The sequence below is a fragment of the Salvia splendens genome, chromosome 18 (assembly GCF_004379255.2).
Source record: "Salvia splendens isolate huo1 chromosome 18, SspV2, whole genome shotgun sequence".
Classification (NCBI taxonomy): Eukaryota; Viridiplantae; Streptophyta; class Magnoliopsida; order Lamiales; family Lamiaceae; genus Salvia; species Salvia splendens.
This window is the reverse complement of record NC_056049.1, coordinates 24,280,153-24,413,116: the sequence shown is the minus strand read 5'-3', so window position 1 is coordinate 24,413,116 and position 132,964 is coordinate 24,280,153. Positions and strand designations below refer to the sequence as shown.

The window sequence follows — 132,964 nt, the reverse complement described above, 5'->3', positions numbered from 1 at the left end:
TAGCAAAGTTAACGTTGACTGCCGCCAAAATCTCTGATTGGTTGACAATTTGAGTAAACAACTTTTTGTCTCATATCCTCTTTAAACGTGTAATAGTTTTAAAATATACAAATATGTAATTAAACTTCATAGTATTAAATACTCCCTCCGTCCCCTAATAGGAGTCGTTGTTTGACCGGGCACGAGTTTTAAGAAATGTAGAGAAAAGTTGGTTGAAAAAGTTAGTGGAATGTGGGACCCACTTTTTTATATTGGTTTTATAATAAAATGTGAGTGGAGTGAGTTAGTGGAATGTGGGGCCTACTACCATTTATGGTAAAAATGAAGAGTGACTCTTAATGGGGGACGGCCCAAAATGGAAATTAGCGACTCTTATTCGGGGACGGAGGGAGTATTAATTAAAACACTTTTGTAATTAGAAAACCCTAGTCCAAAAGTGAAGATTAACTCGATGTGAATGTTTGTTTTAGGCAAAACATTCATGTGAATACACACATTCATTTTAATGGTTTCTGGGCCCCGGGATTTATGCAGACAATGGTCACAAATTTATTTAGACCTTTTTATTTATTTATTATAATACTATTTATTATTGGTGATTTTATATTTTCACATGCAATCAAAGAGAGCCAGCCGACCTAATTATACATTAATTACATATTAATTTTATTGTATTCTACTGCTTAGCATTTTCATCGGTATATAAGCTGCTACATTTTTTGTTTAAAAATTAAAATTGTTAACTGGGAATTAGTAGTAAGTTAGCCACTTAATTCTCGGATCAGATTTTTGTTGTTGTCCCTTTTCTTTTGTATGTTACAATTTAGAATTTCATTAACAACTATCTAATGTAATATCACATTGTTTATAAGATAAGAATAATACATCAATCTTTGGATTTTAAATAACAAGGTAGTTTTTGAGATAAAATAAAATAATATTAACATCGACTAAGTAAGAGTGATGCTTACATAATAGATATGTGTGGCGTAACATTTCCTTTAGATGTGCAGATAAAGACAGAAGGTATTAAATCGGAGTAAATTTTAAATCAAAATATGTTCTTTTACTTGGGTTGGTTAAATACATAAAATTATTATATTGAATAGGTGTAGAGTAATTGTATTCGTAGTTAACTGCATCAAGCAATTGAGATCCATTCATATTAAATTTTGTGATAAAAAAATGTCTTATTGTGTAATAAACTTATAACAATTTTTACAAGTGATTTAGTATTCTTTCATATAAGAAAAAGTTACTACAACACTCTCATCTTCATAAGCATACAGTACTATGAAAGATCTTGGACATTGCTTGTTCTTAATTTATTTGATTACAATCAAACCAATTCCAACGACTCACGATGAAGTGACAGTGGTTTATTTATTGATGTGACAAACAACTTAAATAATTCCTAGAAAATTCCATGGATTCTTCTATTTTCAGAACTAGATCGAATCTTAGTCAAACCTGGATTTTTGCACTTAATTTATTGTTTTTATTTTTTATTTATTGTATTTATCGAGATTTTATTTTATCTTCCATTTTAATTTAGACCCACGTATGGATTGATTAAAATTTTCCATATAGGAGCATTTTTCTCGTTACTGCATCATTTAATAAAAAATTATTTTTCTATGTTATATTCTATTTATAAATAATCGTAGAAATTTTTATCTAGGCCAGATAATACTATTTGACTTTATATATGGAGATTTTATTGTATTCAATTCTTACAATTTCCAAATTGTAAGATTTGTCAGTGCTAGTAAGAAACTAAGAATGGTGTACTGTATATTCACATTGTTCCCCCAATTTATATTTTTATTTTTTGAGAGATTTTTATTGTATTTATATTTTTATTGCCAAAATTATTTGCACATGAAAAGGTTTTAATTGTGAACCGATAACTAGACGTGAACATAACAAAGTGCCAGTTTTCTCTGATAACAATAATTAATGTGTTCATCCACACTTCCACTATGTGTCACACGAAATTAATTATAAAATATTTACACTTAGTATTCTTTACTAATATCTCAATCATGTACTAATCATTCTTTTATGTGCGAAATGTTCTCTCCTTTTTGTCTTCGGCTGTTAATTACACGTATCAAAAGAATAGAAAAAAATTAATACATACATAAAATGATAAAACAAATCAAATTAATTCCAAAATAAATAAATAAAAGTTAAATAGGAAGGATATATGCTATACTTTTATCCTTCATAATCTAAAATTGGACACTTATTAAAGCAATCAAAATAGGAAACTTAGGAAAAAAAATAAAGGGAGTAATATTTATTGCACATGAGTAATTAAAAAGTTGGAGGACTCAATTATACGTGTTGGATGTGGCTCTCTTGCATATATAATATATTAATAATATTATTAATTAATTATTTTATTGGTGGGTAGATAATCAAACTGTTTTTAGTCTCACTTTGCCTTGATAATTAAAATGAACAGCTTTGTAGTGAAAGTGTCGTGAGCTGAAATGAAGATAACATTTTTAATTATGTGGGTTGATTTTCTAAGATATACAAATAATACAGATATGAAAACTCTTTCGTAAATATTACTCATGTCGTTCAACTTCTCGAAATGAGCACAAATAATAAATTAAAATTTACTTTGAAACACAAAGTGGTACAAAGTCAATTTTATTTTACCACTTAATTAATTATACTTTCTTATTTGAGGAAATCGGTTTAATATACATTTTCAATGCGACAGTGACATATTGTTATCTAGGAATTTGACCTAATAGCTAGTGTTTAGTCCATAGAGTAAAGACTATGAAATAATTCAAAGTTAACATAAACCATTAGAACATTTTTTTGAACTATTCTAAATTCACTCTAATCATTAAAAATAATTATAAGTATATATGCAAATAGTTCATGAAGCATGTTCTTCTCATCTAAGATGGGGAAATATTAGTTTACTATTTAATATGGACGAGATTTATCTTATGAGTACCTGATACAACGGTTACGATTATTTCCTATGAAAAAATTTAAAAAAATTGCTCAGAAAATGTATAAACATGATAAAATTGTTTATTCTACGTACAATTTCATCCTATGATGTCATTTTTTTGTCATATTATATATCTATACTATAATATAGTTGAATTTTAATATCGACCAAACTAACATCAAATTTTAGGCGTGTATATATGGTGGTTGAGTAAATATGAAGAAATTTTTGGAATTTTGATAGCTCCCAAACAAGACACATTAAATGCTGGTCCACTACATAGAACTAAAAAATTAGCTAGATTCCAAAAATTGAAGCTTATTACATGGACCAAAACTTTATTGTACAATTAGCATACCAAAGCAATTAATGAGAGCCTGACATCAAATTAAGAGGTAAGAAAATGAAGCCCAATTCCCAGAGAGATTAATATAGAAATTGATGGTTTTTACAAACCCTAAGCTCATTGCATTAATTGTTCTTCACACGATTCCAAGTTTCTTTCCTTGTCTCTTCTTGATTCTAACAATTTTTAGATGCTTGTTTTGTTAACTTCCACGCGTGGAAAAATTGATTACTAATTTTTTTTGAATTTTAAGTAGGAGAGATAAATGTTTTTTATATTTGCAGTTCATTGTGTTTGGTCATTTAATTTCATTTGAAAAGACACTTTGATCAATATTGAGAATATGAACTTTATTTTGTTTTCTCAAATTATGAAATGAAATCATAAAGTCATACTATACCACTGTTAAGAGCACAATTCTCTTAACGAAGAAATCCTGCGATTACACTCGCAACACACCAATCCGGCGCCCCGAACGTTGGGGTCGGCGGCTCAATTCGTGGCTGGCGCGGAGAACTTCCTCCGTCGGCAGTCTTCAAGGTTTGATAAGGAGTATTGCACAAGTAATGTGGGCAAATTATTTTTTCATTCAATGAATAAAAAGATAACAACCTAGCCCTATTTATAATACTAGAATACTAGCTTAGGGAACAAGAAAACAAGATATGAAAATATACTATGAATCAAAAGATATGGGGAATAAAAAGATAACTAAATATTTGGGGAATCCTAAGATATAGGGGGATCGTAACAACTCCCCCACGGTTAAAATCCACCTTGTCCTCAAGGTGGAAACCACGACACCACGAAGAGTCCCTCCGGGATCAAACGCACAAGACTGCCCTCTCTTTTTCAATATTTTCTTTGTGTTGCTGATTGCGGTCTTCTTCGTAACCAATTTTACAGTCTTGACTCTAATCTCATCCTCAAATAACATTCTCTTCTCTTCCATTTCCTTTTCAAGGTTGTACTTTTGTATCTCAAAAGCAGCCTTGTCCTCCTCAACAAGGCTTAGACTCTCCATCCTCTCGATTTTGCTCTGCTTTTCAGGATGCATACTTAAAGTCTTTTCTTTCGACTCCAAACTAGAATCAAGAGCTTCAGGTTTCATCTCTTTCTCGATCACCCTCAGAAAAGTGTCGTTGACCTCATCTTCTCTTTTGGTAATAGAGTCATTCTCTTTCCTTATCTCTTTTTGATTCCACACATTACTAAGTACTATCAACTTCTCTTCCCTCTTCTCTTCATCATCGTGCGAATCAATTTTCCACTCCTTTTTCCTTGAGCTTGAGACACCCGCTTGCGGTTGACGAGGAAAGGCGCATAATGGAGCTTTCACGGACATCGATAGCAAGGGCTGGCAAGGGCTCGGTGCGGCGTAGGGAGGAAACTCAATAGTCGATGTTGTACTTGGCTGCTGTAGCTGACGATCTGACGGAGTCAGCTGTGGCTGATGTTCTAGCAACGGGGGAGCGCGAATCTTTCCAACACGGCGACCGGACGTTTGGGAGGGCAGATCCCAGCAAGTCTGGTTTTTCACATGCAGAAACGGCTGCTGGTGCGATTCTGACGAAGACCAACCCGAGTTCGGGCTTTGGCGAGCGCAATGCGGCTGTCGGAGTGGTCGTTCCTGCTCCTCGAACTGATCCCCAGAGGTGAAGACGTTGCGCGGAGGCCGGTAGACATTCTGTCGGGCGGAATACCAACTGGAAATAGAGCGTGCGTGCGGCGGCTCGTAGTAGTCGCTGAGCACTCCAGGTTGTTCCCAGTCTGAACACGAATACGGTTGTGGGCCGTACGTATCTGGGCTGAAATACGATAACGGCCTAGAGGTGTATGGAGGTGTTCTAGGCCGCGACTGACTGTTGGGTAGATAGCGGCGGGTTCGCTGCGAGTACATCGGGTCTGGAGTCTGATGAGGCGGTGGCTCCGGCAGGGGAGCCGCACGAAGTTTGCCAAAGCGTCGATTGGCTGCGTCCAACCGGGTCTCCAGTTTGTCAATCGCAGCATGTATGCGATCAAACAACTTGGTTGTATAGGAGTCTTCCAAATTTGGCATCTCAAAGTCTCTAATTAGGGTGAATGGATGCGGAGGGTGAGAACCGATGAAAGCACCAGTTGTTAAGAGCACAATTCTCTTAACGAAGAAATCCTGCGATTACACTCGCAACACACCAATCCGGCGCCCCGAACGTTGGGGTCGGCGGCTCAATTCGTGGCTGGCGCGGAGAACTTCCTCCGTCGGCAGTCTTCAAGGTTTGATAAGGAGTATTGCACAAGTAATGTGGGCAAATTATTTCTTCATTCAATGAATAAAAAGATAACAACCTAGCCCTATTTATAATACTAGAATACTAGCTTAGGGAACAAGAAAACAAGATATGAAAATATACTATGAATCAAAAGATATGGGGAATAAAAAGATAACTAAATATTTGGGGAATCCTAAGATATATGGGGATCGTAACAACCACCACCAAGAAACAAAAATAAAACTAACGTAAAATAAAAGAAAAAACTATACAGTTACATTTGATGACTGCCCCCACAAGCTTTTTAGTATATACACATAAATTAATCATTCTAATTAATTCTCAAGTACTATTAAATTGTTCTATTTTCTTATAATTTATCAATAGTTTTTTAATCTAAATTTTGAATTTTATTTAACAAAATTGAAATAAAAAAGATCTAAAAATCCATATATATATATATATATATATATATATATATGAGCAGTTATATAAGTTATTTAGCATTACTCAAGATAATAATGATTACACCAAATTGGTTGAAAATTTTAAGACAAGAAATTCTTATGAAGAACGAAAAAAAACAGACATCTTCCGAGACATGTCTAGATGAGATAATCCATGCAAGGGCATTAAATGACCCTCGTGCCCCTCACACAAGCACACATTTTTTCATGTAATTATAATAATATTCAATAATGAAGATTCTTTTTTAGACACTATTATATTTTTGTAATTATCTCATATCAAATGAAGGAAAAATAGTTTATATGTTTAACTGGCTTTAATTGTATTTTATTGATTAGAACTGAGTACTTATGCTTTCGTAAATGATACCATTGTGACATTGGCATTATAATATTTACTTGTATTTATGTTAATAATATGGTAGCATATAAAAAATTTAATAACTTCTGATCTTGCTCCATTAAAATGGAAAATAAGACTTGGTAGTATATGATTGGAAACTCGATAGAGTTGGTTTTTCAATGCATTGCACTATTTAGAAGTATAATTGCTTATAGAGAACATAATGTCTCAAAATCAACTCACCCTATTTTAATGGTTAGATAAATTCGCAAAGCAATAAATCAACTTCAATCTTTTCTTATGCATGCAGGTAATTGAAAAAGCAAACCTCTGACTTACTTGAAAATAGAAATAAATAAACCTCAAAATTTTTGTATTCATTCATTATTTGAAGGTATAGAAGAAAACAGAACAAATGGAGCTTTAAATTTTATGTTATACTACTAATTCTCTCTACAAATTGATCAATTTTATTGGTGATTAGTTTCCTTGTAGAAATCGGTGTAATTCCGATTATTTTGTCGTTGATGTCTCCAATAATGTGGTTAAATCGGTGTAATTCCGATTTAACGATATTCAAACACGCGTCTGATTTATCGGTTTCAGAGCAAAGATCTCTCAAGTACTGTTCCGCATCGTCTGAGTTCGGGTCATCCGATCTTCGGGATCTTCGTTTGTGGGCCAACGAAGTTGGAATGGAGATCGCAACGATGAGAGCGATGAAGAAGATCGTCTTTTTCTACCAAGAAGCCGTTTTGCTCACTAATTTTGATGGTAGTGAAGTAGTATAGTACAACTATATAAGAGATTGTTGCTTTGTTTTCTATGGTATAGTTCGTTATTGATATGTTTATATACTAGTGAGCTATGGGTGGAATTAAATTTGATATTTAATTAATTAAATGAACTAATTAAGTTTACGTTTGATGTTACTATATGTTTATATACTTTTGTACTTTAGGTGGAAATAAACTTGATATTTAATTAATTGAATGGACTAATTAAGTTTACGTTTGATGTTGTTAACTTGTTTTTGCAATTAAATTGATGCATACGTTTGATAAACGAGGTAATTGTAGGATGGTATAGAGTTTGAGATATAACGTTCTATTTTCAATTTAATTTTCTTGGAAACTAAATTTTTTTGTTAGGTTCGAATGGTTATTTTTAAATCGAAAAATCTGAAAAAAGGAATTAGATTTGGCAGGCATACTTAGGTATGTATATTATACCCTAGAATAAATTATTGGGGGTACAAGTTCTTATTTATTTGTTAAATCTCTATGTATCGATACTGATTTTAGGGGAAATTATCAAATACGTATATCACGAAGTTTGGTCAAATTAGACTGATCCCGCAATTTTTGAAAACGGAATTATATACCATCCGGTTTCAAATTTTACAATTATCTCATCCAAAGTTTTCCAATGGCATATTTACGAATATGTACCAAGTTAAATGATGCGACTTACTAGTTACTAATACTAGTGTATATGCATATTAAGAATAGTCATTTTCAATTATGAAGTATGGTCAAATTCCGATCTATTCACTTATTATCAACCATAAAATTGACAAAAAGCATGTCATCATCGAGCATGAGATTGGAGTGTGCACAGATGGTGAGTAAGAGAGAGGACTTATAGCTATTGGAAAAATGAAACATATGTTTTACATATGTATACTCAAGATATTAAAACAATTATATAAGTCTAATGAATTACTTCATTTAGCATCAATTGATTTTATGATTTTAGCATCAACTGATTTTATGATTTTAGCATCCATTGATTTTATGATGGTACTCTATTAACTTCTACCATGGTTTCAATTTCAAACCATCAAGCATGTCGGCAACCGTTAAGTGAAATTTTAATTGATCAACAGTTTATTAGGGCCAAAACAAAAAATAAGTAATATTTGGGCCAAGCCTGTAAGAAAAAGAAAAGTTCTTGGGCTGAAAAAAATGTACATTGCAGCCCAGCCCATTTTAATTACAAGCTGGAGTACAATTTTAAGTTGCATTTCTCTTTTTATTATTGATCTATTTGGATAAATACGTAAATTTAATAATCTAAGCTCAATTTTTTTTATGAAAGAACGGATTGAAAAAATCAAACCTTTTTTTGTATAGCTAGATTTCATTCATTGTTTGAAGCTAAAGAAAAAATATATTCACTTTTCATTTTATGATATACTTTATCCGTCTTTTAAAAATAGACCACAATTATCATTTCTATTAAAAATAGACTAATTTTATTTTAATTTTTTTAATAAGGTGGGTCACATTCTCCACTAACAATACATCAATTATATTTTCTTTCTGTCTCTTTCTTACTTACCAATTATGTATTAAAATCCGCACCATTTCAAATATTGTCTATTTTTAGGGACGGATAGAGTATTTTGTTTTTAAACATAAATTTTATGGGCGACCATTATTATCACTAGTATTAACACCCGAGCTATGCACGAGACATAAGAGTTTCAAATAATGAATATAAAATATAATAAATATATAGAAAATAAGAATTGAAAGCAATATGGAGATTTAAAAAAACAGAAATGTACTTATCTTGTCTCACTCAAAATGAAGAATTTACTACTCCCCAGTGAAAGAAACATTTATGCAATTTTAATTTATAATCTAATTGAAGTAAAAACAATAAAATTAATGACAAAAATAAGATCTGTGACTAATGATCAAAGAGTATGAATTAATTAGAATAAGATATACAAATAAAGAAAATATGTGTGAGTAAAGATGTTTATTGAAAGTGCTATGCAAGTCATTAATCCAAATAAAAGGTAAATTAATATATAAATTTAATAGCTTAATTTATAAAAAATAATTTAAAAAAATATATGGAATATTAAGCATATCCACATTAAATATATGAATAATTTAAATCATATAAATTTAATACTTCTTTGAGAAGTCAAGTTAGAAAATTGTATTATCCAATAATCACATTTTAGTTGATTGCTTATTTCTTTCTTTTAATTTCAGACCATAGCATAACTTTGATATACATTTCCAAAGACTAAATGATTTTTTTATATTGGAAAGAATAAATTTCTTACTTCCCGCCACATATACGTATAAAAAGTAAATTACTACTATCACTTAAAATAACGATAATATTTTATGCATCTTGTTTGTTTTGAATAATGTGAGAATTTACACTACTCTTTATATTAAGAAGTTATACTAGGTTAGATTTAATTTTAAATACATATAATGTCATCTTATTCCTTAGTTTAATCTATAAACTTAGTAGTATAGTTTAATTAGAGGCGAATTAAAATATAATAACTAAAAACTTTAATTGAGTAAATATAGGATGGAAATTGTAAACATTACATATATGTGTTGTCGTTTAGCTTGTGAATTAATTAGGAGAAAAAGTATTGCAATAAATGATTAAATCTCAATTTAAACCTAAATAAATGGAAGGCAAACTAAACTCTCTAGCACAATTCCAATTTAACTCAAATATAAGGCTAATTAATATAAAAATTTAATAACTTAATTATAAATTTTTTTTAATGGTAGTGCACTATTTAAATGTGATTTAACACTTCTTCAAGAAGTTAGCATTTTATTGGGCTATTATTTGTCTAATTATTTTTGCCTTCAAAAATTATTTTTAAGTAGAAGACACCTCATCTTTCCATTTTTCTTCCAAAAAGGGCATTAAGGACTTTTCATTCATCTTTCAAAAGGTCAATTGCGGCACTAACAAGAGTAGAATTAAGAGATCATTGTGGTCCCCAACATGCTCTGGGCCTGAATTCATGCATGCATTCATTGAATTTATGATCAATATTCTTTATAAGATCATTCAAAAAATTCCGAAGATCACTTGAATATAAGTTCCTCTGCACATCGTTTTAATTGGATGAGCAGGAACGTTAATTCTCTTTTACTCTCTCTCTCATTGTTGGAATCATTGTTTTACTGGTTATGCTAATACAACTATACGTTTTACATGGTATATTTAAGGTGACTAGATAAATAATTAAATACTACTGATAGAAAACGTTTTTAAGGATTAGTATGAAAATTAATACCGGGTACTGTTTTAACTATTAAGATTTCTATATTACATTAATTAAACGGAACTGTATGCAACAATTAAATATTTTTAAAAATATAAATAATTCCAGATCCACAAAACAGAAAATTGAAATCCATGAAAAGCTACCTAAATTAACCCAAAACCAGCCATGATCTTCCGAAGATTTCTATCAAATTGTTCGTTTAAACCCCTATTTTATCACTCATTTCTCAGCGCCAGCCATCAAATTCGATGCTTTTCCGCATTTCCCAGATTCGATTTCAGCTGCATACGTGAGCCCGATGATGCCATCGATCAATTCCAGAATATGTTGAGAATGCATCCGCCCCCTTCTGTTGTTGATTTCAACAAGTTACTGAGTGCCGTGGTCAAGATAAAGCAATACTCACTTGCACTTCACCTGTTCGACGAAATGCTTCAAAGGGGTGCTCCTGTAAATCACTACACCTTGACTATTGCGACCGATTGCTTCTGCCGACTGAAAATGCCTGATTTTGGGTTTGCGATTTTAGGCAGTTTCTTCAAGCGTGAGTATAAGCCTAATGTGGTAACTTTTAACACTCTCATCAAAGGGCTTGTATTGGTCAGAAGGATCCCGGAGGCTGCAAAGCTGTGGTGTAAGTTGTCTGCGGAGCAACTGTGCACTCCCGATGAATATACGTATACTACTATGCTTAATGGGTTATGCAAAGCAGGAGGTACTCTAAGGCGCTCGAATTGCTTAGTGAGTTGGAAAAAGAAAGCCGCAAACTTAATGTTTATGCTTATAGCATAGTTATTGATGGCTTGTGCAAAGATAGAAAGGTCGACGACGCTCTCAAACTCTTCTCTACCTTGGGTGAGAAGGGAATTTCACCCAATGTTGTGACCTATAATTCAATAATTGAGGGGTTATGCAACCATAGTAGAGGAAAAGAGGCTGAAGACATGATAAGGAAGATGATATCGCATAAGGTCTTCCCAAATGTGGTTACTTGTAATATTTTTGTAGATGCTCTTTGCCGAGAGGGAAGGATGGAAGAGGCCGAGCATATGCTGGTCAAGATGAGGCAAATTGATGTTCAACCCGACATTGTTACATACAATGCGTTGGTGAATGGATATTGTTTACAGGGAGAAATGGATAAGGCTAGACACATTTTCCAATCAGCGGTGAAATCCGGCATCAAGCCTGATGTTAGAAGCTACACTAGTTTGATGAATGGGTACTGCAAGTTGGGACGAATTGATGAAGTCAGTCGTATTTTTACCCTGATTCGCACAAAAGGGTTAGAGCACAATGCGGTTTCTCAATGATAGAAGCCTTATTTTGTGAAGGCCGGTGTTAAAGCTGTTCAAAGCGATGGAAGCTCTACTAGTGTTTCCTACTGAAATTACTTACAGGATCTTGTTACATGGTTTGTGTAGTGCTCATCGTATTGATGAAGCATTTTCCATGTTGCATACCATGGAAAACAAAGGCATCATTCCAAACATAGTAATTTATGATATCCTCATTGAAGGGTTGTGCAATGATGGTAAACTCAGACAAGCAAAGGATGTGTTTAACGAGCTTCCTTCCCGAAATTTGCAGCCTAGTGTTATAACATATACAAGCCTTATTGGTGCACTTTGCAAAGAAGGGCAGATAGAAGAGGCTAAGGATTTGATGGTACAAATGGTGAACAAGGGGTGCTTGCCCGATACAGTGACATACAACGTTTTTGTTCAAGGTCTTCTCAAATGGAATAAGTTGGACGATGCGATTCTTGTCTTGAAAGAGATGATTGCAAGAGGGGGATGCACACTTGGAGCCACCACTATTTGATGACACCACTTGAAGGTGTAGGCTAATCTAGTTTGGATGGTATGTGTGACATGGTACTCCTTATTACTACTATTTTAACAGATACTTTAGAGCGCACAAGTTCTAATTTGGGCGTTGAATCTGTTTGTTTATATATTGATATTAAATGCTTGAATTGTATTGTGATGGTTTGATGTGATACTGTGAGCGATGTTCTTAAAGCCGTCTCTATTAACACATCAATCTTGTCTCGGAGCTGTTTATGGCAATTGATCCTGAAACCAAAGAGCTCTTATATTATGATACTGATACGACCACCCTCACTATGTTGGTCGATCGTTCTTCTGTATCTCTTTACAATGATATGCAGGATTGCTATATTGACATATGTTCTCCAGAGGTTCTGAGTCTTTTCGCGGACTATTTTGACTACCAGAATTTACTTGTTGAAATGCATTCAAGTTAGGCAGCAAAGGGCCCTTTTAGTACAGAGGTGGACTTATCCTGCTCACCTTCAGTTTCTTCAGAATGCCAAAATGGGCCCTTTTACTGTTATTGGAAACACAAGTTTCCAATTCTGTCATTGGTGAAAACTGTGTAATAAGTGTACTAATATCTTAACTATCTTTATCTTAATAATTCAATCACGTACTTCACACTATGTATAAGAATTTATATTGCTATATATTTGTTGGATGATATTGGAACAAGCTTGACCTAACCCATTTTTTCTCTTAGCCGGAATGGTTTGACAGAACCAGAGAGTCATGTAAAAGCACAAAATGAAAATGAATTCTCAGTTACCAAAATGTAGATAGAATCCTCAGCAACTAACCATTTAGCTCATCCAAATATAACAAGTTTTGAAAACAAATATACTCTGATCATATTCGCATGTTCAATTGCATCACGCAGCAGCATTAAGGAACTCATACATCACAAGCATACAAAAAATTGAATCCGGCTTGAAGCTCCGAGACATAAACCTCTTGGGCTGCATCGATCCTCGCCCTGCACTAGAAACAACAAAGCATGCGTAGAAACAAACATAAAATGAACTAAAATCAGCAGTTTCAATATATAAGTTTCAGATTAAACTCTCTTGAAAAAGACAATAACTGAATGGCAAAAACTAAGTTCGAAATCGTACAGTATTAGTATGCATAAAGAATGGTGATAATGTCACTAACCTCCACTTGATACGGACTAGGATACAATTTCCTTGGATGCAAGGTCCTTCATAAATTTGAGGAAAATATCATCTCCACTTGGCACCGAAGAAGTTGCAGAATCAGTAGAGAATCCCTTTTCACGCATTTCTTCCATGAATGATCTTGCCCTGTGAGCCTTGTTTTGCTTTCGCAGACTCCTGATGATGACATTGTATGTTGCACGATTAGGTCCACAGCCGCGATCCTCCATCTCTAACAGCAAACGTTTTACCTCCTCGAAAGACCCTTCTTGACAAAATGAACCAATGATTATAGTATATATCTGAACATTAGGTTGTACACCATATGATTGAAGTTGATTGAAAAGATGTCTCGCAAGGCCATGTTTTCCATTTTTGCATAATCCATTTATGAGAGCACCGTACGTGACTACGTCAGGGGTAAATCCTTTATCTTCAATCTTGCGCAGCAACAAAAGAGCCTCATCAGTCTCCCCATTATTACACAGCCCATCCAACAATATATTATAAGTACGCAAGTCAGGAAAACACATTTGTTGATCTTTCATATTCTGAAAAAGTTTCAAGCCTTCGCCAAATTTATTTGCACTAAATAATCCGTGTATCATGGTATTATAAATACGGTTATCTCGCACCAAGCCTTTATTGGGAATTTCAAGAAAAAGGAGCCAAGCTTCATACATGCTTCCCTTTTTGAAATATCCATTCAATAAGCTGTTGTAACTAACAATATTAGGGGTAAATCCTTTATCTTCAATCAGGCGCAATAATGAAACAGCCTTATCCATCTCTCCATTGCTACACAGTACATCCAACAATATAGTATAAGTATGCAAGTCAGGAAAACACATTTGTTGATCTTCCATATTCTCAAAAAGTTTCCAGCCCTCGGCAAATTTATTTGCACTAAATAATCCGTGTATCATAGTATTATAGGTAAACACATTATGCAGCAAACCTTTACATGAAATATCATGAAAAACAAGCCGAGCTTCATCCACACGCCCCTTCTTACAGTATCCATTTAATAAACTGCTATAACTTAAAATATTAGGTTTCAGGTCCATCTCTACCATGGAATCTAATAACTGTTTTGCTTTATCTACTTCACCTTTCAAACAAAATCCATCAATAAGTGCATTATATGTGACCACATTGGGTAAAATACCCTTGCTGGTCATCTCAGGTAGAAGTGGCAAAGCGCCATCCACATTTCCCACCTTGCAGAACCCATCAATTAATGCGCTATAAGCCCAAACGTCGGGCCTCAGCCCACAACTTTCTAATCTACGAACCCAATCGTAAGCCGCAATGACCTGTCCAGTTTTGCATAACCCATCTATCAAGTGCAGAATCATAACCTGATCAGGCTCGCAAAGTTTTAAATCCAGAACCTTTTGGAATAATTTCACAGATTCTGCCTCCTTACCCTCTAAAAACAACCCTTTAATGAGATGGCTGATTGTCACAGCATCTGGTTCGTAACCACTCTTAAAAGAGAAAGCCAATATAGCAAAACCAGAGTATATATCTTTCAAGTGATAGCAACAGTTAATTGCAATACTCATAGTGTACATATCAACCGGGAAACCCATTTGAAGCATTTCGTCGAACACATTGAGGGCAAAAGAATACTGCTCAATCTTTACACTAACACTCATAAGATTGTTGTACACTCGAATAGAAGGCTGAGGCCGCATACTCTTCATTTTTCCAAACAATTTAATAGCATCATCTAATTCTTTAACAGTACTGAAATCTATTGGGCGCCGCTTAGGTTGAAAAGCCTTGGAGGAGAAGAGAGAGGATAGAGGAGAGAGAACACCCGATTTATGAGACCATCGATTGAGAAATCCTTTTCCATGAATGAGATCGATTGCAGAAACAGCAGCCCTTCTGCTCATCTTCCCTAATCAGCAGGTGAAATTGAAATTTGAAAGTGAGGAAAAGGGAAACAGTTGGCAAAGAGGCTTAATGAAATAATTGGGAAACAATTTTAATATGAAAGGTTTAATGAAATAAATACACGTGGTGTGTATAGCTAAAAAGAAGCTTTTAAAACTGTAATAGTAATCTTGAGTTTTGATTTGTTCAACCTCTTTTGCTAACCAATCATATATTATTAGGCTGTTTAGTTAATAAGACTATATCTCATAATTAAATTTATATAGTTTGTACAGTTAAATCTCATGATTTTATCATAAATAGAATTCCATGAATTATTTATCATTTAATTGAATGGGTCCTATCTAGGGATGTCAATCGGGCCAGCCCACCGGGTTTCAGGCCAACCATATTCGGGTTGCGGGTCAATCGGGTGCGGGCTAATCGGGTTGTTATTTTTTCGGGTTATAAAAGTTCAGCCCTAACCCTAAAAGCTCGGGTTTCGGGCTAGCCCATCGGGTTAATCGGGTTGCTACCGATAAAATTAACATGCGATCAATCCAATAAATAATTGTGAAAATTAGTTATATTTATAAAATGTAAAATATTTAATTATGATAAATTTGAGATATATGCGTAAACTCAAATATTAACATGATCAAATACTAATATTTGAGATTTATGCAACATAAAACATAAACATAAGAAATTTTAAAGCATGTTTAGAAATTTAAATATATTTTTTTAGTGAATTTGAAGTTTCTAATTCATTTATCTATTATTATATTAATAAAAACTTAATATATAATTTATATATTTAATATATAAAATGGAAAATTATTTTTTCAGTAATCTGTATTATAAAATAATCAATGAAGTGTCGAATTAGAGTCAAACAAATAAAACAATATAAATTTTATCGGGTTTCCGGGCCAGCCCATCGGGTTTTCGGGTCTGGCCCTAACGGGTTGCGGGTTAATCGGGTGCGGGCTAATCGGGCTGTAATTTTATCGGGCTGGAAATTTTCAGCCCTAACCCTATAAATTTGGCGGGCTATTCGGGTCAGCCCACGGGTTGCGGGCTAAATTGACATCCCTAGTCCTATCGATCTAACTAAAATGCCCTTATCCAAAAAAAAATATTCACATTCCACAGGGGCAATTGTGGAGTATTCATCTCATTTCTAGGCACAACAACCTATGTAAGATATGAAAACAACCAACATCGGATGAATTGATTTATCGTTCACTTTGTCGGTTTTCACCAGTTTTGGGCTCAAAACTGGTGAAATATAGGTGTTCAACTTTTAAGTGAAACCCAATATATAAAACACGGCCCGCACTATTCATCTAAACATTCTCCAGTTTTAAAACTTCCAAAGTACGTGATTTTCAATTCTATGCTTGAAAGTTAACCAGAATTGGTGGGGCCCCCATGATAACTCACCCAAATCTCATATACCGAATAAACATATTTGATCCATTAATTGGTGGGCCATCCATATTCAATTATGTCCTAGTTATAAATATGAGTTTTCCTAAATGACTAAGTGAACAAGTCCTTAGTGTTATTGCCCATTCAAACAGTGCAGGCCAATATTATATTCTAGGGCTGTCTTGAAATGAAATATGTAACATGAACTACATATTTAAGCCTAGAATTACACTTATTTCTAGGTACCTTTTTTAACTTTTCTTAAATTTATACTAAAAAAAAAAGATATTGCATTATATACATTTAACTGCTGAATTCTCAATTATATTTGCCGGAAACTGCCGCATTGAAGCCTCAATTTTATTGTGTGTTTTAATTTAATTATATTAATGGAAATAAAAGTTTTTTAATTTAGTAATATTCAGATATGCATTAAATATGTTGAAATATAACATGTATATTCGTATATCAAACCGTCATTTATATTTGTATATGTAAGCGCTATTAATATAATTGATGGAAATTAAAATTTGCAAGAGGGCTTCTATGATGTCAAGTTATAGGAAGACTATGCAAATCAAATCAGGAACCAAAAGGTTGGAGAGATGAAACAAGGAGGCATATCGACATTTAAGTAACATATCTCCCAATCACTGCACCAAGTGACATTTTTTGGTTGTAATATGTTGTTAAATAAAACTCTCTCTATCTCTATCTCTACTTTTTTTATTTCTCCTACTTTACTCTCCCATCATTAACTCATATAACAATACATAAAATATTCCAAATCTTATTGGAAATCTTATTGAATCACTCTTGAATCGAGCTATATATCACAAATGAGAAAGAATGAATGAAAACAAACTAACTAACAGCCTTTATATTGAATCTAACTGCTAGTACAATCAACGGCCAAGATTAAAACTAACTAATCCTAAGGAGATCCGACGGCTGCTGAACCTCGACGGCTTCTTCATTCCATTTCCAGCTCGTGAGCTCAATCAAGCTCAGTAACTCGACGATCAATCACACATACAACAGAAAGAGTATTTATTCATGAATTTGTTAAATGTTTAAAATCAATTCTGAATGGTAACCATGGATGGTAACAACTTTTATTAAATACTCTAAAAATGATGGATAACCAAGTTTAATACTCTATTAAAAATTGTTTTGGTGAGTATTTGTTTAATTTTTAACCTGTTTAAATTGTATTATTTTTATATTAAGTGAAAATTACAATATTTAAAATTAATTATGTTTTCTTTATTATATTTAAAATACTAATTTAATTACACTAATTACTTATAATTTAATTTAAGTTTTTTAAAATGAAACATGTAAGTAGTATAAAAATTACTCCATCTGTCTCTAAAATTTAATCACATTTTTCTATTTCCGCTTATTCCACAAAATTTATCACATTTCACTTTTTATCATTTTTTGGTAGTAGATCGTACATTCCATTAACGTATTCCCATTTACATATTATTATAAAACCAATACTTTAAAAGTAGGACGCACATCCTACCAACTTTTTCAATCTCATTTTCGTTACATTTCTTAAAAATTTCAACCAATAACAACAAAAAAGAAGAAGGTCTTAGCATTTGAATCTAAAAGACTTTTAATTAAATACTCTCTCGGTCTCATTCAAGATGATCACATTTCCTTTGACCCAATCAAGATAACCATTTTCCAATTTTGGAAATAACCTCCTCTTTCCTCTTTCCTTATTAAAATATTCAACTATCTTTTTCTCTCTCTACTTTATTCCATCTAACAATATTTTCTAAAACTCCGTGCCACTCAAGAATGTGGTCATCTTGAGTGGGACGGAGGGAGTACATACATATCACTCAAAAGACCTTTTCCTTCGTTTCCGTTGCACACTTCCGCCACCATGGAACAGACTGCCCGGATATTGTGAGAGCGAATATCCGCAAAGGCTTCATGTTGAAGATTAAGAAGAAGATGCAGTCGCCACCATGAAAAAAATAGCGGCCCTCATTCTCTAACCTAATTAACGGGATAAATATATAACCCATACAAAATCTTTCACATTTATTTCATATTAGTATAAAAAGTTTGAAATTTACATAAATCATATAAAAAGTTTTATTATTTTTCAATTAAGTACATTTTGTTATTTTTATTTAAACAGCGTTTAACTTTGTACATTCCTTGGAGACGTGTGTTTGGAGGGGTCCAGGCAAGGCAACATTTGTACATTCCTTGGAGACGTGTGTTTGGAGGGGTCCAGTCCAGGCAAGGCAAACATTATTGTTGCCTGAAGAGTAAGTCGTTCGCGAAAGAGACACAATTGATCAAATTGTCTGCCCGTGTAAATCCTCTTTTCCTCTACTATGGTTGCATAACCCCTCAATTATTGAACTATAGGTAACAACATCGGGTGAAATCCCCTTCTCACCCAAGGTGGAGAAGAGTTGAAGAGCATCGTCAACCTTTCTATCTTTGCACAAACCATCAATAACTATGTTATAAGCATAAACATTAGGTTTGCAACTTCCTTTTTCCAATAGACTGAGCAATTTGAGCGCCTCAAGAGTACCTCCAGCTTTGCATAACCCATTAAGCATAGTAGTATACGTATATTCATCGGGATTGCACAGTTGCTCCGTGGACAACTTCCAACACAGCTTTGCTGCCTCTGGGATCCTTCCGACCAATAAAAGTCCTTTGACGAGAGTGTTAAGAGTCACCACGTCAGGCTCATACCCACGTTTGAAGAAACTGCCTAAGATCGCAAACCCAAAATCAGGTCTTTTCAGTCGGCAGAAACAATCGATGGCAATATTCAAGGTGTAGTGATCTAGAGGAGCACCCCTTTGAAGCATTTTGTCGAACAGGTGAAGGGCAAGTGAGTATTTCTGCATCTTTACCACAGCAGTCAACAACTTGGTGAAATGACAACAGATTGAAAGAGAAGTAACGTTCTTGCCCAACAATCCAACATCAATTGCGCTTCCAAATGATGCAGAGGAACATAGATTCAAATGATCATCGACAAATTTTCGGATGATCTTATAAAGAATATCTAGCATGAATTGGATGAAAGTGATGGAGTACGGACTAAACAAGCCCAACAGCAGTGACGGCCCATCAGCCCAAAGCCCAAGGAAGAGTATCAGTTCGGCATTACCAAAGAGTTCGGCCCCAGCCTATAGCTCGGTAAAAGCCGACCAATCAAGCTCCACTCTCAGACCGGCAAAAGCTGCTCGGCAATAGTTCAGCAGTTCGGTCTCAGTATTTGACCGAACTGGGAGATAGTCAACTCATGTCAGAACCTCCACGATCTCCACTACACCCACGATCTATTTAGTGGTGTCAAGCAGTCATTAACTCATGCAGGATAGTGGGCCCATGCAGGATCGCATGACCTCCACGACATCCACAACCATCATTAGTGGTGATGCAAGCCACGATCTTAGTTCAATGTATAAATAGAACTTAGATCAGATAGATTAGGGAGACGCTCTCTCTCGCTCTCTAGAGAGATAAAATATCAAATAGCAAGTCTGTATTGTAAGCTGTAGAAAACAGATCAAGCAATACAACTCTGCCCTCTTTTCTTCCCGTGGACGTAGATTTACTTCAGTAAATCGAACCACGTAAATTCTTTGTGTCGTGATCTTTATTCTCTACCAGCATTTACTAACATCAGAAATTCGCGGATTCATCACTGGCGCCGTCTGTGGGAAACAGAGAACCAAATTTGTGATAAAGCGAGTTTTTGATCCTCTTCTACCAAAAAAATGCATACCAGATCACATAACACCCGTGCCTCCGTCCGTGATAACCATGAGGAAGCTAATCCAGCAGCCCATAGGCCTGGAAAGCAGCCTCGTGAAAAATCTACTTCCAGTTCTCACGGAGAAGGAACAAGCCGCTCAAAAGGTCCACACACCGAGTCTTCCCAGCAGCCTGATTTGAATGAGGCTGTCAAGCTGTTCTTGGCTGAGAAGCAGGATGAGTTCTTAGCCTTCCTGCAAAAGAGCCAAGAGCCGAAGACGAAAAGGGTGGATTCTCCTTCCTCCTCCAGACATGAAAGTCACTACCGCAGTAGTGCCGTGTCTTCCGGAAAGAAGAATCCTCAACCCCGACATGTTCCTGTTCCTCCTCGGTACCGGAACCACAGGAGAACTCCATCTCCTCCGTACCGAAGAGATGTCAGTTCGTCTAAAACGAACTGCAATAAGCCAACGATTGTGAAGTCAAAGCTTCTAAAGAAGATACAAGGCCACAATTCAGCTTAAACAAGCAGTTCGTCTGAAACGAACTGCAATAAGCCAACGATTGTGAAGTCCAAGCTTCTAAAGAGGATACAAGACCACAATTCAGCTTAAACAAGCAGTTCGTCTGAAACGAGCTGCCACAAGCCAACGATTGTGAGTCAAAGCTTCTGAAGAGGATACAAGACCACAATTCAGCTTAAACAAGCAGTTCGTCTGAAACGAGCTGCCACAAGCCAACGATTGTGAGTCAAAGCTTCTAAAGAGGATACAAGACCGCAATTCAGCTTAAGAATCAAGCACTTCGTCTGAAACGAACTGCAACGAAAGTCCGATTCTCGCGATAAAACTTGCCTGAATTAGGACAAGGGAAAGTCCGATCCACGCGATAAAACTCGCCGAATTAGGACAAGGGAAAGTCCGATCCCCAAATTAGGACAACGGAAAGTCCGATCCGAGCGATAAAACTCGCCAAATTAGGACACAAACCAAGTCCGGTCAAAGATGTTTATTTCATCAGACCGAAGACGAGTCCGGTCAAAGATGTTTATTTCATCAGACCAAAGACGAGTCCGGTCAAAGATGTTTATTTCATCAGACCAAAGACGAGTCCGGTCAAAGATGTTTATTTCATCAGACCGAAGACGAGTCCGGTCAAAGATGTTTATTTCATCAGACCGAAGACGAGTCCGGTCAAAGATGTTTATTTCATCAGACCAAAGACGAGTCCGGTCAAAGATGTTTATTTCATCAGACCAAAGACGAGTCCGGTCAAAGATGTTTATTTCATCAGACCAAAGACGAGTCCGGTCAAAGATGTTTATTTCATCAGACCAAAGACGAGTCCGGTCAAAGATGTTTATTTCATCCGACCAAAGACGAGTCCGGTCAAAGACGTTTATTTCATCCGACCAAAGACGAGTCCGGTCAAAGATGTTTATTTCATCCGACCAAAGACGAGTCCGGTCAAAGATGTTTATTTCATCAGACCAAAGACGAGTCCGGTCAAAGATGTTTATTTCATCAGACCAAAGACGAGTCCGGTCAAAGATGTTTATTTCATCAGACCAAAGACAAACATCAACTTACCCCGTACCTTTATCCAGAATGCCGAAGTGACTCGCTTCGCCGAAGTAATTCACTTCGCTTTTCGGGGGGGGTAGTGATGGAGTACGGACTAAACAAGCCCAACAGCAGTGACGGCCCATCAGCCCAAAGCCCAAGGAAGAGTATCAGTTCGGCATTACCAAAGAGTTCGGCCCCAGCCTACAGCTCGGTAAAAGCCGACCAATCAAGCTCCACTCTCAGACCGGCAAAAGCTGCTCGGCAATAGTTCAGCAGTTCGGTCTCAGTATTTGACCGAACTGGGAGATAGTCAACTCATGTCAGAACCTCCACGATCTCCACTACACCCACGATCTATTTAGTGGTGTCAAGCAGTCATTAACTCATGCAGGATAGTGGGCCCATGCAGGATCGCATGACCTCCACGACATCCACAACCATCATTAGTGGTGATGCAAGCCACGATCTTAGTTCAATGTATAAATAGAACTTAGATCAGATAGATTAGGGAGACGCTCTCTCTCGCTCTCTAGAGAGATAAAATATCAAATAGCAAGTCTGTATTGTAAGCTGTAGAAAACAGATCAAGCAATACAACTCTGCCCTCTTTTCTTCCCGTGGACGTAGATTTACTTCAGTAAATCGAACCACGTAAATTCTTTGTGTCGTGATCTTTATTCTCTACCAGCATTTACTAACATCAGAAATTCGCGGATTCATCAGAAAGCAAACGAGAATTCAAGTCTCGTTCGGCCCATACCATGTTGAGAACTGGAGTAATGAACTTTGAAATTATTCTATTCTTGTTACGGCCGCAATTGACCGTTTGGAAGATCACTATTATCGCCAAATAAAATTTTGATTTATTTAAAATCTAAAGTTTGATTTTTTTTCTTAAGATTTAAACTACGAATGAATACAAGAAAAAGTTGTTTATTAATTACTTTTAGTTTCAAAGAAATCAAAGTTTATTTTTTTTAATCCCTTCACGCATAAGAAAAAATTGATGTTTGATTTATAAATTTACGATTTTATCCAAACAGATTGATAAAAGAAACAGATAAATGCAGCATAAAATGTTTTAGCTTGTACTCCTATTCGTCCGCCTGAAGTGTGACAATTAGTAATGGACATCCCAAATTAGAAAACTAGGACACATAATAGGAGATGGAGGAAGTAACCCCTAACAATAATAAATTTCACATTTTCATGATGTTGGTTGTGACGATTGAATTGAATGACGATCTGAGATTCTTGATTGTGTGTGTGTGTTGAAAGGCGAGAGAGAATTTGTTAAAAGGGGAAAAAACTCTATTGAAACTGAATTGAAGAAAAGCTACACATCCCGAAGACCTCCTCGAACCCAAGTGTCAGTGACTTCAGACCGATTGCTTGCTGCAACGTGGCTTACAAAGTGATCACGAAAATCATTTCGAAGCGGCTTGAGGTGCTCCTCCCCAAGATTGTTAGCCTAGCTCCACCGGCTTTCATTTCGGGGCGGAGTATTATGGACAACATCTACCTCGCAGAGGAGATTATGAGAGGTTACACAGTTAAGAGAGGACCACCTCGGTGCACTGTCAAGATTGATCTCCGGAAAGCCTATGACACAGTCGACTAGAGTTTCTTGAGGGGCGTGCTCCAAGGCCTCAACTTCCACCCTTCTTTCGTTCACCTGATCATGGAGTGCGTCAATGATGTAAATCAAATAATGCAATTTCTACTCTAAGTTTTCTCCTATTTTGTGTATTTAAATCATCTATCAATTGATCATTAAAGTTTAATTATTGTATATTAGTTGATAGATGTACATTGGAGTGAAGAAATGTGCCAGACCGGATCTGGGGTCTGATTTAGGCTGTCCGTTGCCTATCAAGACAATGTTCAAATTCTTTTATCTTACCACCATTATCTTCGTCTTTGAAATAGCTTCGCGTTGGTACCTTGTACGCCTCAATCGGAGCTCGGATGAAGAAGTTATGGCCATTTGATGAACGCTTGCAAAACCGCCCGGGTCGGGCGTTTTTGACCAACAAAACGCCCGGGTTTGCATCGTTTTCGCCCGGGTTGGCACCATTTTGCCCGGGTCGGGCGTTGTTCTCGGAAAACTGCTGAATTTCAGTTTCAAATACGTTTTGGAGCAGTTTTTTTGGGAGATGGAGACTTCCTTGGACGAAAAGAGAGAGGGAAAAAGAGAGAAAGAGAGGAGGAAGAAGAGAATGATGAAATTACAGCCAACATTCCGACGAACCATCTCCAAATCTCCATTTCACTCAACGAGGGCATGCTTCCTATGGTTTTCATTGTGATTTTTACCATGTGTTTAGGCTATACTCTCAATGCTGCTCCAAGTTGTGATTTAGACTTGTTTGAATGTATCTACACCTTTGAATTCACTTTTTGACGTCGTTGATATGTTTAATATTAGATTCTATCACTTTAGAGGCCTCTATCGTTATTGATGTTTAATCCTTGTTTATCGTCTCTTCAACATAGACTTGGATGGACTAATTAATTGATGTGTTGTTGAATTTGAATTGTTCAGAGGATAATTTGACAACGGATTAGGTAATGATCTTTTATTCCACGCTTCCGCAAGAATTTAATATCTTTGAAAGTTAGTTCGTGGAACAAGTGTTTAGTTGACTGTGAACTATACGTCGCAAACATGTTCAGTGCACGCTATTAGGTTGATTAATTAATCCCAAATTATGTGCTTTTGATGTAGGTGTAGAATGATTCAAGTCAAATGAGCAACTTGGAGTGACATGTCTTTCCGTTTGTGAAATCCTTCTGTTTTTATTCATTTGTTTTAATTTTGTAAACATCTTTCAAAACCAAAAATCAAACCTTTGTTATGTTTTTATGTTTTAGTAAGTTTAAACAATTTTACATGTCTGTGGATCGACACTCTTTTACTGCAACTACATTTGTACTCTTGCAGAAAGGTTGTAATTTAGAGTTAATTTATAAACTTGTGTGTTATTAAGTTTAACTGTGTCAACTGAATTTCAGACTCTAAAATACACATCAGTCACTTCACCTTCGTACACGATCACGGTGAATGGTAGCCACCATGGCTACTTCATAGGTAAAAGGGGTCTTAGGTAGAGTGACCTCATGTCCCCTTCTTTGTTCATTTTATGCATGGAATATCTATCTCGTTTGCTCCTTTCTCGCACTATTAGGGATTTCCATTTCCATAATAAATGCGAGCGAGCGGGCATTACTCACCTTGCTTTTGCAGATGACCTCCTTCTATTCGGCAGGAGAGACTTGATTTCTATGCAGATTTTGACAGAAACCATGAAGGAGTTTTCGGCATGTTCAGGGCTTGGGATCAACCAGAGCAAGTCTAACATGTTTATTGCAGGCACCATCAAAGTTCCCAATGAGACCTTGATGCAAGTGTTTGGCTTCCCAGAAGGCACCCTCCCTATCAAATACTTGGGCATTCCCCTTGCATCAAAGAGACTTGCTACCTCAGGCTACGACCAATTGATCGACAACCTGATGGACAAGATAAAAAAAAATGGCCAAGCAAGACTCTTTCTTTTGCAGGGCATTTGGAACTGATTACTTCTGTCTTGTAGGGCGTGGAATCATACTGGTTCCAAGCCTTTCTGATTCCAGGGACAGTCATTGAGAAGCTCATTGGTATTGCTCGTTCTTTCCTTTGGGGAAAGAAGTACGGTCAAGTTGCTTGGGATGATGTCTGCAAGCCAAAGAAGGAAGCAGGTTTGGGAATCAAGAACCTCAATGCTTGGAATTCGGCGCTCCATGCCAAGATCCTCTGGAACATTCACTCACAGAAGGACTCCCTCTGGATCCGATGGATTCATGCAGATGATTCGATCTGGGAGTGGACGGCACACAAGAAGAATGATTCCATGCTCATCAAGAAGCTCTTATCCATCCGGGATGAGATGTTGGACAGATGCATTAGAGACGAGACCACAACACTCTGGAGCACTTGGTTCGCGGAAAAAAGGGTTCATGAGGCGTATGAGTGGTTTAGGCCGAGAGGTGAGAGACAATCCTGGGCTAAATATGTATAGAAGGACGTTGTCCCTCCTAAGTACTCGTTCATTACTTGGCTCGCACTTCGAGGACACCTTTCCACACGAGATCATCTTTACTTCTTTGAGAACTTGGACCCTACATGTCAGCTTTGCCGACGGGAGGAGTAATCAGCAGACCATCTCTTCTTCAAGTGCTCGAAGACATGGCCAGTTTGGGGATTGATCATGCTTTGACTTAGCATTGCGAGAAGATCGACGACGATTAGGAGTGTAATCATTTGAGATCATTTGGAGGACGCGGAACAAAATTATCTTTGATGGGAAAGCATGGGATGCAGCTAGGGTCATCGTTGAGATCAAGGAAGCTATCTATAGCATCTTGTACTCACGTTTCTCGCACGAGCAGGTTCTTCTCCACCTTCCACACAGATGATGGAGTTACTCGGGTATTGGTTGTTTGGGCTTCGACACACTTTGAGTCACTCATCAGGGTACAAATAATTGACAGTGTGATTGCACATCATTCACAAGTATCACAACCATTCTTCATCTCTATTATGTCTATCTCACTATATTGAAGCGTCTGCCCTCTGTGGATGCATTGAAGCACCTCACTAAATTACATACGTAGGAAATGAAGGAACAACTCATGGTAGGAAATGAGGGGAAAGCCATAGAATTCAAGCATTTAAACTGAATATCAAAACACATAGGTTTGACAACTAGATAATAACTTTTACACTCCAAAACGATTTGTTAATATAAATATTAGATTAGTAGTTACAAACAAACAAATAAGAAATTATCAGAAGAGGAAGGATATACAATGGAAATGAATAACAGAAAGTAGTTAGAGGCAGTTAGCCGTTTGAATGTTGTAGCAAGTAATTATCATATTCCGTTGCAGAAAAGAGTTTAGTGAAGCTATGGCTCTCTGTTTTTTATAGGTAGCCTTCGGTTTTACATGTATTTCCAGAACTACCAAGTTGTAAAAATTTTAAGATAAAACCAATCTTAGATGAATCAAATTAGAAATATTGGCATTATATGGTTTATACGGGGCATGCCATCCTGTGCGAGCATCCTAGTCTTCGCGGTCGCTATTCCAATTTCAACAGCCCAGAGAAGAAGACCATGAGTATCCTAGTGTTGGATATTCCCCATAAATATTAAGTATACTGTTAGAATGGAAAGATTTTGGGAAATCAATTAGAATGATTTGTGGAATCAATCTAGAAGATTAGAAGCATAATTGTAGTAGAATAGATTGATTCTATTACGGAAACCTTCCTTGTACAAATGTATTCAACCTCTATTTAAGAGGAGTGTTAGACAATGAATATACAACACAGTAAAAACGAAAATCCTCTATGATCATAATCCTAGTATCGTTTATCATGGTACCAGAGCGGGATTTCTTCCTGTGACTCAGAGAAATCTCATCATCGTCTATACCTTTCCCGACCAATTGTAACCAAAACCTGTGAAAAAAAGGGCAAAAGGATGTCAGAATCCGATGAAACCAAAGTTACCGACAGACAGGAGACAGAAGAGTTTGCAAGGATGTTTGCAAACTTCATGCGCAACAGTTTTGCCATGACGAACACAGCAGATGCGACCAACAAACAACATATCCCACCACCGGAGATCGTGGTGGATACCAAATCGTTGGATATCGGCTACAAACTGAACAACGAAAACTATTCGTTGTGGGTCGTGTTGATGGAGAGAGCCATCAGTGGCAGGGGAATGATTTCCCACCTCACCGGGCATCCTTCTCCTCCAACGAAGACAGATCCGGCCTTTGCACGGTGGCAACAGGCGGACCATTGTGTCTTCACGTGGTTGGTTCAAAACATGGAACCAAAGATAGTAAGCCGAATATCCAAGCACGCAACAACCAGGGAAGTATGGAAGAGCCTAGCCGTAACTTACTCCAGCGGCGGGGATAGAATACAAGTCTACGACCTCCGCCGCCGAGCCACCACTCTGAAACAGAAAGGAGAAACATTAGAGGAGATATGGACTCAATTACAAGAACTATGGCTAGCAATCAACCAAAAATCACCAAATCCGATGAAGCATCAGGAGGATATTGAGATCTACGACAAGTGTACACAAGAAGATAGGGTGTACCAATTACTCACTGCCCTAGACGACAAGTATGAAAATACGAAGAGAGAAATTCTCAAGATGGAACCGTTTCCCTCGTTGGATGAAGCGTATGCCACAATAAGGAGGGAGGATGCAAGGATGAGCGTCCTTCAACCCGAAGAGAAGAATACACTGCAGGGGGTGGGTGCCGGCCTAGCGGTGCGAAGTAGACCCCCTCAACCACAAAGGAGCGGCGGCGGCAGCAGTGGCTGGAATCGACGAGCAGAGGAAGACAAATCAAGAATGGTGTGTTCCGTATGTGGCCGGAAGAAGCACACCAAGGAGACCTGCTTCGAGGTGGTAGGTTTTCCAGAATGGTGGGAAGCCAAGTACGGCCGGCCACCGCCACCGAACTCTAACAGAGGAGGACAACCGGCGCCAAGCAGAGGCGGCGGTCGTGCAGCCGTATCAGTGGCTGGAGACGGAACGCCCGTCGCCTTCGGGGGCAACACCGAGGCCGCATCAACCCGAGGCAACAGCGGCGACCGGCGATCGACCGAGGAGGTGAACGGAGGAGGAATAGCTAGCGCAAATTTGGCAAGCAGGGCAAATGAGGAAGCGGCGGTTGCAAGAGGTAAATTAGGGTTTGATGCATTTTTGCAATCAAGCCCCTCCACATTTCAGAAACCCTATCTTGCACCCCATTTCTTACCTCCGGACCCCTCAACTATACAAACGATGCAAACCAACCCCAATATTTTCAAAAATATGAATTCTGCCCCAATTTGTCAAAAAGGGGATGGTGTTTCTTGTAAAAATCGTTTTGAAATACTCGGGAATTTATCAATTGCGTGTGCGGTATCTTCTTGTGAGGAAAGAAATGATAGGTGGATCTTTGATTGTGGAGCAACGGATACAATGACCTATGATGCCTCCGACATCACTGAACCCACGAAACCGGGAAGGGCATATGTTCAAACAGCCAGTGGAGAAGTGTCAAATGTTGAAGGGGCCGGGACAGTAAACATATCATCGACATTAAAATTGTCGAACTGTCTCTATGTCCCATCTCTATCACATAAACTGTTGTCAATTAGCCATGTCACCCGGGAACTTAATTGCTCCTTACTAATGCAGCCCAATTTTTGTCTACTGCAGGATATCAGGACGAAGGAGATTATTGGACGTGGCACTGAGAAGGACGGGTTGTACTACGTCGACGAGATAGCTCAAAAAGGAACCGCGTTACTGACTCACGGGTCTGCAAATCGAGAGGCTTGGTTGTGGCATCGTCGCCTAGGTCATCCTTCTGCAAGTTATTTAAATTTGTTATTTCCCAGTTTTTCCCAGAAGTTGCATTGTGAAACCTGTATTTTGGCTAAAAGCCGTAGACAATCCTACCAGTTAAGTAACACACGGGTTGAGACGTTGTTTTCTTTGGTGCATTCTGATATATGGGGACCCGCACCAGTGGTGGGGGGTCAAGGATTTCGATATTTCTTACTTTTTGTGGATGATTGCACTCGTATGGTATGGGTTTATTTTATGAAGCAAAAATCCGAAGTCATGTCTCATTTTATACACTTCTGTAAACTTGTGAAAACCCAGTACCAAAAGAATATCCAAACTCTTCGGTCCGACAATGGGGGGGAATTTGTCAACTTAGGTATGAGGGCCTTCTGTAGGGATAATGGGATTCTTCACCAAACCACCTGTCCTCACACACCAGAACAAAACGGTGTGGCTGAAAGGAAAAACCGTATCCTCCTTGAAATGACCAGGGCAATGCTTATTGAATCCCAAACACCAAAACATTTCTGGCCCGAAGCCCTAGCCACTGCAGCCTACCTAGTAAATCGTTTGCCTACACGAACCTTGGAGTTTAAAACCCCTCTTGAAGTCCTCTCAAAACAAGCTAAAATCCCACAAGCCTTGACCCTTCGACCTAGGATCTTTGGGAGCTCAGTTTTTGTCCATATCCCGAAACACGAACGGACCAAACTCTCGCCGTGTGCTGTGAAATGTGTCTTTGTTGGGTATGGGATAAACCAAAAGGGGTATCGTTGCTATGACCCTAAAGCCAAACGAATTCATGTCACGATGAATTGTAATTTCTTGGAATCAGAATATTTTTTCCACCATCTTAGTGGTCAGGGGGAGAGTGATAAGAGAGAGGGGGAGAACAGAAATAGTGACCCACTAAGTTGGTTGCCATTACCAAGCTATCTCACTGCGGACCTACCCGAGAAGGTTGTCGGAACTACCGAGCAGGTCTCAGTGGAACAGCCCAGCCAACTCAGTGCCCCGGATCAAGTTCCTCCCCTGATATCCAATGTAAGTACTCTCCCTGAGACCGATACTGTTAACTGTGATAGTTCGCCTGTTGCTGGTAGTAATGAAGCAGGGGGAGATGAGTCGCATAGAGTTAGCAACAGCATCTCCATAGCAGAGGAGGCCACAGTTGATGAAGATACCGGGCGGTACATATTGCCACCCCGAACGAATAGAGGAGTTCCGCCAAAAAGGTACTCCCCAGAAAAAATTGGCAAAAACACCCGTTACGCGATAGCAAATAGTGCCACCAGTCATTTGTCGAAGATGGCACGAGCATTTGAAACTGCACTATGTGAAGAGGAAGAGATACCATATTCAGCAGAGGAAGCTATGAGGCACAAACACTGGAGAGCAGCCATGCAGAAAGAAATGGATGCACTAGCTCGAAACCAGACCTGGGATAAGAGTAAGTTACCAGAGGGAGTGAGGCCAATCGGATGCAGATGGGTGTTCACGATTAAGAGGAGACCAGACGGATCCATTGAAAGGTATAAAGCACGACTGGTAGCAAAGGGATATACTCAGACATATGGGGTGGACTACGCAGAAACCTTTTCGCCAGTCGCAAAAATGAATACAATAAGAGTTCTTCTTTCGATTGCCGCTAATCAGGATTGGCCTCTTTACCAGTTCGACGTCACGAACGCCTTCCTGCATGGGGAATTGAAGAAGAGGGTATATATGGAGGCACCACCGGGATTCACGCAGGGATTTGAAAAGGGAGAAGTCTGCCATTTGAAGAAGACCTTGTATGGGTTGAAACAGTCACCGAGAGTATGGTTCGGGAGATTCACCGATGCTATGGTTTCGTATGGATTCCACCAGAGTCATTCGGACCACACATTGTTCATCAAAAGGCAAGAAGGTAAAGTAACATGTCTGATCATTTACGTAGATGATATGATTATTACTGGTAATGATGCAGAAGAAATCAAGAAGTTGAGGGATAGATTGTTTAAAGAATTCGAGATGAAAGATCTGGGAGACCTCAAATACTTCTTAGGGATCGAGGTGTTGAGATCCAAAGGAGGAATTTTTCTGAGGCAGAAGAAGTACATTCTTGACATTCTTGCTGAAACTGGACTACTAGATTGCAAGCCTCCTGACACACCGATTGGAGTGAATCATGGGCTGAGGATTGTGGAAGGTGCTGAGCTGGCGGATCGTGGTAGGTATCAGCGTTTAGTTGGGAAGCTTATTTATCTCTCCCATACTAGACCAGATATCGCCTACGCAGTTGGAATTGTAAGTCAGTTCATGCACTTGCCACAAACTGACCATATGGAAGCCGCGCTGAGAATCGTGAAGTACTTGAAAGGAACCATTGGTCATGGAGTGTTGTTCAAGAAGGAAGGACATCTAGGGATAAGTGGGTATACAGATGCGGACTGGGCCGGCAATCCAGTAGATAGACGATCCACCTCCGGTTACTTCACATTTGTTGGAGGAAACTTAGTGACTTGGAGAAGCAAGAAACAGAAGGTAGTGGCACTATCCAGTGCGGAGGCAGAGTTCAGAGGAATCAAAAGTGGGTTGACGGAGTTACTCTGGCTAAGGAGGTTGATGACGGAAATTGGCTTTCAACCACAGAAAAGCCAACTGTATTGCGACAATAAGGCGGCAATAAGCATTGCAGAAAATCCAGTGCAACACGACCGAACCAAACATGTGGAAGTCGACAGACACTTCATCAAGGAGAAAATTGAGAAAGGAATCGTGGAATTTCCATTTGTGAGGTCAGAGGATCAGTTGGCAGACATTCTCACCAAGGCAGTCAGTTCTAGGAATTTTGAAGACGCGTTGAGCAAGCTAAGTATTGGTGACCCCACTACTCAGCTTGAGGGGGAGTGTTAGAATGGAAAGATTTTGGGAAATCAATTAGAATGATTTGTGGAATCAATCTAGAAGATTAGAAGCATAATTGTAGTAGAATAGATTGATTCTATTACGGAAACCTTCCTTGTACAAATGTATTCAACCTCTATTTAAGAGGAGTGTTAGACAATGAATATACAACACAGTAAAAACGAAAATCCTCTATGATCATAATCCTAGTATCGTTTATCATATACATCATTTTTTGAATCTTAAGTCTTCTTTTTAATAAAATTGAAGTTTTGTTGTGTGGGGATTGAAGAAACAACACATGGTAGGAAATGAGGGGAAAGCTATAGAACTATATAAATCAGAATATGCAAATTCTTCTAGTTACAAAGAGTGTGTTCTTCTATTTATCTGATCCAAGTTAAGAGTGTGTTCTTATACTACACATATGTTCTTCTATTTATCTGATCATATGTACCTGTATGTATCTCCACCCTCCATCCCTCTGCTTCGTCTTTCCGCATCTCGGTTCTGAGGGAAAACAGCATGCAGCAGCAACTACTCCACTTGACAGACTTGCAGTTGGTCCTTCACTTTCTTGGTTTCAGGACTTTGTCGTGTTTCCCTCTACCATGGAATAAACGAGATCCTCGCGCAATTGAGATCTCCTGCTCTGGAGACGCCAACTGTGATTGCGAATAGTTAAATTCTTTTCAATGAGAAACCAAGTAATCATTTCTTCAAATATCTAAGTAGTGTCTTTGATCAAAAAATACAATTCAAGCATTTAAACTCAATATCTAAATATCCAAATAAGAACTTTTACACTCTTAAAATAATAAATACTACTTTACCAAAATAAATAATAATAATAATAATAATAATAAATAGTACCACGGCATATCATCCAAACTTGATTAACATACACCTTCAATGAACTTAGATTATGTGTTTAGATAATCTTATGTCTGAATTTTGCTAAGCATTTCAATGATTTGTATGATTTCAAAGAATACTAAAATGTCTTAGTTAAACAAAACTGAATCTATGAGTATAATTCATATGTACCTGTATGAATGAATATAACAACAATTAAATTCATATGTACCTGTATGTGTATCTCCAACCTCCCTCCCTCCCTCCGCTTCTTCTTTCCACATCTCGGTTCCGTGGGAAAAGAACATGCAGCAGCAACTACTCCACTCAAGAGACTTGCAGTTGGTCGTTCACGTTTCAGGGTTAATCAGTATCATGAACCACAACATATCATCCAAACTAGATTAACCTACACCTTCTTTGGTAAAAGTTTCATAACCAAATCAAATAGAACACCATCATTATCCTCCCTTCGTAGAGGTTCAATCAGCATCGTAAAAGTGGTAGAGCCAAGTGTGCATCCCCCTCTTGCAGTCATCTCTTTCAAGACAAGAATCGCATCGTCAATCATGTTCCTTTTGAGAAGAGCTTGAACAAAAATATTGTAAGTCAGACTGTTGGGCAAGCACCCCTTTTTCACCATTTGCACCATCAAATCCTTAGCCTCTTCTATCCGCCCTTCTTTGCACATTGCAGCAATAAGGCTTGTATATGCTATAACATCAGGCTGCACATTTTTGGAAGGAAGCTCGTCAAACACATTCCTTGCTTGTCTGAGTTTACCATCTTTGCACAATCCTTCAATGAGGATGTTATAAGAAACTATGTCTGGAAAGATGCCTTTGTTTTCCATTGCACGCAACATGGAAAATGCTTCATCAATACGATGAGCATTGCACAAACCATGTAACAGGATTCCATACCTAATTCTATCAGGATAAACTTGTAGAGCTTCCATCTCTTTGAACAACTTCAAGCCCTCTTCACATCGACCATCACCAAATAAAGTCTCCAGCATTACGTTATAAGAAATCACATCGCTATAACCCATTGGCGTGAATCATGGTAAAAAGACGACAAACTTCATCATCTCGTCCTATTTTACAGTACCCGTTCATCAAGCTAGTGTAGCTTCTAACATCAGGCTTGATGCCGGATTTCAACGCTAGTTGGAAAATGTGTCTAGCTTTATCCATTTCTCCCAGCAAACTATATCCCTTTATCAATTCATTAATATTCGGTTGAACATCAATTTGCTTCATAGTGACTAGCATATGCTCGCCCTCTTCCATCCTTCCCTCTCGGCAAAGAGCATCCACAAAAATACTAAAAGTAACCACATCTGGGCGGACTTTATTCGATATCATCTTCCTTAACATGTCTTCAGCCTCCTTCCCTCTACTATGATTGCATAACCCTTCAATTATTATGTTGCAACATCGGGTGAAATCCCCTTCTCACCCAAGGTGGAGAAAAGTTGGAGGGCTTCGTCGACCTTTCTATCTTTGCATAGACCATCAATAACTATGCCGTAAGCATAAACATCAGGTTTGCAACTTCCTTTTTCCAATTGACTAAGCAATTCAAGCGCCTTAAGAGTACCTCCAGCTTTGCATAACCCATTAATCAAAGCACCATAGGCACGTTCATCAGGATTGCACAGTTGCTCCGCAGACAACTTCCAACATAGCTTTGCTGCCTCTGGGATCCTTCTGACCAATACAAGCCCGAGTGTTAAAAGTTACCACATCAGGCTCATACCCACGTTTAAAGAAACTGCCTAAAATGGCAAACCCAAAATCAGGTCTTTTCAGTCGGCAGAAGCAATCGATCGCAATACGCAAGGTATAGTGATTTACAGGAGCACCCCTTCGAAGCATTTCGTCGAACAGGTGAAGTGCAAGTGAGTATTGCTTCATCTTGACCACAGCAGACAATAACTTGGTGAAATCGATAACAGAAGGGGGCGGATGCATTCTCAACATATTCCGGAATTGATCGACCGCATCATCGGGCTCACGTATACAGCTGAAATCAAACCTGGGATAAGCGGCAAAGCATCGAACTTGGTGACTAGCATTGAGAAAAGAGTGATAATTTAGGGATTTAAACCAACAATTTTGACAGAAAACATCGGAAAATCAAGGCAGAGTTCAAAGACATGATTTTGATTTCAGATACAAGTATTGTAAATTTGCCAAAGTGAATTGGTGAATTCCATCGCTTGCAAACATTAAGAACAATGCGGAAATTAAAAAAACTGCCATGGTACGTTGAAGTACATGTTTCACTTAAAGCATCTCCATTATTCATCGAATGTGGAATATCTGGTATCGTATTCTCAAACTGTAAAGGTTTGCATAATCTGACTCTTATTGGTGATTATAAAGAGTTTCCCAATTCAATTAGGGAGTTGGTTCATTTGAGATATTTCAAATGCAGAAATTGTAAAGTTGCCGAAATGGATTGATGAACTCCATCACTTGCAAACATTAAGAGCATGTTGGGCGTTAGAGAATCTGCCATGTATGTTTAACTTAAGGCATCTTCATATCCATTCTCGTACAAAGTTGCCAGCGGAGGTTGGGAGATTAACTAATCTCCAACCACTGCCCCACTTCACAGTGCGCAAAGAGAAGGGTTACCAAATTGAAGAGCTCGAAAGTTTAAAGAATCTCAAAGGATCACTAGTGATAATCTGCAGAATGTGCGTGATGAGGAAGAGGCTCTGAAAGCAAATATATTTCAGAAGCCAAACTTGTATGATTTGCAGTCATCTCTTTCAAGACAAGAATCACATCGTCCATCTTGCTCCTTTTGAGAAGAGCTTGAACATAAATATTGCAAGTCACACTATCGGGCAAGCACCCCTTGATCACCATTTGCACCATCAAATTTTTAGCCTCTCCTATCCGCCCTTCTCCACAAAGGGCAGAAATAAGAATTGTATATATCACAACATCAGGCAAGCAACCTTTGTTTTCCATGGTATATAACATGGATAATGCTTCATCAATACGATGAGCATTGAACAAACCATGTAACAAGATTCCATAAGTTGTTGTATCTGGATAAACTTGTAGAGCTTCCATCTCTTTGAACAACTTCAAGCCCTCTTCACATCGACCATGACGAAATAAAGTCTCCACCATTATGTTATAAGAAATCACACCGCACTCTAACCCATTGGCGTGAATCATGGTAAAAAGACGACAAACTTCATCAATTCGTCCCATTTTACAGTACCCGTTCATCAAACTATTGTAGCTTGTAATATCAGGCTTGATGCCGGATTTCACCGCTAGTTGGAAAATGTTTCTAGCCTTATCCATTCTCCCTGTAAACAATATCCATTCATCAACGCATTGTATGTAACAATGTGGAAGTAATGCTTGTGTGCTTGCTTTTACTTGTCTCTATAAGGCATGTGTTACATATCTGACTATGAAAATCGAATAATAAATAATAAGGATCATTTAAACTAGCAGCAACTCTTGCCACCAAATTACTTCTTCCGAAGACACATGTTTTAAATACTAACTTCTTCCGTCCCAGTGAAGATAGCATTTTCTAGATGTCAAAGAATTTTAATTATAGAGTTTTATTTGTTAAGTAGAGAAAAATAAGATAAAAAAAGAAATAAAGTAAATTATGATGTAAGTTAAATTGAGGCCCAAAGAGAAAAGGGAGGTTGATCCCAAATGTGATTATGAGTTAAGTTATATAGGCCCAATATATTATTTTTTCTTTCCGTTAAAATAATTTCGAACCCAAAACAAATTTTTTAAGGACAAAAGAAACCATAATTGACAGTGTGGTGTGAGAGAGAGATTGTATTAATTTAGTCATAAACAAATACACATGATTCCCTTTTACTTTTTAACTTTATTTCAATCTGCTTTCTGCTTGAGAGAGAAAAGTGATGTGAATAACTTATAGTATGATGAGTGGGAATCGTAATACAGGTGGGGATAACTTATAATATAATATAATATAATGTTAGTGGAAATCATAATGCAGGAGTAACTTATCCATTCTGTCAGATGTTTAATCAAAGTCGTGTAGTCAATTAAAAAGCCCTTACAATGAACTAAACTCGTATTCTTTAATTATGCATTTAAATAGTGGTTGATCCAAAAAAAAAGGAAGGTTGAGTCCAAATGTATGTATGAGTTAAATCACCTTTATTGAAAATTAATAAAATCATAATGAGATCAATAAAACTTGCACAAAATTTTCAAAAAGAAAAGGCTAAGTTTATTCGAGGCCCAAGCTAAAATGAAAAAGGCCCAAAAAGTTAATGGTTAAGATTAAGCATGCAACAAGGGTGCATGAATTTAAGAAATTTATAATTAAACCCTAAATTAATCCGTGAAAAAATGATAAAAAAAAAGTTTAACCACAAGCCGTTAATTTTTAATTAGCCATTAGCTTTAGCTTTTCAATAAATGCAGCTCTGATATAATAGTGTTTTGTTTTTTAATAGGATGCATCTATGTGACCATATTATGAACAACTATAAACTGGTTTAGTAGATGAAAACACCGGTTAATTTATTATTTGTGGTTCAATAGCAACTAAATACTCCCATATATTCTTCTTGTTTTTTTTTGTACCATAATGCTATCACGTTGTAGTTTGCACCATGGACTATAACTAATACTCTCATATATTCTTCTTTACAGGTAAAATGACATTTTTTTGGATGACAAAGAATTTTATATAGTTTTATTTTTTAAAAGAAAAGGGAACAAAATGAAATAAAGTAAATATAGTAAGAAATAAATCACCTTCTTTAGTACAAACAAAAATAATATAGGTATCATATTAGGACATGAAGTATATAAAACTCCTTGGTTTTAATTTATTAAAACTGCCGATGCTACAAAACTCCAATTGTTTTAATGAAATAATTAATTTAAAAATCATTGGACGGATGGATGGAGTATTAATTAACACTCATGATTACAGTGGCGGATCCAGGACCCGAAAATGGCGGAGGCGGAACTTATATTTAAATATTAAATATTTAATTTAATATTATTTTTAATAATAAAATAAATAAATATTATATTAATATTTAAGTAGCACTACTGCACTAGCTTCATTAATAAAATATAAACATGCTTCAGCTTGCAAATATGTATTATTCATTTTAAAATAAAAAATTATATAAATATAAACATGCTTTAGCTTGCAAATATGTATTATTCATTTTAAAATATAAAATTAGTGTAAATATATGTACATTTAAAATCACTGTAAATATTATATACAAAAGTGATATAAGTAGAGCACTAAATATTTATATTTCAAAAATATTTAAAATGTTTATTTTGTTATATAGAGAATAATTAAGATGCATGAGATCAAATTATAAGTACTTTAGGATAAAAAAAGACTTTAACACAAAATTAAAAATGATTTTAACTAAAGAATAAATATAACAACATAATATATGCAACTTAGTAGTATTTAAAGGTATTATTTTGATAATAATAAGAAATATGAATTGATAAAAAAAAATGAAAATAAATATGTTTTGTTGAGGATTGAACCCTAGACATCTTAGTTAAAAATCCAACAACCAAACCATTGGACTACTACATTTTATATGACATTTATTGAAAACAAAATTATTTCTATACTCTACGGAGGGGGCGGATATCCTATTTTCGGATTGATTCAATGAAAAATTTAGGCTCTCCGGGCGGTCGGGTAGGGGCGACCGCCCCCACCTACCCCTTGGATCCGCCACTGCATGATTAGGATCGTGGATGGTGGATTATTATGTAGCAGTTGGAAAAGAGGATCTTGCCTATTAAATTCTTCTTTATTTCTTTAATTTATTAATATTATAGGACAATTATTTTTCTACAAAAAAAAAAGACCACTACTAGTAGACAGTAGTTGTTAGAACTGTGGGCCCTCGTCGAACAAGAGTCTACAAATTATAAATTAAATAATGACTAATTTTAAGGTCAATAATATAATTTTAAATCAGCCACTAGCTTTAGCTTTTCAATAATTCATGCCCTGCTAAGATAATCTTGTTTTGCTACCCCAAACTCTAATTCTCAATATTTGAAATTAATCAGAGAGATTGAGAGAGCAATTTCATTACCATACGATTGAATTCTGCAGCAAGTAAGTAGTATTTCATTTTCCATTTTCCATTTTCTGTTGATGGATTGCCCTATCTTATTTATGTGTTGTGTGTTTTCTCTAATTTCATACTTAGTATATATATTTCATATCAACCCAAATTGCTTATGATTATTGCTTATCAAGAATTGCGCCAAGCTCACAAATTAATTAACAGAATACTTTAAGAAAAATGAAATTTAAAGAATTTTGAGTATAAATCCATACAACCGTTAGATTTTAACCATCATGAATCCTTAGTTGTTTATATGTGAGCCCAAATATGATTGTGAAGGAAAATTGGTGTCATAACGTAGAAGAGATTAGAGAGTAGTGTTTGTATATAATCCACAAGTTTACAAGCATTCTTACAATCATTTTATAGATCTCTCTTTGTAAAGCCATGGAAGGAGTGTCTTCAGCAGCCATTGAAGTTCTTGTCCAAAACCTGATCAACCTTTTCAAGGATGAGTACTCTCTGCTTCGAGGTCTCGATGAAGATGCACAGCAGCTGCAGAGGACTTTGGGGATGATTCAAGCCTACTTGAATGATGCTGAGAAGAAATCCATCACACAAGATGTTGTCAAGAAATGGTTGAGGGAGCTTGAAGCCGTGGCTTTCGATGCTGACAATGTCTTGGATAAACTCAGCTATCATCTTCTCCACAAAAAAGTACAAAAGATGAAATCATCCAAGGATAAGGTACTATCATGCTTCTCATCCTTTAATGGCATTTTGCACCGGCGTAATATGGCTCACACAATCAAACAAATCAATGCTACTTTTGAGTCTATGAACAAAAGGGCAACAAATCTTGGCCTTCAAAGCATGATTGTGAATGCATCTGCTGCTGCTGTTGCTCATACTTCCATTGAGACGGATTCGTTCAGTCTTGATCCAATCTTTATTGGAAGAGATGACGATCTGCCTAAAGTAGTTGACATGCTCACTCAGACCCACCCAATGGAAGAGAAACGGGTTTTCTCCATTGTTGCTCTTGTGGGAATGGGGGGTATGGGGAAAACTACATTGACTAGAAAAGTCTTTAATCATGAGAGGGTAAAGGCTCGATTCGGATCACTAATTTGGGTTCATGTTTCTCAAACTTTTGATGCAATTAGTCTTTTCAACAAAATACTTTATAAGGTGACTAAAAAGGCTAGTGATGGAGTTGAGAACAGAGATGATATTCTGGAAAAGCTTCAAGAAGCTCTCAAGGGTAAAACTTATCTCCTTGTTCTTGATGATGTATGGAATGATGATGTTTCGAAATGGGAAGACTTTATAAACTCCGTACTGGGAGTTACTTCTACTAACGGAAATGGCATTATCGTCACCACTAGGAGTGCAAAAGTTGCTTCCATTGTTAACCCATTTCATATTCATCATTTGAATGGCTTATCAGATGAAGATTGTTGGTCTATAATCAAAGCCAAACATTTTGATAAAAATGGTGAAGTTCCATCAGGATTCGAGATGATTGGAAGAAAGATTGCAAAAAGATGCAAAGGTTTGCCCCTAGCTGCCAATGTAGTCGGGGGAGTGCTTCGCGGTAAGTCCGAAGAAGAGTGGCACTTCATCAATGAAAATTGGCTTTCGGATGATGAAGGCGGTGAAAATATCTCAAAAATATTGAAATTGAGCTATGATCACCTATCCTCACCGTCGCTCAAGAAATGTTTCACGTTTTGTTCGGTTTTCCCCAAAGGTTTGGAAATCGTTAAGGAAGAGTTGATTGAACTATGGATGGCAGAAGGGTTTCTTCAACCTACCCGAAGAGATGACATGGAGTCTGTGGGTAACATGTTTTTTAATGTGCTTCTACAAAACTCTTTGTTACAAGTTGCAGAGAAAGACGATTCTGAAAGTGTTTCAAAGTGTGTGATGCATGATCTTGTGCATGATCTTGCATTTTCTGTCTTATCCAATAATGCAGATGACAGTACCCCTGCTCGATACATGTTTCTGAAAAAAGAATCAAGTCCTATACCAAAAAATGTGGCCAACCATTTGCGTACATTATTCTTGGAAGGTGGAACTTCTTGTACTAAGTTCTCAAGCTTTGAGTGTTTGCATAATCTGACTCTTTCTGGTGAGTATAAAGAGTTGCCCAATTCAATTAGGGAGTTGGTACATTTGAGAAATCTGAATATTTATGATACAGAAATTGTAAACTTGCCGAAATGGGTTGGTAAACTCCATCACTTGCAAACATTAAGAGCACGCTGGAGCTTAGAGAATCTGCCAAGTACGTTGAAGTATATGTTTAACCTAAGGCATCTTTATATTGGTTCTAATACAAAGTTGCCAGCTGAGATTGGGAGATTAACTAGTCTTCAAACACTACCTTACTTCACAGTAGGCAAAGAGAAGGGCTACCAAATTGAAGAGCTCGGAAATTTGAAGAATCTCAAAGGAAAACTAGTAATTCGTAATCTGGAGGAGGTGCGTGATAAGGAAGAGTCTCTGAAAGCAAATATATTTCAAAAACCAAACTTATTAGATTTGGAGTTTGCATGGGTTTATGATAGAGAAGATGAAAGAAATGATGAGAGTGTGTTGGAAGGTCTCCAACCTCATGCCTATCTGAAGAAGTTGGAGATTTCAGGATTCAAAGGCAAAAGACTTCCAACATGGGCTGAGAAGATGGAAGTACGTGATGGGCCACAAGGATCTTGGGTACCACAAGACAACTTGATTGAATTAACACTCTACAGGTGCTCAGAAATTGAGGAAATTCCAAAGCTGGAGCTCTTGTCTAATCTCAAGTCTCTTTCATTGGAAGGATTGAAGAAGGTGAGGTATATAAATACTTCATTCAATCATTTAACGTCACTCCGATTAGAAGAGTTAAAGGCATTGGATTGCCTGCCGGAATGGATATTCTATAACAATCAGAAACTCTCATATTTGTACATATCAAAATGTCCTTTGTTGAGGGAATTACCAGATGGTGTTGACACCCTCAATTCTCTGGTGGTGTTGGAAATTAGGAATTGTGAGAATCTGAAGTCGATTGGGAATCCAAGTGGTGGAGCAAGACAATCACAGGGGATCTTCCGTTGGCTGAACATTGTAGACTGCGGAGAGCTGATGGAATTGCCGTGTCAAATGCTAGAGTCGTGGGCCCCTACAATTGAGGATCTTAGATTGGTAGGATTAAGGAGGCTAAAGAATCTACCAATGCTAATTGACAGCCTCGCTAAATCATCTACTTGTCTCACATATTTGATAATCATAGGTGTTCCTAAATTGATGGCTGCTAGTAGTGGTAGTGTTGAGAGTTGGGATCTTAGCAGCTTGAGCACATTAAGCATAGATGTGAGTGTGGAATGGTCAAGAGAGGATAGTGTTAGCATTGCAGAGACTGTGGATGGGATGCTGCAAAGATGCTGCAACACACTTAGTGGCTTAAAGTTGAAGGGGGTGGAAAATTGGGAGTGGCTGCCCCAATCCATTCAAAATCTCACTGCTCTTTATTGGTTAACGTTGGAGAATATAGGAGTAGAAGAATTGGCCCAATGGTTGGGGAACCTCTCATCTCTAACAGAGTTATTTCTACGGAATTGCAACAAGTTGAAGCGTCTGCCCTCTATGGATGCATTGAAGGAACTCGATGTTAATGATTGCCCAGAACTACGTATTGATTCGGAGTGGCGCAACCACCATCGCCATCTGGAAATCAGGGTTGATGGCCAACCCGTTTAAATGTTGTTGCAAGTAAGTATCATATTCTTTTCATATTCCGTTTCAGAAAAGAATTTATTGAAGCTATGGTCTGCTGCTCTCTGTTTTTTATAGATCGCCTACGGTTTTGCATGTATTTCCAAAACTACCAAATTGTCAAATTTTAAGATAGCACCATCCGATCTTAGATAAACCAATTGACAAATATTAATAGTATATGATTTTTGTTGTTATTGGTATAGCTTCTGTGAAATTCAAGGTTAGAAAGATGTTTCTATAAAAAAAATCTTTGTGATGTGCACGTTTTTTTCATCATTGTTTTCTTTCATGAAACTTTGCTAATATAGAGAATCATAAGTTCTATTTGTTTTAAATTCCTCTCCTTCATTAACCATCTTATACCTCTTATTGATGCAGTTCCAGCCGACGAGCTTAAAAAGTCGGCCTCAGAATAACTTGATATTCACATAGGACTTGTGAAACAGGCTAAGAAATCAAACATAGGATTCCGTTGGAGGTGTGTTGATGCATAATGAATTTTGGTCATCGGAGTATTTACGTTTTTTATTTCCTTTCCATTTTAGGTTTTACAAACCATATATGCTAATTATTTTTTAAGTCAGATTTTGGTATTGAATAAAAGTTAAGGTTTCAAGAAACTAGGAAGTGATGTGAATCAAATAGAATCCGTGCATTTCAGAGTGTTTTGTCTGATTCATTTGGATATATTTCATACCATATAGGTTGAGATTTAAGAAGCTAAGAACAGAGTTCGGACAGAGCCAGAAAAGAATATTGAAGTTGTAGGATTTCTCCATAGACTATGATACGATCCTAACTCTCTTTTATTATAATTATTTTGTTTAGATATCATAGGGATTTAACATATCTTCTTTTGTTATTTTGTTTAGATATTATAGGGATTTAGCATATCTTTTTTGTATCCACACATATTATAAATATGTGTGGAGTCTTCCATAATATTCATTCAATGAAATACAATATTATTTTGGCCAAGTCCACGTGTGATTCTTTGAATCCCTAATTCCTTACGCTACCTGCTGCCCGACGGAAGGTCTCCGCGCACAGCCGGAACGTATATCTGATCTGTAGCCGTTGCCCGACGGGTTGGAACCCGCGCACAGCCGCCCAGATCTTTATCTCCGCCGACCCTCACGGGCGCCGGATTATCTTTATCTCGTTATTATCCGTTTTATCGGATCGTTAGAGATTTAGGTCCTTTAACAGACTACTTTTACGTAGTACCAACTCCAGAACTTGCCATGATGGTCTTCACATCAAGCACTCCATGATCTCAATGGCTTTGGATTATTGGTTGGTTTTTATGTTGTTCCAATCCCACATGAATCTATACGAATTTTATGGACAAACTCTAATTCATCTTCGTTATTCATTAGCTTTAGTCCCTGTCTATGAGTCCTGTTGAGTTGATATGTGTTGATGCATCTATAGTTAATACTTTGCCTTTCTGCATCTATAGTTAATACATAGATGTTACCATCAATGAAAAGGACTTAGAATATGTGTTTAACTAATATTGCCTGAATTTTGTGAAGCATGTTCAATGCTTGACGAATGAAAACCATTACACCATCTTTATAGATAGGAAAACCATTAAGTTGATGGAGCTCTGAATTTATCTAGAAACGTGTTGGGAATGACATTCTCAAGTTCAAATATTTGTATATATATATTTGTATGATTTCAAAGAATACTAAAATAAATGTCTTAGTTCAAATAGAGGTGACCAACCCTATAAATAAATCTATGACCTCAATGAATGAATATATAAACTTAGCTAGAGACTAACATCATGTTATTGGCATCACCTAACAACATTCATATGTACCTTTTATGTATCTCCAAACTCCATCCCTCCGCTTCGTCTTTCCACGTCTCGTTTCCGTGGGCAAACACCATGCAGCAGCAACCACTCCGTTCAAGAGACCTGCAGTTGGTTGTTCACTTTCCTTGGTCTCAGGGCTTCATCGCGTTTCCCTCTGCCATGGAAGAAATGAGATCCTCCCGTGATTGGGATCTCCTACTCTGGAGACGCGTTTGGCTTCTGTTCAGAGGGGTCCAGGCAGGGCCAGCATTAGTGTTTCCGAACTGGAGCTCCCCCAAGCTGCCTGATGAGTAGCTGTGCGCTATGTGTGATCTGGTGAACTTGTCGCCACCATCATCGTGGCCACGACACTGAGTACCTGGAACTGGACTCATCGGATCCTTAGCCATTCCATTTACTGTAAAACAACAACAAAGTGGAGAGATTACGTATAAACATGCGTGCATATGTGAATCAATCGCATTTTGGTTGCGAAAGTAAGAGGAAGTTTACCTATGTGGACCGGACTACTCCAGTGTTTGAACTGGAAAGGAGAAGGAGAAGGGACCGGACCAGTATTACTTAACAAGGGACAACGAACTTGTTATCGATTCAGCAGCAGTCGCCTAATTCTGATAAACTGTTATATCATTGGAAAAATCCACGATGCTGAACCCTTTCACAACTCATTCATCCAGAAATAGATTAGCAGTTCAAATAACTCACAGTTCAATATTCCAATAATAACAATAGTAATCATCAATTCGACCCAAATATTTTCACATCAGAGATCACTGAACTAGCCAAATGTAATAGCAAAAACTGAACCTCAAAATCACAAACTTTGAGGAAATGTTGGCAGCCTCTATCTGTATTTACATACTAATATCCTGTTTAATGTGTGCCTTACAGTTAAGCTCGATTTGTGATAAATAAGCATTAGTTGTCTCTATGTATGGTCTCTTGTCATCCTGAATTATTTTCCTTAGTTTCTCGTGTTCTTATATTTTAACAACCAAATAAGAACTTTTACACTCCAAACTATCTGTTAAAATACTACTAATTAGTACCACAACATAACATCCAACTAGATTAGCCTATAACTTCTTTGGTAATAGTTTCTTAACCAAATCAAACAAAACACTATCTTTGCCTTCCCTTCGTAGAGGTTCAATCAGCATCGTAAAAGTGGTAGCGCCAAGCGTGCATCCCCCTCTTGCAGTCATCTCTTTCAAAACAAGAATCACATCGTCCATCTTGTTCCTTTTGAGAAGAGCTTGAACATAAATATTGTAAGTCACACTATCGGGCAAGCACCCCTTGATCACCATTTGCACCATCAAATTTTTAGCCTCTCCTATCCGCCCTTCTTCACAAAGGGCAGAAATAAGAATTGTATATATCACAACATCAGGCAAGCAACCTTTGTTTTCCATGGTATATAACATGGATAATGCTTCATCAATACGACGGGCATTGCACAGACCATGTAACAAGATTCCATAAGTTGCTGTATCTAGATAAACCTGTAGAGCTTCCATCTCTTTGAACAACTTCAATCCCTCTTCACATCGACCATCACCAAATATAGCCTCCAGCATTATGCTATAAGAAACCACATCACGCTCTAACCCATTGGCGCGAATCATGGAAAAAGACAGACAAACTTCATCAATTCGTCCCATTTTACAGTACCCGTCCATCAAACTACTGTAGCTTGTAACACTCAAGGTGTAGTGATCTACAGGAGCATTCCTCTGAAGCATTTTGTCGAACATGTGAAGGGCAAGTGTGAACTGTTGCATCTTGACCACAGAACTCAACAACTTGGTGAAATCAATAACAGAAGGAAGCGGATGCATTCTTAACATATTTCGGAACTCATCGATGGCATCATCAGGCTCAACTATACGGCTAAAATCAAATCTAGGATAAGCCGAAAAGCATCGAATTAGGTGATAATGCAAGCAACAATTTGACAGAAATCTTGGGAAGATGAGGGCTGACTTCAAAGACATGATTTTGATTGTCGATCTGGAATTCTTGGGTTAATTTGGGAAGTTTACTGAATGTTTATTGAATTCTTGGGAGAGTTTATATAGTAGAATAAAATCTTAGGTTCATTTGAAGAAAACAGGAAAATGAAATGTGTGTGCGGTTCATTAAAATCTTGTTTTTTATGTTAACTAAATAATTTCCAATATTTTAATAAAATTATCAATTTTTCATTTAGTTGTATATTACTGTAATTAATTATGATATACTCTCTCAGTCCCTAAATAATATGCATTATGCATTTTGGGTTCGGCACAAGTATGATGCAATATTAGTAAAGTAACAGAGTAGAGAGAAAAAATCAATACAATATTATTAGTGAAGAATGAGTCTCGTCTTATTAGAGAGAAAAAATTTTCCAAAATTAAAAGGTGTATATTCTTGTGGGACGGACTAAAAAAGAAAGAATGTAATATTCTTGTGGACGGAAGGAATACAATATAACTAAGAAATGAAATAAAAAATGAGAAAAATAGGTGAGATTTATAAAGTGTACTATTATGCATAACTAGTATTCATACCCGTGCTATGCACGGGGCATAAGATTTTTAACTAATGAATATAAACTAAGAATTAAAAACAATATGCAGGTTTTCACAAAAAAATAAACGTAAGGAGGGAGGATGAAGGAGCGGTGCTCTGGCCGGGGAGATGGTTTCCGCCGCCGGTTAAGGAGGAGGAGGAAGGAGGGAGGGAGAGAGAAACTTGAGAGAGATGGAGGCATCGCATGTTGCATTAGGGTTTTAGAATATTATTAATTTATTGTATATTGTTTGAAATTTTTGTTTAATATTTTGTAGGCTTTTAGTACTTCTTATAAAACTATGTAATCAATTTATAGTACATCTTTCTTGATTAAATACAGTTTTTAATTTGCATTTTATATTTATTGAACTTTGTATAATATATATTTTTTAAATATTTTTTTAATAAATATTTAAGTTTATATATGGTTAGAATTAAGTTGACTTTGATTTACTTATATTTCTATCTTTTAGACTTTCCAAAATTTTGAAATATGTATATATTAAATTTAAATTTGGCTAAACCGAAATAATTATACAAAGTGAAGTTAAATTAATGTTATTATTAAATCACACTAATAAGATGTATGACTAATGAGAAAAGTATAAGTGGAGTAAAATAATAAGATGTATGAGTAATGATCAAAAAGTATAAGTTTGTTAGATAAAGATACACAAATAAAGAACCTGTTAGTTGAGTAGAGATTAAAGGAAAAAATTAGAAAGGCCCAACAAACAAACCAATTGTTCATAAGTTTTGAAAAACTTCTTTGTAAACAACATTAATAGTAGCATCACTTCTATTATCATCTTCATCTCCACAAACTAAAATCTTGAGACCTCCACGACTCGTAACTCTAGATATAGCAACATACAACTGTCCATGACTGAAGACTGGTTTTCGTAAAAATAATCCAACATGAGATAGAGATTGTCCTTGACTTTTGTTGATGGTCATTGGGTCATTGCATACGACACGGCCAAAGGAAATTGTCGTCGTTGGAATTTGAATGGCAACCTTGGATCAGATGGTATTAAAGACATTCGGGGGATCAAAACTTTATGACCAACATTATGGCCACCCAATACTTGTCCCTCCAAAACATAATCACCCAAACGCGTAATTACCAGTCTAGTGCCATTACACAATCCATTCGAGTGATCTATATTCCTTAACAACATCACAGGAGTACCGACTTTCAATAACAATTCATGATTAGGTGTACCTGAACACTTCAACTTATTCAAGAATTCAACAGAATGTATCTCAGCTAAGCCATTTGAGGTCAAATCTGAGTTTGAGATACTATCATAACTCAAATAAACTCGACCCTCAGACTGATCCAACGACATCATGAATTGGTTAACCTCATCGACAACCTCTAAAGTAGGAGCAAGTATGGCACGATCATGCAAACATTTCATCAAGTCCTCATGATTCATATAGGATGGATATATCGTTGAAACAATTGTTCTAAGAGGATCCCCAGAATTAGACAAAACAATGTCAGAAGGAAGATCAATAGTGACATCACCATCATTTGGACCACCAACAACTCCATCTCCAATAGAAGCAACCCAAGAAGAAAATTCCTTCAGTTGTGAAACTTCATCAGAAGATGCAGCACTTAAAAGTCGCATGTTTTTGGTCAACCTCAGAACTGTGCAATTCCTCCAAAGATATGAAGAGTTAAGAGCGGCATTCACAACATCTTGCCTACTACCCTTAGGAACAACTGGTAAGATTTGTCTGAAATCACCTCCAAAAACAACTGTTTTTCCGCCAAAGGGTTTGTCCGTACTACGTTCATTACATACACGCATAATATCTCTAAAGTCCTATCCACAGCTTCTACGCAATGTTTATGAATCATCGGAGCTTCATCCCATATGATAAGCTTAGCTCTTACAATCAGTTCAGCAAGTGCACTCCCTGGTTTTATATTGCACATAGAATCTTCATTAACAATGATGGGAATCTTAAATCGAGAATGAGATGTTCTACCTCCAGGCAAAAGTAAAGAAGCTATGCCACTCGATGCCACGTTTAAAACAATATCACCCTTAGAACGAATCTCGGTTGACAAAGACTTCCATATGAAAGTTTTACCAGTACCTCCATAACCATGGACAAAAAACATTCCTCCATCACTTGAATAGACAGATGACATAATAGTATCATGAACATAAAGTTGTTCATCAGTGAACTTGGTAAGAAATTCCAAATGTTCTCTTCAAGATTCACGATCATAACATAACTCATCGCTAATCAACTTATTGTCAAATGATTCAAAATACTCCGATCTTGGATAAGGCATGCCCTGGAAATCGCGCAAACTTTTCCCAAAATTTAACAACAATTTCTCAATCTCCGCCAATGCAAAATTCTGAATTTCTTCGTCATCCAGCATCAAACCTACGATAATACATAATTCATTACTACAACTAAACAATAATATGTAAATAAAAAAAAGAAAATAATAAACTAATTGTGTACCTGCATGATTTCTTAATTTTCGTTGGTTATACTGAACATCATATGATAAATATTTCCAACAACTTCGCCAAACAAAATCCTGCCTTGAAATAGATTCTGATGTCAATAAACTCACAAATAACAATCTTATAGAATGCGCAGAAGACCAAAATGATGCCTCTATAATGCCATCAACATATTCTTTATCATCATCCAACAATCCTAATGCATAGCAGGCATCTCGAAACGTATCATATTGAACCCCATTGACACATCTAATGTCTTCGTATGATGTAGCTCCTTTAACAATATTCAACAAACATCTCAAGTAATAGATATCACCAGAACCTGGAGCAACATAAAACAACCTCCCTATGGAAAACCGTTGTTTTCTAGGTTGCCAATGATGGGTTTTCCACACAAATTTGGTCGGAAATTCTCCATAAGTGAGATTTCGACCTTCAGAATAAAGCTTATTTGCCTCCATCCAACCCAAAAACTTGCTTTGATGAATAGTATGACGATTTAGAACGTTGTCTAACGGATCTGATTCATTAAAAATAACATGTTGTTCATTCGGAAGGTGAAAACTCAGTCTTTCAACAGAAGGCTCCCTATATTGAATTTCAAATCCGAAAATTCTCCAAGCAGCTTCACATGACGATATATACCTACAATCATAGTACAAACTAACTCCATCCAAATTCTGCCTAGCACCATCCGCACCAGTTTGGAAAAAAGACGTTGTAACACGATCATGACACTTGTTTATGTACTTAAACAAATACTTGATGGATTGCGATTGATTGCACCACTCAACATTGATGAGACCACCGTATTTCATAAGCAATGCACGGTTGTGTGGAACAATATATCTATTATCCAAGGGCACACCATCCTTCATAACAACACGACCATTATCTCTACGTCTGTGACATACTTGGATTTTACATGATTTTAGAGGGTGGTTTTGTATGAATGTGATCATATTTCGTCTATTATTAGGCGTGTTTATATCTACTTCTCTATTATGTTGGTATGTTGACCTTTTTGTTAAGAATGTGTAGAAAAAGGTGTAAAATAGGTGGATATGCAGCAGCCTTGGTTTGAGACAATTCTTCTAGAGATTTTGAAGTCCAATCAACACCCACTGCATATCATTCTCTTCGTCTTCGAAAGAGCTTCGCGTGGGTATCTCAAACGCCCTAATCGGAGTTCGGATGAGAGAGATATGGCCGATCTACGAAAGCCGCGCACAGGTAACCCGGCCGGGTTAATTTACAGTGCAAAAATACAACCCGGCCGGGTTGAGTCAGAATCCAGCAACTGTCCTAAAATGGTGACCCGGCCGGGTTTAATTTCCAGTTCAAAAATACAACCCGGCCGGGTCGGATTGTCTGACGCGTCTGAAAGCTGAAAACGCGATTTTTGAAGGGAAATAAGAGGAGAAGAAGCCTAGGGTTCATTATATTCCACACCTACCGCCCCTACACACACAAATACCCTGAAGAACACTTTGGAGAGAGAGATTTGAAGATTGAAGAGTCCACATCGAAAGATTGAAGCTTCACTCCATAGATCGATCTTACAGGAGTATTTAGTATCTTTATTTTATGTTTTTGATGGATTACTTTGTGTTGAACATGGCTTCCTTTATGAACATTAGTAGCTAAACTTTTCTTGTAGAATTCTTGGTGATGATGCACTAATTTCATAGTTTTTATCCGATTGATTTTGTTCTTGCCTTGCTCTTGTAGTTATTTGATTATTCTTGGGTTTATTCCTTTCAATTGCTTGATCACCACTTGATTGTGTAGGATTAATTAGATTAATCGGGAGATGAAATAATTAATCCAGAAATAAGAATAATTCACACCTTAATACAATATAACTCGGGAGAGTTGAGGTTTTGAGTGAGGTCATTGACCTAATCGAGCTTTTGGGAGTTAGGAGTTTAGGATTAGAAGGGGACTTCGATCCTAGCACCTAATCTATAGGTTTTTCACCTCGGGAGGGGGTTTAATCTATAATTGTGGTCGGCTTAGTAACTCTAGAGACACCAAAAGGTAGGGCAAGTCAATTGGATAAGAGCTTGGAATTGTGCATCGGATCCTTGAGTTCTACAATTTCTCCATATTATCTTTCATTATCACACCGTGTTTTCTAGTCCTTAATTGATACTTGCTTATTATATGCTTTTATTAGTTGTTAGAACAAACAAAACTGCACTTGATTGTCTAGATATTAGTTGATCTTTGTTCGTGGTAGTTAAGCTGATACAAAATTGTCTCTGTGGGATACGATACTCTTGCTTACTGATTGCTACACTAGCCCCGTACACTTGCGGGTATAACTTGTGTTAAAATAAGTTGAGTCAAGTTTTTGGCGACGTTGCTGGGGACAATTGTGTGTCATTATAGCTTAATATCGTGATAATAATTGAGATTACTAATCTAGATTTTACTTGCTTTATTTTTAATTTTTATTTTTGAGTTCTCTAATAGATGTGTTTCCTTGTTCAGGGTGTATGCACACGCGTTCTAAAGGTCCACCTCTAGAGCCTATCGATCTCGAGATCGAAGCATCCAACAGAAGGAGGAACGCGCAGAGAAGGTTAAACCAAAGGATTCGGGTTTCTTCACCCGCTCACAGGTGTCCACCCTCTCCTATCCAGAGAACTCCATCACCCAGTCCATCTCCACCTCCATCACCTATCCAGTACGAGCCTCATTCTCCAATTCTAATGGATAACGGGGAGGAGAACAACAATGAGGATCCTGTCATCCGCCAACTCCGTCTACAGCTGGTTGCCATGCAGAGGCAATTGGATGAACAGAATGTGAGGCCAGTGCCCGTGCAAAATCAATTTGCCTACAGACAGGTTGCTAATCCACCAGTCAACAATGCGGGGATAGCGGCCAACAGCTTCGAATTGAGACCGGGGTTGATAGACAGAGCAGAAGCAAACGCATTTGGTGGGACAGGTTCAGAAGATGCCAACAAGCACCTCACCAAGTTCATACAGATCAGCAACACAGTGAAGGCGAATGGGGTCACAGATGAGCAAGTCCGCCTCCGATTATTCCCATTCTCTTTGAAAGATGAGGCAAGGGACTGGTATGACAGCATGGGTCCTAACTCTGTGCCTACATGGGATGCAATGGTGGAGCTGTTCTTGGAGAAATATTATCCACCTAGCGAGGCACTCAAACGCCAAGCTGAGGTCATTCAATACAAGATGCACCCTCAGGAGAATATCATGGAGGCTTGGAAAAGGTTCAAGCAGCTGATGAGAAGATGCCCCAATCACGGGCTAACTCCGGGACAACAGATCTTAACCTTCTACAGGGGAGGCACGCTGGAAGCAATGCGTGAACTGAACATGAGCGCCGGAGGATCTCTCTTGAAATTGGGGGAAGCTGAAGCACTTGAAGTGATCGAGAGGGTAGCTTCAAATGATGATGGATGGAGAAACGACAGAGGAAAATCATATAGGGTGGCATCCACCTCCGATAATGATAGGATTGATGCAATATCCAAGCAGCTGGAATTTCTAACTGACAAGCTTGGGTATATGGGAACAAGTCAGTTTGGGACTGAGATGCAACAAGGAGTCGAAGATGTAAACTACGTTCATCAAGGTGGCAACAACAGAAATTTCAACAATTACCACCCCAACCAAGGAGGAGGCAATTACAATCACTATGGGAACAAGGTGCATCCCAACTTGTCATACGGGAACCCAAATAATGCCCTGCAACCACCACCCGGATTCCAGGTATCAAATGGCCAAATCATAGAACCGAGGAAGGATGAGCTGAAAGATGTGTTAATGGCCTTTATGAAGCAAACGGGAGAGTGCATGAAGGACTCCAACAAACGGCTAGTGCAGGTTGAAGCTAATGTGAATGACCTTAATATTCACATGAAGAGCATCGATAACCAGATGAGCCAGATTTCACAGGCAGTGGGTATTCAGCATCAACCGGGCCAATTTCCGTCACAAACAATTGTCAATCCTAAAGACTGTAAGGATTGCAAAGCCATTAATCTTAGGAGTGGAAAGAGCTATGATGGCCCAACCTTGCCTGCAGAGAAGGAGAAAATCTCTCAAGAAGAGGTGGTGGAAGAAGAAGAACCAGTGGAAGAGGTGCCGCCTCCCAAGGCAAGCATCGTGATACCTGCACCCCCTGCTGAGGTTAAGATCCCATTTCCACAGCGCGTGCAGAAGAAGAAACTAGATGATCACTTCTCTAGGTTTCTTGACATATTTAGAAAAGTGCACATCAACATCCCGTTGGTAGAGGCGTTACAGCAAATGCCTACATATGCAAAGTTTCTAAAAGATGTGCTCTCCAAGAAGAAGAAGTGGACTGACTATGAGACGGTGAACATATCTGAAAATTGTAGTGCCATAATTCAGAAAAAGCTACCGGCCAAGCTTAAAGATCCTGGGAGTTTCAACATCTCATGCGTTATTGGAAATGACAGACAGACAAAGGCACTTTGTGATCTGGGGGCGAGCATAAATTTGATGCCATTATCATTTTTCAGAAAGATGAAGATCGGCACTCTCAAGCCGACAACAATAACACTACAGATGGCAGATAGAACCGTCACCTATCCTAAAGGAATTGTTGAGGACGTTCTTGTGAGGGTACATGACTTCATTTTTCCCGTCGATTTTGTAGTATTGGATATGGAAGAAGACGTGAATATACCGCTTATCCTGGGGCGCCCATTCCTTGCAACGGGAAAAGCATTGATAGATGTGGCAAAGGGAGAGCTCACTCTTCATATGGGTAACAAACGTCACATCCTATCTATCTACAATGCTATGAAGAGTCGTGAGGAAGAAGAACTTGTTATGAAGAAAGAGTGCAAAGCTGTGCACGTTGTAGAGGTCCAAAAGGCACAAGAAATTGAGTCCACATTTGGGGATTTTTCTTTACCGCAATGGATGTTTGGTTCATGTGGTGGATCAACTTCTAAAGAAGAGACTACATCAAATCCTAAAGTGAAGGTGAAGAAAACAAAAGCTGAAAATTTATCCAAAGTGAAAACTGAAATTTCTGATGGAGCTCTGAAAAATACTTGGTGGAAGAAGAGATTGGCTATATCATATGCTTCCAAGATTGACAGAAAATCCAACGCCACCATTTATGGCGTGACATGATGCAGCTCATGGACGACGTCGAGCCAACGACGATAACCAAAGGCACTGTAGGGGAGGTAACCCCTAGTAGGTATCTTTAAATTCTTTTGTTTCAGTTTGTTTTTGGTGTGTTTTATGTTGCTTGCATACCATGTTAGTCTCCCTTCTCCACCAACTTTTCAAACTTATTCTTTGCATAGCTTTGAATAAGTTTGGGGGGATGATATGGTGGATAGGGACACTAACGAGGTACTTATCTTTTTGCTTTAGATTGATTAGTTGTGTTTTGTTGTTTTTATTTTGTTTTAGGATAGAATTGCTTTGTTTAAGAAATTCATGAAGTTTTGTGTTGTTTGGTTGTGATTGATTGCAAATTTTGGGCTTGAATTAAAAAAAAATTGGTATAATTGGGGTGAAGACTAGTCTTCTATGATAAAAGAACCATCCATTTTGAGCTATCACTTGACCATTGACTTGAGAGTTTGAGTAATTGGGTGCATAAGTAACGAATTGCTTGTTTGCCTTGATTCATGCTATTTACCAAGTGAGATTTTTGAGCCTTCAATTCTTTCATGTGTGTTTTATCATCAATTGTGCATGTGTTTCTAGAACTTGCTCCTGGTCTTCTTGAGTCTACAAAGTGACCTAAAATATAGGGGAAGATGTTAGGCCATCGTTGTTAGCCTCATTTTTACCTAAACACTAAACCATAGTATATAACACCCTTGTTAGCCAAGTTTGAGCCTTAAGCCTTTTCTTTTGTCAAGCTAATCAAGTGGATTGAGAATCCTAGACTCTAAATTTGTTGAGATTTGAAAAAGAAGAGTTGGGAAAGTATAATTGAAAAAGGTTGGTGGAGTTTGTACTTAGAAAAAAAAGTGAATGAAAAAGAAAAAAAAAGAAGAAAAAAAAAGGAAAAAGAAGAAAGAAAAAAAATTTGTATATAGAGAATAATTTGAGGTCTTTGGAAGTTGGGAAGAAATTAGACAAAGTCTAGTTATTATCTAGAAGTGTTTTGAGAATGGTTGAAGTTAAAAGTTGATTGTTGTGATTTCTTGGGATTTTACGTTTTGGGAATTTCAGTCACTTTAGCCAATTATTTCCTCACCTTACCAAAGAGCCTACATTATAACCTAAATAAAAGACCTTTCGGACTCTTGATTTATTGTCACACGAGGTAGAGGAGAGGTCAGACATTGAGCAAGCTTATGGTAAACCATGCATTTTTGCTTGATTTGAGTGACTACTTGATACGTTATACACTTTTTAGTGAGGTGAATATACACACATATATACATCCCGAGTGAAGTACGAATCCAAGGTGATATACGAGTTAGAAGCAAAAGTGCATTCGACAGCTTAACTTGATGGAATTTGTATTGTGATATGCTCCTTTATTCCATATTCTTTGAGACGATGATGATGTCTAAAACCCCTTTAAATCCAAGTCTTCTTTTAATTCTTTTTCTTCATTGCTCGAGGACTAGCAATTATGTAAGTTTGGGGGAGTTGACATACTTGGATTTTACATGATTTTAGAGGGTGGTTTTGTATGAATGTGATCATATTTCGTCTATTATTAGGCGTGTTTATATCTACTTCTCTATTATGTTGGTATGTTGACCTTTTTGTTAAGAATGTGTAGAAAAAGGTGTAAAATAGGTGGATATGCAGCAGCCTTGGTTTGAGACAATTCTTCTAGAGATTTTGAAGTCCAATCAACACCCACTGCATATCATTCTCTTCGTCTTCGAAAGAGCTTCACGTGGGTATCTTAAACGCCCTAATCGGAGTTCGGATGAGAGAGATATGGCCGATCTACGAAAGCCGCGCACAGGTAACCCGGCCGGGTTAATTTACAGTGCAAAAATACAACCCGGCCGGGTTGAGTCAGAATCCAGCAACTGTCCTAAAATGGTGACCCGGCCGGGTTTAATTTCCAGTTCAAAAATACAACCCGGCCGGGTCGGATTGTCTGACGCGTCTGAAAGCTGAAAACGCGATTTTTGAAGGGAAATAAGAGGAGAAGAAGCCTAGGGTTCATTCTATTCCACACCTACCGCCCCTACACACACAAATACCCTGAAGAACACTTTGGAGAGAGAGATTTGAAGATTGAAGAGTCCACATCGAAAGATTGAAGCTTCACTCCATAGATCGATCTTACAGGAGTATTTAGTATCTTTATTTTATGTTTTTGATGGATTACTTTGTGTTGAACATGGCTTCCTTTATGAACATTAGTAGCTAAACTTTTCTTGTAGAATTCTTGGTGATGATGCACTAATTTCATAGTTTTTATCCGATTGATTTTGTTCTTGCCTTGCTCTTGTAGTTATTTGATTATTCTTGGGTTTATTCCTTTCAATTGCTTGATCACCACTTGATTGTGTAGGATTAATTAGATTAATCGGGAGATGAAATAATTAATCCGGAAATAAGAATAATTCACACCTTAATACAATATAACTCGGGAGAGTTGAGGTTTTGAGTGAGGTCATTGACCTAATCGAGCTTTTGGGAGTTAGGAGTTTAGGATTAGAAGGGGACTTCGATCCTAGCACCTAATCTATAGGTTTTTCACCTCGGGAGGGGGTTTAATCTATAATTGTGGTCGGCTTAGTAACTCTAGAGACACCAAAAGGTAGGGCAAGTCAATTGGATAAGAGCTTGGAATTGTGCATCGGATCCTTGAGTTCTACAATTTCTCCATATTATCTTTCATTATCACACCGTGTTTTCTAGTCCTTAATTGATACTTGCTTATTATATGCTTTTATTAGTTGTTAGAACAAACAAAACTGCACTTGATTGTCTAGATATTAGTTGATCTTTGTTCGTGGTAGTTAAGCTGATACAAAATTGTCTCTGTGGGATACGATACTCTTGCTTACTGATTGCTACACTAGCCCCGTACACTTGCGGGTATAACTTGTGTTAAAATAAGTTGAGTGTAAACCGGAAAACCATCATCATCAAACTTTGTGGCATCAAGATATTGCTTTGGGAAATATTTTGAACATCTTCCATCACGCATGCACGGAGAAGATTTACGAACAACACCACATGGTCCATGCACCATGAATTCTTTGACATTTTCATAATAGCAAGGATCAATTGCTGGATCAGGAATTTCAGCAGAAATAATCTCATCAATGCGTCTAGGTTGAGGTAATTTGTCCTCATTGCTTAAGAAAAGCAAAATATGGGCATGAGGCAATCCACGTTTCTGAAACTCAATAGTATACACACCTGCAAAGATTAATTTAACAAACATATTTATTAGAAAAATCAATAAATGGATTAGTTAGAAGGAAAGACATAATTTTCTAAACAATGATAACAAACCTGCTTTCACAGCTCCAAAAATTTGGTTGGTCTTAAGATCTCTTATCAAATTATCCAACTTCACTTTAAAAATCCTACAGACAACATCGGGTCGATCATCCGTTTTCAACCCCTTGGCCCCAAGAAATCTAACAATCTCTGGCCATTTCGGATTACAAGTAAAGGTAATAAACAAATTTGGATAACCAAACCATCTACAAATTGCCATGGCATCTTGGTAATTCTGAATCATATATCTTGCCCCACCAACAAAACTTGAAGGCAAAATTATTCGTTTACCATGCATTGAACCATCTGTCTCACCTCGAAGAACAGCCTCTGCAAGGCCATTATACATTTCAGCCCGTAATTTTTTCTGTTGTGTGCGTACGAACCTTAGACGACCAGTCTCAATCATAGTATAAGCATCAACAACAAATTGCTGGAATAATCGCCGAGCGTACAAAATAACAGAACACTCATTCAGTCTATCATGCAACCGGTATGCAAAATATTCTTTCGGACTAATTTTCTTTCTTTTGTTTGAAGAAGTGCAACTATCTGAAAAACCAATATCTTCGCTATAACCATCCTCACCATAAGCAAAAAGAAGTGGATACTGAAGTGCAAGATAAGAAGGACTTCGTTCTGTAATACGTTGCAATCGGCCTGATTATTTTTCAACAATAATATCTCTATCACCCAAAGCTTCATCAAAATCACCAACCACAAGCAAAGCAACCTCGGAAACAATAGGAAGGTTATAAGTTCTCCCATCCCTACCTCTCTTGCCAAGTAATCTTAAACTGACATTTGGATGATTTTCTTCATTAATCTTGTCTTTGACCATTCGGAAGGATTTGACCAAAACATTTTCTTCATCCAACATTTTTTGGAGATCAACAACTATTTCTGAATGCAGATTATTCAAATCATTCCTCCCCCTATAAAATAATATTTAATTCAACACAAATTAGTTACATAACAAAAAATTATTTATATTGTCTTCATAAGAAAATAAACATACCTCACAGAGTTTATCCTACGATTAATCTCATTTTCCGTATCATAAATGTACAATTGGGCAAACTTTGGAATACAACCATCTTCAGGCAATAGACTACCCATTAAATGGTAATTTTCGCCATGCAAACGAAAAGTGGGTGGAGAATGACCTGTGTTGATACTATTATCAACTTTACCTCCCATAGAGGTAAATCCAAACATCGAATTATATGATCGGATATTTTTCAAATAATGAGTACTTTTCGAGTCATTAGAAAACATCAACCGATATAATACTCGAGGAGGAGGTATCATATTAGGAATCTGGATATTCCCATTCATACAACAACCCGAATATCTTGGATTTGTCACATACTTGGTTTCCCAAGACGTTCCTCGAACCAAAAAAATGCACCACAATGTGAACAATTTAATATAGCATCCCCGATATCCCAATATTCTGTTCAATATAAAAATAGTATTTTAACAAAATATACATTTTTCAAAAATAATAATTCCCTAAACCTTATCATGTGTATACAACAATAAAAGCATGATATTTTAATAATTCTTTTTTTTTCAGATGTAAAAATTAAATACCTCCATTTTGATTTACGATCGATAAAACAAATGATACTATCATTCACAATACACGAATTAGGCTGATCAAGTACACCATCACTCATAGATATTGAACTTTGAACGGATACACCAACATTAACTACACAAAAATGTAATAAAATTAGTAAGTTAGAATACAATACAATATGTTTCAGAGATATAATTCAATATTCACCATAAAATAATGTGAATTAAATTCTCAAAATAATAAAAAGAGTTTTAAGTACTTATTTGTCAAGAAGTTATTCATTTATATATAAATATCTATATTATATTAAAACAGGATAGCCATATATGCTGCACTTTAAAAAATATATGATTTCGCATAAATTCTGTTCAAAAAACCCAATTGAAATAAAAGATAAAAAAATAACAAAGAGTAAATTAAATAAGAGGCCGAAAAAATTTATTTCATTAAAACGTGAACTTTTTGTTGAACACAACAATGAAACACATATTTGCTAAAAAACGCATTAATACATAAGAGAAGTCATCATCAATATTTTACAATGTTTTAATTTCAAAAATATACATAACTCATATTCTAAACCCTATACTACAAATAATACTATAATTCACAATACATGAATTAGGTTGATGAAGAACAATATAACTCATACCTATTGATCTTGAACAAATATACCAACACTTGATAGACCAAAAAAATAGTAAGATCAAACAAAACAAAATATGATTCCAGACGTAACTAAATTTACTATACAACAATTTCATTACAATCAATATAACAATTACAAATTTAATTTTTTTTCTCAAGTTATTATTATCTAATCTAAATACATTATATAAAAACATGCCCAAAAATAGTTCTACATCCATAACTTATCAGTCTAAATAAATTAAGAGAATGGCCCATCTGTAAACTAATAAACAACCCAAATAATAAATTGCAGGCCCAAACTTTGGCCTACATTTAATCCAGTATAAACTAATGCTAATATCTTGTTTTAAAAAAATATTACGTAATCTTAACTTAGGTTTTTAACTATATCATTTGATAAACTAATTACATTACTGAATTAAATGAAATGGGTTAATTCAGAGTTTCTGTTAGAATGCCTTCACCGACCAAACACGGGAAACCCTAGCGGCTCGCAGATCCGCCGCTTTACACCCCTCCACCGCTGTCTCCTCTCCCTCCTCCACCACTTTCTCCTATCCCTTCACCACCACCACGAAAAACGCCTCCCTGATACCACCACAATCGTACTCCAAATATCATGGGTATCCCTAAGATTCCAGTCAGCAGATCTGTTCCATCCTCCACAACCACGAAGAAGTTTCACGCCATTCTCCAAATCTATTGCTTCTCGAAAGCCCTAAACGGATTTGAGGGTACAAATCGAAGAGTTTCTCCACAAATCTATACACCAACTTCGATTTCAAACGAAATAAAGGTAAAATCCATTTCTTGCTTCATGAAGTTTAACAGATCATTAATTGATTTACATTTCCGATCTGTTCTCATAGAACACTCATTGTTTTTCTAATCGATGGCAGATATTTATTCATCTGTACAATACCAGATCTGAGGCAACAAAATGAACATTGTTGGCGTCGATTCATCATCGAATATAGGTTTCTAACCTAACAGAGGATGTTAACTGCGAAAGGTAACTAAAATCCTTTCCCCAGCCATTATCTATTTTGGATTTCTGTACATTATTGTCACATATTGGTGAAAACCTACACAGATCTGCCACCAAATTCGAATGCATTCATAATAGGCTTTAAAAAATTGTCTCAAAAACGTATAGCATCTTCAACATACATAAATCAATTATTTTTTCAAAGCATGTGTAAACATTAATCATAGTAGGCAGTTAAGACGATAAAAAAAATCAGATGGGTGTCAAATTCCAGTCAAAATAGAGAACTTAGTCTTTTGCACCAAATATGTACCTGAACTTGTCTGAGTTAACTTCTCAGATACCATACTCTTAAGTCTTACTGATTTTTTTAATTTCTTCATTGCTTCAGAGCTGTTAATTGAAACCTGCACAGATTATAGTATAATATGAATCTCAAAACAAATACAATTTAAGAAAACAGTGAGAGATAATGGAAACTGGAAAAGATGATATTTTATAGGTTTAGAACTCCACATAACCCAAGATGACCTTTCAGTTCATCCAAGCTATGCAGGACCCTATACCTTGCAAAATGGGCTTTACATTTGATAACTTAGGTATTCCTGTTGGGCTTGTAACAAAAAATCAAAAAATAACTTCAAAATCAGCATATATCATTTATATTTCCCCAAAATATTTAAAATTTATCCAGATACTGTGAACTCTATGGGCTCAATTTGATATGTTACTTTATACTTGTTTTCAACAGGAAATGCAATGCATAACTGCCCCAAATCAAAATCCCATTTTACGTGATTGATAAACACAAAAATGGCTACAACTTGCGGAGATTAGCAGATAAGTGTATAAACTTTAATGATATTTATGTTCCTATGCCATCTGCTTTTGTATTACATGTCTTTCACCCTGCCGAATGGGTTAAAATGATAATTTCACAGATCTTGTCTTTACATATGTCTTTCACTTCTTCAATGCTTACATCTAATTGTGATGCACTACAAATATTGGGTTAATAAGCATATAAGTACATAAACTTCAATGAGATTTATGTTGTTATGCCTAACACTTTTGTACAATCATATCTTGAAATCTCTTTAACTGTTCCACATGGAAGGTAATTGATCTTGTCTGTAAATATTGGACCAAATTCTTCAATGCTTACATCCAATTTAGATGCAGTACTAATATTGGCCTTACAAAGCTTGTAAAATATGTCACAGTGTTAATAATCTGTTCAAGAATCTATGCAAGTGCAGCAGTGATAAGTTTATTAATAATCAGTACTGATGGATCCGCGAATTTCTGATGTTAGTAAATGCTGGTAGAGAATAAAGATCACGACACAATGAATTTACGTGGTTCGATTTACTGAAGTAAATCTACGTCCACGGGAAGAAGGGAGGGCAAGATTGTATTGCTTGATCTGGGATTACAGCTTACAACACAGACTTGCTATATGATATTTTATCTCTAGAGAGCTTAACCTTTTTCTATCTGATCTAAGTTCTATTTATACATTGAACTAAGATCGTGGTTTGCAGCCCCACTAACAAGATCGTGGGTGAGCAATAACTGCTCAATAACTGCTTCGTACCACTAAATAGATCGTGGGTATAGCGGAGGTCGTGGAGGCCTTTCATGAGTCCACTAACTCCTAGTTCGGTCGAATGCTGAGACCGAACTGCTGGACTTTACCGATCAGCTCTTGCCGATCTGAGAGGAGAGCTTGACTGGTCGGCTTTTACCGAGCTGTAGGCTGAGTCCGAACTCTTTGGTCGTGCCGAACTCTTTGGTGCCGAACAGATACTCTTTCTTGGGCTCTGGGCTGATGGGCCGTCACTGTTATTGGGCTTGCCATTAGGGTTTAGTTCGTACCCCATCACTACCCCCCCCGAAAAGCGAAGTGAATCACTTCGGCGAGGTGAGTCACTTCGGCATTCTGGATAACGGTAAGGGGGAGGCTGACGTCAGGGGACGTGCCTTGCGCGTGCCTGCATTAAATGCGACAGTAAAATCCGGCCGTTGAATCCTGAAAAGGTGGGATTCGAAACAGCGCAACGATTTCGAAATCTTTCCCGAATCTGATAAATATGCTCTTTCTTCCTCATTTGAACACTTTTGCTGTTGCGTCTTCTATACTCTCTCTTTCTCGAGAAATTTTCTTCCGCTTTCAAGAGCTTCTTCAGACTTTCTTCACCTTCAAAAAGTAAGAAAAATGGCTTCTATTTCTTCTTCGGAGTCGGGTAGCGGTAGGAGAGGCGGTAAGGGGTCTTCTGGCCGGAAAGAGTCCGGGGAGAAGACCGTAGAGTATTTCCATAGTATTTTGAGTAAGGATACTGTGATATCCCTACCCGAAAAATACTTTTTTCCTGGGGGGAAGGCGGTGGTACCTGACGGTGATCATAGGGCTGACTCCCCGCCGGAGGGTTACGCCACCGTGTACGAGGCCTGCTTAGAATGCGGGCTTCGTTTCCCCCTCCCTTCTGCCTTTATAGATTTACTAGATTTTTTTCAGCTTCCTTTAGGCCAGGTGACTCCGAACTCTTGGAGGCACTTGTCGGCCTTCGCTGCCGAACTCCGTAGGTTAGGAAGGGATTTGTCTTTGAAGGCGATCCTTAAATTCTTTCAATTTAAGAGGAAGGGGTCTTGGTTTTACTTGATCCCTATACAGCCCTTTAGGGCCTTTTGTAAAACGAAGTGGCCGAAGTGGCAAAACCGCTTCTTCTACTATGATAGGACCGCGGCTCCTAGTTTTCCCTGGAGAGGGCCGAAGTCCGTTATCCGTCATCCTCGGCCTGAACCGTTGGACGAGCTCGATGGCGAGCTCAACAAGATTCCCATAGTTAGGAAACAATACACGGAGTCTGAGCTCGTCAAGGGCGACGTCGTGTTCGACATCTCGTCTTCGGACGAAGAGGCCGAGGGTGAGGATTTCTCTTTATCTTTATGCTCTACTGCTTTAACGAAGAAAACTAACCTTGCTTTCTTGCTTTTTGGCAGTGTACATGCTGAACAAGGCTATCCGAAAGTCCTCCGAGCTTGTGGAGCCGGAGAGGCAGAGAGCCCCTCGCTCGGCGTCTGAAGCCGAGAAGAATCCGAAGAGGCAAAGAACCTCTTCTTCGGATCCGAAAGAGCCGGAGCCGTGTTCGGCTAAAGGGAAGGGGAAATTTCATGAGTCCCCAAGAGTGCCGGGGAAAGACCTGGTCATCTCCGAGGTGGTTGCAGACATCCCGGAACACGTCCCTGAGCCTTTTCAATGGCCGACGAATTTTGTGGAGGTAAGCTTTCTGACTTGGCTTCTTTTCCACATTTTTTGATGGCCATTCTGTTGAGTTTTTTCCTTGTTCATCTTCAGAGAGCCAAGTTCGTCTCCGTGGAGCTCTCCAAAGCATCCCACGACTACGAGGAGATGCAGAAGAAGTTGCATCTTGCTCGTAGTCTGGCCGAACAGGCTGAGGCCAAATTTGAGAGGGCCCGAGCTGCTAGGATCTCGGCTCAGGATGAAGCCCGGTCAGCCAAAAACCAGCTCATCATCCTGCAAGAGCAGACGAAGCACCGGGAGGCTCTGAAGGAGGCTGCCGCCGTGGCTGCCCAGGGGGAGGCTCTCCGTGTTTACACGGAGAAACTCTTTTTGAGCAGCCAGTTCTCGGCCTTTGTCGGTAGTCTGGTAAGGCTAATTACCGATAAGGGCGAGCAGGGGGCCGACGTCGTGCTGCCTCTGTACAGCCGAGAGATAGCAGCTCGGCTTCAGAATCTGCCGCTCCTTGAGGAGCTCGCTTCATCTTCGGTCCTGCTTTCTGCAGACCGAGTCCGGAGTTGTCGAGCTGATCGGGACGAGAACCTGGAGGCTATCTTTGCCTCCGTGGGACCCGTTTCACCCGCTTCGACTTACAACGGAGAGGGTGAGGCCGAGCCGCTGGAGCTGGAGGCCGAAGTCGAGCGGGCCGGGCATCCGGAGAAGGAAGCCGATCAGGAGGCGGAGGCGAGGCCGGCAGGATGCGAGGCCGAGGCTGAGGTAGCTCAGGAGAAAGAAGCTGAACCAGACCGAGGAGCCGGAAACGAAGCTGGCGGAGTATGATTTCGTCTCCCTTCTCTTAGTCTAGTTTCTTCCTTGTAAAATGGCCTTGAAGCCCTCCTAGTGTAAAAAATTTTCCTTGTGAATGAAAAATTCTCTACACTTGTCTTCGTATAGCTTTTCGTACTCGCCTTTATTCCTGTTGTATTTTACTATCTGCTCGGTACAGCTGCCGAACTAATATAGCTGCTTTGTACTCAAGGAGATGGAGATACTTCACTGGAAACGGCTGTACTCTTCGGCTTTAGACGAAGCTGAGAAAAGAGCTATAGCCGATCAGACGAAGAATGACGAGCTTCTGGCTCGTTTAGTGAAGCTGGAGGCCGATAATAAGGACTTAGAGTCCGATAAGAAGGATCTGGAGGCCGAGCTGAATACGACCATTGCTGAGAGGACTGCGTACGAGGATTACATCCGTGTGCGCGGGGGAGTGACCATATCAGATGTTCAGAGTCGAGTTGACGAACTGTGGGAGGAATATCATGTACTCCGGAGGAACAATGCGCTGGAGAGCTCGGCTTGCCAACAAGTTGTGAAATCATTGCGGCGCTGGGCTTCTCGGTACGACATCATTCTTTCCCGGCGTCCCTCAATCGGGAGATTCCTTAGGCATTTCCCGCCAACAGATGCTCGCACTCCAGATCAAGCCTCTGGTTCCCTTGTTCAAAATCCTACTCCAAGTCAACAACGAACTCCGGAACAGCCGGAAACGTCAAGACGAGAACGGGCTCAGGAGCATCCGGAATCGTCAAGACAGGGACGGACTGAAATTCGCCGAGGAGTTGTGACTATGAGCGAGCAAGATCAGCAGATGCTTATTGCAGAGACTCTTCATCGCCGAGGGGTTAGAGCTTCTGGGGCTCGCGGAAGAGGTGTTGGGTCGAGGATAGCATCTCGTCGACCTGCTTATTCTTCATCTGCTCGGAACAACCGAACTCGGCTTCCAGAGGATTTTGCAGATAGGTGGCTTAACTTCAGCAACCCTGGACAGTAGAATAGTCCTTTGTAATAGCGTAACGCCATTTTGTAGGGTAGCGGAGTTGTATGCCGAACAAGATTTGAAAAATGAAATTTTGTTTTCGCTTCTAACACTGTATTTACAGCTTAGCGAAAAAATTTCATCGTACTTGTCCTCGGTCTTATGAAGTAAACTTCTTTGACCGGACTTGGTCCTTGGTCTTATGAAGTAAACTTCTTTGACCGGACTTGGTCCTTGGTCTGATGAAATAAACATCTTTGACCGGACTCGTCTTTGGTCTGATGAAATAAAAATCTTTGACCGGACTCGTCTTTGGTCTGATGAAATAAACATCTTTGACCGGACTCGTCTTTGGTCTGATGAAATAAACATCTTTGACCGGACTCGTCTTTGGTCTGATGAAATAAACATCTTTGACCGGACTCGTCTTTGGTCTGATGAAATAAACATCTTTGACCGAACTTGGTTTGTGTTCTAATTTGGCGATTTTTGTCGCCGGGATCGAACTTTCCCTTGTCCTAATTCGGCGAGTTTTATCGCGTGGATCGGACTTTCCCAGTTAACCGAAGTGGTCTTATGCAGTAAACCTCTTTGACTAGACGTGGTCGTCCCCGGTCTTATGAGGTAAACTTCTTTGACCGAACTTGGTCGTCCTAATTCGGCGAGGTTTATCGCGTGGATCGGACTTTCCCTTATTGCAGTTCGTTTCAGACGAAGTGCTTATTTCTTAAGCCGAATTGTGGTCTTGTATCTTCCTGAGAAGCTTGGACTCACAATCGTTGGCTTATTGCAGTTCGTTTCAGACGAAGTGCTTGTTAAGCTGAATTGCGGTCTTGTATCCTCCTTGGAAGCTTGGACTCACAATCGTTGGCTTATTGCAGTTCGTTTCAGACGGACTGCTTGTTAAGCTGAATTGTGGTCTTATATCCTCCTTAGAAGCTTGGACTCACAATAGTCTTTAATAATCGATCTAAAAAGGGGATCAGTCTTTAAAGAACGATATACCTTGGTACCATTTGTAAGAGACGACAAGCACATAGAGACAAAACACAGAGAAAAAATGAAAAAGACGAAGGAAAAAAACTTTAAACCTTTTTTTTAAAAAACGACAAGTAAAAGGTACAAGTAAGAAACAAACAAATAAAAACATATACCCCTATGACCGAACTAGACACGAGACGGACTGACCGGACTTTTGTCTCTTACAAGTGGAACTTCTTGAGGTTGGAGACGTGCCATGTTCGGGGTACTTGTTCTCCTGACATGTGAGTCAATTTATAAGACCCTTTGCCGAGGACTTCTGACACCCGATATGGACCCTCCCATGTGGGTTCGAGTTTGCCCAGCTTTTCTGCTCGGCTTACTTCGTTGTTTCTCAAGACGAGATCTCCCACTTGAAATTGAAGCTTTTTCACCCTTTGGTTATAATACCGGGCTACTTGCTCCTTATACTTGGCTGCTTTTATGCACGCCAATTCTCTTCTTTCTTCGGCGAGATCTAGTTCTGCTCTCAGTCCGTCGTCATTCATTTCTGAGGAGAAATTTAGAGTTCGGGGACTGGGTACGCCGATCTCCACCGGAATTACGGCTTCAGTGCCGTACACCAGACTATACGGAGTTTCACCGTTGGAGGTTTTGGGTGTAGTTCGGTAGGACCATAGGACTTGAGGGAGATTTTCTACCCATTGTCCTTTGGCTTGTTCTAACCGAGCTTTTAACCCTTTCACCAGAATCCGGTTCGTTACTTCCGTTTGTCCGTTTGCTTGGGGATGGGAGACCGAAGTGAACCGCTGTTGAATGTTCAGCTCTTGGCACCAATTCTTGAACGTCTTGTCGGTGAACTGAGTCCCATTATCCGAGATGAGGATGTGGGGTATGCCAAATCGGCACACTATGTTCTTCCAGACGAAGTCCAATGCCTTTGAGCTCGTTATCGTAGCTAATGGTTCAACCTCCACCCACTTCGTGAAGTAGTCCACGGCAACGATAAGGAATTTCATTTGCCGAGGAGCTTGAGGAAGTGGTCCCACTATGTCTATGCCCCATTGCATGAAAGGCCAAGGGCTTTGCATAGTGTATAGATCGGTCTGCGGCATCCTTGGGACATTTGCATGAATTTGGCACTTCGTACACTTCTTGACGATCTGCACTGCCTCTTGTACCATGGTTGGCCAATAATATCCCCATCTCAGAACTTTTTTAGCTAAAGCTCTGGCTCCGATGTGGCTACCGCACGATCCTTCATGAACTTCTCTGAGGATGTAGTCCGTCTCTTCTGGTCCTACGCACCGCAATAACGGCTGGAGGTAAGACTTTCTAAAGAGGACTCCTTCATGAAGTTCGTACCGAAGTGCTCGGCACGTGATCTTCCGAGCTTCTCTCTTATCCTCGGGCAATTGTCCTTGATCCAGATACTGCAAGATCGGCGTCATCCAGTTCGGCGAGCTGGATACTGAATGTACCTCGGCTTCATCAATGCTTCGATGCATTAATTCTTCCGCCTTTGAGCTCGGATCTGAGGCCAACTTACTTAAGGTATCTGCTCGGCTATTTTCCGCTCTGGGAATGCGGATTATCCGAAAATAGGAGAAACTTCGGCTGATGCTTTGCGCTTTGTCCAAATACTTCTTCATTCTCTCGTCACGAGCTTCACTTGTACCCAACATGTGATTTACTATGACTTGTGAATCACAATGGACTTTGAGAGATTTGACGAGCAGACTTTGCGCTAACTGGAGTCCGGCCAGGAGGGCTTCGTACTCGGCTTCATTATTAGTAGTGGGGAATAGGAACCGAAGTGAGTAGGTTACCTCGTGTCCGTCGGGAGCGACAAGTAAAATACCAGCTCCACTTCCCATCTTGTTTGAAGCTCCATCTACGAATCCGCTCCAGCAGTCCGGCGGCTCTACTTCGGATTCCAAGGGCTGTGCTAGTTCGGCATTGGCAGAATTCTTATGTTCGGCAATAACAGGAATTGCTTGATCGAACTTTGCTTCTGCAAGAAAATCTGCCAAGGCTTGTCCCTTGATGGCTTTCCGAGGTAGATATTCAATTGTGTGCTCTCCCAGCTCTATGGCCCATTTGGCGATTCTACCTGATGCTTCTGGCTTGGTCAAAACTTGCCGAAGAGGCAGATCGGTTAAGACGCATACCTTGTGAGCATAGAAGTATGGCCGCAGTCTCCTTGCTGCATTTACTAACGCCAGAGCAATTTTTTCCAGAGGTTGATACCTTGTTTCTGGACCTCTTAATGCTCGGCTTGTAAAGTAGATGGGAAGCTGCTTTAGGCCTTCTTCTCGTACAAGCACCGCGCTGATGGTTTGATCCGATGCCGCTAAGTATAAGAATATTACTTCGGCTTCGGTTGGAGCAGAGAGAATAGGAAGCTTGGCTAGATAACTTTTGAGCTCGTCAAAGGCCTTTTTCTGCTCGGCTCCCCACTCGAACTTTGGTGCCTTTTTCAACACCGTGAAGAACGGCAGTTGCTTTTCGGCTGCTTGAGAAAGGAATCGATTCAGTGCGGCTAGACATCCGGTTAGCCTTTGCACGTCATGTATGGACTTCGGCATCGCCATGTTTTGAACAACTTGAACTTTTGAGGGGTTTGCCTTGAGTCCGTCCTTTGAAACCCAACAACCCAGAAACTTTCCCGAATCTACCAAGAAGGTACACTTTTGGGGATTAAGTTTGAGGTTGGCTTTCTTGAGCACGTTGAGAGTGGACTTGAGGTTGTGCTCGTACTCCGAAGTGCTTTTGCTTTTGACGACTATATCGTCAACATACACTGCCGAAAAAGCTTGTCTACCATCCTTTGATAAGTGGCTCCGGCATTCTTTAAACCGAATGGCATCTTTTTATAAGCGAAAATGCCGAAATCAGTAATGAAGGCCGTTTTTGAAGCGTCAATCTCATCCATTAAAACTTGATGGTATCCTTTGTACAGATCAAGAAAACAAAAAATTTCAAAGCCTATCAAAGCTTCTACTTTTTTATCTATGTTCGGAAGGGGATAGCAATCTTTGGGACAGTGCTTATTTAGATCGGTGAAATCTATGCACATCCGCCATCCTCCTTCCTTTTTCTTGATCATGACAGGATTGGCCACCCACGAAGGATACTTCACTTCGAATAACACATCCGCCTTCAATAATTGACGGACTTCGTCATGGATGACTTGACTTCGTTCTGCCGCAAAGAGTCTTTGCTTCTGTTTTATCGGCCGGACTGAAGGATCAATATTTAACCGATGAGTGATTACCTCGGGGGGCACTCCGGTCATGTCCAACGGAGACCATGCAAAGACGTCTTTATACTCCTTGAGGAGCTGGATGGTTTTTTCCCGAAGTAGGGGCGTTCCCGCGAAGCCGATCTTAACCGTTCTGGATGGATCGTCTTCGTACAGCTGAACTGTCATCGAGTTCGGCTCCGGTATGACTTCGGTCATCGCCTCTGACTCCGGCTGCTGTGATTGCTATGCTTGGTGGTGCCGATCTGACTGCTCGGCACTTCTAAGCGCAATTTGCAGACATTCCTTTGCTCTCTTTTGGTCACCTCGGATGACCGCTATCCCTCCTTTAGTAGGGATCTTGATGGTGAGGTGATAAGTGGAGCAAACGGCCCGAACTGTGTTGAGCCAGTCTCTTCCCAGGATGATGTTGTACGGGGACCGAGCTTTCACCACGAAAAACTCAATCATCGTACTGGAGCTAGTAGGCGCTTTCCCCACCGTGATCGGAAGGCTGATAATACCTTCAGGGCGGGTGTCCTCCTGGGCGAAGCTCTTCAGGGGAAGCGGAGCCGGACTGAGCCGTGCTGGGTCCACTTCTAGTTTGTCAAAGCACTCTTTAAAAAGAATGCTAACCGACGCTCCTGTATCCACAAACACCCTGTGGATCAGTTTGTTTGCCACTCCGGCTTGGATGACAATGGCGTCTTGGTGAGGAGAGATGGCCGGGACGGGATCAGCAGCCGAGAACGTAATCACTTCGTCCTGCTTCAGCCTTTTATGCGTTGGCTCCTCTCGATTGGAGCCTCTGCGCTCTGACTTTAGGGACGACTTGGTCTTCCCGGCAGGGAGCGCGTCAATAGTCTGGATTACTCCATCATATTGCGGCTCGTCATCGTCTTCGGGATCCGGCTGCCTTTTCGGATCCTGAGGAGCGCAGTTCGCACCACTCTGCTTTTTATTCTTCTTTGGCTGCTTGCTTTGGTATTTTTTCAATGTCCCTGCCTTCACAAGAATATCGATACCTGCAGCCAAGTTTCTGCACTCCTCAGTATCGTGACCGTGGTCTTGATGGTAGGAGCAGTAGCTATCCTGTGGTCGGCGCGCGGCTGATTTCGTCATCCGCTTTGGCTTTTCGAATAGGTCAGAGTGCAGTTCGAAAATTTCCGCTCTCGGCTTGTTCAGCGGTACGAACTGAGCGGGCGGCTTCTCGGGATTGAGACGAGGTCCCAATCTGTCTTGCACCGGAGCCCTTTGAATTCTTTCAAATGGAGTCCGGCGAGGATGCCCCTGATCGCTATGATCGGGCTTCCTTCTGTCTCCTCGGGTCGATGAGCTGTCTAACGACCGTTTGCGACGGTCTGCCTCATCGGCCCGGGAGTACTGGTCCGCAATGTCCCACATTTCCTGAGCTGTCTGCGGACCGCACTCAACGAGCTTCCTGTAGAGAGCTCCGGGCAGGATTCCATTTTGGAATGCCGAGATGACAAGCAGATCGTTGAGATCGTCTACTTGCAGGCATTCCTTGTGGAATCTTGTCATAAAGTCGCTGATTTTTTCGTCGCGACCTTGACGAATGGAAAGCAGCTGAGCCGAAGTGATTCGGGCTTCCGCTTTCTGAAAGAACCTCCTGTGGAAGGCATCCATTAGATCTCGGTAAGATCTGATGCTGCCCTGGGGGAGGCTATCGAACCACCTTCTCGCGTTCCCGATGAGCAGCTCGGGAAACAGCTTGCACATGTGGACCTCGTTGAGACCCTGGTTCGCCATGTTATATTGATAGCGCCCCAAGAAATCGTGAGGGTCCACGAGCCCGTCGTAAGTCATCGACGGAGTTCGGTAGTTCTGTGGTAGGGGAGTTCGGGTGATGTCGTCCGAGAACGGAGTCTTCAGTGCTCCGTACACGGCGAATCCGATATCTCGTCGGTATGGAGGAGATTGAGTTCTCCTGTGATTCCGGTACCGAGGAGGAACTGGAACATGTTGGGGACGGGGATTCTTTCTCCTGGGAGATGCGACACTACTGCGGTAGTGACTTTCTTGTGCGGAGGGAGAAGGAGAATCCGCCGTTTTCGTCTCCGGCTGCTTTTGGCTTTTTTGCAGGAAGGTTAAGAATTCCTCCTGCTTCGCCGCCAAAAACTGCTTGACAGCCTCATTCAAATCGGGCTGCTGGGAAGACTCAGTGGGACGATTTTTGGAGCGGCTTGTTCCTTCGCCATGAGAACTGGTGGTGGATTTATCCCTAGGCTGTTTTCCAGACCTATGGGATGGATTGGCTTCCTCCTGGTTCTCACGGGCAGGAATACGGGTACTCTGCGATCTGGTATGCATTTTTTGGGTGGAAAAAATGGATCAAAAATTCGCTTTATCACAATTTTTGTTCTCTGTTTCCCACAGACGGCGCCAGTGATGGATCCGCGAATTTCTGATGTTAGTAAATGCTGGTAGAGAATAAAGATCACGACACAATGAATTTACGTGGTTCGATTTACTGAAGTAAATCTACGTCCACGGGAAGAAGGGAGGGCAAGATTGTATTGCTTGATCTGGGATTACAGCTTACAACACAGACTTGCTATATGATATTTTATCTCTAGAGAGCTTAACCTTTTTCTATCTGATCTAAGTTCTATTTATACATTGAACTAAGATCGTGGTTTGCAGCCCCACTAACAAGATCGTGGGTGAGCAATAACTGCTCAATAACTGCTTCGTACCACTAAATAGATCGTGGGTATAGCGGAGGTCGTGGAGGCCTTTCATGAGTCCACTAACTCCTAGTTCGGTCGAATGCTGAGACCGAACTGCTGGACTTTACCGATCAGCTCTTGCCGATCTGAGAGGAGAGCTTGACTGGTCGGCTTTTACCGAGCTGTAGGCTGAGTCCGAACTCTTTGGTCGTGCCGAACTCTTTGGTGCCGAACAGATACTCTTTCTTGGGCTCTGGGCTGATGGGCCGTCACTGTTATTGGGCTTGCCATTAGGGTTTAGTTCGTACCCCATCAAGTACCAATCTATGCAAGCCTTACAAAGCTCGTAAAATATGTCACAGTGTAAAATATGTCACATTGTTAATAATCTGTTCAAGATTTTGATTCACAGTGTTAATAATCAGTACCAATTTTGTCCTTAAACAAAATATAACTAACTACAAAATTCAATCACATCAGATTTACGGTGAAAACATAGAATGCAGGGATAGTTTAGATCAATTTGATGTATTGGATGTAAGCATTGCCAGATGTGATTCACTCAGTTTTTAAAAGTTGCCTTCTGAAATTCAATCTAAAAAATCTGCATCTGATATTGCAGGTTTTTCTGTTTTGAATCAAAGGGGTTTCTTATCATTAGTTTCAAGAATGATAGACATGGCTGATAGAGAAGCAACTTAATTCCATAACTAAAAACAGGTTGGTGATTGAAGCTTAGACTTTCAATATTAATTTCATAGTTTTATCTCATATAGACATTTTTTCACTGCTTTAGCTCTAATAGTGCATGGGATGAAAAAGTATCATTAGTTAATTTTGTTATTAGTGACTCAGTTACTCTTAAGATTGATTCATTAAAGATGTAAACTTCAATGGCACATGCTAAAATAAAAACTACACTTGGAATTAAGGGATTAAGGGATTAAATAAAGCAAAAGAAAGATCTTTAAACTAAAGCAAGAAGACCAAAACATGCTCATATAACTGTTCTGCCAACAAAACTAAAACCAAAATAGATAATCTGAGCATTCCACTCTGCCATGACATCAAAATGTTTTTCATCAATGGCACAAAACCTAAAATGACTGAAAATCTATTACTCCTTGCTGACTTTTTGATTCTTGTTCTTCTGACAGCCAACAATATCATCACAACAATTAAAATCATCCTCCAAACACCTCTTAACAGAGCCTTCAATGTTGCGTTCATGATTAATCTCATTTGTTACACTTGACAAATCCGGAGTAACAAAACTTTTCTGAGATACCTGAAATAAAAATAATAACAGAAATATAATCAGACATTAATCAACAACAATAACATGTATTATTAAAAAGCAAAACCTCAACACAAAATATAATTACCTCTGGAAGATCAGAACCAAAAATGAGATCAGATAACTTTAGTTCTTTCCTAACTTCCTGCGAACCAAGCGGTTGAGGGGTATACTTCTCAACAACATGAGGAATATTGCATACTTTGTTCACAGTATGTGGATAAGATTTGTAATACTCCAACTGATTTCTGAATTGGAGCTTGAACAACACACTCTGCCCCACCAGCTTCTCTGCTATTTCTTTAGCAATGTCCTCCACTGGCAAAATCTGTAATGTAAGTGTTTTTAGTAAAAGCTATCATAGTATAAAAGCATAAACAATAAAAGCATAATATCAACATTGTAAATAACAAACCTGATTATCAGCCCCTACAAATTCATAAACCTTTTTTCCTATCAGTTGGATCCCCTCCCTATCCCACACTAAAAGTGAAGTGTTGCTTGTATCATCAACAATATTGACAATAAATCTATACCTACATAAGATAAAAATTTAACATATGTTACTTAACAAATATTATAAAGTTTCTGTTCTATGCTGCAAAACAAACCTAAAATATAAAATTAATGCTATCATACCTTCTATAAGCATGTGATAAACTCGTGGTTTGACAAGTATTTTGGATGTTTAACGTGAACATTTCAGTGTTTATGTAGCATACTACTTGAGTTTACATCCATTATCCACTACATAAGTGTTTTGACGAGTTTGTCGAGTGTTTGGAGCTAAAACAGGTGAAAATGACTTGAAAACAAGCTTGAAGGAAGAATCGTCTGACCGGGCGCGCTTCAATGCGCGACCTTCGTATAATAGCCATAACTCTCTCATCCGGACTCCGATGGGGGCGTGCAAGATACTCACGCGAAGCCCTTCCGAAGACGAAGACAATGCTTTTAGAGGATTCCAGAGAAAACGCCCGACCGGGCGATTTTTAAGGGGAAAACGCCCGACCGGGCGTTTTGGTCGCGACTCTAGAAAGTTCGCCCGACCGGGCATTTTGGCGACTTAAAATCGCCCGACCGGGCGATGTGTTCTGCGAGATTGAATATTTCCGCCCCGGGTATAAAAGGAGACCTAGGTTTTCGACCTCGAGAGACTAGACACGCCCCATAGCAGCTTTTGAAGGTTTGGAGAGTGGAATTGAGAGGAAAGGCGTCCCAATCCTCAACAAGATTGAAGACGAAGACGAATTTCCGTTCAATCCACCCTTGGGAGTATTTTCATTGGTTTTCATGTTTTATTCAATGACTATGGTTTATTCTTATGTTTTTGAGTTGAATATGAGTAGCTAAATCGTTTGTAGAGTTTTGGTGAAGACTACAATGAATACTTGTTATTGATTCAATAGCTTTTGATTACCTATGTTCTTGTGATTATTTTGTTTCATTCTTGTGCCTTTCAATTCAATTGCCTAGCTACCAATTGGATATATTGACCTAGTTTTGAGTAATCGAGAGATACCTAATTAGGATTGATAAAAGAATGAACAACGCCTAGATAATTTGCATTCGAGAGAAGGAATTCTAGAGTGAGGACTTGAATCTTTTGAGTATAGGAGTTAATTGTGAAGTATAGAAGGAGACTTCAATATTAATAGTTAATCAATGGGTTGAGTCCACTCGAGAGGGGGCTTAGCCTAGAATAGCGATTGTCCTTCTAATCCTAGAGACTTCAACGGGTAATCAAAGTTGTTGAGTTGTTTACATTGTGGGTATTGTAGTCGGATCCAAAGCTCTACCTCGTTCTCTTATTTGAAACCTATCCTTTGTTGCGTGCTTTTAACTTGTTTATGTTTAATTGTTTTTCCAAGAATCAACCAAACCTTTGAATCGTCTAGATAGTAGTTAAAATCGGTCCGTGGTACTTGAGTTTATACATTTTGTCTCTGTGGGATACGATACTCTTGCTTGCTTTGTGCTACACTAGCCCCGTACACTTGCGGGATTTTCTTGTGTTAAAATAAGTTGAGTCAGCATGGGAATAGGTGCTCTTACATACTGAACAGTTAAACTTGTTATCCTCTGCCTCCACCTTCTTAAAACAGGTCTTACATGACATGTAATACCATGTATCATAATGTGCTTCCACAGATACAATCTTTCCAAAAACCCAATATAAACCATCCTGTGAATAATTGGCAGAAATGAACTAATCTAATGTAAGACAGTTTAATTAACAAAATAAGTCAATGTAAACTTATTCATTTCAATTGGGCAAAGAAATATTTAATACATCTAGACATTCTAAATCCTCAAGAGACTCACTGTAAGATTTTCAAACTCACTGTTAATGAATGGTCCAACTTGACCCAAAGAACCATAGGGAATAAATCTCTCATCACCTTCAATTCTATAAAAATATCATCCAAAAATCAGTTGACAATAAGAAAATAAATAACTACATAGTTGTAGAACATATTCATCTTACAAAATGTGAGAACTATATTACACCTAATAGCTTATACCTTTTCCTAAAAGCAGTAACTTCATCTAATTCTGGATTAATTAGAACCTTCGACGCTTGAAAGTGTGTCGATATTCTCATTTCACCTAATACATTATAAAATCAGATTAGGAATACAGTTTATGTCAGATAACCAATGAAGAAAAACAAACAACAAAGAGACAAATGTAAGAGAAATGAAACCTCTGAATAAATTAGTCTTGCAAATTTGAACAATAACAATGGGAATGGTTCCTTTACTCTTTTTGAAATCTTCCTTATAAGAATCAACATTTGATTCCCAAATGGTACAAAATATTTTATTATGCCTGTACACAAAAAAGAAGTGTTAACTTTCAGACAAATCCAAGTACAGAATTTTAATTTACAACTCTTCATACAACTTACTGTTCATCACTGATTTCAATCTCAATAAGTCTGTACTTAGATTGCTTGAGCTCTTTTCCTGGATTAGTGATAACTCCAATAACATCTGTAAATTAATAAATCAGAAATAAACCTATGTACTGAGTATTAAAACAAACATATTACAACATAGAATTTAAATCCTTACCAAAAAAAAGCTGTGTCATCATACTGTCTCAATAGGGAAATTTCAGGGAATGGCTTGAAAGCAAACATCATTCTAAGAAATGTCAAATCTTTAACCTCAAACACCTCAGTGTAGCTATTCATCACCAGCCTAAACTGGTGGTTTGTAGCTTTGTTTTTAGAGTGTTATTCTGCACCAAAAAAAATTTAATATAAAACACACAACCTTCCCTAAGTAGAGAGGCCAGCTTTTTCATGATGTTATTAGTAAATGATGCTTGTATTCTTGTCCCCTGTAATAACACAAGACATTAGTAATTAGTTCCATTTAGTTTACAATAACAGCCTACTTCATTGGTAAACAAAAGATGATACCTCAATATCATGCAACACACACTCTAGGCTGTTATCATTCTTATCTTCGGGAACCCCTTCATACCTACGGACACATCTTACTTTGATGGTCGAGGTAGTGATTGCCTTGGAAAGATTAGTTAAGCATGTTACAAAAGGCGACATTTCTTCACAATCTGCTCAATTAGATGGAAACATGAAATACTGTCAGGAGATGGACTGTACTAACAGATTAAACACTTAGTCCACTTATCATTGACATAAACCAATAACAATATAATCTCTTATTTGCAGAAAAAATGCAGGGGATGAGGTTGGTAATCTGTGCAAGCAGAAAGATGCAACAACGGGAGAGCTATATGTTGAAACTAAAGGGACTTGAAGAGGAACTTTCACAAAAATGGTAAAACACTTTTCTATTCTACATACTTCCTACTGATTTTAAAAGAATGAAAGAAAGAAATAACTACCAAAATGTTAAGATACTTAGATTTCTAGCATTCTTCCTACTGAATGTAAAAGAATGAAAGAAAGACAGCACTACCAAAAATCGAGTGCTTAGCTCTGTGAGAAGAAGTTGATGTAAGTTTTTAAAAGTGTGTAGCTAACTTATGTGTAAACTGAGTGATTAGCCATATTTATAGAGCAAGGATACCACCATGCACTGCACACATGTACACCAATCCATATTCCAAAAAAAACAGAATGATTAGGAAAACCATTCACATATCTCATTAAAAATATATACCAGATAATATTTTAGTATGTATTAAATAGGTATAAAAACTATAAAACAGTGTTATAAATGAATTAGCAATATTAGGTAATGCATTACACGAATTAATTATAAGAATCATAAATGACTGGCAGTTGTGTCTTGGAAAACAATCTACACAGTAAATGAAATTAATTGAATGGTCCATTTGCCTTGCCCAATAAATGACTGTGCTGATTGGTATTTCCTCTACTTAAACTAATCCAATTTTGCAGGAGTTCAAAACCTTTTGATTACAACCCTAAAAAGCAGCCGCCTACCACTCTCTCCACAAGAAAAAGATAGAGACAAAGCCATTCAAAAAGAAAGCTACCTACACAGAGGCTGCTAAAGTTCTGAAAATGGATCCTTCCATAAGAACCTCTTCAAGTCTACAAAGGTTAGGAGAAGGCCAAGCAATGCATATCAAAAGGTAACACATTTCATTAATAATATTAGCTGTATATCAATTCGAATAAGTATCATAATACCCTTTCTGTAACAAATTACCAATCATTAAGTACACTTCTAACATCAATAGAATACACCTAACTATCTTCCTATCAGTATAGAGTGTGCACTATACAATTGTATAAATTCAAATACAGTTAATTCCAACCTTAATATCTCCATTTTATGCACAGGTTATGAATTCTCATAAGGAAGAGAAGCAATTCATACCATAAATTAAGGTAATTACATTGCTGTCCAGAATACTTATACTACTTATCAGGTAATTACATTACTTTCCAGAATATTTATAGCAAGATAATTACATTACTTTCCAGAATACTTATCCTACTGCTTTCAAACCATAAATTAAGGAACCTTCTTCAATTGTGTTATTTGCGGATAGAATATATTGCAAGATTACTACAAATTACATATAGCATTGTACTGACCTATTCTTCAACTTTTTCAGGGAAAATTGCATTGGAAACAGGTTTAATACTCTAAAAAATTGCTTAGCAAGAAAGATATATTTAGATATTAAGCTGTCTCTTCTCTCTCTCTGTCTCTCTCTCTGTCTCTCTTGTATTCTCTCTCTCTCAATATCTCTCTCCTCTCTCCATCTCTCCATCTCTCGTGTCTTATATTTCATATTTCATATTCTAATTTGTGAGTTGATGCTCTTCCCAATAGTGCTAAATAATACTAAATATCAGATTTTATAATTACAAATACTAACTTGGTGAACTGTTTTTTGTACAATAACACACTAAACGAATGAAATTATGTGTGTTATTTAATTATAGATGTATTCTTAATTTGTCACAGTAACACATTTGGAATTTTATTAGATATTTACAAAATGATACTCCTAAAAAGAATTTACAGCTTTGGAAACATTGCATATTTCTTGGTTGCAATGTAGAATGGCCAATCAGCCGTCCATTTACAGGCTGTTGTAAACAATAACCTAGATAGCTTTGCAATGTATTAAACATTAAACACTATTTTAAGTAAATAAATTTGAATATAAAATATAATTGAAAACCTGCTCTTCAATGGTTGGCCATATGGAGAAATGACAAAAAGGGTAATCACAATAGCAGCACAATTTCCCGCCAAAAAGGGTAATATTGACTTTTCAACAAACTGTCACTTTATATTAGTATAGATTGTATATCCTTAATTTGTCAAGTGCTTAGAAATTATGGGTAATGTTCATAACTGTGTGATATTAACATAAAGTCATAAACATTCAACTTCTTACAAGTCCTCAATAGTGTGGATGTCCTTTATGAATATCATGGCACGCTCCATGTCTTTACCAATATTAATTTTTATCTCAAATTCTTAGAGTAAAACTTTTACTAACCAGAGAATGAAGTTTAGATATAATGGAATAAAAACATTGTTTGGTGAAATAGTTCCCAAGTCTCGTAGAAGTAATAATTCTTTAACCTGGGGCCATGATCTTTAACAATGTTAAGTTATATTTAACAACAATGAATTGTGTATTTAGGATTTTGAATTTAATGCAACGACTATAATTTGTAGCTTTGTAGCGCTATAAGGACCGTGCAATTTGTGGCGAGTCTTAATAGCCAGTTTTTTGGCTCGTGATTTTTTTGTGACTCGTTGTGTCAAATATTTTTATTGATTCCTTTAAATTATTGGCTCTCTATATCGGGAAAAATTTAGTGGTCTAGACATGTTGCCAATCAAACCAGTCAAAATTGTAGAATTATACTTTTCCATCATTTTTTTCTTTGTCTATGTGATTGACAGACACACTATGGGATTATTGTGTAGTTGGAAAAGAGGATCTCAGAATGTCCATCCCAAGAATTCTTTTGGCTCAATCAAATAAAACACTATCTTTGCCTTCCCTTCGTAGAGGTTCAATCAGCATCGAAAAAGTGGTAGCACCAAGTGTGCATCCCCCTCTTGTAGTCATCTCTTTCAAAACAATAACCACATCGTCCATCATGTTCCTTTTGAGAAGAGTTTGAACGAAAATATTGAAAGTCAGACTGTTGGGCAAGCACCCCTTTTTCACCATTTGAACCATCAAATCCTTAGCCTCTTCTATCTGCCCAACTTTGCACATTGCACCGATAAGGATTGTATATGCTATAACATCAGGCTGCACATTTCTGGAAGGAAGCTCGTTAAACACCTCCTTTGCTTGTCTGAGTTTACCATCATTGCACAATCCTTCAATGAGGATGTTATACCAAACTCTGTCAGGAATGACACCTTTGTTTTCCATGGTATGGCAACATGGAAATGCTTCTTCAATACGATGAACACTGAACAAACCATGTGACAAGGTTCCATAACTAATTCTATCAGGATAAACTTGTAGAGCTTCCATCTCTTTGAGCAACTTCAAGCCCTCTTCACATCGACCATCATGAAATAAAGTCTCCAGCATTATGTTATAAGAAATCACACCGCGCTCTAACCCCTTGGCGTGAATCATGGTAAAAAGACGACAAACCTCTTCGATTCGCCCCATTTTGCAGTACCCGTTCATCAAACTATTGTAGCTTCTAACATCAGGCTTGATGCCAGATTTCACCGCTAGTTGGAAAATGTTTCTAGCTTTGTCTACCTCGCCCAGCAAACAATATCCATTCATCAATGCATTGTATGTAACAATGTCGGGTAGAACATCAATTTGCCTCATCTTGACCAGCATATGCTCGGCCTCTTCCATCCTTCCCTCTCGGTAAAGAGCATCCACAAAAATACTACAAGTAACCACATCTCGGCAGACCTTATTCGTTATCATTTTCCTTAACATGTCTCCAGCCTCCTTCCCTCTACTATGATTGCATAACCCTTCAATTATTGAATTATATGTTACAACATCGGGTGAAATCCCCTTATCACCCAAGGTGGAGAAGAGTTGGAGGGCTTCGTCAACCTTTCCGTCTTTGCACAAACCATCAATAACTATGTTGTAAGCATAAACATTAGGTTTGCAACTTCCTTTTTCCAATCAACTAAGCAATTCGAGCGCCTCAAGAGTACCTCCAGCTTTGCATAACCCGTTAATCATAACAGTATATGTACGTTCATTGGGATTGCACAGTTACTCTGCCGACAACTTGAACAATACTTTCGACCAATACAAGCCCTTTGATGAGAGTGGTAAAAGTTACCACATCAGGTTCATACCCACGTTTGAAGAAACTGCCTAAAATAGCAAACCCAAAATCAGGTCTTTTCAGTCGGCAGAAGCAATCGATCGCAATACTCAAGGTATAGTGGTTTATAGGAGCACTCGTTTGAAGCATTTCGTCGAACAGGTGAAGGGCAACTGAGTATTGGCGCATCTTGACCACAGCAGTCAATAACTTGTTGAAATCAAAAACAGAAGGGGGCGGATACATTCTCAACATATTCTGGAATTGATCGACGGCATCATCTGACTCACGTATACAGCTGAAATCAAATCTGGGACAAGCCGAAAAGCATCGAATTCGGTGACTGGCGTTGAGAAAAGAGAGATAATATAGGGGTTTAAACCAACACTTTGACAGAAATCGTCGGAAGATCAGGGCAGGGTTCAAAGACATGATTTGATTATCGATCTGGAATTCTTGGGCTAATTTGGGCAGTTTTCTCGATGTGTATTGAAATCTTTGGAGAGATTATGTAATTGAAATCTTAGGTATCAGAAAGGTGAATATTTGGTGCACATTCAACTACTCTCTCAGTCCACTTAAAAAAATAATAAGAAAATAGAGATAAGTAGATAAGATTATATTTTTATATTTAAAAATATATCATTTAGGGTAAAATGAATGGGTTACTTAGATGTGACAAAGAAGTATCAAATTTAATTCCAACCATAGTTTAAATGATCAAATTAATACAGACTTCACTATAATAAGCTAAAATGAAAATTGATTCCCTATTAAATTCTCACATGACAAGACTAAATAATTCCCTCAAATTTAATTCAACAATTATTTGAAATTTGGCCCAATATGCAAATAAAGCCCGAATTCCTTGTTTTGGTTACTAATATGGGCCTAGTCGAACGAGTCCTTAAATTCTTTTTGCAACTCGTAGTTCTTCCTTAGCATCCTTTTATCAATGTTTGTATTTTAATTGCAATAAAATTAATAGCATTAAAGTTAGAAACTTAGTACTACATTCAACTATGAAACAAATTTAATTCCACTCATAGTTCAGAACCTAAAAAACCTCTAAACTTCCCACCCGATATCCTGACCCATATATGAATTTGAGTACTCTAATACCTAATGCGGGTATTCACGTACCCAAAATTATATTTATTCATTTTTCTATTTATATAATTATATTATCATGTACAATATTATTTGTATTGATTAGATTCTCATAAGTCTATATTAGTTTGAAATAATTATCATTTAAATCGTGGCTTTTTGTTAACTTCTAGTTAATGCTATAGACTCTGAAATTATAACCTAAAATTCTAATATTTTTTTACAAATGTCACATGATAGGTAAATTCAAAATTTATACTTATGATAAAATTAAATATGATACAACAAGTATCAATGTTAGTTTTAATTATTATAATCTCCTTCATTACAATTCTGTGAGTATGTGACAGTATTCATTTACAAAAAAAATGTTAATGATCGTGCAAAATTTCATTCATCAACAATAAAATAATTTTATTTGTTATTATAGTTTATCCATCAAAAGTAAACTAAGTTTTTATTTTTTTTCAAAAATTTTCTATTAGGAGTATATTTTAATTACTAATAACGTGACTCCCATCATCTGTTACCCTTACTTCAAAATTTATACGTATGATAATCAGAGAGATGAAATACGTAATAATATTTTCCTTTAATTTCTTGTTGTTATCATTATAATCATTTTATTAGCTAGCAATTTTGAATATTGTGATACAGAGAGCCCACACATCTGCACATATTTTTTTCAATGATCAAAATTCAACATTTAAGAACACAAACATTGCTCTATATATCATCAAATCTGTTCAATTAATTATACACTATATATATAACACAAACCTATAAATCATGAATTCAACACATAATCCTTGAACATACTCCCCTCTTCCACTAAAACATAGTAGTAGTACTATTATACTAATATGCAGGAAAATAAAGAAATTAAATCCCTCCAAATCTCATGCATGATGCAACTTACCTCATAAAATACAAACACACAATGCTATAACTATATATATATATTCTCTCATAATCATATAATCTCCCTTCATCTCTCCCATCTCCCAAAACCCTCCATATTTGCATGCAATCTCAAAACCCTAATTCTCAGATACTATCGAAGAAGAACGGATCACCATAGTCCCAAATGCTCGTCTCCGGATACTCATCCTCGCTCGGAATCAACGGCCACGACGGCGAGCTCACGTATCCATTCATCACCGCCGTCGGATCCGATATCGCTGCGGCCGGCTCGGCCGAGGCGATCGACATCAGCGAGCTGATCTCGTCGAATCCAACTCCACCTTGCAAAATGTTCGTATTCTGATTTTGATCTTGAGCTTGATTCTGATTCAGATTGTGATTTTGTTGCAGAATTTGGCAATTTTGATTGTTAGGGTTTGGATTAGCCCTAATTTCGGAATCCAATTGAGAAACCCCCAAATCCGAAGTTCCGTACGGCTCGGGCACAATTTGGGGCAAAATGTTAGGGTATTGTACGTTAGGGTACAACCCGTACTGCGAGGCGTAATTTGTAATCTGCGGCTGCGGAGGAGGAGGAGCAGCCATGAGGCCATAGCCCGACGGCCGCGGCAGAAGAGGGCGGAGCGTCTGCGTCGTGGCGGTGGTGGAAGACGACGACGAGCTGCTCCTCGACGACGATTGCGAAGACGATCCGCCGCCGCCGCTGCAATTTCCTCCGCCGCCGAGGTTGAGCTGCGCGCGGGAGCCGTAGAGGATGACGGCGGCGCGGTCGTAGGCGCGGGCGGCGTCCTCGGCGGTGGCGAAGGTGCCGAGCCAGCGGCGAGTCCTTTTCCGCGGCTCGCGGATCTCCGCCACCCACTTCCCCCAGCTCCGCTGCCGAACACCGCGGTAGCGGAATTTGGCGTTGTCGGGGCCGCCCTTTCCCTTCCCCTTCTTTCCGCCGGCGGCGGCGGCTTGATTTTCCTCGGGAGAGGGGCGATTGGGGTCTGAAATTGCAGCGCCGCTCATGGTGAGTGGTCGCGGAGAGCGGTGGGGAAATGGAATCAAAGAATTGTTTTTTTTTCTAGAGAGAGAGAGGTTGCCTCGTTGTGTGTTTACCCAATGAAGAAGACTGTGGGTGTGAATGCTGCTGTTCAAAGGGCTTCGACTGTAAATGGTGGAAGAGGGCGGTGCTCATGTGGAGAAAATGAAATACGTGTGTATTTTTGTGTGTGTATTCATTTATACGGTATTTATACGACAGTGGTGGGGACAGCTCGTTTACGAAGATACACATTGGAATATTGGGACATGCATAAATTATCATTTTCTTCAATTGGAGTTAATATATGGGATGAAGTGAAGAAATTTTACTGAAATAACTAGTTTTCATTCTACAAATATGTCGTTTGTGATCTGATCAATTAATTCATTGAATCAAATTCTTGGATGAATTTTGAAGAAGATGAATTATATGTTTAGAATTCCAATATTAGTAAACGGGTACATGAGAAATGAATTGAATCCATTCTTCCTAATGAAATGATCGGATCACAATTTTAAATATGAAAATGGTTGAATTATAATGAAATACTAGATAAAACGATATTTATCAAATTTCATGCTCTTCCGTATGCTCTGAGCATGCTCAAGGGTTCACCATTCCATTATTCAATTTAAATACTTCAATTACTAAAAACATTTTCACAATATTAAAATGCTTTAAAAATACCCGATACCATTACAAATTACTAAAAAAATAAATATTACATAATTAAAATCCTAAAAATTAAAAATTACATAATTAAAACCCTAAAATTTTAGATTGGGAGAGTTGTTTGGTATAGTGTCAATTTTTTTGTATTTGAAATGAGAATATTTATAGATGAAAGTATAAATTTTGGGGTAAAAATAATGAAAAAATAAATTAAAAGTGTGGAAAAATGGATATATTTTATTAGGAAGTGGGAAAATATTTTTTTTATTAAATCTGAACTTTTCAAATTTTTTTCTAATTTTGTTAAAATAATAATAATAAATGATAAACATACGGCCAACCAGAACATGCCACGTCGGTTGCTCGTGCTCTTGCCGTTGGCATGGACATGCTCTATGCATCGAGCAGGGTTGTGCGTCGGCAAGAGTACAACGGCGAGCAGGAGTCTGCTTTTGCCGACGGCACGGATGCGTCCTTGCGCAAAAGCACCGATGAGCATGCTCGTACGTTTGCAATTTTGGATTATTTACCATTTTGGATTATTTATTAGTATGATACTCCATCAAATTTGTTGTGCCAACGTGAAAATTATATTACTGTTAACATTTATTAGTGGGAGTAGAATTGTTGTTTAGATACACATGAAATTAAATAATTTAAGTGATACATCATACATGACCGAAAAATTAAACAGTACTCGGTGTTGATGTAGAGGTAGAGTGAATAATTAATGTTTAAGGCCAAATGTCTGAAATTTGAGTTTATTGTGTGACGATTAGTGTTGCAATCACTAAGATAAAATAAAATAAATTTTAACCAACTTTTAATGGAAAATTTATCTACAAATTGATTGTAGTTGGTGAATCTCTAATTGTGTATTAATGAATTGCATTTACATACTGTTATAATATACGATCAATATCTCTGACTATTTTCGTTACATTTATACTTCAATTAATTATTTATCTGTTGTCTGACTTAATAATTTTCTAGTTGTGCTTCCTTAAATTTCAAGATAAGTATTATTGTAAATTTGTAATTCTGTTTGACATAAAAAAAAAAAAAGAATTAATAAGTATTGTCACAATATCACTGAATGTACTGGACTCGATCGGATTTATATTTTCATTTTTTTCGCATATTATTTTTTTTTAAAATCATAGGAAAGGAACATAAGTACTAATATTTTTACAATCCTTGTATAACGTTGCATAATGTAAAATCCAAACTTCTCATTCGAAAGAATTTGATTAAGATCGTGATCAAGGAAATATAATTAAAAACTGACTTAAAATATATACTGATATTGTAATGCTCAAAAATATAAATATAAGAGCATACACATCCATGCTCTTGCCAACGAGCACGGATGTGGGCCGGACCCACGTTTACTCTCTGCTTTTAGACAAGAGCACAACACTCACGTCCGTGCTCTTCTGCAAGGACCGGCCCAAGGGTCCCACCATTCTATTATTCAATTTAAATAAAAACATTTCCACAATATTAAAATTCATTAAAAATAACCGAAATAATATTACAAATTACAAAAAAAATTAAAAATTATAATATTTAAATCCTAAAAAATAAAAATTACATAATTAAAATCCTAAAATTTAAAAAGTACATAATTAAAATCCTAAAAATTAAAAATTACATAATTAAATTCATAAAATTAAAAAAATCTACTACTCGTGGCCGAATTTCGTCCAAATGTGTTTGATTGGGTCTTCTTGTAGCTCAATGTGGGTTCGGGTATCGCGCATTGTGTGCCTTGTTTCGATCCTCTCACCTACCGTCGTATGCACACCCCGGCGTGGGGGAGACCTCGCGGTTGAGCTTCCGGCTTCATCTCATCGTAAAAGCTAGCCACCCTCTGTCCTTCGTCGGCTAGAATTCTTACATTGTGTAAGATAATACACGTGTACATGATGTCGACGATATTTTTCCCGTACCACAGCCGAGACGGGACCCTCACAATGTTGAATCGTGCTTGAAGGACCCCAAAAGCTCTTTCGACGTCTTTCCGAGCGGACTCTTGACGCTGCGCAAAAAGAACTCGTCTCGGGTCTTGCGGGTTGCTGAGCGTCTTCACGAAAGTCGACCACCTTGGGTAGATACCATCGACGAGATAGTAACCCATGTGGTATGCATTTCCGTTGAAGGTGAAGTCGACCGCCGGTGCTACACCATTCAACACATCATTGAAGAGTGGTGAAGGATAGAGCAAGTTCAAGTCGTTGTTGGATCCGGCAACACCGAAATATGCATGACAAATCCATAGGCGGTAGTCGGCGACCACTTCAAGGATAAGTGTTGGGCCGCCGCCTTTGTGGCCGCTTAAATGTTGCCCCCTCCAAGCAGTCGGGCAATTCTTCCACCTCCAATGCATGCAGTCAATGCTGCCAAGCATGCCGGGAAAACCATGGACTGTTTCGTGAAGACGAAGCAACCGTTTGCAATCATCGGTGGTGGGTGCCCAAAGGAATTCATCCCCGAAAGCTGAACGAACGTCCTCGCAAAAATTTTGAAGGCAAAGGATTCCAGTGGACTCACCGACATGCAAATACTCGTCGAAGAGGTCATCCGTTTGCCCAGTAGCAAGTTTATGGATGGCACACGTACACTTCTGCAACGCCGAGAGACTTTGCCGACCGACTACGTCTGTACTTGTTTGAAAGTATTCAACACGGGCGGACAATGTGTTGACAATACGCATAAACAAGCGCTTTGACATGCGAAAACGGCGCCGAAAGTAATCTTCCGGAAACCGCGGCTGGTCGGAAAAATAGTCGGCAACGAGCCTTTCGTTGGCTCCCTCCCGGTCACGATGGATGTATCGGCGAGTTGATCTAGTTGGTTGAGGAGGAGGGGCGGGGTATTCGCTGCAACATAGGTTTCATAGGCGGCACGATATTGTTCATAGTATTCTTGTTCTTCGCGCTGCGCTTCCGCAATGAAATGGGTGAAATCCATTGGAGGGTTTGAGTGAGAGATGAAGGTGTAGATAAGTTGTATGAAAAAATATGAATGAGAGATGAATGAGACATGATTTGATGTGAAAAATTGATGATGAATGTGTGTATTTATAGATGATTTTGGGGATAAAAAAATAAAATAAAATAAAAAATATAGAAAAACGGTAAAAAAACGGCCATTTTTTAGGATTGTGAATATTTTTTTGTATTATTTTCAATTTTTAGATTATCAATGATAATTGATAATTATCAGGCACGGACGGCGGACGGATGGACAACATTGTACTTATCAGGCATCATCAGAACAGCATACATTTATGTTTGATATTTTTAGATTATCAATGATAATTTTGTCATTTTATCATGAATATTTGATTTGTTGTATTCGATTATTTATAAACTATTATCATAACATTATTACTTAATAAATATTGCTGTTCGGTTTCTCCATCCATCACATAAAATTATGCAACAAAAGCCATTAACTACTTAAATACATCAACACTTAAGTTTTATATTATTTCTCTTTCCGTCCCTAAAGACTTTGGGTTCGACACAAGTTTTAATACAAAATTGATAAAGTAAGAGAGAGGTGGAGAGAAAAACTAAATAAAGTATTGTTAGTGGAGAATGTGTCTCACCTCATTAGAGAGAAACGGGTTTCCAAAATTAGAAAGTGCATATTCTTATGAGACGGACTAAAAAAGAAAGAATGCATATTCTTGTGGGGCGGAGGGAGTATTACTTAGTAAAAAGATAGAAAAAAATGCTAGAAATTAAAATAATTATTTTGATCAGATTTTGGATTTTAATTTGTCTTATTTAACAAATTTAGTTATAAATTCACAAATATAAGTAAATTTAGTAGATATGCTTGGGCCTTATAGTTAAAATCTTGATTAGGCCGAAGAAGTCATATGGGCTTTGGATCAATGCCGGCCCACTAAATTTGATAATAATGGAGAGCCCATTAATATTTATAGAAATTGTCATAATTTCAAATTTCCTATTATTCCATTTTCTAAAACGTCCATATTTTAAATTGATTCTCATTTTAAATCTCTAATTTTATTTCAGATTAAAATTATGTGGACCATATCACATTATTATAACACTGCTCATGTGGTGTATTGCTTCTTAGACCATCCATAATTTACTACTATCACTTATTCACTCTTTTGATCATTATCAATTACGAAATACTAACATTTACAATTATCCAGTATTGATAGGTCACTTTGTTTTTACTTTTTATTCATTTATATTCAAAATTACATCAAATTTTGATTTATTTTAAAATGAAAAAGCGAAAAACAAAAAAATGTTAAAAACAGTTATTGGGCAAGCGAAATATCGTTTAATAAATAACCCAATACTTTATTCATTTTCGGAAAGCAAGCATAAAAAAACAACACCTGTATAGGCTTATTGCATTTGATGCCATTGTGATTATTCAGATATATTTGTCACAAAAGAAAGATACTGGTCCAACGCAGTAACTGGGACCCCCAAGTTGACTTTGACCGCATTTTCCACGCCACAAACCGGCAAAAAAGTGCAAAATCTCCCGCTGCAAACCGGGGAAACCTGAACCGGCCGTCCCAACCCAAAGTCAACCATCTCGAGCCCCAGCCTCGACCACTGCGTCAGAATCAGCGTCCCAACAAAATCAACCTGCTCCCACTTCGAACTCACCGATTCCACCACCTCCCTCACCCTCTCCTCCTCCACCCCCTCCTTCGCCCCAGCCACCAGCCCCGCCGCGAACCCCAGCCCGTTCCCCGCCAGCTCCCCCGCGCTCGCCTCCGCGCACGCGTGCACCACCCCGTTCCCGTAGAACCCGCCCGGCAAACCCGGCCTCATCCGCTCCCTCACATTTATACTGAACAACACCCGGACCCTCTGCTCGGGCGCCAGCCCGAGTGCCCTCGCCCAGCTCCGCCACACGTGCCCTGCCAGCACCTCGAACGACGTGTGGCGCCTCGGCTTCAGGAGCTCCTTCATCTCCCTCAGCTTGTCCACGTCGAAAAACGTGGAAGTAGCGGCAAACGCCTCCGTCGCGAACCGGGCCTCGAATCCCGAGACGTCCGGGACGATCTTGCACTCCGGGAGACTCACCGGCTCAACCCCTCGGGCCCGGACCGGGTCCAACAAGTGACGGGCCCAAACGGGCTTCGGGCCCGACCCGGGCCCGACTGGGCCCATGGCGATCCCCGCGACCGAGTTCAGGAACTGGCTACTGCCAGCTCCGTCTATCATGCAGTGGTTGAATGCGACTGCCAGGACGGCCCCACCGTCCTGCAGCCAAGTCAACTGCATGATGACTAGCGGGGCCCCACTAAGGGCGTCTGTCACATCATGTGACAGGAAACTCCTCCACTGCATGATGTGCTGTGGGGGAGAATTGAATTCGGGTGTCGTGCAAGTGGAGGTGGCGGTTATGAATATGGCGCCCTGGGCAGTACACGCCACCTCGAGCCCCGGGTCTTCGGCCCGGACTCGCACCGTACCCGCGAGCGGGTAGTAGGGCACGAGGGCACGGGACAGGGCCGTCTTCACATTTTCGGTGATTGCATCTTGATCTGCTCCGTGGCGGGGTTCGTAGACAAACATGTAGTCGGTGACGAAACGCGCGAAGAGCTTCGAATCGAGAGCGGAGAGACGGAGAACGTGGTTCGGAGTTGGTTCGGAAGGGGTGATGAGGATTGTTTCGGTTACATTCACATTGCTTGGCATTGTTGATTTATTTGTGTCTCTTAACAAACACATGGAGTGTATATTTATAGGCAGAGTTGGGTGGAGAGGGGAGAGGGCGTATTTTGTGAGTGATAATATTGCGAGAATATTTGAATACTAGAAAATACAGTTTAAAATTAATAAAATTATAATGGAAAATAAAAGACGAGATTGAATGATTCACCATAGTAAGAAAATATTGCGATGAATATTTGTATACTAGAAAATACAGTTTAAAATTTATAAAATTAAAATGGAAAATAAAAGACGAGAGTGCGTGATTTACCATATAAGAAAATATTGAGATGAACATTTGAATAGTACTAGAAATACAGTTTAAATTTTATAAAATTAAAATGGAAAATAAAATACATTTCGTTAAAATTTACTAAAACATGTTTGGAAGGGGTGATGGAGATTGCTTCGGTTACATTTGATTTTTTTTAACGTGGAACTTGTTCATCTGCAGTAATATAATTTTGTGGCACTTTTTTCCATTAAATAAAGTTTCAAGATGGATTTTTATTAATTTCCACCTTTCCCGAATTTTGAATATGGATAAATTTGTAATCGTAAGTCTGGAAATGGAACTCTATCCGTAATAATTTAAAGATCAATATAATTATCTCAATTACTTTTATCATGTCATTGCTGATACGTCATTAATATCAATTAAAGTCAACTTATAATTTGAAATCATTTTAATTTGGCCTTAAGTTAGATAGATTATTCTACTACTTTTTTAAAAGAAAAATAAACATGAAGATGTATATTTCGAATTTGAATGAATAATTTCGGCCAATTTAGTCAATTAAAATCGAATATATCAATGGAATAACAAAGAGACCGAAAACACACACAGCCCTGTTGTCACGAGACCCGAACCCCAATAAACAAGAAACATTGAGTTGCAACCACACACCAAATTCCAAAAGCGTACGAAACGTACGCACGAAATTTTAGAAGTTGTTGATTAATGTGTTTAATTGAAAAGATAAAAAATACTATTATAATTGTATTAAATAGAGAGAAAAAGAGAGTGAAATATTTTAGATTGTAAATAAATTAAACAAAATATAAAAGGTAGGCAAGAGTATTAAATAGACCGAAATAGAGTTAAATATTTGAAATAGAGAAAGAAAAATTGGTTCAGTGTATGTGTGTTAATTGAATAACAAAGTTACTTTATTGTTTCGAAATATAAAAGTGTGTCATGGCATACTAAAAGTCCAAGAAATTATGAATCGAAAATTAAAGCAGGAAAAGTCTTGAGTGTGTTCAATTTTCCATTAACCATCTTTATTGTTGACATCTCGGAAAAGATTTGTATAATTGTCGAGTTAATGAGGGTTTAAGTACATACCTAATAAGATTTGTATTTTGAATCAGCATTTTATGGCGTTAATGAGGTTTAAGTTCATACCTAATAAGGTCTGTAATTTGAATCAGCATTGTATGTCGAAACGGAAATTTGAAACGGTATATTATTGTATAAATATTCTTGATAGTAGCAAGTAATTTTAGAATAGCCCTATTCACCTACTTTTTATACTTTTCTCAATTATACATATAATTTTTATTTGAATTACACATTATACATTTTCTCATATAAATACTTTCTCCTTAATTATTTTGTTAATTTATTTACCTATGTCTCAATTTCTTTCCTTTTCCTATCTCATTTTATTTTATACTATTATACATCCCAATTCCCAAATATATTTAATTAAATTGATAAATTAACAAAAAAGCACATTTCTTCCTATTTAAGACATTAATTAGTTTATTAAAATTAAAATTAATACTAACCTAAATACTCCCTCCGTCCCTCAATTAGAGTCATATTTAGTCATTTCATATTATATTTTTAATGAGGTAACATGTCTAGAAATCGGTCTACCTGATATAAATCAACGACAATAAGAATGAAATCTAAATTAGCGAAAATAATAATGAGGTGCAACTTAGTTAATAAAAGTTTTTTCTTCATGTTCAGGTTTCGAATCATCAAGAGGATAAATGGAAAACAATTAATGATCTGCAAAATGACCCGATAAAAAAAAAACTCTAACTACCTAGAACAACTAACTAAATAACAAAATCATATAAGATAATTTATGTACTTAGTTAAGCCAATAGACTAGAAAGTGATGTCTCTTTGAATATTTTGGTGAGAATCTCATAAGCAGCTTGAGTTGGATGAATAGAGTCCCAAAATAAATATTGCGATGCCTTTGTGCAAACTCGAGCATATTTACTACAAAAAGGTCCTAGCTCCCACGAGCCACTTCCACAACATCCCTCGTGTGTGTGCTCCAATCCTGAAATTAATTCACAAAAATTGTATTGAGTTATTTCTTCTGGGCATGAGAATTAAAATAATGTTCAGTGAGTTAAAGTGAAGAAATAATAAAGGTTAAATTTTTCAAGAAAATAAAATGCATCATTTATCATACGACGTCCAAATAAATAATACAAATCACTTACATTTGGACGCAACAAACATATTGTTTAGAGAACAAAAACAAACATTCAGATTATACTCACATTATTTGAATTAACAAAAAAATAAATTAGTGAGAAATAGAAGTATTGGCTGACCATATCTGCTAGGGTTGTTGATCATATCCATCATAGGACTATAGATATCAATATAAGCGATTTTCAGTTGTGCCATTTCTGTCATAAATTGATTGATGTATTGTTGAAGCCTTCCGTTGAACTGCGTTGCATCTTCGTTATGCTGACTCACACACTCACGTTTGAGCCCGAAATTGGTTGAGATGTCGAGTGGTAAGCATCCCACCGGCGGCATCCCCTACACTCCCACTCTTCTTGCACCCCTCTTGTACAATTTCTACATATAAGAAAAACTATTGTAAAAACTATATTTTTCGTTAAAACATGAAAGTTGTAAAATCTCACTTTTGGTTATGAAGTGTGTGATCTACAGTAAAAATTAAATAAGATATGTAATGACAAACTTCCCGAAATACCGAAACGAGGCATTTGGACATGTCAAAATGAAATATGAGACTTTTAATAGTGAAGAAACTAATATTTTGGTTTTATGCATTATTCTAATTGTTGTATATTACTCACTCCTATTCCACTAATTCGATTTCACCGTGACTAAGAATTCTCATTCAACCATATCATGCAAAATTATTAGGTAATTACTATATGAAAAATCAGAATCAAAATCACCTTGACAAAATGTTTAAGATTTTCGAGCAAGAACTCATGGTAGGCAGACACAGAATACATCAATCTTCTGATCGGAATCGCATAGTAGTTATCCAACATGTCATTAGTTCCACCGGAGATCAAATACACAGCGGTCTTGAGTACGTCGTCCGTGGGACCATCGCCAATGTCTAGCCTCATGGTCTCCCTTGCCGCCTCGAAGTTCCTGTTGTTGTAATGAAGATCATAAGATTGGTTATTCAAGGAAAAATCAAGGCTATAATCAGAGCTTATTCAAATATAAAGTTGTTACCCTTGTTGTTAACTAAGAATACAACTATATATAAAGAGATGAATGTAACTATGTACGGGTCCATTTGCCCAGATAGTTATCTGACCTAAAATGTGTATTCTTATCATATTTTGTCTTATCTCGTCTTCCCTATCAAAAATGGCCCCTAATAGAATTGATTATCCAAGCATATCACAATGTATAGTCCAAATGATTTTTAGTACTTATGTTGCACATTTAAATTCTACTCCATCCATCTGTTATTTAATGTCTTATTTTTCTTTTTTTCAACTGTCTGCCAATAAATATACACATTTAACCCACTCTACTCATATTTTATTATAAAATAATATATAAAATAGGGCTCACATTCTACTAACTATTTCTTAAACCTCGATCAAGAAAAAAAATGAAACATTTATTGGTGGACGAATGAAGTATTTTTCATCACCTGTACTGCGCCGTCATGGTGAGCACCCCGACCTCATCGGCGGTGAGGTCGTCGAGGCCCGAGCACGTGGAGGCGAAGCTGACGCCGGTCTGCAGGGCGGCGCGGGGGGAGGTTTGCATGTTGAGGTACGGGTGCATGAGGGGCTTGAGGCCGAGGTCGTGGACGAGGATGTCGGCCGGGAGCATGCCGTTGGAGAATCTGCCGAAGGAGATGGTGTCGTTGAGCTCGGAGGCGTAGGGCGGGTGGTCGGCGCGGCAGATGGTGCGGAGGCCGTTGTTGTTGCCGGTGTCGAATATGGCGTCGCCGAAGGCGTACACGGCGGTTGTGTTTATCGGCGTTGCGGCTGTGGAACAGAGGAGGGATGTGATTGAGATGAGAATGAAGAGGAGATGTGTGGTGTGATCCATTTTAAGGGCTTAAGTGTGGAGTTGAATGTAGTGTGGTGAATGATGATGTGTAGATATATGTGGGTGGAGAGAGAGAGTTTGAAGTGTTAAGATTCATATTAAGGGGTTTTGGTTTACTTTGTTGAATAGGTATGCATGTGGAATGTTTGTTTTGCTTTAGGTCATGTTCCTATGTTTATGGGCACGGCAGATGCAGAAATTTATTTTGGTAGAGACTATAAGTTTTTAATTTTGAGTTCAGAATATTGAGATAGGAGTAATAGTTATCTTATTTTTTGTCTAACATAGAGATTTTTGCACAGCGATTCATACAAAGTACCCAAATTCGGCAACATTATACGAATGCAATTCTTGCACATGAAAAGTTTCATACATGTGATGTTTGTTTGTAATCAGCTTTCGGTCATTTACGAGAACGGATGCATAAAGAGCTATATATTCAAAATTCGAGTTCGGAATTTCGAAACAATATATAATTTCCTATTCTTCTTGATTGCATAGGTTTTGCACGACAAAATACATAAAATTCGACAATGTTATACAATTGAAAAAAATACCATTGAAAATTCGAACAACTATTTATGTAAGGAAATGCATATTTGATGAATATTTGATCAGTTCATATAAAAAATTATTTACCACTTTATTAATTATTTCCATTGTGATTAAGTCAAGAATTCTCAGGCCCGTTGTGATAGAATTACCGGGCCAGACCAGAAAGCCCATTTATTATGTAGCCCATTGCAATGGATGAACAAAGCTAACTCTATAAATAATGATACTCAGAATTATAATTATCAAATCCTACAATATAAGATTCCACACAATTGAGAAAGCCGCAGCTATACGAAGAGCTAGTTCAAAATCTCACCGCCTCCATCGATTCGGTATGAATTTTTTTAGATTCCTCGTTTTATTTATCCATTTTTGCTATCGCTATTCTATGTCAATTCAGTTTTACTCCAATTCAATCTTGATAGTGTCAGATACCAAATAAAACACTTTATTTTTCGCCAATCCCAGATTTGAATTTGAATATATGAGTGCTGTGGCCAAGATGAATCAATACTCTGTTTCCCTTCATCTGTTCGGGAAAATGCCTCAAAGAGTTGTTCCTGTAGATATGTACGCTCTGAGTGTGGCGATTGATTGCTTTTGCCGACTGAAAGAACTGATTTGGATGTCACAACTTTGTACAGTTTTTGTAAGCATGGGTGTGAGCCTCGGCTGAGAAACTGTGTGAACCTAATGAAATTGGTCGATAGTACTCGTTCAAGAAGAGTGTAGCTATAAGCTATATTAACTTGATGAACTGGTACTGCAATGTTGGTGTAATGAATTAGATAATATGTCGGAGAAACAATTGATGACTAAGGCAGAAAAATCATACATCTAATGACCTGAAACTGTAAGTAATGACCTGAAACTGTAAGTGGTCAGATAGTTTTATGCGTTTTTTTATATTTTTTTTGTATTTATTGATTGTATATGGATTTGTAGTTTGTACTTTTTGATATGCAGTTTGTACTCCTTCAAAGACTTTTCCAACACTAATGCAAAAATCTTTTCAATGAATGCATTAACGAATTCCAGGTAATTGTGCATTTTACATTTCTTAGTTAGATTCTTATTTACAATCCCATATACACTATTTTTTGGTGGGTTTGTTGTAGTCATATTACGATATTTGAATTCCTCCGACAGCTATTTGTGGATTGATTGAATGACATTGTATTAAGCAATTTGTGAGAATATATCAAGAGCATTATTGTTGGCAGTTTTTCTTAAATCATGTACATTTTCACTTCTTTCTTATGTTTATGCTACCATTTGATGTGAATACTCAACTGGGATTGTTAGCTTCTTTGGCAAACTTGTAATTTTTAATACCATACATGATGTAGAATTACAATTGATGGATTTGTTGGATTATAGTATGTATTGGTAAGGCTGCAAGCTGCAAGCGATAGGGTCAACAGTAATAGCACTTGCTACACTTTGGATTTAACTATGCGGTCATTGTGTTTTTTGTAGAAATATGCCAACACATAATCGTCGTTATAATCATAACGACGATTGCGACGAGCATAAGAGATACGTGAACAAGTCATAAGAAATACGTGAACAATGCAAGAGGAAATTGCAGAAGTGTGCGCGGATTCAGATAAGCAAACAATGTGTTGCTAGACTAGTTGAAGATCCTCAGTCAACAATTCCACCAAATGAGAAGAAGTGAAGAATAGATTAAGCAACTCGAAGAACCTTAGTCAACAATTCCAGCTATTGAGGAGAAGTGAATTATAGGTATACAGTATACTACCTTTGTTCACAAAAATTATTCCACCAAATGAGAAGTGAAGAAGTAAAGAATTATTCCACCAAATTGAGAAAAAGTGAAGAAGTAAAGAAGAATTGAAGAGTAGATTACTACTACTTTTGTCTACAAAAATAATTTTTGTAGTGTTTTAAGTGTTTTACCACAAAATTTGTAAAAGATATTGATTTGTTCTTAATATCAAGTGATACTCACCTTATTAGATAGAGATGCTTATCATAAATAAAAGAAAAATACAGAGAAAAATATTGACTTATTATTAGTGGATAATCCATAATGCAAATAAGATTATTTCCTGTAAATGAGAAGAAGTGAAGAGTAGATTAATTACTTCCTTGTCTACAAAAATAGTTTTTGTAGTGGTTAACTGATTTTATCACAAAATTCGTTAAGTTATTGGTCTCTAAAACCATAAACTTTGCTTAAATTTTGATATTTCCCATAAACTTTGAAATTTGTCAATAATATCACAAACTTTGCATTTTGTTCAGTATTTCCCAAACTTATTCAGATAAGATATATTCATCAAAATCTTATTTTACGTAAGCAACTGTGATACGTTTTATGATATTTTAAATCACTTTTTAAGTTCATAACATGTAGGATAAAAAGTCACATTGAAAAACACGTTGATTTAATTGTGTCAAGTATGATAAAAAAAAGACTCGTAAGTTAGTCAAATATAGTAATAGATATGTCGTGGGAAATACCAAACAAAATGCAATGTTTGTGATATTATAGACCAATTTCAAAGTTCATGGGAAATACTAAAATTTAAGTAAAGTTCATGGTTTTAAGGACCAATTTCCAAAAAAAAAGATATTGAATTATTGTCAGTGGAAAGTGATACTCACGTTATAAGATAAATGCTTGTCATAAATAAAAGAAAAATATAGAGAAAAATATTGACTTATTATTAGCGGACAATTCAAAATGGTAAATAAGATTATTTTCTATGGATATGGTAGTCTTATGAATTAAAATTAAGTGTAAAACAATTTTGTACTAATACTATTTTGTTCTCTTTTGATTCGTTTCAAAAATTTAACAAGTTTTAATTAATTTCAAACAATAAAATAGAAATATTAAAAATACAACATCTCCAAGTGAAAAATACCAATGTTTTGAGCTTCTGTGTAAGCAAAAGAAAAAAAAAGGCTAGAAGTGTTGGAAATTTGAGCTAAATGTATTGCTCGAAATTGCTTAATTTCAAGTACAAATTGGTGCTTGGAAATTTTCAAGTACATATAGATCAAGTCTAATTTCTATTGATGGTCCAAAACGTAATAACATGACTATTTTTTGTTGAGGGGTTGGTATAAATAAACTCATTAAATAGTGGTTGAGATATTTTTTTTATTCTAAAATATAAATTAAAAATAATAAATAACCTTTCAAAAAGAGCAACAGTGCATAATTAACAAGTTGAACTTCTAAACCGAAAATTCTGACTTTTCTAAACCTAAAAACAATTATTAAAGAATTGATTAAAAATGTTTAAAAGCGTCTGCAATGCCAAAAGCATATATTCTAGATGATTGAAATTTACCAGCCTTGGCTTGCAAGCACTGATATGAAATTTGTAATTATTTTAGTGTTTTTTAGGTTTGACTACAGATGTATCGAACCCGCCTTCGGCAGAATGCGACTAACCCTGCTCGACCGGGGCACATAATAAATCACCGAAATCAAACCCCGCGCGTCCATTTTTGTATCATATGATCCAGATTTAGTCTTGATTACAATATAAGAGGGCGTTATCAACCTATCTATAATCTTTTTTATCATGTTATAAGTAACAATTACACTTACCATACCTCAATATTTCACTTATAACAAAACAAAAATCCTAAATTCCGGAGACAAAGATCTGCACATTGCTCAAATTCTTTAATACCCTCACATCTCCCAACACAAAGATTACACACTTTCTTGATTAATTTTAGCTGTCCAATTCAGATGAGAACAATTAATCTGTACACTAAAATAGTTATTTTTTTAATCTCTGCATACAATTCAAGAATCAAGAAACAAACAAACTTCTTGAAAAAAAATCTCACTCAGAAAATTGTCCCATTCACAAACTCAGATCTAAAGAAGCCACCTCATCTCGCTCCTTCCTCGCAACCACCTCCTTCGAGGGCGAAAACAACGAGAGCGACAAGCTGCTGTCGACCTCCTCATGGTCATCCGTCGTCTTCGCTTTCTTCACATTCGTCTTTAGGGAGAGAGTGAGGTCGAGATCGAGGTGCTTTCGCTTCGATGTGGCTTGCTCGAGCGCCCCTCTTTCTTGGTAGAAGTTTGTTGTTGGAGTTTGCCAGAATCTTTGATTGATCATCAAGTGTTTTTGATCAAGAAATTTCCAAGAATTTCTTGATAAGTATGAATTTGGTGATGGCTCATATAGTCCATTTCTGGCCATGTGTGGTGCTGCCCAGCTAGTGGTTATTGAGCTGCCCGGGATGACATCTCTATACCTGCAAAATTGTTGGAATTAGGGTTTGCAAATTACTGAATTAAATTAATTTAGTTTATTTCTTAATTCTTACATACCTCAAGCTCTGATTATTGAAGGTTTGAAGCATTGGAAGCTGGCTGAGGTTATAGATATGTCTATCTCCAGCATCAATTAGAGATCTTTGTTGTGAAATCACTGCAATTTCATTGAATCAATTAGGAAATTTCTATCAACACAAACCCTAATTTCAACTAAAACACTACATATGTTGGTTAAAATTAAATACCTTCATAGGGATCATCAATCTTCTTGCTCCTATACATCTAAATCATCAAAAAACACTTTGTCAATTAAACTGAAATCTTAAAAAAAATTAATAATTTTTTTTAAAAAAGAGACAGCTTTCTTCAAAAATTAATCACATGATTTCATACCTGAAGATGGCTCTTGACATGAGCAATGCTTAGCCCTTTAACATTCATTAATTGCAGCACCAATTTCGGCGTTGCTTCTGCAAAAATTGATTTAAAAAGTTACACTTTTTTCTTCAAAAATTGAAAAAAAAAACCATTTCATGGATTTAGAGGGCTCACTTTCTTCTCCACCAAGCCTCTCCACGGCGTGGGCGAAGCAGAGGTGGAGGTCCGGGGTCCACCGGAGGCGTGGAGTCTTCGATCTGACATACTGCCTCACAGATCCGGAACTAGCCTTCTTCCCATTGTTCTCCTCAACTGTGCTGTTGCTTGAGCTGTTCCCATTCATGGCCTTGCTGTTGCTTCCATCTTCGTCTTCGTCTCTCTCGTTTTCTTGATCACCAATCTGATTCTGGCTCTTTGAACCCTCCATGTCTTCAATCTCTGAGTTTCTCATGTTGAGATTATCAAGATTGGATCTTTCTCTCAATTCAATTGATCTTTCTTGTTTTGGGAGTTTTTTTTTGTTTATGTGAGGGTAGATGGAAGAGTAGGGGAAGTTGTTAGAATTGGGAATGAAAAATCTTTGTTGGGGAATATAAAGAAGAATTCCTTCCTCTCTCTCTTCTTCTCCTTCTCTAGTTTTACTTTTTTAGATGCATGTTGTCATTTATGTGTGGCCGTCTAAACTATTTTTTTCGTGAGAACGTGATAACATTGCATTAATTAAACGTATAAAGTCATTGTATTTGCAGTAAAATTATTGTGTTATACAAAGAGATTGAAATGTTTTGCTATTCGTGAAATTCGAACCTATGTACTAATTAAATTCATTCAAAAAGACGTGGTCAGCATAAATCTTAACGATCAAACGACTGAAAATGGTTTTCCGTTCTCACAATATTTAAGGGATTTGCATTTGGAACAATATATGATGGTTAATTTTAGAACTCTTGTTAAAGTATATACTAAATGAAAATTAAATTTTATGGTTAAATAAGGAGTAGGAATTTGTATATATTGACTCGAATATAATCGTTGATTGAGAATGTACACCGTTAAGTCAAAATTCGGATCACCCTACAGAAACTACTCAGCAATATCATCACACTACTTGTATATATTCTTGTATGTTAATTAATTTGGCTGTCAAAATCCAACCTTAATCTAATCTAATTTTATAAGGTTTCACGCATCATATTTTCAAATCATGTAATTAACTATTTATTGCATGTAAATTGTAAATCATTTACTCATACATCGGTATAGATGAATAGCTAGAGTATAATATCATTTTCTATTTTCTAAAAATGCTAGTATATATGATTAATTAATATTATGAAAAGTTATGCCTTAGTTATATAGTTGAGTGCGTGCATACTACTTATTTGAGAATTCGATATTAGGGCCAAATTAATTAATTTTTATGCATGTGCAAAATGGGTCCATGCACATATATGAGTAGGAGTAACAGAGAGGATGAGGACTGAAATTATTAAACTAATTTATTAACATATTTATATAAATCAGACAAAACTTGTTCAGACAAGAATCAAGTAAACTGTCTTGAGCTAGACTTATAGCAGTGCTTGTTGTCAACAAGTAATTAAGAAATCTGAATTTTAGATTCTACATATAAACAAGAAATGCTACAAGCCTACAACCATTGGTGTAGGCAGAAAACGAAACTCGTGGATCAAACACAGAGTCGGTCAACCCCGACCTCACATGGATCCGTCATTGGCTGCAACTTGAATCTTACCTAATTATTTGATTAATATCCATTTTCTTTCTTTTTTAATAAAAATTCTTATGGAATGTTTGTACAAAAAAATTAGGGTTGCTTCCTTGCTTCAATTAGATGCTTCTGGTTTAGTTGGGTATTTAATTATAGAATGGTATAAGGCAAAAACTAAGCATGTTGTAAGTGAAATACAATATTAATTAATTAATTTCCTATTGTTGTTTTTTTGTTTTATTTGAAAGGGCCATATGTTGCTGTGATTTTGTGGGCGGGCATCTAGCTAATGCTGTCAGCTAAGTCAACTATTTCATGTCTCCTTATGCAAGATATTATTATTTCTTACAAGTTTTTGTTTAAAGATTATCTTGTTTCCCATTTTAATCACTAGAGTCTAATGATAATATAATTATTTACATCTTAGTGAATAAATATGTTCTATAATTTTATATTAAGAAATTTCAGATATAACACTATTTTCAAACATAATAAATTACTATCATATAAGTTATAAATATATCAAACTTTTTAAGAATATGTGCACACTTAATATGGGTACATATAGTACAATATTCTTTATGTACAGTATGTTAAGAATTAATTAATGATATACATACTCAGATACACAGTGTGTTGTCCCCAATAATTTTGAAAATAAGGAATTTGTTCTATAAAGAAGGTATAAATATGATTTTTATAGGTTTGTTAAATTCATATAAGTTGAGATTAATTTTTGTTTAAATTTCAAATGAAATCATATTTATTAAAACAGTTGTGAAATGCCTTCTTGAATCTTTCATCGAGAAATGTCTGATTTTGTCACTACAATGTTTTATGATCGAAGTCAATAATTATCTTCAATTTTTATTTTTCGACCAAAAACATATATGCTGTCAATGTTGTAGCATTGATGAGATTCATGTGGCCTATCTTTTGTGGTAGGAAATTAGAGCTCAATATTCTACGCTCGTGTGTATTTATTGGACTGTGAAGGGCAGCATAAAAGTAGTTTATTTTCAACTAATTCTAAACAAAAGACAATCTTTTTCTCATTATTGATCACAAGCATCTTGCCCTCAATTCTCAACTCTAAAAAGCCAACTCAATAACTTAATTGCCCCTTTTCACTTGTGACATTGTGTACAATAAATGGGGAAATTTTGTGCATGTCCATTTCAACACTATGATGTAAAGTGGTATTTTATCTTAATAATGAATTAAGTATATTTTTTACAAATTAAATATACTTGTATAGGAAAAATCTCATACCGAAAATTCTGTATATATTCTAAGTTTTGGTGCTCTATCCAGCCGGTATCTCACTATCATTTGTTTTTCATTACAAAAATGTCTAAACCACATAGTCGGCGACAAAGTCCAAACACTAAGCATAACCGATAAAAAAAGAGAACACGCGAACAAGGTCACGTCTAGGGACACAAAGAACAAAAGAAAAACACAAACACCTAGCAAGTCTCACTATCATTTGTTTCTTCATACTTCACTTTAGTTTCATTTTCTTGTGTTACAATCTAAGTATATAATTAGGCTTTATTAATTATATATTTTTATCAGGTGTCAATTCCTTTTAGTATTAATTTCAATTATTTTAAAGATTCAAATATGAGGTATAAGTGTTGAACTATGAATTGATTTTATAATGTGACATTGTCATGAATATATTAAGACAGATGATTGGTGCTTATTTTCCTTCACTACAAAAACGGAAATTCACGAAATCGATATGTTGATAGACAATAAAATAATTATAGTAAGCTAAGTGAGTCATCATAGCCGGATTATATAAAGTTTAAGTAGTAGGAAGTGGAAGTCCATAAATAATAAGATCAAGATTATTCGGAAAAAATGCTTGAGATTTATTTCCAATAGAAAAAAAAAATAATTGCACCTAATAATTTGTCTCGTATGACAAGAAAAATAAGGATAATTAGGTGGTAGTGGTGCTTGTGAGTTGTCTTTAATATTAAAAATCCAACAATATTATACTTATATATACACATATACTTGTTACGCTACCGATCATCATCCATAAGCACTGCTATTGTTTAAATCACGTTTAGCTTTATTTATTTTGTTTTATAATTAAATCATTTCTAATTCCTTAAAAATGGCTATTAATTAACCTTATTAATTTTTATAAATTATAAAAAATTTAAGCTCAATTTATTATTTATTCATTTATTTAAAATTATACAAAAACGAACATATCGGGCTGTAATTTTTATTCATTCGTAGAATTAATGGAATTAGTAAATTTAAAGTGTTATGATAAAAATAAACACATATAAAAAATAAATAACATTAATATAGATTAAACGAGATCAGTGCTCATACATAAATGATGCTCACATAATTTATGTATATGGTTCTTATATAATTTATTATTTATATATAATGTTCATGTAAGGTATCCATCCCACGAAAAACAAAAGAAAAGAAAGAAATGAAAAGGATGGTTTGAGCAGGATTCATTTGGAAGCACATAAGCTGTAAAGCTCACCCCAACAATACATGTATTTTCTTTTCCAATGGGAAATGTTGCAATCTTTAAATTTAATTTAAATGCTTTTATTCTTCTAATAATAAGAGAGTTAACATAAAATATCGACTAATGCTTTTGATAATTTAGTTTGCTTGAATTACCAACCCAACTTGGTAAGAATATAGTCGCAACCACCACAATTAAGAAACAAATTGTAATATCCCCCACTAATTCTAAGTGTTACATCTTGAGACAAAAAATATGCTTAAGGTCACTAATCAAGATTATGGATCGTTGATTAGAAATGGGGTTTGTTGAAAATGGAGGGTGTGGATCAAAGTGCATGAGACCTAATTATACTTGCATGCATAATACATTGCGTACAATTAAGTAACAAAAATATTATTTGTTGAAACCTAATCCCATGTATACGTATGAATGTTTTGGAAGAAGAATAATAATTATTTGTCTTTCACTCAATAATTGTAACACAAAGGTATTTTTCGTCTCTTTGTCACATGTCTCTTTGTCCCACGTGAGTGACATCTCAACATCCTATATATCCTATCCCACATCTCTAATTTGTTTTTTTTATTATTACTATTGTTATTATTACTATTATTTTTTGTTTATTATATTTAATCTGCTTATATCTCTCTCCATTACATTTGAATTAATGTAGTAGTATTAATTTTAGGGTACGTATGTAGTTCGAATATAAATTTATACATTCATATAGGGATACGAATAAATGTAGTGCATGTATATTATTCAATTCCTCTTTAATTTATCAATTATTCACACGCATCCTTTGCTAGGACGAACAATATAGAGTTTTTTTTTATGATCTAATTCTTCGACGTATTCGATTTTGCAAAACATTCTCCTAAATCAATTCATTTCACTATTTTTGGTTTCAATTTTAATACTATCAAGAAACTACAATAAAAATTGATTTTTTAAAGATTTGATAAATTTCTGTAAGTTCAATTTTTATTTTGATTTTGAAATTGATTAATGTAGTAATTATGGAAGATGTGATATGTTTTATTAGACCCCAACGAGAATTGTTTTATTAATACACAAAATCATTTTAAGCTCATTTTGTTATTTAAAATTATCAATCAAAATACTCCTACTGTAATACTTTTGTGCTCGTGAATAGCATGACATGTACACGAGGGAATCACGGAATTCATGTGTGACCAATTTTTTTGGAAATTCTAAACAATTTTATCTTATCTTTACTTACAAACTTATGCATGTTTGATTAATTGTGAAATTTTAGTTCGGTAGTAATTTTTATTTATTTAAAATACAATACTTTTTTAGGAAACTTTATTCATATACTTCAAGATTTGTATTATTGGAGTATTAATTAATTAAGTATATGGTATGTAATTTATGTAGAATATTTGCTACGTGAAATAAGAATGCCAGTATAATATTGACTCCCACCAATAAATTAAGACTTATCCAAATTAAAATTGAAAACAAAAATAATATTGGTATACCTAATATGAGAAAATATATATAATTCAAACATTTTTAAACTTTATCTTCGAAAGAAACTGTTGGATGTAGCACTAATTAATGTCATATATAGAGATCGATGGTCGATACAAGAAATTGACCATTCCAAGACTACCCTTTCAACAAAGATATTCATAGATTTGATATTAAGACCAAGTAATAGTTGGACCAAAAAAATTGGCATAAACAATTGGACTTCCACTTTGAAAATATTTGATAAATTATTGCATTCCATCCCTCTTTAAGCAAACAAGAGATTCCAACATGGGCCATGGTTAGGTCATTATAATATTTTCTCTCTCGTGATTCATTGTTTTTTTTTGTGTGTGATTTTTTCAATATTATTCGTCGAAACCATGGAGCTAATATTCTTCAATATTATTCATTTATTCTCTTATAAGAAATCATTAGTCCAATTCTCATTGACTTGTTGGTTGTATTTTCATTTTATTGATATGTTGTAGTATAGTTTATCGATAATTGATTTGGATATGATCTACTTTCATTTGGGAATTGGCACTCTATATTTTATTCCCAATTTGCCCCCAAACAATTATTTGTGCTAATTTCTACCGGGGAAAAGCCAAATTACAATTCCTGCTTAATTTTATACTCTCTACATCTCAAATTAATAAAAACAATTGTTCAACACAAGATTTAAGAAAATAGTATTCCATAGTATTTACGAAGTTAAGTAGAGACAATACAATAACAGAAAAATAAAGTACTAGACGATTGAAAATAACAAAATAAGTGGAAAAAGTGTTAATTTTTGTCGAAAGTAGAAATGACTCATTTAACTCGAAACATCTCATTAAGAAGTACTATGAAACAATTAACTACAAGATCTTGAATGTACAACATATGTTTGTAAAGAAAATAAAAATATGTGAGTAGCATTCATATTTTCATGAAAACAAAGATGGAAGTAAAATACAATATCAACAGTATATTCTTTGTCTTAAACGATTCAACAATAAAAGTAAAGAGAAATCCAAGATTCCTTGATTGATCAAAAAAGTAATGCAGCTTCATGTTATTTGAAATCAAGAATTAAATGTTTTTTCCATGGTCAAGACTCAAGAAAAGGTCTAATTGAATCTAATTTAGCTGCATCAAGAAACTGTTTCAGAGCTGTCTATAGAGTTGGACATGAAGAAGACAAATTAACTCAAAATTCAAAATCTGCAGAGCTGCCGCCACTTACCAAAACACGAAATCAATTTGGAGACGAGAAGCAAAACTGTACACCGGTCTTTCCTTTGTCGTGCTCTTGTTTCTTCAGGATATAGCAGTAGTTTACCTGTTCAATAAGAGAGATAATGCACATCAACACTGATTTTCATCTTTATGTAACACTAAGTTCTGTTTTCCTCCATCGCTCCAACTAGAACTTTGTTATAGCATCGTAAATAGATACGAGGGAGCTCTTTTCCCCGACATTATAGGAAAACATTATAATGAAAATCCTCCGAATTATGAAAACCCTAGCCAGAACTTTATGTAAGGAGAGACTATTCCTGATATAGTGCGAATGGTGATTTCAAATGGAATGACTATTCATGCAAAAATATCGAACCAAGCAAAGCATGTCTTTATTCTTTAACAAAATTAACACAGGAGAGGAAAATCGGAAAAAAGGAGAAATTCATGAATGAGAAACGTAGAAGCAGAATAGCTGTTTACCTCCATGCGGAATAGCTGAGTGGGCACGACAAGTCCAGCTCCCACAGAGCTTCGGAAAGAATCCTTAAATTTCTGAACAGAAAATTCCTTGTATGAATTCTCACTCAGTTTATTCAGACTGCCAGTGCAAGCAAAGACGTGGCCATGGATGCCAGCATTCCTAAGAACGCTCAAAGGTAGATCAAACGAAATGTCTGCAAAGGCAGTGAGAGCAAGATCTCCGCCAACATTATCTATTCCAGAATCATCGGGGCTCCCATCATTTGGGTTATCTCTGGTGACTCGTCTAGGTTCAGCGAGACCCAATCCTCTCGACTTGAAACCTAAAATTGATGTCGGTCCTATCAAGGAGCAAACTGGTGAAGTGTTGCCTCCCATGAAGAACCTCTCAGGCAGATACGTGGGACTACTCAAAGATCCCCTCCCCCCCCATGGAAGCAATACGCCACCGGATATCCCAAAGTTCAATGCAGCCCGATAGAATCCAAGGGGGATAGCATAACGAAGATCAAACTCCTGTTCAGCAAAGAGATAATGTCAGATAATATAACTTAAACTTATCAGTGGACATAGCACCCTTCAAAATACGACAATTGCTCACAAACTCTACAGCCAAGACAACATGTGTTCAATTCAGATATGACAGAACGAAAAATAGGACAGATTTTAGTAAAACTTAAATAAGTAACAATTGCTTTTAACAACTCAGGAACATTATAAGAGGCATATTTGCAATTGTTTAAAATGTATGTATGAACTGAAGTACTATTCCGACTATATGAAATGATACTTTAAAAGGGGAGCAAATACCTGACGGAAAAAGCGCAAGCTCCGTAAATCAGGAAAAAGGCCACCAATTTGAGTAGTGGAAACAAAAGCATGCCCTCTAGTTGGCCTCATTGGTGAATCTCTGTAGTCAATTTTAAATGCATACTTCAACGCTGACACCAGATTATGTCCGAGCTGCCTCCTCACTGTGTAGGAAGACATTTGAGATGGATCCGTTAAAGTCCGCCAAGAGAGATTGTAAGATAGGTCATGGTTTCCAGTTGACAACAGACTCAGTGAGAGCCCAAGCGCTCGTTCTTTGTAGGAAGAGAATTTCAACCAATCCTGGGAAAGCAGAGATATCCTCCCAGATATTGGAGTAGGAATCGACTTGAATCTGGGCAAAGCCACCCCTGAGCTGACTTCCAACGACTGACCCCAACCGTAAGCCAGTGAGCCATCCCACAAATCTCCATACCCCAACAGATTTTTCAGTCTCGCTGCAGCTTCTAGAGACCACGATCTAGCCTACGGAAGCACTTTAGCATATCAAAACATTAAGATAGAAAACTATCAATTCATCCATACAATTATACAACTGCTTAAGTAAATGAAGGAGAAAGTATTCCGTTGTCAAAAAAATTGATTCCAACACACACACACACTCAACTTTCCAATCCCTCGTATTGCTTTGCAATCCTTGTCCGTGGTGTGTATGCTAGAAAGTAGAAACCAAGATCTATCCGACCGGAAGCACTTAATACTAAGAAAGAAGATAGAAACTCAAGCACGAAATCAATGTTAAGTCAACAATAGGATTCAAGCCATTTTTTCATGCTTTTCCTTGAGGTCCGGAAATAGCTGCAATCAATAGGATTTCCCTGCCTCCCTTCCCGAAAGGAAGAGCACATCAACTCATTCAGACAACTGCAGAAGTAAGTGAGAACATTCCTTTGCACAAAAAATTCAATCCAACTTGCTTGAAAAAATGACTAATCTTTAAAATGTAAAACACCCAAATCAAAGTAACAATGAAGAATCCAATCTCCTCATTTGCTATACAATATTGTTCTTTACTTTGTATGCAAAATTACCACTTAAATTTTCAATCAAATCCACACTCTGCCTATTAACTTCACTGGTTCCTTTGCTATTATCCAATTCATCAGATTATATGCTATAAGATCATATCATCATAAACCCTAACACAAAATCCCATTTCCAAAAACCGTCAATCCAATCACAGTGATTCGTAAGTTTCGTGACCACATAACAAAATCCCCAATTCCAAACATCAAATAATTTCAAAATTGACACCATCAATCCAGCAAAAAAATACCTCAGGCTTAGAATAAACGCCGAAATCACCAGAGAGCAAGCTCCCCTCCGAGACATCAATGACGACATTCGCCGTCCCGGGAAGCTCCGGCGGGCCGGCGTCGAGCGTAATGCTAACCGAATCGAAGATCCCGAGACGCTGCAGCTGCAATTTTGCGACGCCAGCGGCGCGCAGCAGCTGCTGGAAGGTGTTGGCGTCCCTGAACAGATGCTCCACCTCGGCCTCGATCACGGAATCCTTCGTCTTCTTGTTCCCCTTGACGACTATGTCGTGGACCCGAACCGGGACCCGCTCCGACGAGAGGCGCCTGAAGAGGGAGTCCATGTCGGCGCGGTCTCTCTGCATCCGGGCATCCGGCGACATCGATTTGTCATCGCCGTCGTCGTCTTCTTCCAGCTCCGAGTCGTCTTCGTCGGCTTCATCGTCTTCGATTTCTTCGTAGTCCGGATTGGGGGTTTTCGGGTCGGATCCAGGGTGGGGTTCCATGGAAGGAGTGGCGGCGGCTCGTGGGAGTGGAATGTGGAGTGGAGAAAGAGAAATGAGCGGCGGCGATTAGCGGCGGCGGGGCGGCATTTCTAGTTCTAGGGAAATGAAGGATGATACGACGTCGTTGTAAGCGGAATCTTCTAATCGATAATTAAGCAAAAGAAAGCTTTAATTTTTTATTAATTTATTTTTCGCCTAGGATTATTGTTATGTGAAACTTAGGTCATCTTTTTAATTGTAGAAATAAATTTATGATCATTAGATTACGGAGTATTTAAATAACACCATTAATTTTAAATATTTAAGTAATTTAGAGAATTATAAGACCTTGGTTTCTAGCAAAGATCATGGACACAAATCAAAATCCTACAACTAAAAAATTGAGTACAAAATTATAAAAGTATTGTACTAAGATTCTTGACTTTGTAGTCACGTCAAGCATTAAAATTTACAATCCTATAACTGCAAGATTGTGATCAAATTTCGTTAATTTACATGATCAAAATTTCATGTAACTTTAAAACTAAGTTAATTGTGATCAAACTTTTTAGTCATTTAAAACTAAGTTAATGATCAAACCTATCATGATCTTTATTGATTTCATCATTTTATCTAATCAAAATCTATGACGTTTATCAATTTATTCCAATTTCTTCAATCATACTTTTATAGTAATTTTTTTATTTTCAATGTTTCACTAATGGAATGTGACATGATATATAGATAACCTATGATTTTTCGTTCAACAAAAAAATAAAATTAATATTTTAATTTTAAAATAATTATATGAAAATGATTGATTAAATTAATATAAATGATAAAGATTGGGATATAATGATTTACAAAAACTAAAATATTATGAATACAACTAAAGATTAGGAATAAAATTGATAAATAAATCTATAAAATAATCAATGAAATTAAAAAAATTATGCTATTGGTCGAATTGAACCGCTCGAACGAATTCAAAATTTGTATACTTCAAAAACCCCCAAATTTCTGCTAAATCTGTATTGCGCCAATTCAAATCCACCAAGCAAGGAGATGTCGGAGACGAGCAGCACAAAATCTCCTTCCGATAATCTCTTCCCGTCGCTCATCTCCGACATCAAAGCCTACAATGGGATGGATCCTCTGCTTCCGTGGCTTCGGTAACAATCTCACTTTATGACCACTCCACATTTCCTCCGTTTGTTGTACTTGCATTTGCATCAATTTGATTGTGATTCACTCGTCTCCGTTAATTGATCCGAGCAGCGGGATAAAGAAGCTCAAGGAGACGCTGCCGCCTCAGTTCCTGAAAGAGAAACTCCCTCGATTTCTCCAGAAATGCGCCGAGACTTTCATGACCGACCGCCGTTACTCCAACGATATGCGATACCTCCGCGTTTGGCTGCAATTGGTACCTATTTCTTTATCTGATGTTGCTGGTTAATGTTTAGAGTGATTTTGTGTTTGGGGAGCATTGAGCTCATTGGTTAATTTTAGGGTTTTGGAAACCCTCAGTACTAATAGTGGTGATTGATTGGATTGGATTGGATGAGATTTTGGGAGTTTTTTTTGCTTTTTTATGATTTTTTGTATGTCTTGTGATGTAGATGGATTTTGTGGAGGAACCGAGAGCGGTGTTGAAAACAATGGAGACGAATCGGATTGGGCTGAAAAAGTCGGTGTTTTACCAAGCGTATGCTCTCTATTATGAGAAGCTGAAGAAGTTTGATGCAGCTGAGAAGATTTATCATCTAGGAGTGCAGAAGTAAGAAGCTTTTCAGTTAGTAGTGTTATGGAAACTTTGATGGAGAAATCTCTTGTTCTGAGCTCTCTAATAGGCCGTTTATTCATCTCGATTTAGTTTGATTTTGGAATTGTGATTGAATTTGTAAAACCATGTGATGGTTGTGCTTAAGATCTCAAATTCCAGCTTAGATTTAGCAGGAGTTCTGTGTTGCTTTTAAAACATATGAATGATGCAGAAGTGTGGTTGTGATTATTATTGCTTTTCTGAAGTTGTAAATCCTCTATGCTTGTAGCCTTGCTGAGCCTGCTGATGAGTTGCAGAAGTCATACGAGCAATTTCTCCTTCGGCTGGAGCGATCAAAGAATAAGAGAGTTCAGGTTTTTCTGTTCATCGCGTTTTGTGTAGCTAGTTTTCCATCATTGTTCAGGTTCGTATATTAAACCATGCCTGCTCATAGTGCAGCTACAGGGAGGGAAAACAAGCAAGGGAAGATTGAACCACAATGAGGTTAGAAGTTGCAAAGAGAAATTGCACAAAATGGATGGTCAGCCTGCAGAAATGAGGTGTAAAGATCATTTGCTAGGGACAGAAGCTACTAAGTTTGAAAATACTGGAAATAAGGTGTCGCTCCGAAGCTCCAACAATGAAATGCTCGTGAAAGAATCAAATCATGCCAGTAATAGCGGAGGACTTGATGAAGAACTTTACAGAAAGGTAGTTCTAAGTGACTCCGGAGTTGAGGGACAAGATGGAAACAAAAGGCTCTGTAGTGATGACACGGTTGTGGTTAGGTTTGTAGATACTGCGCTTGTTGGGAAATCCAACGCAGAAGATGCGCGCCATCATGGTCTTGTTGAACCTACGATTAATACAAAAGAGGCCATGAATGCCATTAATAGCATGTTCCAGGAGCCGTTAGAACCATCAATCTCGGGCAGGTCAAGAAGAAACAAGTCTAGTATTGGTAACAATGTAGAGAATGGATTTAGTGTTTTCAGTGATGAAAGCTTAGAGTCGAAGCAGAACTCTCCAGATGTTCCATCGCTGCCCCAACTGACACCACCTGACACTAGTCAGCCTCTGGGAGAATCATTTGAAATATACGTGGATGGAGAGGAAACTGTTGATGTTAAAGAGATAGCAAATGGGAAAGGTATACCAGCTCGAGATACTAATCCTGTTGACATATCTACTAGCCATGCTACTGTGTTTGCTAGACCAAATGATCACCCTTCTGCATTAAAGGACCCGAATTATAGGAGGCCAATCCGGGAGGATACAGCAGTTTATAGATTTGTAGGTTCAACCATTTCTGATGAACCGGAGGTAGAGAATGCTTGGCACCATGGCCTTGTAGACCCCACCATTAATCTGAAGGAGGCTATGCAAGATATCAATAGCATGTTCGGAAAGCCAATTGAATTTACAAGGAAAAGAAGGCCAAGGAAACACGTCGAATCACCTGAAGTGAAAGATCATAGTGGAGGGTTTCTCATACTTCCTGATGATGATGAACCAGAGGATACAAAGCCTGATCCTGCTAGTGGTTTCTTTCGAAAACCTATGGCTTCGAAATGTAACCCTGATCAGAGCCGAAACAAAATGCCAGAAGATATGAACAATCAGACTGGGTTTCTAATCCTTCCTGATGATGAAGAAGATAACCAACAAGAGAGCTCCTTGCCAAGTTCGTCTACAAGAAACAACAGTGATTTGTTTGAACAAACTGTGTGCACCAAAGAGGCAATGGATGAAATCAACAAATTGTTTGCAATGCCAATGGATTTTTAAAAGCAGGTAAGTGAGATTTTTAGTCCTCTTTTTCACATTCTGATAATTTGTTGTAGTTTACTACATATACATGTGATTTAGTTCCTCTTGTGTGTTCCGATACTCCTTAAAAAGGTGCGGAGAAGTAGTTAAATGATTCTAAAATCAAGAAGCTGCTTAGTATACTTCATCAATAATTTAGCTTACATATAGAATGTTTTCAATGATTGATAAACAACATAGGGAAAAATGGAAATTGAGCTTAATCAGGGCTTGGGGGATCTAATAATTAACATCGGGTTCCTCCTTTTGAACACAATTATTCGGGCGGAAGGCCAGTGGACCCGCAGCGTATATCACTGCCTCGTAGTTACTTCCAACGATCCTCTTGTCTTCATAGCGAAGTGGAGCGCCGTTGAGTCCATAATTGACATTAGTGAGAAGGTTGCAGGTTTTGAGAGGGGAAGACACCAGTTTTACTTTGCATGAATGCAGGGGATGGTCCAAGAAAGAGTGGCTCATCTTGAATCCCTTAAGCTCCGCGTAGAAGTAACCATTTTTATCAGTATTAAACGCCTTGTAGTAGCTTATTCGGTTCCTGTGATCCTTGCAGATGACGCTGATGGTGGCCGCTTTAATAGGCTTAGCTCCGTTCAGGTGCCACGACCCATAGTTCTCACAGCTCTGGCAGTAGACGAGGCCTTCCACCACCACATCAGCCACCTTCGCTGCTGGCTTTGGGGTAGTCTCGTAGGCGTTCGTCAAGAGGGGGAGCAGGGCGAGGAAGAGGAAAGGAAGGACAGCGCGGAGTCGACGGCTTGCCATCGTTGAGACGATACGAGGTAGGAGGACTGTTCTCAAGATTTTGTGTTGTGAAATGCTGAGATTGTTGCTGGTATTTATAGTTGGGTTGTGGGGTTTGAATTTGAGCAAACGTGGTAACAACTAAAACGACTTATTTGGATGATTTGGGGTTCACATTATTGACAACGTGATAGCCACCTTCATATATAATATGCGTGTTCAGTTTATCTGGCTTCGTTTTGTTTGGTATTTCATATCATAATCTTGAGTGATCAAAACATTCTGCTAGGAACTTTCATTACAAATTTTATCCAAATTTTAGGCATTTGGTAGAAAATTTGTAGTACTTCTAATTTTTTGCATTAGTTTAGAAATTAGATTTAGATAATTATTTGAAGCTGGTACTTATAATTAATTGAGAGCTTTTAAACCTCATTGTGTGATTGTTTTTTGTTTTGTCAATTTTGTGGTTGAACATAGGATTCAATTAACAATCACCCCTAAGATTAGTCAGACAATGAATATACAAAATAATTATTGAAATCAAAAGTTATAAACAATAGAGAAAATCAATAGTTTACATTTCAAGCTAGTTAAATAATCATTTTGTCTTACAATACGTGTCTCTTGTTACAATCTGTCTACTATTACGTCTTATATTTACTTTTTACTATAATTAGTAGCCGAATTCAACATTCTAGTAACATATTTTATTTTTATTTTATTGTAAAATTAATAAATAGTATATAAAAATGAGATCCATAATCCAGATATCTTTACACCTACATTCTTCACATTTTTTAAGTCGGTGTTGAATCAATGTGGATTGTGGAATACATCCATCTCATCAATATAGTCAAGACAATAAATATAGCAATAAATAAGGGTAAAAAAGTAAATTATATTACAAAATAATAGTATAAATAGTACTCCATTCGTTCCACTTTAGGAGTCTTGATTGACTATTTTTTGATGTCCTACTGTAGGAATTTCGGTTGGAATATTCCATATATGGTAATAGCCTTATATTCCACTAATTTTTTTTCACTCACATTTTATTATGAAACTAATGTATAAAAGTATGACCTACATTCCAGTATCTCTTTTAGCCACTTCCTTTACATTTTTTCAAATCCGTACCGAACTCAAATGAGATTCTAAAAGTGGAACGAAGGGCGTAGTATATTTTTTAATATGTTAAACATTTTATTATGAAACTAATATATAAAAGTATGACCTACATTCCAGTATCTCTTTTAGCCTCTTCCTTTAATTTTTTTAAAACTTGAACCGAACTCAAATGAGATTCCAAAAGTAGAACGAAGGGAGTAGTATATTTTTTAATATGTCAAAAATTGGAAGTGGACTAAATTGGTTAGACATGAGTACAACGAGGTCAAAGTAACTTAATTACGTATAATCATAATTTAATAGCTATGCAAACCTCAGTTCACATCTTTCACCAAAAAAATAAAAAACCACATATATTTACATATAATACTTATATATTAACCACCTTACTACTTAGCACTTAAATTTACACCAAGAGGAAGCAAGAAGATTCCACAACAGGCAATAAACATTACAAACAATGCCTCTTTCAATTCCATCTCCCCCTTAGTTGGCCTCAGTCGACAGAATCTCAAGCTCCGCCCACCACAGGGGCGACAGTTTCGGGACGGCCCCGTCCGGCTCTATCCCGGTGATCACTCTCAGCCTCGTGCAGACCTTTTTCATCGACGGCCTCTCATCCGTGCACCACCTGATCACCTCACCGATCTCTTGGACCTGATCTTCCCGATACGTTCCCAAAGTCGGGTCGACCATTTCCCTCAGCGGTTGCGTTCCCCTGAGGTAGTCCGACGCCCAGTCTTCGAGACTGTCACTACCCGCGGTGTACGGGAGCCTGCCCGTGATCATCTCAAACAGTATCACGCCAAAGCTGTAGACGTTGCTCTGTGGATCCGTTTGCCTCTCTGCTGCTGCAGCGCCCTCGTCCCAGAAGGCGATGTCCGACACTTTGGCAGCGTAGTCTTCGGTTAGATAGATACACGAGGAGGTCAGGTTTTTGTGGGCTAACGGAGGTGTTAATTGGTGCATGTGCTCGAGGCAGTACGCGATTCCCATTGCGATTCTCAGTCGCGTTGTCCAGTCCAAGTGTTCGGCTTCTTTTACTGCAATGTAGGTGGAGGAATGACTTTTAGATTCAACACATAGAGATACGAAGCAAGTGGAGTCGAGCGCTTACTGTGAATGTGCTCGAACAGAGTCCCGTTTGGAGCATACTCGAAAACCATCATTCTCGTGAAGGGCGCCTGCTCCTCACAGAAACCGAGTAGGCTGACAAAATTCTTGTGATTCACTTTCGATAGCGAGTCAATCTGAAACGCAGACGAAAAGGGAGTTGGCGCCCAGAAAAACCATCAACAACTAAATCTCATTTCTCTAAAATCGACATAAAACGTACCTTCTTCCTGAACTGGCTTTCGAGATGGCTAGACCAGTCCTTGGCAGACGACATGGCAACGGAAGCGACTGCTATCTCAACTCCACTCGACAACGTGCCCTTATAGAAAGTACAAATCGAAGCTGAACCAATCACGTTGCTGAAGTCTTCACAAGCAGCCTCTAGTTCGGATCTCTTGAGCTTTGGAACACCTGAGATACCAAGCATCGGATAATTTAGTGACTAGACTCGAACCTCCATGCCTTGTTACGCGTAGCAATAAAACGTAAATTTAAAATAGATTCGTAGCGTAGACATAAGAAGAGGTACCGGTTACAAATGCTCTCTGCAGCTGTCCACTTAACCCCGTTGCCCATGGCTTGACCGTCGCAACTTTACCATATTGATAGAAGACGACGCCAATAACTAAAAGCAAAAACAATAGAGAACCACCAATGGATGCAGCCAATACAAGTGTGTGATTCCTTCCACCACTTTTAGCTGGTGCTGCTAGGCTCGTTCGATTCCCTGCTTCTGGAAGTATTGTTCGAGAGTTATTGTTAGCGGAAGGGGGAGAGGAAGAGGAAGAAGGTGGTGACTGCACAGGCGGGGGAGACTGGGGCACAGAAGGAGCAGGAGCAGGAGCCGGAGTTGAAATTGGTGGTGGAGCTAAATCTGGATCCGGAGTTGTTGGTGGTAGAAATTCTCGGGCAGGGCTTGGTGGAATACGGAACCTGAAGGGCTGTTGTCTCCTAGTCGGAGTTTCTTGCAATAATCTTCGCTCTCCAACGTCTCGCTTTTCCCAGTAAGCCCTGTGGAGGTAATGGATTCATCAACTTGAAAAGGAAGGATAAAACCAAGACTACACAACTATAATAACGGGAGAGTCTAACGCATCAACCTCAACGACTCATCAGAAACATAGACGAACAAACAAGCTACCATTCAAGAATCATGCTTATTCGAGATCTGAACAGATTGTACATACCATGACGTAAGTAAGCTTTCACAAGCTGCCTCGTTGGATCTCGACAGCAAGCCCTCCTCCACTTGAGCTTCGGACAGCTTCTGAAGCTCGTAAACCTCAGGACTTATGTCACTAATACGCTCATTATTGTCGAGCAAACTGCATCACAACAAGATTTCTATTCATCAGACACAGAAAAACGCGTTCTACTAAAGGAAACGAGCATGCTTCGGTTCAGTCCAACGTACAGAAGTGTCATCGAGAAATTGTTGCCTAGACTACAAGGAAGCTTCCCACTGAAGTTGTTATATCCAACATCCAAAACCTCCAATCCCTTTATGTGTGTGATTTCTTCCGGGATCACACCCGAAAACGAGTTGTTTCGCAGAATTCTTCAAACAAACAACTCAAAGTAAATCAAACTGCAGACAAGCTACAAAATTGGGAATGAATTTGAACTGTTTCAACACAATCTTACAGAGATTTCAAGTGAATTAGGATCCCAATATGAGGAGACAAAGTACCTCTCAAACAAAGATCTTTGAGGTTCCTGCAAGTAAACTAAACATCAAGAACTCCCAAAATCCAACTAAACCAATTAACCAAACAACAATTAATCAATTTTGACCATAAAAATCACTCACAAATCAACAACATATCCCTTTGAGCAGCCAACACCAGACCAAGAACAAGGATTCTCCAATCCAATTTCATCAATCCAATTTGACAAAGCTCCATGTGGATCACTCACAATTTCTTCTTTAAATTTCAGCAAAGCCACACCTATTCAAGCAAGAGAGTTACTCCACTTCATATTCCCCTTCCAAAATTTCATTTCAAACCAGAAAAAACAACATACCTTCATGATTGAGAGAGCAGCAAAAACTGAAATTGAGCAGAAAAAGGCAGCATATAGCAAATGCTGCCAAGAACCGATTTTTAGATCTCCAAAACACTTTCATTTCATCAGAAACCAATTCTCTCAGCCAAGAAAGGCAATCAAATGATGAATTCAAGCTCCAACATGGGAATAGAATCAGCTTCTTGAGAATAGTTCAACCACCTAACCTGGTTGACTCAGTCGAGCAGACAAATACAGAAATAAGCAACTTGAAAAAACTATTGAGAGAGAGAGAGAGAAGTGAATTAGAAGCATAAGGGATAATACCCAAGATGAAAACGCGTAATCAAGCTGCCTTAATTTAACAGCAAATAACTGATAAGAAAGGACCCTTTTTGTGGTTTCACTCTTAAAATAAATACAGCAGAATTGTTTTTGAAGAATCTCAAAAAAGTGGGCTTTTTTATGTGGAGATTATGCATGAGAATGCTCTGATTTTGCATTTTGAGAGAGAGAGAGGACTTTTCTCAGGTGGATGTGCCGGCGGTGACTTTTCAAATAAGCATTCTTTTACTAAGTATTATCAAAAGATTCAAAACAATAATAATTTAATAGACTTACTAACTTACATTCTTAATTTATCATAATTTATAATTTTATATTTCGGCACCGCTTGATTTTGTTTGTTTATCATAACTTACATAAAATGATGTTAGTAGCCAAATCAAACATTATAGTAATGTACACATTTCTTAGTATTCTATAAAATTTGAATTGGTATGTTTTTATTAGTTAGCCAAATCAAACATCATACCCCTGGTCAACGAAAAATAAGACTATTTCATTTTTATCCCTCGTTTTAAAAAAAACGGTAATAAATAGTTAAAGTTGAGAGAAAGAAAAATAAGAGAGAAAATAATATAGATAAGAGACTTTTCTATATTATCTTTCTATCCACTTTAACTATATATTATAATTTTTTTTAAATAAGAGATAAAAATGAAATAGCCCTATTTTTTTTCAAATAGAGGGACTAGGGAGTAATAATAATAATGTCCATATTTCTTATATTTTAAATTTTAAATTTGTATGTTAAGGAAAATTTCATTCGGTAACTTAGCTTATATAAATGTGAACTTCAATTGATATATTATTCAAATTTGAATATTCGTGTGACATTTCGATGTCAATAAATACAATTGCACGATAAATTTAGACCTACATGGTTTTTCCTTTCCCCCCTCTTTCCGATATCGTATTTCTTAAAAGGACATATATAAAACGACATTATATAATTTTGTCACATAATTCAATTTATAATAATTACGAAAAACCAGCTGTCAACTGAATTCTACACTTGAATGTTATACTACTATTATTAATCAAAATTTGATCTAAAATTGACATTAATAGTCTAATAACGTCGAAATTTGAACTCTTCTTATATTTCAGCTTTATTCTCAACTTTCACATGTATTTGTGGGGAGAAATTTAGAAAAATATCCCCTGCGTATTTATCAAGTTAGATTAATTATATCCCAATAAATTATGTTAGGTAGCAAAAACTTGTAATTTTTGGATGTGTGGCTGGCTATGATTGTGTAGCATGTGAAGGTATATTATTTTGAATAATAAAAGTAAGAGTGACGTGGATTGAATTGGTGAAATAATTCAAATAAAACTGATGTGGGAGTATGATGTTTTAGTAGTAAGAAACAAGAAAGCATGGACAAGTCACAAGTCTATGCTATTGTGGTGGGGACATTATTATGAGGTTGAAAGCCCATCCATTTACAACTAGTATTAATTGGTTTTGGGCCAACTTGTATTAATTGGTTTGGGCCAACTATAACTCCTCTTTTAATATCTTCTCTGGAAAGTGAACTCAAATATTTTTTGAAACGTTTTACCAAAATGTTTAGGAGCCGTTCAGTCTGGCGGATATAGTCAGTTAATAGCCTAAATCTGAATATTTCTGGTTGTTCAGTGTACATGTTTTTAAAAGGGTCAGCCCTCTATTACCAACATGGCCCGGCACTGTTCACCAGAATATGACCGGATGTAAATCTTCCACAAAAGGTGGTATTAATTTCTGACTCATCCAGATTACTTCATAATAGGTTGTTTTTTGACTACTTTACCCCACAAAATTTGATTTCCCCCAAATTTGATCGTCATCCCCTCAATCCAGCCCTAACTCTCTCTCTCTCTATCTCGCACGCCTCTCTGCGATCGACCTCGGAGGAGTGGCCGCCATTACCGGCCTCGAAAATTACCTCTGTTACATACATCACTCCATTTCTTACCCAAATCATACACATCTTTTCAGAATTAAAAAATCTCTATCGACTCACAGCATTAGCATCTGCTCTGTTAATTTTGGTTGTTGTTTCCTCACACATGGATGTCTTGAATTTCAGCAGCTCACCACGGCACAACTTAGACCGAGATTTGTGTGTCTGAAAGTGAAGTAACGTCGATCCTGTTCTCACAGTCGACAAGGTATGCACTCATATACCCTGCTCATAATAGTTCACTAATTAGGTAAAATTATGTCTGTGGGAGTATAATGTTTATAAAGATGTTCTGATCCATAGGGGATATTGTAATTGGTAATGATAAACCCTTGTTTTGACTCGTTTCGCTTTGTTTCCATATGATTACTTGCTGCCCGCATTTGTTATTTGGTTTACGCTTGCGTGACTCTATGCTAGAATCCTGAATCCGCCCTGCTAAATGCCGACTTCATGGGACTTTACTGTGGGTGTATCATTTAGCTGTTACCCAAGCAATTTCTAAAGCATTTTTTCCAATATTAACACATAAGATGAGATCCCCTTCGCATAATTCCGCACGGCTGTGCATGTTACTCGAAGACATTATGCTCATTTACCACACTGAAACGTACTTCATCATTCATCGATATGCGAGCGCACGGACTCGAAGAGCGAAACGTGTAATTTTAGAGCATGCAAGACGGTATAGCGTGCTTAATAAAATACCTGCACAATTGGAACACCTATCCCGACTAGTCGATGTAACCGACGCAGATTGTCTTGCTAATCTACGTATGGATCGTAATACATTTGGGAGATTATGTCGAGTTCTAGTTGAAAGAGGAGGGTTGCGGACTGGTCAATGCCTCGGAGTGGAAGAACAAGTGGCTATATTCGTCGGAGTACTTGCACATCATACCAAGAATCGGGTGGTGCGTTTTAACTTCCAGAGGTCAGGTGCAACAGTGTCTTATTATGTTAACAAGGTGCTTGGAGCAGTACTTAACCTACATCCGGTTCTTCTGCGGAAACCGACACCTGTGTCAGATCAGTGTGACGACTACCGTTGGAAATGGTTCAAAGTAAGTTAATATGTTTGAAACTTGCATTAGGTTGCAAATATATTACATACACAATCTGACATATTAATGCATTTGATTATATGTTTTATTGCAGGGCTGTTTAGGGGCATTAGATGGTACACACATCAACGTCTTGGTGAGTAATTCTGACAAACCACGTTACAGGACACGGAAAGGGCAAATAGCGACTAACACACTAGCTGTATGCGATCGTAACATGCAATTTGTATACATCTTGCCCGGGTGGGAGGGGTCAGCGGGTGACTCACGTGTGCTACGGGATGCTGTGTCTCGGCCGACCGGATTAAAGGTTCCTCAAGGTTAGAGAAGCTGCTTTACCACGTTATGTCATGTGCTTTATTTTTTGCAAAGCTGAATCAATAACATTCACTTTTTCAATTTTGTGGCAGGTTGTTACTACTTGTGCGATAACGGTTATGCCAATAGTAATGGATTTTTAACACCTTACAAAGGGGTTAGGTACCACCTACGGGAGTGGGGCCCAGGTACAGCGTGTCCACAAAACCCTCGAGAACTCTTTAATATGCGCCACACGAGAGCTAGGAATATTATTGAGCGAGCGTTTGCAGTGTTAAAAATGCGATGGGGTATCCTACGAAGTGCATCCTTTTACCCAATAAAAACACAGATACGCCTTATAATGGCTTGCTTCTTACTACATAACTTCATCCGACGGGAGATGGAAGTGGATCCTGTAGAAGTTGAGCTCGACTTAGACGGACCCTCGGACAGGGAGTCAACAACTGAGCCGGGCATATATTTCATTGACGTTGGGCCGGATGGAAAGCTACGTACGAGACTAGAGAGTGGCCGGGTACTACCTAAGGATCATCCAATGAATGAGTCTAATGTGAAGAAATTTGACCGGGCATCGAACGCAAGCTCCAACGGTTCCAACTCACCACTAGGGCGGTGGCCACACCTTCATAAATGAAGGCATGAATTGTATGGTGATGCACAAATCTGATTTCCACCCACGGGCCACAAGTTCTACCAACGATGCAGCCAGAATTTCTTCTTCGCGTGCAATCCAAATCCTGCGAGATCGGTCGCCCTTGCGGAATTTTTTTCGACCTGATACATTGTTGTCTTGACGAAGAAAAGGACATACAAACAAAATTTCATTACAGCATGGATGACACACACAAAGCTCATCAAACAGCAAATATTCTTTGAATAAAAAAAAACCTTCACTTGTGCCTCCTCTAATAGTCACACCTGCACCGATTGAAGTAGACATAGTACCTACAGCACCGGCAAGGCAAGTTTAACAATCTAATAAATGACGGAATACGAGTGAGCCAGAACAAGTATAGCTTTGGGACTTAATTCTTTGGAGCTACTGTAATGAAGGGAACTGCAAGGGGACCTAAATTTACCAAAGTGTAGTTTCTCAATAATGCAAATAGAAGAACATTACAATAGTTCACATATGCCTGAAGCGCTCAGAATGGGGTAGTGAAAAGGTTTGGCCTTACAAATTATGTAATCTGAAACCCATAAGACATGCCCATGTAGGTAATCGCTGTCCGAGGAAAAATTAAACCAAGACTAAGGAAGCAGCAAAACATAGAATACCGTAATAGAAACTCAGATTCAAGAACGCCTCTCCGCACGGGGAGGTGCCCGCTCGCACCTTTTGCTAGCACCTCAGATGATTGGGAGATTTCGTCGTACCTTTCGCCGCTCAATGAGGTTTTGTAGAAGTAAAGACTCTCGTTTATTTTTGCTTCCATCCAGCCTTTTTACCCAAAATAATTGGGTGGGATTGGACTCAAATTTGACATTTTCGTTTCCCGCTGCTAAGTTTTTCAGAAGTGTTGATCAGGGAATGTTGAAGATATGGTGAGGGCTATTTGGTAAAATGACATGTTGAAAGAGGCAATAGTTTTTAAACTAGTCACCATTTCATGTTCACTGAACATGCATACTAAATTCTGTTCAGGTGGAGCCCACCACCTAATTCAGCCACATATTTATCTCACGGCCATTAAAAAAACCATGAGAGTGAACAGGCCCTTAGAATTAGCTTATCCCACTTTATGCAGTGCTATTTCGTGATTTAACTAAAGAGAAAATAAAATAAGGGAAGGATAAAGTAAAGATAATATTAATATTATTTTTATTTTAGAAAATATGTTATTTTAGTTAATAATTAAAAATATATATATATTTCATTTTTAATGGGATAGAAAAAATATTTTGGGTCCATCTTCTCCTCTCCCGAAACTTCTCCACCCTCACTGCCGTCTCCTACTCGGGTCGGATTTAGAGTAAGATGTTATGTGCCCATGTGAGTGCTCGCTCACATAAGTCTCTCTTTTTTTAGAATACAATTTTTATGCAATCATATAATTTATGATGAATTAAGATTACTATTTCGAGGCCAAATTTATCATAATTTTGTAAATCTATCTTTCTTGATATTAATAACGTAACGACCATAACAACACATCTCTTCTTGATTATTCATAAATTCTTTATCATTATACGGATGGCTATCTCTTGACATCACTATTAAAACCACTTCACGTAGTTATTAAACCTATATTTCATGTAAGATAGCCTAAATTTTTTTATGTTACATGTTAAATATCATCTATTTTAATTTTACAAATAAAAAAAATCAAAAACCAAAATAAAGTTTTCGTAATATCTCCAAGTAATTAACTACTACTCCTAAACACTTTTCATTTTACTAGTAAAGAAAGATCGAAAAACAAAATAAAGTAACGAAGATAAAAACATCAATTGTAAAATTCCCAAGCCGAAACACAATTTTTTAAAAAAACTTTTTAATCCATTTTCATCAAAACACATGCTACTACAAACAACTAAGCCAAAATCTTAACCACAAAATTCAAATTAGCCTAACAAATCAATCTAATTGGAAGTATACACACTTGCTCTCTGCAACAAAAAAAAAATGAGAATTCATCTTCTTCTTCTTCAATGGAGAAACTCGTCCAGCTCTCTGACCAAGAAATCCTCATCGACTTCTCCCCAAACACCAAATGCCGCACCACAATCCGCCTTAAATCCCTCCTCCCCTCCGCCCCCTTAGCCTTCAAGCTCCAAACCTCCTCCCCCCACAAATTCCTCGTCAATCCCCCAACCGGCCTCGTCCCCCCTCTCTCCTCCGCCTCCTTCCAAATCGTCCTCAAACCCCAGCCCCACCCACCCCCCTCCTTCCCCCGCTCCCCCTCCGACCGCTTCCTCCTCAAAATTTCCCCCGCCCCGGACCTCCCCCTCGACTCTCCCGAGTCGACTCACCCCCAACTCGCCAACCGCTGGTTCGACCGAGTCGACTCAGTCCCGATCCAGATCTACGACGCGAAGCTGAAGGTCTACTTCGTCGGGAAATTCCTCCTCTCCCACGCCGTTTCCGGCGGGGATCTGGACTCGATGAGGGGGATAATCAAGCGGCAGCGCTCGATCGTCCCCGATCTGGCGGATCGGGAGGCGGAGGCGCTGTACCGGGCCGCGGCCCAGCACAGCGGTGTCGCGGCTCTGCTGGTGGACGCCGGGCTGAGGATCGGGGGAAATGATGAGTTGAGGCGGGAGGGGAAGGGGTGGGGGGGGATGCACGCGGCGGCGGCGTTCGATCGGGCCGGGGAGATCGAGGAGAGGGTGAGGGGAGGGGAGGGGGTGGAGTGCAGGGACAGGGAGGGGCGGACGCCGCTGATTCTGGCGGCGGGGAAGGGGAATTTGAGGAGCGTGGAGGCGCTGGTGCGGATGGGGGCGAATGTGGACGCGAGGAGTAGGGATGGGAGGACGGCGATGTATAGGGCGGCTGCGAATGGGGATTTGGCGGTGGTGGAGGTGATGGTGGCGGCGGGCGGGGATCCGACGATTGGGGATGTGGAGCATTGCCGGTCGGCGATTGGCGTTGCAAGGGATAAGGGGCATGTGAGTAATTTCACTGCTGATCCACTCAATTTTTGTTTGTTTGTTTGTTTGTTTATAATCTTGTGATTAGATGATAGAGTTTTTAAAATGACTATAATTTGATTGCAATAAGCTAGCTTTGGTTTATGTTAGTTGGTTCGAGTGGAAATTAGAGATTATTAGTTTGATATACTTAGTAATAGTAATGAGATAGTTGCATGAGTTTTAATGATATTGTTGCATGAGTTTTAATGAGAATCGAGATGGTTGAGAAGTGAAGTAGTTGGTGTATTATGAGTTAAGAATCAGAGTGTTAATAATGTCTAATAAATATATTAAGCAAAGAAAGTGATGACTCATATACTAGTATAGAGGGGTAGGGGCAGTAAGTTCAATGATAATCTACTCAATTTTTTTTGTTTTATGAGTCACATTTGATAAATAGATTATAATTTGATTGCAATTAGCAAGGTTTGGTTTATGTTAGTTGCTTATGTGTTTGAGTGGAAATAAGTGATTTGGAATTTGATACTAATGGCATGTTGTATGAGTTTAAACAAAAATCGTTGAAAAGCCAAAAATGATTGGTTATTATGATTGGATAAATGGTTATATTGCATTAATAATGATTAATAAATATGCTATGAGCGAAGTAAGTTGATAAGTTACTATATAGTAAAAAGAGTGAACAAATTTTTAGATGAGTATAATATATTGTGCATAAAATCAAAATTACTAGTTTTAGGAGATTGATGGAGTAACTAATACTACTATATTAGATTGAATTAATTAAATTTGAAATTTTGGAAATTTATCTTCTATTAGAACTTAGATCCATCATCCATTGATAAATTCTCTTTTTTCGGTCTTCCTCGTTGCTCAAAGATTAATGTCCAAAAGTTGCAATAAAAGTAGGAGTTTTCAAGATTTGTTACGTTCGTGGTAAATTTAAGTTTAATTTATGTTTTGGTTTTAATAGAAACTTAATTGAAGAAATTGTGAAATGTCTTCTTAGACTATAAGCAAGCTTTTGATTTATGTGAGTTGCTTCATGCTTTTATAGTACTCATGTTTGAGTTGGAATTGGTGATTGTCAATTTTTATTGATGGGTTGTGTTACGAGTTTTAAAAGTGGTTGAAAATTGGTTGACATATTGTGAGCCCAGAAATGGTCTCACCTTATGGATTTTGTTAATAATGATTCTTAATTTATGTGTCGCAAGTGGAGATTATAGTGAGTCATATAATAGAAAGAGTAACTAAATTAGTGAAATAATGAACTTGAACAAACATTTATGCTTTCCAAACTCTAATCTCATGGCATTTGTGTAGATGGACATAGTAAAAGTTCTAGAGCAAGGCGAAGCAGTGCTTCGCGCAGCTAGGAGTGGGGAGCTCGACACCCTCGAAGCCCTGCTGGAGAAGGGAGCGAACGCGGGCTTCTGTGATCAATACGGCTTGACAGCGCTCCATGTGGCCGCCATCAAAGGGAACAAGGACGTGGTGATGATGCTCGTTGAGTTTGGTGCGGGGGTGGAGTGGCAGGACACTGAAGGCCACACTGCGCTGCATCTGGCTGTTGAAGGCGGGAGCGTTGAGACCGTTGAGGTTCTCATTTGCAGAGGAGCTAATGTGAATGCCACGACCGCCAAAGGCGCGACCCCACTCCATGTTTCAAAGCTGATGGAGTACGAGGACATAACGAAGCTTCTCCTCGACAAAGGAGCTGCTTTCGTTGCGCCCTCTGAGGTTTGATATGGGGTCGCGGTTGCACAACTGCGGCCTTTGTGGTTGTAGCAGTAGATTTGGTCTGGGAAAAAAATGGTTTCAAGAGTATCTAGAAGTGTAGTTATCTTAGAGAAAAGGTTTGTAAATGTTTAGGTATTGCAATTAAAATTGTAGTTGTATCTATGATTATACTTCTCCTTAACCATTAATTATGGGATCGAGTAAGTTTTAAAATATGTGAATGAATACGAACGGAAAATCATCATACGCGGATGTCATCGTTGGTGAGTTTAACGATGTCATCTACTCATACAGAAAATCACGCAGTTTGATTGAAAAACATAAACAAATATGAAAATTGTGGGCAAATCTAAATTTTATGGTTTATGACTTTTCATGACAGATTTTTTTAGTTGAAGATAATTTGAAGATATTTTTTTTGAAAATTTAATTTTTAATTAATAATTCAGACTAAATATGATGAAAACTTATTATATACTCCTACTATAGTTGTAGTATATGATAGTACAGAAAGCCCAAAGTTTGTTAGTACTATTATCCAACAACTGAATTTTCCAAATTGGGCTCTTGATATATTTTTAATATTTCATTTAATTAATGATACATATTAACTATACCATCAATTTTAGCATGCTGATTGCTGACAAACTTTGAGTCATAGTATTATTCTAACAGACTAAGATATTGTTACACATGTAAACAAGACCTTCATCATTTGTTTTAGAGTGAACTATAAAAATAGTTCATGGACTATGAGTTTATTATGCGCATAGTCTCTGGACTTTAAAAATATCCTCAGACAATCCAGGACTAAGGGTTTATCTCGAAATTGGTCTTTTTTTTTCATTTTTGATATGAAAATACCATTTTGAGGGTTTGGACAATTTGGTCTTTTTACACTTTTAATATTTTAAATCTGATATTATTTCAGTAATGTACTAAATCTGATATTAGTTCAAAATTGTCATTCTTCTTCCCTTTGTCATCCTTCACTTTGTTTCTTTATTTCAATATTAGATTGAATTTTATAAAATTAAATTTTAAATTTAGATTTTTAAATATCAATAAATTTTTATTAATTAAAATTATGAATTCATCGACACTATAAATATTGATTAAAACTATTAATTTTTATTATTTAATATAATATTTAGTTGAATCGAAGAAGTACAGAAAAATAATAGTAATCATGATGGAAAAATAAGACCTATTCTACTTACCCTTCGTTCGATTGTTATAATTGCTTGTGATTATATATAATGAAGTTGACTAAAAATTTGATACTACTAAAGATTTTAAATAAGATATTTTGTTTAAATTTTCTAGTTAATTTTGATTGTTTTTAAATAAATAAACGAAAATTATATTAGTCTTACATTAGATGCATATATTTATTTTAGAATAATCATATTATATGATCTATTTATGATTAAAACTTTAAATATTGATTAAAACTAAGTTGGCGTCAGCATACCTTATTGATTAAATATTACACTATCAAATATTGATCAAAACTATTAATTTTTATTATTTAATAATTTTAATAATCAATAAAAATTTATTGATATTTAAAAATCTAAATTTAAAATTTAATTTTATAAAATTAAATATAATATTGAAATAAAGAAACAAAGGATGACAAAAGGGAAGAAGAATGATAATTTTGAAGTAATATCAGATTTAGTACATTACTGAAATAATATCATATTTAAAATATTAAAAGTGTAAAAATATCAAATTGCCCAAATCCTCAAAAGGGTATTTTCGTATAAAAAATGGCAAAATGACCAATTTCGAAATAAACCCTTAGTCCATAGTTATCTGGGGATATTTTTAAAGTCCAGAGACTATAAACGAGATAAACTCATAGTCCAAAAACTATTTTTGTAGTTCACTCTTTGTTTTATTTGATAAGTACTGAAAGTGAAATTATAGTAACACCCTCGTATTACCAAAGATTCCAAACAAAATAAAAAACAAACACAGTTCTGAATGTAAGATTTTTGACAGATCAAGAATCTATACTGGACAATAATTCCACCATATGGCATAATGACATTGGGACCAAGAAACAGAAAAAATAACATTTTCTAAAAGAAATACTATAAAAGTTGCAACTTTTAGATTGGCTATCAATCTGTAAAAAATTTCAATACCCCACACACTTGGAATTATTAAAATCAATTTTTAATTCTAAAATAAACTAAGTTAAATGGTGAGATCATCTCTTGTTGTAAGCACAAAAAAATGTTGATTTGTTTAAATGTATACTGCATGCCTCCCTAAGTCAATAGGCACGTTTTTTATTTTGGATAATAGTACTATTTTCTACTTCTCCTATTACAAATGTTTTTTATTTTGGATAGTAGTACTATTTTCTACTTCTCCTATTACAAATAAAACATTTTTATTTTTAGATTGTTCCATTAAAAATGAAATATTTCTTAAAATTAAAACAACACAATCTCTGCTTTTTCATCTCCCTTACCTTACCATCTCTTCATTAACTTACAAAACAATACTATAAACTCTCTTGTCAAAATCTATTGGGAGGGAGTATATTTTTTGAAATTTTCATATTTCTAATAATTTATCTCTCTCATTTTATTAATTTTATATTACAACTTTTGTTGTCTACTATCAAGACTATTAATGACTGATGGAGGGAGTACAATATTAATGTAGATTGAAATATGTGAGGTTGCCCGAATTCTAAAAAAGGTGAGCATCCGATAGTATATTTGTAATGTTAATTGTGTGTGTTTTGAATTCGATAATATCGAAATCGTATGAAACTCTGACCGTATGGCGGACCGTGACTCGTTACAATATGGCTTAAAACTTTCCTGACAAATGTGCACCAGAGTCTGTGTAGTCCCTAGTTAAAAGCAATGTACATATTTTGTTATCACTATGTGTCACACACACAAACACATATATATGTGCACATAATTTGTAATGGCTTTTGGAATAAATAATTCACATATATCACTATAGGAAAAGAAATCGATAAAGTGACACACAAACACATATATATGTGCACATAATTTGTAATGGCTTTTGGAATAAATAATTCACATATATCACTATAGGAAAAGAAATCGATAAGCCGAGTCACATACATTGGGGACCAATATATTAGACCGTCCTTTCAATTTTGGAGAAGATTTTGCCACATGATGGTTAGTTAGTATAGTATAGGTTATCACCTCATATTCATATGTGAGATGAAAATTTGTAGAAATCATCCATTCCAAGAATATTGTCACATTTTGCTCCATCAAATAAAAACTTCAATGTTAGAATGATGCTTGGGTTGGCTATGATGTGAGTTACTGATTTGCAATAATTTTGGTTCAGATAAATCCATTCATTTATTAGTAGTTAATAAAATATTTTATTCACCTAAACACATTTTTCTTATGACCTATATAATTCTTTTGATTAAAGTATCACATCTCTCTTAAATAGGCAAAACAATAATAGTACAAAGATATTTAGTAGTACTCCATATAACTAAGCTCATTAATATACTAATATTCTCTACTGAAATTCATTAAAATATCATTTTACGACTAGTCATACTGTCCATGCTCTTGACTTTATTATGTTCTTTATCCAAA

General features: G+C 37.4%; 15 protein-coding genes, 2 long non-coding RNA genes and 4 pseudogenes across 21 annotated transcripts; 7 read left to right on the top strand and 14 right to left on the bottom strand.

Annotated features, from left to right (window-relative positions):
- The first annotated feature begins 10,564 nt into the window (after nucleotides 1–10,564).
- On the top strand, nucleotides 10,565–12,732 carry LOC121777555 (annotated as a pseudogene).
- Nucleotides 12,733–13,034: 302 nt separating this feature from the next.
- LOC121777554 (pentatricopeptide repeat-containing protein At1g12620-like) lies at nucleotides 13,035–15,432 on the bottom strand. Of its 2 annotated transcripts, none has more exons than XM_042174851.1 (2): nucleotides 13,451–15,432; nucleotides 13,035–13,276 (listed from the first exon to the last, which is right to left on the bottom strand). In XM_042174851.1, exon 1 carries the CDS (start codon nucleotides 15,354–15,356, stop codon nucleotides 13,467–13,469), a length of 1,890 nt encoding a protein of 629 aa, XP_042030785.1. In that variant the 5' UTR covers nucleotides 15,357–15,432; the 3' UTR covers nucleotides 13,035–13,276; nucleotides 13,451–13,466. The 2 variants fall into 2 exon arrangements, with proteins under 2 accessions (XP_042030785.1, XP_042030784.1); XM_042174850.1 differs by having other exon boundaries at nucleotides 13,035–13,271.
- Nucleotides 15,433–25,394: 9,962 nt separating this feature from the next.
- LOC121776975 lies at nucleotides 25,395–26,349 on the top strand. Its single transcript, XM_042174110.1, has 3 exons — nucleotides 25,395–25,628; nucleotides 25,682–26,114; nucleotides 26,258–26,349. Exons 1-3 carry the CDS (start codon nucleotides 25,395–25,397, stop codon nucleotides 26,347–26,349), a joined length of 759 nt encoding a protein of 252 aa, XP_042030044.1.
- A 7,179-nt stretch (nucleotides 26,350–33,528) lies between these two features.
- Nucleotides 33,529–35,238, bottom strand: LOC121777556 (annotated as a pseudogene).
- A 687-nt stretch (nucleotides 35,239–35,925) lies between these two features.
- Nucleotides 35,926–36,570, bottom strand: LOC121776974 (pentatricopeptide repeat-containing protein At3g22470, mitochondrial-like). Its single transcript, XM_042174108.1, has one exon. The coding sequence runs from the start codon at nucleotides 36,568–36,570 to the stop codon at nucleotides 35,926–35,928; it is 645 nt and encodes a 214-aa protein (XP_042030042.1).
- A 2,674-nt stretch (nucleotides 36,571–39,244) lies between these two features.
- Nucleotides 39,245–43,918, top strand: LOC121777553 (putative disease resistance protein RGA4). 3 transcript variants are annotated; one of them, XM_042174849.1, is made up of 3 exons: nucleotides 39,245–39,385; nucleotides 39,768–43,103; nucleotides 43,814–43,918. In XM_042174849.1, the coding sequence occupies exon 2, from the start codon at nucleotides 39,786–39,788 to the stop codon at nucleotides 43,089–43,091; it is 3,306 nt and encodes a 1,101-aa protein (XP_042030783.1). In that variant the 5' UTR covers nucleotides 39,245–39,385; nucleotides 39,768–39,785; the 3' UTR covers nucleotides 43,092–43,103; nucleotides 43,814–43,918. The 3 variants fall into 3 exon arrangements, with proteins under 3 accessions (XP_042030783.1, XP_042030782.1, XP_042030781.1); XM_042174848.1 differs by having other exon boundaries at nucleotides 43,488–43,918; XM_042174847.1 differs by having other exon boundaries at nucleotides 39,768–43,918.
- An 842-nt stretch (nucleotides 43,919–44,760) lies between these two features.
- LOC121777558 (pentatricopeptide repeat-containing protein At3g04760, chloroplastic-like) lies at nucleotides 44,761–47,057 on the bottom strand. The gene is made up of 2 exons (XM_042174852.1): nucleotides 45,430–47,057; nucleotides 44,761–45,334 (listed from the first exon to the last, which is right to left on the bottom strand). Exon 1 carries the CDS (start codon nucleotides 46,932–46,934, stop codon nucleotides 46,014–46,016), a length of 921 nt encoding a protein of 306 aa, XP_042030786.1. The 5' UTR covers nucleotides 46,935–47,057; the 3' UTR covers nucleotides 44,761–45,334; nucleotides 45,430–46,013.
- Nucleotides 47,058–48,243: 1,186 nt separating this feature from the next.
- Nucleotides 48,244–60,144, bottom strand: LOC121776973 (annotated as a pseudogene).
- A 16,401-nt stretch (nucleotides 60,145–76,545) lies between these two features.
- LOC121776277 lies at nucleotides 76,546–79,887 on the top strand. The gene is made up of 3 exons (XR_006045270.1): nucleotides 76,546–78,767; nucleotides 79,355–79,551; nucleotides 79,763–79,887. It is a non-coding gene; the product is annotated as an uncharacterized LOC121776277 (long non-coding RNA).
- Nucleotides 79,888–81,357: 1,470 nt separating this feature from the next.
- LOC121776044 lies at nucleotides 81,358–83,263 on the bottom strand (annotated as a pseudogene).
- A 1,614-nt stretch (nucleotides 83,264–84,877) lies between these two features.
- On the bottom strand, nucleotides 84,878–85,762 carry LOC121776972 (ethylene-responsive transcription factor ABI4-like). The gene has a single exon (XM_042174107.1). It carries the CDS (start codon nucleotides 85,760–85,762, stop codon nucleotides 84,878–84,880), a length of 885 nt encoding a protein of 294 aa, XP_042030041.1.
- A 5,112-nt stretch (nucleotides 85,763–90,874) lies between these two features.
- LOC121776970 (alcohol acyltransferase 9) lies at nucleotides 90,875–92,161 on the bottom strand. The gene has a single exon (XM_042174106.1). The coding sequence runs from the start codon at nucleotides 92,159–92,161 to the stop codon at nucleotides 90,875–90,877; it is 1,287 nt and encodes a 428-aa protein (XP_042030040.1).
- A 2,818-nt stretch (nucleotides 92,162–94,979) lies between these two features.
- LOC121776969 (GDSL esterase/lipase At2g40250-like) lies at nucleotides 94,980–96,497 on the bottom strand. The gene is made up of 3 exons (XM_042174105.1): nucleotides 96,091–96,497; nucleotides 95,369–95,573; nucleotides 94,980–95,018 (listed from the first exon to the last, which is right to left on the bottom strand). The coding sequence occupies exons 1-3, from the start codon at nucleotides 96,495–96,497 to the stop codon at nucleotides 94,980–94,982; spliced, it is 651 nt and encodes a 216-aa protein (XP_042030039.1).
- Nucleotides 96,498–100,703: 4,206 nt separating this feature from the next.
- Nucleotides 100,704–102,278, bottom strand: LOC121776284 (two-component response regulator ARR2-like). Its single transcript, XM_042173452.1, has 5 exons — nucleotides 101,884–102,278; nucleotides 101,725–101,801; nucleotides 101,577–101,613; nucleotides 101,386–101,485; nucleotides 100,704–101,309 (listed from the first exon to the last, which is right to left on the bottom strand). The coding sequence occupies exons 1-5, from the start codon at nucleotides 102,158–102,160 to the stop codon at nucleotides 100,910–100,912; spliced, it is 891 nt and encodes a 296-aa protein (XP_042029386.1). The 5' UTR covers nucleotides 102,161–102,278; the 3' UTR covers nucleotides 100,704–100,909.
- A 6,210-nt stretch (nucleotides 102,279–108,488) lies between these two features.
- On the bottom strand, nucleotides 108,489–111,884 carry LOC121776104 (SAM50-like protein gop-3). Its single transcript, XM_042173238.1, has 4 exons — nucleotides 111,274–111,884; nucleotides 109,977–110,462; nucleotides 109,167–109,682; nucleotides 108,489–108,783 (listed from the first exon to the last, which is right to left on the bottom strand). Exons 1-4 carry the CDS (start codon nucleotides 111,757–111,759, stop codon nucleotides 108,700–108,702), a joined length of 1,572 nt encoding a protein of 523 aa, XP_042029172.1. The 5' UTR covers nucleotides 111,760–111,884; the 3' UTR covers nucleotides 108,489–108,699.
- Nucleotides 111,885–112,781: 897 nt separating this feature from the next.
- Nucleotides 112,782–116,007, top strand: LOC121775875. Its single transcript, XM_042172953.1, has 6 exons — nucleotides 112,782–112,910; nucleotides 113,017–113,161; nucleotides 113,358–113,515; nucleotides 113,790–113,874; nucleotides 113,960–115,294; nucleotides 115,881–116,007. The coding sequence occupies exons 1-5, from the start codon at nucleotides 112,804–112,806 to the stop codon at nucleotides 115,286–115,288; spliced, it is 1,824 nt and encodes a 607-aa protein (XP_042028887.1). The 5' UTR covers nucleotides 112,782–112,803; the 3' UTR covers nucleotides 115,289–115,294; nucleotides 115,881–116,007.
- Nucleotides 115,428–116,280, bottom strand: LOC121775876 (non-classical arabinogalactan protein 30-like). The gene has a single exon (XM_042172954.1). The coding sequence runs from the start codon at nucleotides 116,090–116,092 to the stop codon at nucleotides 115,550–115,552; it is 543 nt and encodes a 180-aa protein (XP_042028888.1). The 5' UTR covers nucleotides 116,093–116,280; the 3' UTR covers nucleotides 115,428–115,549.
- Nucleotides 116,281–117,473: 1,193 nt separating this feature from the next.
- LOC121775740 (probable inactive receptor-like protein kinase At3g56050) lies at nucleotides 117,474–120,869 on the bottom strand. Its single transcript, XM_042172774.1, has 10 exons — nucleotides 120,653–120,869; nucleotides 120,344–120,552; nucleotides 120,129–120,267; nucleotides 119,963–120,034; nucleotides 119,733–119,876; nucleotides 119,506–119,643; nucleotides 118,848–119,329; nucleotides 118,539–118,729; nucleotides 118,320–118,452; nucleotides 117,474–118,245 (listed from the first exon to the last, which is right to left on the bottom strand). Exons 2-10 carry the CDS (start codon nucleotides 120,444–120,446, stop codon nucleotides 117,689–117,691), a joined length of 1,959 nt encoding a protein of 652 aa, XP_042028708.1. The 5' UTR covers nucleotides 120,447–120,552; nucleotides 120,653–120,869; the 3' UTR covers nucleotides 117,474–117,688.
- Nucleotides 120,870–122,433: 1,564 nt separating this feature from the next.
- On the top strand, nucleotides 122,434–124,913 carry LOC121777231. Of its 2 annotated transcripts, none has more exons than XM_042174413.1 (4): nucleotides 122,434–122,827; nucleotides 123,153–123,683; nucleotides 123,778–124,003; nucleotides 124,094–124,913. In XM_042174413.1, exons 2-4 carry the CDS (start codon nucleotides 123,153–123,155, stop codon nucleotides 124,636–124,638), a joined length of 1,302 nt encoding a protein of 433 aa, XP_042030347.1. In that variant the 5' UTR covers nucleotides 122,434–122,827; the 3' UTR covers nucleotides 124,639–124,913. The 2 variants fall into 2 exon arrangements, with proteins under 2 accessions (XP_042030347.1, XP_042030346.1); XM_042174412.1 differs by having other exon boundaries at nucleotides 123,040–123,683.
- On the bottom strand, nucleotides 124,265–127,260 carry LOC121777233. The gene is made up of 2 exons (XR_006045442.1): nucleotides 125,283–127,260; nucleotides 124,265–124,949 (listed from the first exon to the last, which is right to left on the bottom strand). It is a non-coding gene; the product is annotated as an uncharacterized LOC121777233 (long non-coding RNA).
- Nucleotides 127,261–127,286: 26 nt separating this feature from the next.
- LOC121776968 (protein VAPYRIN-like) lies at nucleotides 127,287–129,556 on the top strand. Its single transcript, XM_042174104.1, has 2 exons — nucleotides 127,287–127,613; nucleotides 128,925–129,556. The coding sequence occupies exons 1-2, from the start codon at nucleotides 127,287–127,289 to the stop codon at nucleotides 129,345–129,347; spliced, it is 750 nt and encodes a 249-aa protein (XP_042030038.1). The 3' UTR covers nucleotides 129,348–129,556.
- Nucleotides 129,557–132,964: the final 3,408 nt, after the last annotated feature.

Bases quoted from the DNA above. Each gene is read 5' to 3' on its own strand.
- LOC121777231 (XM_042174413.1), top strand. From the start codon at position 123,153: ATGAGATCCCCTTCGCATAATTCCGCACGGCTGTGCATGTTACTCGAA. The intron at 123,684-123,777 runs GTAAGTTAATAT...GTTTTATTGCAG, and splicing joins ACCGTTGGAAATGGTTCAAA to GGCTGTTTAGGGGCATTAGA. The intron at 124,004-124,093 runs GTTAGAGAAGCT...ATTTTGTGGCAG, and splicing joins CGGATTAAAGGTTCCTCAAG to GTTGTTACTACTTGTGCGAT.
- LOC121775740 (XM_042172774.1), bottom strand. From the start codon at position 120,446: ATGAAAGTGTTTTGGAGATCTAAAAATCGGTTCTTGGCAGCATTTGCT. The intron at 120,268-120,343 runs GTATGTTGTTTT...TTGCTTGAATAG, and splicing joins CTGCTCTCTCAATCATGAAG to GTGTGGCTTTGCTGAAATTT. The intron at 119,644-119,732 runs GTACGTTGGACT...GTTGTGATGCAG, and splicing joins AATTTCTCGATGACACTTCT to TTTGCTCGACAATAATGAGC.
- LOC121775875 (XM_042172953.1), top strand. From the start codon at position 112,804: ATGTCGGAGACGAGCAGCACAAAATCTCCTTCCGATAATCTCTTCCCG. The intron at 113,162-113,357 runs GTACCTATTTCT...CTTGTGATGTAG, and splicing joins TCCGCGTTTGGCTGCAATTG to ATGGATTTTGTGGAGGAACC. The intron at 113,516-113,789 runs GTAAGAAGCTTT...CTATGCTTGTAG, and splicing joins TATCATCTAGGAGTGCAGAA to CCTTGCTGAGCCTGCTGATG.
- LOC121776974 (XM_042174108.1), bottom strand. From the start codon at position 36,570: ATGGATAAGGCTAGAAACATTTTCCAACTAGCGGTGAAATCCGGCATC.
- LOC121776975 (XM_042174110.1), top strand. From the start codon at position 25,395: ATGAAGGAGTTTTCGGCATGTTCAGGGCTTGGGATCAACCAGAGCAAG. The intron at 25,629-25,681 runs GCAAGACTCTTT...TCTGTCTTGTAG, and splicing joins AGATAAAAAAAAATGGCCAA to GGCGTGGAATCATACTGGTT. The intron at 26,115-26,257 runs GTGAGAGACAAT...CCTACATGTCAG, and splicing joins TGAGTGGTTTAGGCCGAGAG to CTTTGCCGACGGGAGGAGTA.
- LOC121777553 (XM_042174849.1), top strand. From the start codon at position 39,786: ATGGAAGGAGTGTCTTCAGCAGCCATTGAAGTTCTTGTCCAAAACCTG.
- LOC121776968 (XM_042174104.1), top strand. From the start codon at position 127,287: ATGCACGCGGCGGCGGCGTTCGATCGGGCCGGGGAGATCGAGGAGAGG. The intron at 127,614-128,924 runs GTGAGTAATTTC...GCATTTGTGTAG, and splicing joins TTGCAAGGGATAAGGGGCAT to ATGGACATAGTAAAAGTTCT.
- LOC121776969 (XM_042174105.1), bottom strand. From the start codon at position 96,497: ATGGATCACACCACACATCTCCTCTTCATTCTCATCTCAATCACATCC. The intron at 95,574-96,090 runs GTGATGAAAAAT...TTACAACAACAG, and splicing joins ACCATGACGGCGCAGTACAG to GAACTTCGAGGCGGCAAGGG. The intron at 95,019-95,368 runs GTGATTTTGATT...TCTTATATGTAG, and splicing joins ATCTTAAACATTTTGTCAAG to AAATTGTACAAGAGGGGTGC.
- LOC121776284 (XM_042173452.1), bottom strand. From the start codon at position 102,160: ATGAGAAACTCAGAGATTGAAGACATGGAGGGTTCAAAGAGCCAGAAT. The intron at 101,614-101,724 runs GTATGAAATCAT...TTGATGATTTAG, and splicing joins ATGTCAAGAGCCATCTTCAG to ATGTATAGGAGCAAGAAGAT. The intron at 101,486-101,576 runs GTATTTAATTTT...ATGAAATTGCAG, and splicing joins GATTGATGATCCCTATGAAG to TGATTTCACAACAAAGATCT.
- LOC121777558 (XM_042174852.1), bottom strand. From the start codon at position 46,934: ATGTCTTTGAAGTCAGCCCTCATCTTCCCAAGATTTCTGTCAAATTGT.
- LOC121776970 (XM_042174106.1), bottom strand. From the start codon at position 92,161: ATGCCAAGCAATGTGAATGTAACCGAAACAATCCTCATCACCCCTTCC.
- LOC121776972 (XM_042174107.1), bottom strand. From the start codon at position 85,762: ATGAGCGGCGCTGCAATTTCAGACCCCAATCGCCCCTCTCCCGAGGAA.
- LOC121775876 (XM_042172954.1), bottom strand. From the start codon at position 116,092: ATGGCAAGCCGTCGACTCCGCGCTGTCCTTCCTTTCCTCTTCCTCGCC.
- LOC121777554 (XM_042174851.1), bottom strand. From the start codon at position 15,356: ATGAGCAGAAGGGCTGCTGTTTCTGCAATCGATCTCATTCATGGAAAA.
- LOC121776104 (XM_042173238.1), bottom strand. From the start codon at position 111,759: ATGGAACCCCACCCTGGATCCGACCCGAAAACCCCCAATCCGGACTAC. The intron at 110,463-111,273 runs GTATTTTTTTGC...GTGCTTCCGTAG, and splicing joins GCGTTTATTCTAAGCCTGAG to GCTAGATCGTGGTCTCTAGA. The intron at 108,784-109,166 runs GTAAACAGCTAT...CTTATTGAACAG, and splicing joins CTCAGCTATTCCGCATGGAG to GTAAACTACTGCTATATCCT.